Source organism: Crinia signifera, chromosome 6 (assembly GCF_055691185.1).
Source record: "Crinia signifera chromosome 6, ASM5569118v1, whole genome shotgun sequence".
Taxonomy (NCBI): domain Eukaryota; kingdom Metazoa; phylum Chordata; class Amphibia; order Anura; family Myobatrachidae; genus Crinia; species Crinia signifera.
The window spans coordinates 67,485,584-67,629,762 of NC_139222.1; the positions used below are offsets into that span (position 1 = coordinate 67,485,584).

The 144,179-nt window shown below is 43.6% G+C and overlaps 1 protein-coding gene and 1 long non-coding RNA gene across 4 annotated transcripts; one reads left to right on the top strand and one right to left on the bottom strand.

Moving 5' to 3' along the window:
* Nucleotides 1–11,889: 11,889 nt before the first annotated feature.
* Nucleotides 11,890–34,030, bottom strand: COMTD1 (catechol-O-methyltransferase domain containing 1). Of its 3 annotated transcripts, none has more exons than XM_083146225.1 (8): nt 33,862–34,030; nt 33,396–33,523; nt 27,754–27,853; nt 27,184–27,302; nt 24,978–25,032; nt 21,540–21,578; nt 16,831–16,967; nt 11,890–12,360 (listed from the first exon to the last, which is right to left on the bottom strand). In XM_083146225.1, exons 1-8 carry the CDS (start codon nt 33,941–33,943, stop codon nt 12,208–12,210), a joined length of 813 nt encoding a protein of 270 aa, XP_083002351.1. In that variant the 5' UTR covers nt 33,944–34,030; the 3' UTR covers nt 11,890–12,207. The 3 variants fall into 3 exon arrangements, with proteins under 3 accessions (XP_083002351.1, XP_083002353.1, XP_083002352.1); XM_083146227.1 differs by having other exon boundaries at nt 33,396–33,498; nt 33,862–33,992; XM_083146226.1 differs by lacking the exon at nt 21,540–21,578 and having other exon boundaries at nt 33,862–34,028.
* LOC146007692 (uncharacterized) lies at nt 29,080–94,728 on the top strand. Its single transcript, XR_014444386.1, has 3 exons — nt 29,080–29,159; nt 68,669–68,788; nt 94,621–94,728. It is a non-coding gene; the product is annotated as an uncharacterized LOC146007692 (long non-coding RNA).
* Nucleotides 94,729–144,179: the final 49,451 nt, after the last annotated feature.

Here is a 144,179-nt window from a genome sequence, read left to right on the forward strand (position 1 = left end):
GACCATATCCCCCCTAACGCTAACAATTCACTGCTCCAAGTTACATTAAAGTTTTAAGCCTAGAGGTGCATACACACTGTACAATTTTTTTTTTTTTTTGACCAAATTGGTTGAAAGACTTTTCCATTGAACCCAGCGCCCAGGACGAAAGATGTTTATAAAAAAGATATTGATGACAGACGAAAGATCTAGCTACAGTTTATAGGCTCATTTTGAAAGCTATCCAAATTGAGCTGCATGCACAGTTGACAAACAATCTTGATAAACTGGCGGGTATGCGCATCATCATTCGTCGTTCATCTGTCGTCAACATCTTTCGTCCAGTACACTGGGTTCAATGGAAATGTCTTTCAACCAAATTGGTCAAAACCAATATACAGTGTGTCTACACCTTTTAGGTAACCTCATCTGTATCTGAGCTAGTGGCTAGTCATGCGCCTATCCTAACCATATTGCAATTGCTTTGCCTCAACCACTTCTGGCAGGAGGCTATTCCACATATCCACTACCTTCTCTGTGAAGTAGGTTTTCCTTAAGTTTCCCTGAACCTTCCTACCCCCCTCCAGTTTCAGCGCATGTTCTAATGTTTCCCTTCTGGATCTTGTTAAAACCCTTGATATATTTGAAAGTTTGTCATGTCCCCTCTTTCTCTTCTGCAAACTATATGTATTAAGATCCTTTAGGGCAGGCATGTCCAACGTTGGCCCTCCAGCTGTTGTGAAACTACACATCCCAGCATGCTTTGCCACAGTTTTGCTATTAGAGAATGCTAAAACTATTGCAAAGCATGCTGGGATGTGTAGTTTCAAAACATCTGGAGGGCCAACGTTGGACATGCCTGCTTTAGGGCACTGTAGGAAAATTGCATTGCATCCAATTTTTCTGTGCAATCTGATGCGACTTTTCATTGTATAAGCACCCATACCATGAGATGTGATGGTGCACCCATGCACACCCCCACTATCCACGTCACCCCAAAGCGTGGCGAGCGGACGCGGTTACGCATCCTCCCGACTTTTTCATACCCCCACTGTCCACCTCGGTGTGCAGTTGGCTTTAGAAAGTGTGCCGAGTGGACACTGATTTCTTTACATGTATTACGCGTCCCCTCGCGGAGCACGCTGCGCTCGCCATGCTTCGGGATCACTGTGCTTGCCACACTTTATAAAATCAACTCCACGCCGACGTGGATTGTGGGGGTATGACTAGGTCGGGAGGACGCGTAACCGCTCGCCACGATTCGGGGGGACGTGGATAGTGCGAGGGTGCATTTAAAATAAAGTACCATCACATCTCCTGGTATGGGTGCTTATACAATGAAGCATCGCATTGCACAGAAAAACTGTATGTGATGCGACTTCACTACGCAGAATAGCCCACAATAGCTTAGTGGGCGTCCTGCTAATACACAAGTACCGCAAATGTTAGTGTGTGTCCAGCTGATGCCTAGTACACAGTGGGCGATATACAGTATTGGTCGTTCAGTTAAACGTCTGATATATAGCTGGTACACACTGTCCGATAGACCAGCGATGTGTGATTGGCCTCTTTATACATATTGCATCAATGGTTTAATTCTAACAATATATTGGCTCATTGTGCTGTGAGTAATTGGCCAACTGCCCGTAAACCTGCTGCACAATCCGACGGGGATTGACAGCGCACCTAGGTGGGCACATACAAATTCCCCTGTCCAGTGCTAACTGATCGGGCAGTGTGTATGCAGGCGGTTTCCAAAGTGATTTACTGTACTGTCGCCAGCACATTGCATGTACATAAACATTAGACGTCAAGTGCCTGGAGCCTGATATCCACATGATCTGAATAGTAATTTATAAGATTAAACAACAGTAAAATAGAATTTTACTCCTTTTTCTTTTACGCTGGTTGGCTGTGAAGGCTTGTGTGAGATTTCGCTATCTTTAAGTCATTTAGAGGGCTCTGGCCAGTATTCAATGAGAAAAATTCGCCTTGTTTTATGGCGAGTTTGTGCTATTTTCGCGTTGGAAGGAGCATTTTGCTCTCCAAAAGTGAACCACCCTATTCAATGTGATATTTTCGCCGTCTTTTTAAGTGATTTTCGCTGTCTCTCCATGTAGCAATTCTCCATCTTTTCATGGAGTACTGGAATGTGAACTTTTAAACTAAAAGGTTTTTTTTTTTTAATTTTGGTTTCAAAATATCAGGATTTTTTTTTTTTGTGAAGGGGCATGTTATTTTTATTCATGATAAGCACATGAATGTATATTTAATTTAAAAAAAAAAATTTTTTTAAATGTATTTTTTTTTTTTTTACACAGAGCAGCCAGCAGGGGGCCGGAGCGCTCGAGCTGCTCATTAGATATTCATATATTCATTGCATCCGATCATTACATATGCACGATCAGGTGCAGTGAATACTGGGTCCCCCGCTGGCTATAGTGGGGGGCAGCTTGTGCTGCCTGGGTCCCGGGGAGCCCACCTCCCCCCCACATATGTTCTGGGGCAGCCAGGGAGACTTTAATCTCCCTGGCTGCCACCGCCCCTGCCAGCTCCCTGCCGCGGACGCTCGTCCGCTGCAGGGGTTAAGACTTGCCGCGAGTGGCGGCGAGTCTTAATCACATTGAATAGTGGGAGCAGGAGTGGCAGCGAGCCCTCCGGGACAGGGCGAGTGTATGGCGAGAGAAAAATTCTCTCGCCATGCACAGAGAATTATTCTCGTTGAATACTGCCCTCTGTAGTAAGTAATTATATGCCTACCGTGGAGCCAGGCTCAGAGTGAGCACCGATTCAAAGCAAGTTTGATGTCATTTTTTCATTGACATAATGCAGTGGGAGGTTTGGGAACAGCTGTCCACGATAATCACAATTACGGTTTTATATTTGTATTCCTATAATGGGTTTTATGCTAACTGAGTACAAAGATCTGTGCTATGGTTGCTTGTAGCAGTTGGTGTAAGATAATGGAATACTGTGTTGACATTGATTACTTAATGTTTAGCACATTCAAAGTAGTTTTTGCTATATAAAAAAAAAAGTGGAATGAAAAACTACCTGTTAAGGCATGGGTCTTCAACCTGTGGCCCTCCACATGTTGTGAAACTACATGGTCTAACATGCATTGCCACATTTTTTCCTATAAGAGCATGCCAAAAAACCTCAGGGCATGCTGGGACATGTAGTTCCACAACATCTGGAGGGCCACAGGTTGAAGACCTGTGTATAAGATAAACATTTGTAGTGCTCAAAAACAAAATGGAGTAATGGGAAAGAACATTCAAGTCATGTTTATTTTAAGCTTTTATTATTACTTGTATTATGCAGGTTAAAATACATTCTTAGTGTGTACACACAATGCGATTCTGCCGCCACTGATATTGATACGATATCTGCGGCCGCGGGGTGCTGGCATCGGCTGGGAGGGAGGGGCATGGTCCTTGTTACGATATAGTAGAACTAGTGTGCTGCGCAGTCTATTTCTACTTTCGATTCGGACACTGCACATCGGGATTGTTTCCGGCTAAACGCGGTGCACTGTAGTTTTGACTGTGGCACAGTGTGTACTCAGCTTTACTGTTAATAAATAGGCTCCTGTAGTGACAGCATGTTCTGCAGTGCTTTTAACATAGACACACAATAAAAAACAAATACTTGGTAATCTTATTAGACCTGCTCATATGCTTCCAATGTACAGCAATAGTATAGTATGGCTTAAGAGTCCAGTCACCGTGATGTTGGTTGGGCAGTTAAAAGGCCTCGTGATTATTGAAGACTATACAAGTAATGTTTGTGTGAACAGGGTTCAGGAAATGTCTAGGGAGGTTAAAAGGCTGATATTGAAGTCTTCTTAGCATGTATATGATATATTTTTATATAATATAGAACAGGCAGAGGCACTCAGGAGGGCTTTTTAAAAGGCAAATTTTAGTGAAGAAATACCAACGTTTCGGGGTTAACAAACACCTTTCTCACCTTTCCTTGAGAAAGGGGTTCGTTAACCCTGAAATTTTGGGATTACTTCACTAGAAATTGCCTTTTTAAAAAGACCTGAGTGCCTCTGCCTGTTCTTTGGACTGTTCCATATCTATGCACCGAGAAGGCACTGGGTCTACAGGTGTGATAAATCTGTAGTGTAATACTTGCTATCAAGGGCTCCGATGTACACGGGACAAAGTATCTCATTGGATCGGAGGTAAAAAAAACATGGGGTGTATGGCCACATTTACTTTTCAAGTGCAATACCAACCAAATTTCATGGTTGCACTTTTTTTTTAAATTAAAATAAAAAGCAAAAATATGTACAAACTAGCTTGATAGATACTTTAGTTCAAAGTTTGAAACACAGCATCAGGCCGTCACCAAGAGGTAGAACACTCATGTAAACACGGGCATCCCTTAAGATGGCTTCATTCATCTGATGTATTCCCTGCACGCCTTCATCCTCCATGTTTGTTTTCAGGACGCCTCCGTTCCGCAACACCTGTAGAATATTTAAATATTTTTTACATTTGCATTTTTACTACTAAACTATTGCTCCTACCAAATTGAATTTATCCATATAGCAGTGGTAACCAACTCCAGTCCCCGAGAGCTACCAACAGTTCACGTTTTCTAGATCACCTAGCTTGGGGCACAGGTGCATTCATTACTCACTGACACATTATAAATGATTCACAGGTGGAGCTAATTACTTCACTTGTGATTCTGTGAGGAGACCTGGAAAACAGTAACTGTTGGTAGCTCTCGAGGACTGGAGATGGCTACACCTGCACTAGAGCAATCCTTCCCAAACTCTGTGCTTAATTAACACCAAGAATGAGTTCACATTATGATTGTTCAGATGTGAATTTGAATGACAGATGGTATACAACGCAGTGTGTACACATGATTGTACATGCATTATCACACTGGTCTGACTTGGGCTGATTTGACCTGATTCCCATGGATTGGGCTGAGAAATCGACCCAAAGTGGATGTGTTTTGGCATCCTATCTGATGCGTGGTCCAGTGTGCATGAAATGGGATCTGGAGGTAGCACTCACATCCCAATGTCAGGGGGGGTCATGTGTAAGGACTGCATGTGATCCTGCCATCTGGGAAGATCCCAGGCGGCTCAAAGGAGGTCAGATGGCCATACACTGCTGCAATACATCGCGTCAGTGTGGTTGTTCCATCTGATGTGGTGCATGTCACATGGCTTGTCCCCACTGATGACCGCATGGGATTTAAATATCACCGGATTGTACACCAGACTGTGCACATTGACTGTGGTGTCTGCTGAAAATACTGTATGTCCCGTTGTATACCCAACCTAACAGTCCCAGGTATTAAGGATATCTATAATCCATGTTTGAGCACAGATGGTTAATTCAAATTGACTGTGGGTACTTATTAAGCTACCTGTAATACCACGTTCTCACTGCAGGCAAATTCCCGGGTCTAGCATGTAGACCCGGAAATTTGCCTTTAACACAGCTTTTTTTGCAGTTTGAACGGGTCGCATTGGTCGGATATCATACATGGGTAAAACCTTTCTTTTTACCCATGTTTGCTATCCGGGTATGCAGGCACGGGTTGACCAATTCTCACTGCATAAAAACCCATGTTAAAAGGCAAATTACTGGGTAGAACTTCTTCACCCAGGAATTTGCCTAGTAGTGAGACGGGGGTCCGTCGCTGCAGTCACCGGCTTTTTTTCATGCCGGGTAAAAGCCGTGTACTTATCGCTGGCAGTGAGAACATGCTATTAGGTTGGGAGCTACTGCCCTATAAGCTTTGCAGACCATTCATATATTTTTTTTTTTTTAACTATTCCTCCATCCTTCCGCTTTCCATTGTAGCAAGGTCGAATTTGCAGGCGAGGCTTAAGATTCTCCCCTGCCACATAACTATATTATAGATCTGAACACATGGTGCTCCTATGTTGTGCAAGGCTGTCCCTGTCCTATACATATTTTTTAGACCAGTGTTTCTCAAACCCAGTCCTCCTGGGACCCTACAGTGCATGTTTCCCACATCACTTAGCTGGAGCACAGGTGTTTTAATTAACAAACACAAAAGTACTGCTGGAATTGATTGTTCCTGAGGATGCTTTTAAAATCGATTTATCACGGGACAGTCTCGCTTTTTTGGGGGGACCTATGCAGCCTTGGAGCCTGCCTGCCTGCTGCTGCTTTGCCTGGTAGAGCAGCATGGAAAAAGATGCTGTGTGCATGCACACAGCATCTTTGCACAGAAAAAAGGGTACTCTTTACCTAGAAGGGCGCCAGCGATTGAAATCGCGGGCGTCGGGGGTAAAGGCCCCCATACATTAGGCCAACTTGTCCTTAGGACAAGTCGGACCCAATACTCCTGTGAGCCGCCCGGCAGCTCCCCGGGAGGCTCACATACAATTTGGCACTTGATGAGCCAAATTTTACATGTGATAAATCGCTTGCGATTTATCACATGTACGGGGAGCGGCAGCGGGCGGTGAGGGGCAGGGGGCGGGCGGTGAGGGGCATGGGGGCGGGCGGTGAGGGGCATGGGGGCCGGTAGTGATCAGGGGCAGCAGTGGGGCGGGCAGCGGGGGTACTGAGTGCTGACCTGGGGGCGGTGTGGTCAGCAGCAGGGCTCATCAGGGGGACGCCGGAGCGGGGAGCGTGTCCTGACGCTGTAACTAGCCGGCGGCGCCTGTGTGTGATCTGGCCGGGCGCTGTGATCATTCTTCACATATATCATTCAGCAGCGCTGCGGGACGGACGGGGCCGGGCAGTGGCGGGTATTATATTTTTAAAACACCTGTCAAATGACTAGCCGTTCTCTGATTGGCTGAGAGCTCTCAGCCAATGACTGACCGTTGGCTGAGAGCTCTCAGCCAATCAGAGAACAGCTAGTCATTTGACAGGTGTTTTAAAAATATAATACCCGCCACTGCCCGGCCCCGTCCGTCCCGCAGCGCTGCTGAATGATATATGTGAATGATCACAGCGCCCGGCCAGATCATCACACACAGGCGCCGCCGGCTAGTTACAGCGTCAGGACACGCTCCCCGCTCCGGCGTCCCCCTGATGAGCCCTGCTGCTGACCACACCGCCCCCAGGTCAGCATTCACCGCCAGCTAAAGGTCCCAAGTCGGGTGGTCGGACGTGCAGCAGGTCCGACCACCCGATGCAGATCCGATGCGCACGGGACCGCGCATCGGATCTGAGGGGACATCAAAAGTAGCCGATTTTGGTCCGATTTCGCCCAGATCCGACTGATCTGGCCTAAATCGGACCAAAATCGGCTAGTGTATGGGGGCCTTAAAAATCGCGGTCATCGCGGGTAAATTGGGATGCCCGCGATGACCGCGATTTTCCCATAGGGAACAATGTTAAAAAGGCTAATTGACCGCGATTTTACTGTTAAATGCCTCAATGGACCCGATTTGGCCCTAGGAATCAATGTTAAATGGGCCACAGAGCCCAAATAGGCACAATTAACCCTTAAATGTCCCCCCCAATTTTTAACGCCACCCCACGATCCACGCCAACCCGAAGCGTGGCGAGCGGCGGCGGTACGCGTCCTCCGACCTTTTCATGCCCTACTATCCACTAGGGCGTGGAGTGAGAATAGAATAGTGTGGCGAGCGCAGCGAGGGGACGCGGATACCTTTCATATTTCTTTGTACCAAATGTCGACACAGTTGACCTGGACACCGTATAAGTGTGTTGTGTTCCCTCGCATGGCTCGCCATGCTCCGGGCACGGTGCCTCGCTGCTTATGGCACACTTATATTCTCCCACCACACCGTAGTAGATGGTAGGTTATGAAATACCACCTGTTGGCTAAATAAAATTCTGGCAAACTCATGTCAACCTTCCCTTTTGTTGACCTAATGTTTGTGTCGAACTAAGCCCAGTCGTCCTAATGTATCTCTACCTTCATAGGGTTGACCTAGTGACCATATCCCCCCTAACGCTAACAATTCACTGCTCCAAGTTACATTAAAGTTTTAAGCCTAGAGGTGCATACACACTGTACAATTTTTTTTTTTTTTTGACCAAATTGGTTGAAAGACTTTTCCATTGAACCCAGCGCCCAGGACGAAAGATGTTTATAAAAAAGATATTGATGACAGACGAAAGATCTAGCTACAGTTTATAGGCTCATTTTGAAAGCTATCCAAATTGAGCTGCATGCACAGTTGACAAACAATCTTGATAAACTGGCGGGTATGCGCATCATCATTCGTCGTTCATCTGTCGTCAACATCTTTCGTCCAGTACACTGGGTTCAATGGAAATGTCTTTCAACCAAATTGGTCAAAACCAATATACAGTGTGTCTACACCTTTTAGGTAACCTCATCTGTATCTGAGCTAGTGGCTAGTCATGCGCCTATCCTAACCATATTGCAATTGCTTTGCCTCAACCACTTCTGGCAGGAGGCTATTCCACATATCCACTACCTTCTCTGTGAAGTAGGTTTTCCTTAAGTTTCCCTGAACCTTCCTACCCCCCTCCAGTTTCAGCGCATGTTCTAATGTTTCCCTTCTGGATCTTGTTAAAACCCTTGATATATTTGAAAGTTTGTCATGTCCCCTCTTTCTCTTCTGCAAACTATATGTATTAAGATCCTTTAGGGCAGGCATGTCCAACGTTGGCCCTCCAGCTGTTGTGAAACTACACATCCCAGCATGCTTTGCCACAGTTTTGCTATTAGAGAATGCTAAAACTATTGCAAAGCATGCTGGGATGTGTAGTTTCAAAACATCTGGAGGGCCAACGTTGGACATGCCTGCTTTAGGGCACTGTAGGAAAATTGCATTGCATCCAATTTTTCTGTGCAATCTGATGCGACTTTTCATTGTATAAGCACCCATACCATGAGATGTGATGGTGCACCCATGCACACCCCCACTATCCACGTCACCCCAAAGCGTGGCGAGCGGACGCGGTTACGCATCCTCCCGACTTTTTCATACCCCCACTGTCCACCTCGGTGTGCAGTTGGCTTTAGAAAGTGTGCCGAGTGGACACTGATTTCTTTACATGTATTACGCGTCCCCTCGCGGAGCACGCTGCGCTCGCCATGCTTCGGGATCACTGTGCTTGCCACACTTTATAAAATCAACTCCACGCCGACGTGGATTGTGGGGGTATGACTAGGTCGGGAGGACGCGTAACCGCTCGCCACGATTCGGGGGGACGTGGATAGTGCGAGGGTGCATTTAAAATAAAGTACCATCACATCTCCTGGTATGGGTGCTTATACAATGAAGCATCGCATTGCACAGAAAAACTGTATGTGATGCGACTTCACTACGCAGAATAGCCCACAATAGCTTAGTGGGCGTCCTGCTAATACACAAGTACCGCAAATGTTAGTGTGTGTCCAGCTGATGCCTAGTACACAGTGGGCGATATACAGTATTGGTCGTTCAGTTAAACGTCTGATATATAGCTGGTACACACTGTCCGATAGACCAGCGATGTGTGATTGGCCTCTTTATACATATTGCATCAATGGTTTAATTCTAACAATATATTGGCTCATTGTGCTGTGAGTAATTGGCCAACTGCCCGTAAACCTGCTGCACAATCCGACGGGGATTGACAGCGCACCTAGGTGGGCACATACAAATTCCCCTGTCCAGTGCTAACTGATCGGGCAGTGTGTATGCAGGCGGTTTCCAAAGTGATTTACTGTACTGTCGCCAGCACATTGCATGTACATAAACATTAGACGTCAAGTGCCTGGAGCCTGATATCCACATGATCTGAATAGTAATTTATAAGATTAAACAACAGTAAAATAGAATTTTACTCCTTTTTCTTTTACGCTGGTTGGCTGTGAAGGCTTGTGTGAGATTTCGCTATCTTTAAGTCATTTAGAGGGCTCTGGCCAGTATTCAATGAGAAAAATTCGCCTTGTTTTATGGCGAGTTTGTGCTATTTTCGCGTTGGAAGGAGCATTTTGCTCTCCAAAAGTGAACCACCCTATTCAATGTGATATTTTCGCCGTCTTTTTAAGTGATTTTCGCTGTCTCTCCATGTAGCAATTCTCCATCTTTTCATGGAGTACTGGAATGTGAACTTTTAAACTAAAAGGTTTTTTTTTTTTAATTTTGGTTTCAAAATATCAGGATTTTTTTTTTTTGTGAAGGGGCATGTTATTTTTATTCATGATAAGCACATGAATGTATATTTAATTTAAAAAAAAAAATTTTTTTAAATGTATTTTTTTTTTTTTTACACAGAGCAGCCAGCAGGGGGCCGGAGCGCTCGAGCTGCTCATTAGATATTCATATATTCATTGCATCCGATCATTACATATGCACGATCAGGTGCAGTGAATACTGGGTCCCCCGCTGGCTATAGTGGGGGGCAGCTTGTGCTGCCTGGGTCCCGGGGAGCCCACCTCCCCCCCACATATGTTCTGGGGCAGCCAGGGAGACTTTAATCTCCCTGGCTGCCACCGCCCCTGCCAGCTCCCTGCCGCGGACGCTCGTCCGCTGCAGGGGTTAAGACTTGCCGCGAGTGGCGGCGAGTCTTAATCACATTGAATAGTGGGAGCAGGAGTGGCAGCGAGCCCTCCGGGACAGGGCGAGTGTATGGCGAGAGAAAAATTCTCTCGCCATGCACAGAGAATTATTCTCGTTGAATACTGCCCTCTGTAGTAAGTAATTATATGCCTACCGTGGAGCCAGGCTCAGAGTGAGCACCGATTCAAAGCAAGTTTGATGTCATTTTTTCATTGACATAATGCAGTGGGAGGTTTGGGAACAGCTGTCCACGATAATCACAATTACGGTTTTATATTTGTATTCCTATAATGGGTTTTATGCTAACTGAGTACAAAGATCTGTGCTATGGTTGCTTGTAGCAGTTGGTGTAAGATAATGGAATACTGTGTTGACATTGATTACTTAATGTTTAGCACATTCAAAGTAGTTTTTGCTATATAAAAAAAAAAGTGGAATGAAAAACTACCTGTTAAGGCATGGGTCTTCAACCTGTGGCCCTCCACATGTTGTGAAACTACATGGTCTAACATGCATTGCCACATTTTTTCCTATAAGAGCATGCCAAAAAACCTCAGGGCATGCTGGGACATGTAGTTCCACAACATCTGGAGGGCCACAGGTTGAAGACCTGTGTATAAGATAAACATTTGTAGTGCTCAAAAACAAAATGGAGTAATGGGAAAGAACATTCAAGTCATGTTTATTTTAAGCTTTTATTATTACTTGTATTATGCAGGTTAAAATACATTCTTAGTGTGTACACACAATGCGATTCTGCCGCCACTGATATTGATACGATATCTGCGGCCGCGGGGTGCTGGCATCGGCTGGGAGGGAGGGGCATGGTCCTTGTTACGATATAGTAGAACTAGTGTGCTGCGCAGTCTATTTCTACTTTCGATTCGGACACTGCACATCGGGATTGTTTCCGGCTAAACGCGGTGCACTGTAGTTTTGACTGTGGCACAGTGTGTACTCAGCTTTACTGTTAATAAATAGGCTCCTGTAGTGACAGCATGTTCTGCAGTGCTTTTAACATAGACACACAATAAAAAACAAATACTTGGTAATCTTATTAGACCTGCTCATATGCTTCCAATGTACAGCAATAGTATAGTATGGCTTAAGAGTCCAGTCACCGTGATGTTGGTTGGGCAGTTAAAAGGCCTCGTGATTATTGAAGACTATACAAGTAATGTTTGTGTGAACAGGGTTCAGGAAATGTCTAGGGAGGTTAAAAGGCTGATATTGAAGTCTTCTTAGCATGTATATGATATATTTTTATATAATATAGAACAGGCAGAGGCACTCAGGAGGGCTTTTTAAAAGGCAAATTTTAGTGAAGAAATACCAACGTTTCGGGGTTAACAAACACCTTTCTCACCTTTCCTTGAGAAAGGGGTTCGTTAACCCTGAAATTTTGGGATTACTTCACTAGAAATTGCCTTTTTAAAAAGACCTGAGTGCCTCTGCCTGTTCTTTGGACTGTTCCATATCTATGCACCGAGAAGGCACTGGGTCTACAGGTGTGATAAATCTGTAGTGTAATACTTGCTATCAAGGGCTCCGATGTACACGGGACAAAGTATCTCATTGGATCGGAGGTAAAAAAAACATGGGGTGTATGGCCACATTTACTTTTCAAGTGCAATACCAACCAAATTTCATGGTTGCACTTTTTTTTAAAATTAAAATAAAAAGCAAAAATATGTACAAACTAGCTTGATAGATACTTTAGTTCAAAGTTTGAAACACAGCATCAGGCCGTCACCAAGAGGTAGAACACTCATGTAAACACGGGCATCCCTTAAGATGGCTTCATTCATCTGATGTATTCCCTGCACGCCTTCATCCTCCATGTTTGTTTTCAGGACGCCTCCGTTCCGCAACACCTGTAGAATATTTAAATATTTTTTACATTTGCATTTTTACTACTAAACTATTGCTCCTACCAAATTGAATTTATCCATATAGCAGTGGTAACCAACTCCAGTCCCCGAGAGCTACCAACAGTTCACGTTTTCTAGATCACCTAGCTTGGGGCACAGGTGCATTCATTACTCACTGACACATTATAAATGATTCACAGGTGGAGCTAATTACTTCACTTGTGATTCTGTGAGGAGACCTGGAAAACAGTAACTGTTGGTAGCTCTCGAGGACTGGAGATGGCTACACCTGCACTAGAGCAATCCTTCCCAAACTCTGTGCTTAATTAACACCAAGAATGAGTTCACATTATGATTGTTCAGATGTGAATTTGAATGACAGATGGTATACAACGCAGTGTGTACACATGATTGTACATGCATTATCACACTGGTCTGACTTGGGCTGATTTGACCTGATTCCCATGGATTGGGCTGAGAAATCGACCCAAAGTGGATGTGTTTTGGCATCCTATCTGATGCGTGGTCCAGTGTGCATGAAATGGGATCTGGAGGTAGCACTCACATCCCAATGTCAGGGGGGGTCATGTGTAAGGACTGCATGTGATCCTGCCATCTGGGAAGATCCCAGGCGGCTCAAAGGAGGTCAGATGGCCATACACTGCTGCAATACATCGCGTCAGTGTGGTTGTTCCATCTGATGTGGTGCATGTCACATGGCTTGTCCCCACTGATGACCGCATGGGATTTAAATATCACCGGATTGTACACCAGACTGTGCACATTGACTGTGGTGTCTGCTGAAAATACTGTATGTCCCGTTGTATACCCAACCTAACAGTCCCAGGTATTAAGGATATCTATAATCCATGTTTGAGCACAGATGGTTAATTCAAATTGACTGTGGGTACTTATTAAGCTACCTGTAATACCACGTTCTCACTGCAGGCAAATTCCCGGGTCTAGCATGTAGACCCGGAAATTTGCCTTTAACACAGCTTTTTTTGCAGTTTGAACGGGTCGCATTGGTCGGATATCATACATGGGTAAAACCTTTCTTTTTACCCATGTTTGCTATCCGGGTATGCAGGCACGGGTTGACCAATTCTCACTGCATAAAAACCCATGTTAAAAGGCAAATTACTGGGTAGAACTTCTTCACCCAGGAATTTGCCTAGTAGTGAGACGGGGGTCCGTCGCTGCAGTCACCGGCTTTTTTTCATGCCGGGTAAAAGCCGTGTACTTATCGCTGGCAGTGAGAACATGCTATTAGGTTGGGAGCTACTGCCCTATAAGCTTTGCAGACCATTCATATATTTTTTTTTTTTTAACTATTCCTCCATCCTTCCGCTTTCCATTGTAGCAAGGTCGAATTTGCAGGCGAGGCTTAAGATTCTCCCCTGCCACATAACTATATTATAGATCTGAACACATGGTGCTCCTATGTTGTGCAAGGCTGTCCCTGTCCTATACATATTTTTTAGACCAGTGTTTCTCAAACCCAGTCCTCCTGGGACCCTACAGTGCATGTTTCCCACATCACTTAGCTGGAGCACAGGTGTTTTAATTAACAAACACAAAAGTACTGCTGGAATTGATTGTTCCTGAGGATGCTTTTAAAATCGATTTATCACGGGACAGTCTCGCTTTTTTGGGGGGACCTATGCAGCCTTGGAGCCTGCCTGCCTGCTGCTGCTTTGCCTGGTAGAGCAGCATGGAAAAAGATGCTGTGTGCATGCACACAGCATCTTTGCACAGAAAAAAGGGTACTCTTTACCTAGAAGGGCGCCAGCGATTGAAATCGCGGGCGTCGGGGGTAAAGGCCCCCATACATTAGGCCAACTTGTCCTTAGGACAAGTCGGACCCAATACTCCTGTGAGCCGCCCGGCAGCTCCCCGGGAGGCTCACATACAATTTGGCACTTGATGAGCCAAATTTTACATGTGATAAATCGCTTGCGATTTATCACATGTACGGGGAGCGGCAGCGGGCGGTGAGGGGCAGGGGGCGGGCGGTGAGGGGCATGGGGGCGGGCGGTGAGGGGCATGGGGGCCGGTAGTGATCAGGGGCAGCAGTGGGGCGGGCAGCGGGGGTACTGAGTGCTGACCTGGGGGCGGTGTGGTCAGCAGCAGGGCTCATCAGGGGGACGCCGGAGCGGGGAGCGTGTCCTGACGCTGTAACTAGCCGGCGGCGCCTGTGTGTGATCTGGCCGGGCGCTGTGATCATTCTTCACATATATCATTCAGCAGCGCTGCGGGACGGACGGGGCCGGGCAGTGGCGGGTATTATATTTTTAAAACACCTGTCAAATGACTAGCCGTTCTCTGATTGGCTGAGAGCTCTCAGCCAATGACTGACCGTTGGCTGAGAGCTCTCAGCCAATCAGAGAACAGCTAGTCATTTGACAGGTGTTTTAAAAATATAATACCCGCCACTGCCCGGCCCCGTCCGTCCCGCAGCGCTGCTGAATGATATATGTGAATGATCACAGCGCCCGGCCAGATCATCACACACAGGCGCCGCCGGCTAGTTACAGCGTCAGGACACGCTCCCCGCTCCGGCGTCCCCCTGATGAGCCCTGCTGCTGACCACACCGCCCCCAGGTCAGCATTCACCGCCAGCTAAAGGTCCCAAGTCGGGTGGTCGGACGTGCAGCAGGTCCGACCACCCGATGCAGATCCGATGCGCACGGGACCGCGCATCGGATCTGAGGGGACATCAAAAGTAGCCGATTTTGGTCCGATTTCGCCCAGATCCGACTGATCTGGCCTAAATCGGACCAAAATCGGCTAGTGTATGGGGGCCTTAAAAATCGCGGTCATCGCGGGTAAATTGGGATGCCCGCGATGACCGCGATTTTCCCATAGGGAACAATGTTAAAAAGGCTAATTGACCGCGATTTTACTGTTAAATGCCTCAATGGACCCGATTTGGCCCTAGGAATCAATGTTAAATGGGCCACAGAGCCCAAATAGGCACAATTAACCCTTAAATGTCCCCCCCAATTTTTAACGCCACCCCACGATCCACGCCAACCCGAAGCGTGGCGAGCGGCGGCGGTACGCGTCCTCCGACCTTTTCATGCCCTACTATCCACTAGGGCGTGGAGTGAGAATAGAATAGTGTGGCGAGCGCAGCGAGGGGACGCGGATACCTTCACAGGTAGACGCGTCCCCTCGCGGGCTTCACAGGTGTCGGCGTTGCCACGGATACCTGTGAAGCCCGCGAGGGGACGCGTATAACTGTGAAGGTATCCGCGTCCCCTCGCGGGGCACGCTGCGCTCGCCACGCTTCGGGCTCGGTGGCTCGCTGCGCTCGCCACACTATTATATTCTCACTCCACGCCCTAGTGGATAGTAGGGCATGAAAAGGTCGGAGGACGCGTACCGCCGCCGCTCGCCACGCTTCGGGTTGGCGTGGATCGTGGGGTGGCGTTAAAAATTTGGGGGGACATTTAAGGGTTAATGGGCTCTGTGGCCCATTTAACATTGATTCCTATGGCCAAATCGGGTCCATTGAGCCATTTAACAGTAAAATCGGGTCCATCGCGACTTTTAACATTGATTCCTATGGGAAATCGGGAGCATCGCGTCGCGGGCATCGCGGGTACATTTATGGCCGGCCGCGACGCGACTGACACGATTTCCATGTTTAACATGGGTTTCAATGGGAAATCGCGGGCATCGCGTCGGTCGCGTCGCGGCCAGACATAAATGTACCCGCGATGACCGCGACGGGCGCCCAACTAGGTAAAGAGTACCGAAAAAAGTTTCAAGTTCTTGTAGCACAAAGGGGAATTCAATTGGGTGTGAGGTTAAAAAAAAAAAAAAAAACAACAACAACCTTGTGGACATTGTCTCATGCCCAATGTGCTGTCCCGATACCCGCCGTATAAAATTTAGAAAAAATTGATGGGTTTTGGGCTTCTAATACCGATGTTGCAGGAGTCTGATCACTGGAGAAAACACTGGTTCGGAAGGTGAGTAATTAATGACTAATTAAGCTAATTGGAAACTTCAAATTGCTTTAATAGTTTTCAGGAGGAGTGCTTGCTACAGCAAGTTATGGGAATTATTTTTTAACATTAACAATTTTAGGAAACATCTGACTTGCTCCGGAGGTGAGACAAAAAAGGTTTGTCCTTGAATTAAATAGCAAAAACCCTGCAGCTTAATTTTCCTGCTGTCTGTGGAATTCCTCCCAAAGCTATCACTGAATATTAAACATGATTTGTGCTCCAAACCTTTCTTCAAGTGTAACGCTGCACTGTGTGGCTTTGTTACTATTCTGGACAAAGCATGCAACTTGTTTTAAATCAATATTGTACGAATAGGAAAACAGACTGCAAAAAAAAAAAGAAACCCCCTTTACATGCAATTCTAAATAACATAATCTTGTGTAGGTATGTAACTGGATGGTGTTCAAAATGTAATGGTTCATATTTCAAGATGCTGACTTGAGCATAAACATACCCCATCTATAGCTAGTATTCCTCTGCTCTTCAAGAGACGCAGACATTTCTCATAACATTTCCTGCAGTTTTGCAGATTGGCCATGTTTATGGAGATCAAGTCAAATGTACCGGCATCCCCAGCGGAGAGCAAGTCGTCTAGGTGCGAAAGAAGAATCAAAGAATGTTAAATGCATGCACTTTTTTTTTTATATATACAAAAAAGAACAAAATTGTATCTCTCATTCCAGCTCTTTTCTAGGATGCCCATACACGTACCAATTACCCGGTACTTTTTGTGCTAAAATAGCATTGCATCACATGCACAATGCATGCACAACGATGCTATTTTAGCACAAAAAGTATCGGGTAATTGGTACGTGTATGGGCACCTTAAGAAAATTTTTAAAGGCTTAGTCCAAAAGAATGAAGTCTATCAGACACCTTCATGTAATCCATGTCTAATGGCGCATACACATGGGGGTGATTATAGCAAATATCTCTGGAAATATGGTCGCTGAGTGACCATATTGCCAGTGATTGGAGTGTGCACCAGCGATAAATCGCCGGGTGTGCGCTGTCATTTTCAGCCCCTGAATGGTCACTGGTCGGAGGGGCATGCTCCTCCGACCAGCGACTTCCCCTGCCTATTCTCCCGGCAGTTTGACATATTCATCTGCGACCATCAGCGATCATATTGCCCCGTGTGTACGTGCCAGTTGTGAGAGGAAGGAATCCAACCTAACCATTTAAAAATGTAGCACATGGTAATTACACCATAGTGTCTATGTCAGGTATTCCCAACCACGGTCCTCAAGGCACACCAACAGTGCAGGTTTTAGTGATATCCAGGCTTGAGCACAGGTGACTTAATTAGTATCAGTGATTCTGATTAAACCATCTGTGCTGAAGCCTGGATATCTACACACGGGGGGAGATATATTGCTCAGCAATATATTGCCCAGTGTCCCCTTAGTATCAGCAACCAGAGATGGTCGCTGGTGAAAAGGAACCTCTGCCGGGCTGTGCCGCAGAGGTAATTAGCTGGTCGCAGCAGCGATTAGAAAGGGGCTGTAAAAGAGAGCGCGCACCTGGCGATTTATCGCCGGGGCACACTCCCAATCACTGGCAATATGGTCACCAGCGACCATATTCCCAGCGATTATAGCCCCTATCGCCCCCGTGTGTACACAGCATAAAACCTGCACTGTTGGTGTGCCTTGAGGACCGTGGTTGGGAATGCCTGGTCTATGTATTAATGTAAACCAAATGCAAAAACAGGTGGATGAATGTATAGTATTAGTAGAGCGGCTCGCTCAACCCCAAACGGCAATATGATTCCCTAGAAAAAAAATTAAATAAATGAACAAATCTATACTAAAGGTAAAATATTGACCAACCTTTCAAAGTAATAGGCAAACTAAAGCCCTCTTGCATAAATTTAGAGATGATAGGACTTATAGAGCTGACTATGATGCTGGTTGGAAAGTGTATTATGAATAGGCTCAGAAAATACAGCCAAATGCATGATTGTAGGCAATTTCTGTGCACTGATCCTGACCACCAAAGAAGTAGAACTGCAGTGTTACAGGGTGTGCAAATGGGGGCAAAGTTCAGAGAGGACATGCAAATATTCCCCTTGCAGGCCTGTATGTAAACAACAATACATCTGTTAGGCGAGGTATCCTTTGCACATAGACCCTAAAGCCCCGTACACACGGGGGAGATATATTGCTCAGTTTTTCCTTTTCATCAGTGACCAGAGATGGTCGCTGATGAAAGGGAACCTCTGCCGGGCGGTGCAGCAGAGGTAATCAGCTGGTTGCAGGAGCTGATTAGAACAGGGCTGAAAACAGGAGCACGCACCCGGCGATTTATTGCCGGGGCACACTCTAATCACTGGCAATATGGTCGCCAGCGACCATATTTCCAGCGATTTCAGCCCCTATCGCCTCCGTGTGTACACAGCATTAGTCTAGTTCACTTGCCAAGGCAAATTCCTTCTCAATTGGACAAAACCATGTGCACTGCAGGTGGGGCAGATGCAATTTGTGCAGAGAGAATTAGATTTTGGTGAGTTATTTTGTTTCTTTGCAGGGAAAATACTGACTGCTTTATTTTTACACTGCAGTATAGATCTCGCTTTGAAGTAAAAACCCACCCAAATCTAATTCTCTCTGCACAAGTTACACCTGCAGTGCACATGCTTTTGTCCATTTTACGCAAGTTGCCTTCACGAGCGAACCAGAATAAGGGCCATAGTGTACGGCTGGTGTAAGTACTCCCTGGTCCTAGTAACCAGGAGCATCAGGAGATGTGTACAGTGCTACGCTTATGTATCCTGGAATTTCTTATGAGTAATGAATGATTTCTAATGGCATTGTCCACTTTAGAGGTACAGTAAATCATTCCTCAATCAAATAAAAAGTGTAATTTTTGTTGTAACTAAATACATTAACTAATATCACACACTCACTTTTCCAGAGTTTGGGCCTTATTCACTGCGGCGGCAGGGGGGTGGGGTTAAACGGCGAGGATCGCTGAATACAAGCCACCCTCGCCAGTTATCCCCCGCGCCGGCCGTTCACCCTATATAACATTCCAGGGGAACCCTCGCTGTCAGATGACGGTGAGGATTCCCCAAACAAAGAGGTTCGCAGCTAATGGAGGGAGCCACTGCATTTACTGCAAGCCTCGATGCTTTGGTGGCCGCACACACCGTTTCCATGGCGCTGTAAAAACCCAGCGAGTTGGAAATGGCGTGTGGATTCAGTCTGCACCAAACTTGTTATCTTTGCAAACATTTGTCGTTAGAGTAACTGAGACATTTTATTATTATTATCACAACAAAAATTAGTTCCAAACGTAGTTATTTAGGGGTCAAACAAAGACAGGCTCATTCTGAGTTGGGAGTAAACCAAAAAGAGAGCTGGGTACACAACTAAAGATATACTGTATCTGTAGATCAATTTATTTATTTATTTGTTAACAGTTTCTTATATAGCGCAGCAGATTCCTTTGCGATTTTTATCTGATATATCTGAAGATGATCAGGCAGTGTGTTCTGCATACAGGACACACTACACACGCCCACCCCTTCCCTTTAGAATGTAAGCTCTCACAAGCAGGGCCCTCTCTCCTCATGTGCTTTTCTTAGAATATACATCTACAACCCTGATAATTGCATCAGTGTCCTGTCCCTTGCTGCAACTGTCTTTATTTACCATGTACTTGTCCTAACTTGCCCTGTACTGGAATTCGTTATTTTCTTTTTTTTCACGCATCTCTGTGTTGTAAGGTGCTGCGGAACCCCTTTTAAAATGGTAAAGCATAATAATAAAATAGTAATGCGAATATATCGTTCAGAAAGGTTCTTCTGAGCAATATTTTTTACAATATAGTCTAGTGTGTACACTCAATATCATTAAGGATGTTCCCATGCATATAGCCAATGGACCTGCATGTTCGGCGGATCCCAGTGATGTCACAATACCGTAATGTTAACCAATATCATTCAGTGTATATGCTCAGTATGGTTTTCCCCGGAGTTAAGAGAATACAGTGATGATTTAGTGTGAATGGGCCTTAAGAGCAGATGGATAAATGTAATTTTCTCCAGTTCATTACCAGATTTCTGCTCCAACCACATTGATTGGACAGATCATCTCATAGTGTGTATATAGCATTACTGTGGACTTTGGTTACACATTTGTTTATATGTCATCCTGTCCGGTGGATCAGACCATCACATGGGGCACACCATCTACAGCAGGCATTCCCAACCACGGTCCTCAAGGCACACCAGCAGTGCAGGTTTTAGTGATATCCAGGCTTCAGCACAGATGGTTTAATCAGAATCCCTCAGGTACTAATTAAGTCACCTGTGCTCAAGCCTGGATATCTACAAAACCTGCACTGTTGGTGTGCCTTGAGGACCGTGGTTGGGAATGCCTGATCTACAGTGTACCAACTATGTCACTGACATGCAGGGCTGACAGGGATGTCATTAGCGATGGCCATACTGCCAAATGCCGCAAAGCACCCACCGTCCCACTGCATACCTCCCAATATGACCCTTTCCAGGAGGGACACAATGCTCTGTTTCTGGGCTTCCATCTTCATTTATGATTACCATCACCTGTCTTATCAATAAACCTGTTTAAAACAGGTGATAGTAATCATTAATTGTGAGGAAAGTCCAGAAGCAGAGCATTCTGTCCCTCCTGGAGATCTCATATTGGGAGGTATGCCACTGTGACTGTCCATTGATTGGCTGCTGTCAAATCCCATCGCTGCCAATATCGGTTTGGATACACAATGTATAGTGCGTACCTTTCTGTGGATTTCAGAAGGGTGTGTCCAAGCCAGTTCACACTGCAGACTGAACCCGGGATATTGCCAGGGCTTCTCTTGAGCCAGCACTTGGAGATAACAGCTTTCTGAAGGGCTTGCTTGGACAATCCAGATTACCCATTCACTCTGCCCTGTAACCCGGGTCCTCTCTGAGACCAATCCTGCAAGCTACTCTGGTTGGAGCCCCTGGACCCGGGTTAATCCTTTTACACCAAGCAGTGATTTACACCAAGCAGTGAATCAGATTAACTCGGCTATAAACCAGATTAATGCAGCAGTTTAAAAGAGGTATGACCTGTTTTTTTGCTTTACTCCCAACTCAGAATCAGACTCTTAATGAGTGTTAGTGGCGGCCAATAGATCAAAATGAAAACATACCAGCATCACCCATTTCATTTCTCATTTCCCAATTATTAACTGAAACAAAAAAGAAAAGCCATTTTTGTTTATTAAATAGCTTAAGTGAGTGTATGTATGTATGTGTGTGTGTGTGTGTGTGTGTGTGTGTGTGTATATATATATATATATATATATATATATATATATATATATATATATATAATTAGAAACATTGATATCATCTGCTGCTTTTTATGTGTGTGTGTGTTAACCCTGGGTGCCTTTTATATAACTTTCAGCCCTCTGGATGCATGCATGTGCCTACTTGGTGAATATCATGGGGGAGATTCTCTAAACTAAAAATGTGGTAAAAACCCCATTATCGGGATTTTTACCCCATTTTGGGATGCTCTAAGCATCCCCCGCCGGGTTATTGCGCCTATGGGCTTCTAACGCGACCCACCGCCGCCCCGCACCCCCTCCCCCCCTTGCCTGTGTTCGGGCAGAACAGAGCTGTGCTGCCCGGACTTGTGACCTCCTCCCTGCAATATGATCCTCTTCTGGGTACAGGGAGCAGGAGAGCCCGGCGCAGCAGCAGCGCCCGGTGAGGTAGGGAGGGAGGGGGGAGCCGCCGGGTACCGGTGTGACCCGCTGTCTCCCACCGCAGAGGACAGCTATTAACGTAAGAACTGTCCTTAGCCATAAATATCGCATATGTTAGAAAATATGCAATATTTATGTTTGCGGCGGTAAGGGGGCGCGGATGTTAGGGCTTCCCCCCCATGTGAGACAGCTGGTATGTTAATGCATATGTACAAGTGCTGTTTTTCCGATATTAGACATTTCTGACACTTTGGGGGAAATTCACTAAGATGTGAAATACACTTCACAGGTCATGTTGCTATGGGCAACCAATCAGATCCTGTCTACTATCTTCTAGGGTGAAAAAGAAATAATAAGTAGCTTCTGATTGGTTGCCCATAGCAACATGACCTGTGAACATACTTGCCGACTTCTATGCTGCCCTCTCTGGGAGAGGGCAGCCAGCTCACTGAAGTAGGGGGGACGTGGCCATCGCCGGGAGGGGAAAGGGGCGGTCCGGGGGCGGAGCAACGGACGGGCTGCTCTATTGGGAGTGTGGCTATAGCACACTCGTCATTTTAGCCCCGCCCCCGGCAGTGCAATGTTGGTATTTCAGTCATTGAACTGCGGGGTGCGGATCTAAAATGACGCGATCGCGTCATTTGACCCGTGGACCCCCTGCTGGGTGGGGGGTCCCGGGTGATGGATGGAAATGCGGGAGGGTTTCCCCCCCTTCCGGGGGGCCCTGTGGAGCAACCCTGCCTGTGAAGTGTATTTAACATCTTAGTAAATTTCCCCCTTTTTCTCTTCATAGGTTTTGTACATATTACTAACCCTTGTGTCTTTTTGTGATTGAGTTGTGTTTGTATTGCACCATGTTTGCCTCAAAGTTCCTGGAGGTGCTGTAACTGCTGCCACACTTTAGTTGGTTATGCTGTAAGCAGGATTGTGTCTTGTTTAAAGGTGTCTAGGACCTGAAATGTCAACATGAATATAATATGGGTATGAAAATAAGAACCTGGAGCAGTTTAAGCGCTTGTGTTTTTTAGGGAGTGGACACATTGTTTTAGTAATATATGAGCTATCTGCACCCCACTTGTTATGTTACACTATCGGATGTGAGTGCAGAACATTTAAAAAAAAAAAAAAAAAAAATATATATATATATATATATATATATCTTGCTGGTGGCGATATCGGTGGTGTCTTGGGAAAGGCCGCCCCTGGTGCGGTCGAAACGTTGACATATGACCTGAACCTGTTGCTGTGACCTATGTGAGGAAATAAAAAGCTTTTATTGAAGTCCTGGTGAGTGCATCTATGAATTACCTGCTGTATAAGTTATTGGCTTGTTAGGCCATTGGATGGACACCCCAGGCATATATATATATATATCTCTGTCAGTGGCTCTGGCACTCTGGCGGCCCCCAGGGCTATCTTGCTCCCGTGCCCTCAGGGAAGGCTATAGTAGCCTATAATCACACACTAGTAATACGGCGGGCGGCATTCGGAGACTGATGAGGATCACGTTGATAACTGTAAAAGTGCTTTAATAAACGACGGTAGCAGCTATTAGTATACCTGATCGCTTTTATAAATCTGTTTGCACCTTTTATCATTATAGTCACTATATCAATATAGTTATTGTATTATATTATGATACACTGTTAGAGTATTTGTTGTGTATATTTATTACACGTATTTGGTATGCACAGATTGTAAACTCCCACCGTTGGCTAGGGAACCGGCAGGCTGGAGGCGACGCACTTCCGCCGGAAGCTGACGCATCTGCACGGTCGTGGGGACCGCTCCGCCCAGCCGAATGACCAGAGCAATGGGAGGAGCAGCACGATTGGGGGGGGGGGGTAATTTGAGTTTATATATTTATTGTTTGTTACACTATGCAACACAGCCGATGCCCGATATATCTGAAGGATCACTTATGTGTCGAACGTGCTGCCCGATCCGTCTAATGACATTTGATCTTAAGATTTATCCACTAGTGTGTAACCAACTTTAGCGTGCCTTAAAAGTGACCATACACTGAGCGATGTTTTCCGTACTTTTTGTTTTTGTACTAGATTGCATGCTTTTTGTACTCGATCGTATCGCATGCAGTAGCATATTGCATGGTTTTTTTGTACTATGCAATGTGCTTCTGCATGCGATTCGATCGAGTACAAAAAGTACGGGCTGCACATATATTATGTGCTGTGCACGGGAGCGCGCTTCGCATCGCACCCGGACATCACTACGTGTATGGGCAGTATTAGGACTGATATTGGGAATGCCTATTGCACCATTCAGTCAGTAGTGCTCAGATGGCCTAACCGTAGTTTGTTGGCACTGTATTAGTATTATTCATACACTGCAGTGTATAAGATGGACTATAGCTTGGTAAATGATAATTATGCCCCCAATCATTGACTGGCCATGCTGGCTTTAAAACCAAGCATCTGCAAACAAGGAAGGGGGCGCTCCTTATTTGTTATATAGACATGATAGGAATCAATGTTTCTGTCACAACATGGACCTCTGGCAATAACTCTTGAGCTTAAAGTAAAAAAAACAAAAAAAAAAAACCTTGAATTGCATAGCCCAGAGGTATAGCTTATACCTGGGGTAGCCAACTGCAGTCCCCGAGAGCTACCAACAGTTAATGTTTTCCAGTTCTCCTCACAGAATCACAAGTGAAGTAATTAGCTCCACCTGTGGATCATTTAAAATGTGTCAGTGAGTAATGAGTGCAGCTGTGCAGCAGCTGGGTTGTCTGGAAAATGTGAACTGTTGGTAGCTCTCGAGGACTGGAGTTGGCTACCACTGGCCTATCCAAATGGACAGCAATAATCAAGTAAATAATATTGGCTACTACAGTAATTATGCAGATATATTTACCCAGCGTTTGCTCTTCTTGTTTTTCCTCTACGTGAATCTTGTGCTCCACACCAGCCTGTGGCGAAAGTCAGAAAACACCAGGCTAGCTTGTTGTGTTTAAAAGTCATGGTGCTATAAAGAAAACAGACCACAAAGGTGTATTTTCTGAATGTGTGCAATCCACATTCTCTAGTACAATATTTTAGGCACGTAATGTTCCGTTTTGGGGTCCATCACTTATAAAACATCTTCCAGTTTGAAATAACTTAAAGCAAATCATATTTCACGTTTCTGTACAGGTTTAGAAAACTTTGCTAGGTACACTTTGCTATTAAATGGATTAGATATAGTAGATTTTATTTGCAAAAAATACACTTTCGTATAACAATTTCTTTAATCTGCAAAACAGACCTAAAATGGACTTTCCTATGGAAACATATACTTGCAATGCTACAATACAGATCTAATGGTGCCCACACACGCATAGATATCTGATCCAATCCGTTATCGATCCAATTTCCCTTGTAATCTAGAACACCCCTGATCATGACTACACACACAGAAAGATTAAGCAAACAGAGGGTTTACTCAATCGTTCTGTGTGGCCATGATCAGAGTTAATTGGGTCTGCCCCTGATTTGGCTGAGAGAGCTCTCTCAGCCAATCAGCTGCAGCCCATTCATTTGGGAGGTGCGGGGTGGGGGAGTAGTGGGAGATGCCGATGCTGCGACATGGACACATAGGCAGGTATTGAATGCTGTGGGCAGTGGCGTAACGAAAAATTTTGCTCCCCCCCGCCGGGACAATTTCGCCGCCCCCCCCCGACAATTTAGCCGCTGCCCCCCGTTAAAAGACCCCCCTGGGGAGCTGGCAGGGGGGTCCGTGCGGCGCGGAGGTACCTGTATTCAGGGAGAGCCTGAAGGTCCCTGCGCCTGCGGCGCTGAGTATGATGTTGCCGGGGTCCCTGCAGTGAAGTGGAAATAACGCGCTATCTCCGGCGGAGATGGCGCGTTATTTCCACTTCACTGCAGGGACCCCGGCGGCGGCAACATCATACTCAGCGGCACAGGGACCTCCAGGCTCTCCCTGAATACAGGTACCTCTGCGCCGCACGGACCCCCCTGCCAGCTCCCTGCTGCACCCACAAGCAGTGGGGAGCTGGCAGAGAAAAAATAGCGCCCGCAGACCCCCGGCGCCTCCCCGCCACCGCGGGGGCTGCGGCCTTATAGTTACGCCAGTGGCTGTGGGCGAGCGGCGACAGTGAGCAGGACTTCATGCTCGCTGTCACCCTGTCAGTATTCAACGCACCCCGCCTCATACGCCAATTCCCCCTCGCTCCATTTTTTGAGCGAGGGGGAATTGGCGTATGCGGCTCCAGAAGCAGCGAGGCTCGCGGCCAAATACAGCGAGTTTTCTGCATTAGCTGCGGGTCTCGCTGTTTTGGGGAATTCTCGCTATCCTGTGATGGCGAGAATTTCCCCAGAACATTGAATAGAGCGAGTGGCCGGCACGGGGGTTAAACAGCGAGGATCGCTGGTTTTCTGCAATCCTTGCTGTTAACCCCCTCGCCTGCCGCATTGAATACCTGCCATAGTTCATCATTAGTAACAAAAAGTGTCTATGGCGCTATGCGTAAATGCTGTATGTACTATATACCAGCAGCCTCTACCATAGAGAGATGCTGCCCTCTAGTTAATAGAACAAAAAAGAACAATACCGTTTGGGCGCTTGGTATATAAATAATCAATCGTTATAATAATAGCAATAATTGTTTTTTAATTATATCGATTAATTGATTGTTTATATACAAAGCGCCCAAACGGTATTGTTCTTTTTTTGTTACATAGTTCATCATGCCTACATATGGAATGATGCGGCCATGATCCTGCACGAGGGGTCGTTCACCTTTTGACAATGGATTAATTATGTGTTGTTGTTTTTTTGATTAAAGACAAAAAAAGAGATTTAAATCCTTTGGCAAAATCACCATAAAAAATGTATGCCATAATCAAACCTTCCAATCCTTTTGTGTAAAGATAAAGGGTTGAAAAAGCAAGGTACTGTATGGAGTTGGCAGGATAAATGAACAACAGATACTCTAACCTAAGTATAATTGGACCAGGATGTGGCCTAGTTTGTCCCCATTTTTATAAACTTCAGCAGCACGGAAGGGCAAATGCATGCCATGCTTATCTATTAAATGCATCTGCACTGTATTATACAGTACCTCATTCCACAAGTTCCTGGCATAGCTGACATCCTCTGTATCTCTCATATTTGCAATTACTTTTCCATCAGATGGTAGCACCAAGGCAAGGATCATAGGATTATAGCCACAGCTCCACCCTGTGGTAAAACAGTAGATTACACAGGTTGGCTGAGAAAACCTACAGGGATAGATGTTACATAAAAGAGCGCTTACTTTGTGGCCAGAAAAGTGTCACAATCAAATTTAGGGCATGTAAAGTTACTTAAACACCGCAGCATTGGATAAATGATTGCAATAGTTTAGGGATAATTACATGATGGGGTTATCATCAACAGAATAGTGTAGTCTGGGAGTGAAATATCACCATACAAACGTGAGAAGGGAATTTTAAAAATCCAAAAATGACCTGGGAAATAGGAAATGTTGGGTGTCCTTCAGGACTGAGTTTGGAAACCGCCGTTATAGAGCAAGACAACTGCAAGGATCAGGAAGTTTAATGCTACTATATAGGGAATGTGCTGCAAATTACTGCACGGGATCTCACTCTAATATAATGAATCATCAGACAGATTTCGCATATGTCCTCACCCATGTCCAAAATCTTCCTAGAATTAATAAGCTTAGCCAGATTCCCCAATAGCTGGGCAGCATCGCTGCTTATATCCTGAGGAGTGATCCCCAAAAGATGCTGGAAACACAAACATTATTATTGTTATGTATTATCTGTCTTTTTATTTTATTTTAAAGGTAACAAAGCAATTTAAAGGCATAACATCCCATCTTAAATAGAACCCCCCTCTTAGTAAATTCCCCCTTAGAATCGTTTGCAGGCAGGACAAGTGTGAGGGATTTCTAAATGAGATCTTAGGGAATGTACAATCATTGTCTATAGGTTGTATTTTTTGTTTCTCATCCGCGACTTTACTTTGCAAAGATTCATACCTCACCAATTACTGATGCCATTGCAATATATGTTGCAGATAACTTTTACGGGGCAAAAACATAAATTTAGGGGGCAAATATAGTCGTAGTCACGGCAATAAGAAACTAACAGTCGCTGCTATCGATGCTGGCATTTTTAGAGGATATTTTAAAGATCTCTCGCAGCAACGTTTGGCACTCAAAGGGTTAAATACTGCCTGCATGTATCAATATATACCAGCAGTAACAGGAGCTCCAGAAGGATTCCGTCCCTGCAATGTGTTTGGAATGAAGTGACTGCATCTGTCCAGTGACCACCGAGGAGCAAGTATTGTTCATCATATAGGGCCAGATGTATCAAGCTTCAAAAAGTGGTAAAATGGAGAGTGATAAACAACCAGCTCCTACCTGTTATGCTAAAGGCTGGGTTTGAAAAATGACAGGTAGGAGCTGGCTGTTTATCACTTATGAAGCTTAATACATGTGGCCCTTAGAGAGAACACACTGAGCGATATTTGGAACGACATCAATCAGAAGGGCCAAAATGAGCGTTAGCTTTTAAAATATTGCATAGTGTGTAGACAGCACAATGGGGCAGATGTTTGATCAGACGATATGGGGGAGACGGGTATCAACGCACGTTATGTGCACTGATACCGCTTCTCCCCCATGTATGATGGCACCAGCGTCAGAGGCAGGCTGGGCCGGGGGGGGCAGGGTGCCATCTGCCCCCCAGGCCAGTTCATTTAAGTGTCTGAGGGTCGCCTGACTGCAGGACGCAGGCAGAAGACGCGATTGCTATCTGTCACTCACTGCTCACACAGACACAGATTCAGAAGCAGGTGCTAACAGAAAATGGATGCCCCCATAGCAGGCTACAAAAAGATGGCCACCATTCACCAATAGGGAGAAAGGATTCCTTTCCCTTTAACCCCTAGGCCAAAAGGGGGCGGGGCTTATCGGTAACTGTGTCATTGTGCAAACAGGAGCAGCCTGAAAGTAACTTTCTGGAGCCCATGGACTCGAGGAGACTGGAGAGGGCTCAGGGCTGTGGTGAGGAGTGCCAGCTAGATGTAAGTGGGAGGTGGGGCTGGGCTAACAAACACAGTTGGGGAGATATATATATATATATATATATATAGATATATATATATATATATATATATATCTATATATATATATATATATATATCTTTTATTGTGCATTCTTTGTTGTTTAGAATTTGTGTGGACCAAGGGGATTATTCAATTGGCTAAAAGGTGTTGCCCTCATTAAATATGCAGACATCCCATTTTACCAAGGGTATGTGCACTACCCTTCCAATATCTGTGGTATCCAATTAAGTGAAAATAAGATTTTTTTTTAAGGTAAATGCTAGCTTGTGTGCATATTTAAGTAGGTGCAGCTCTAGCGGCAGTGTAGTTTTGCAGGTAGCATGTGCAAGGCTAGCAGTAATGTATTGTTTGATTGTGTGTAGAGTTAGGGGTAGTGTAATGTGTGCATGGACCTTGTGCAGGGCTAGGGGAAGTGTAGTGTGCGCATGTGCAGGGCTAGGGGTAGTGTAGTGTGTCAATGGACCATGAGCAGGGCTAGTGGTAGTGTAGTGTGTCCCCCCCACAGCAGGGTTAGGGATATTGTGTGCAGGCCTAGCAGTAGTGTAATGTGTGCAGGGAGCAGGTGCAAAGCTAGTGGTATTGTAGTGTGTGCAGGGATAAGGGTGGGGTAGTGATTGTGGGGACCATGTGTAGGGCTAGCAGTAGTGTGTGGGGAGCATACTGTATGTAGGGCTAGTGGTAATGTAGTGTGTGTAGAGAGCAAGTGCAGAGTTAGGGGTGTATTGGATCCAGGGCTAGCAGTAGTGTGTGCAGGGAGCACATGCAAGGCTAGCTGTAGTGTGGGGACCATATGCAGGGCGAGTGGTAGTGTAGTGTGTGCATGGTGCAGGTGCAACGCTAGCGGTCATGTGTGCAGGTGCGGGGCAGTGTGTGCAGGCATAGGCGTGCGCAGCCCATTTTGTTAGGGGGTGCACAATTGGAGGGGCGTGTCCATCACCGCCTACTGGGCGTGTCCTTCACCACCTACTAGGCGTGTCCATCACCGCCTACAGGGCATCAATGTAAACTAAATAGAAGGTGACTTATTTATGTATATGCACTTCGGAATTAATCATTCCCCCCCCCCCCCCCCCCAACACATACTAGAAACAGGGACAGTGCCCGCCGAAGGCGAGCTGCAAAAATTTACACTGTAATGCCACACATTGTAATGCTCATTACACATAATGCCACGCACAGTAATGCCACTTACACATAATGCCACACACCATAATGTCCATCACAAATAAAGCCCATTCCACATAAAGCCACACACTGTAATACGCATTACACATTATGCCAAATTTACACCGTAATGCCTATTACACGTCACACACCCATTACATAGTATACCAAATGCCACATCGTAATGCCCATTACACGTTGCTCCTCACACCGTGATGCCCATAACACATTGCACCTCACAATGTAATGCTCATTACACCTCACAACATGATGCCCATTACACCTCACACCGTGATGCGCATTACACATTATGCCACACACCGTGATGCCCATTACAGATTAAGTGACACACTGTAATGCCAATAACACAGTATGTCACACACCGTAATGACTATTACACATTACACCTGTCCCCATTCCTTTGTCAGACATGTCCCCCCTCCCTGTTTCAGCCCTGTCCCCCTCCCCCTGTGTCAGCCCTGACCCCCTTCAGCTGTGTAGTGAGTGATATCTTTTTTGGACTGCCAGTGCCCACTGCTGTGCTGGCGGCTAGACACTCGGCGACCAACTCAGTGACAGGAGGGGGAACAGGGAGAGAGAGAGAAGCTATCAGTAAGAGAAAGAAGGAGAGACAGCGGCAGGTAGAGAAAGATGGGTGGATAGTGAGAGGGAAAGAGAGAAGGGGAAAGAGGTGGGGAGGAGAGAGAGAGATTCCCATTCAGCACAATTACCTTCAGTAGTGGCGCATCTCCTGCACATAGCTCCGTCTCTGCCATGGACACAGCGTCTCCATCAGGCGCAGGGCTGGGTCTCCGCTGTCTCAGGGCCAGGTCTCCGGGTACACAATGCCGGAACTTTAAAGGTCACTGCGCCGGATCTCCCCTGGTCACAGCGCTGGCAGCAGGTAGATTTGTTTTTCGCGCCGGGGCTGTCACTAGATTGTGACGTCAAGCCCCAGCAACGGCGCTATCAGGGGGGAGAGGGGAGGGGACTCAGTGACAGTATGGATCAGCTCCTCCCCCTTCATTGTGCTGCTGACGAGGGACATTATTTTAAACCATAAAACAAATGGTTTGGTTGCAGGCAATGTTCCCTCTAATTTTACGAAGGCTTTGTGCAGAAAAAGATATTGGCTGTGCAACTTTGGAAGGAAATGTACATTTTTGTGCGTCACATAACGTATACAGGCCTAGGTTTCGAGTTCTGTTGAGTTAATAAAGCAATTTGAATGTTTACAGACTTCACACACCACACATATAGACTATAGCAGTGATTTTCAACCTTATTAAACTCGTGGCACACTAAAACAAGATTTTAACCTTTGTGTGCTCAGTTGTAATGTCTGTGCGCGGGCTCGGCGAGTTGTGTGCGCGCGCACACGCGCACAGCTTAGAGGGAACACTGGTTGCAGGGGATTGTCTGCTGTTACGTCGGGTCCCCTCAAGCTGTATTTTACGCCACTGCTGCTGCCAGTAGTGGGAGCTGCAATCGTGCAGGGGGGTATGCCGGTCATTAGGAGGTGCCTGTGCACCCCTGGCACCCCCCGTGCGCACGCCTATGTGTGCAGGGACCATGCGCAGGGCTAGTGGTGGTGTAGTGTGTGGAGGAAGCAGGGTTAGGGGTAGTGTGTGTGTGGGGAGCATACTGTATGTAGGGCTAGTGGTAATGTAGTGTGTGGGTGCTAGGTTTGTGGTAGTTAAGTGTGTATAAAGAGCAGGTGCAGAGTTAGGGGTATTGTATTGGATCCAGGGCTAGCAGTAGTGTGTGCAGGGAGCACATGCAAGGGTAGCAGTAGTGTGTGGGAAGCATGTGCAGTGCTAGCGGTAGTGTAGTGTGTGCATGGTGCAGGTGCAACGCTAGCGGTCATGTGTGCAGGGCGTAGGTGCATGGGTGAGGCAGTGTGTGTAGGGACCATGCACAGGGCTAGCGGTGGTGTAGTGTGTGGAGGAAGCAGGGTTAGGAGTAGCGTGTGTGTGTGTGGGGAACATATGTAGGGCTAGAGGTAGTGTGTACATGGAGCAGGTGCAAGGCTTTCAATAGTGTAATGTATATAGAGAGCAGGTGCAGAGTTAAGGGTAGTGTATTTATTTACAGTTTCTTATATAGCGCAGTAGTTTCCGTTGCGCTTTACAATAGTAGACAGTGATAAAACAAACTGGGTAACAGACAGACTTGGGTTAGAGGGCCCTGCTGCAAGCTTACAATCTATAGGTATATACTGTAGGTGTGCAGGGACCATGTGCAGAGCTGTCAGTAGTGTAGTGTGTGAGGGAAGCAGGGTTAGGGTTAGTGTGTACAGGGTTAGGAAAAACCTGCACCCAACTGATTATCAAAAAAAATTTAAACTCGCACCTAATTGCTGTTTAAATCATGCCCACATAACACAAAGCGATGCCCCCAAAATTGTCTTCCTAATTTTTGCATTGCGTTTCCTGTGACAAGCTGGGCCACTTCGAAATGTCTGCCCCCCCAGGCTGAAAGTTGCCAGCCAGCCCCTGACCAGCGTGCGGTAATGAACAGGGCGCCCCTGTCCATATCGGCACTGCTATCTAAATGATAGTAGGCCGAATGTATGAATGGACAGCAGCAGGCTGGCGAAGCCCTATCTAAACAGCAGGGACAGCACTGTCCCTGCTGTTAGGTCTGGGCTGCGCTGGGGATCTCGCATGAGCAGTGAGATCCCGCACATGCCCAGTGCAGCCGGCTGGGGCACAGGAGACAGCGCATCAGTGTAAACTGATGCGCTATCTCCAGGAGGGAACATCGCCGGAGGGGGGAGTTAGCGCTCCCACTGCTTCGGCGGACAAGATGTTAATACATCTTGTCGGTCTCCCCTCCTGCTTTGCCTCGCTAATGAGCAGGAACTATTATACCGGTGCGATAAGCGCCACTATTATACATCTGCCCAATTGTTTGCATCATCTTATTGACTGGGGGATTCTAACAGAGAAAAATAATATGTTACCAGTAGACAGTCTATAATCTTGTTACTTAGTTTGGCGTATCACAAGTTGCTGTGTATTCCATACCTTTCTTAGCTTCTTTGCTGATGGGTGTTCTCGCAGTGATATACGCAGCAAATACTCTCTGCGTGGGTCACCCTGGACATCAAACATTTTCTGTGACTTTTTCCTACGGTACATAAAGTATCTTTTTCCTAAAAGAGGTAAACATTGTATTTACGATAACAAGTAAACAGGAGACAGTGACTTTAATGTCAGGTGTTTAGAACAATGACAGTCGTATGTTGCAGGATGAGATCCGATTGTGCAGCCTCCTGATTTTCAGCAAACCAATATTGGAGCCATTTGGTTTAATGTAGTATGAGATTCGTATTAAGGATGGTGCTGGAATTCCACACAGCACTTAGTAGTTCTGACACAGTAGGTTACATTGCAGTGCGGCATTAGATACTTACTTTCATCCTTTTAGACAGATTTAATTATAGCACTAATTATGCAATGGACTCACTCACAAGAGATGCAATGGACTCACCAATATAGACACCAGTAGCAAAGGTTATCCCCAGCATAGCAATACCAACCACTGCTTCCCTACTGTGGGTAGAGAGGGACATGATGTACGAGCCACCGCAGCAGGTACAAAGGACTGCAGCAGCTTCATGCTGCTCAGTATTGGCCTTTCTCGTCACATGATCCTTTATCACATAGGAAGTAGTCACTTGACACTCTGGAACAGCATGTTCTGTTTTATGAGCAAATCACAAAGGGTGGTGTGATGCTGCCATCTGGTGGCTTAATTGCGGTGTTACAGCAGCAGAGCCTTTCTAACCTCAACAATGTGAACTAAAGTACTGCATAATAAAAATGCTTATTGTATATTGTTTTGTGACTATTCATATTTACATACCCACAAACATTGGTGATACTAGAAACCATTATGTATTCTGCCAAGTAAAAAAAAATCATATATAACATTTTTATAAGCACCAGCAGGATTTATTATTTATATATTAAGTTATTTATATAGCGCACACATATTCCGCAGCGCTTTACAGACAATATTTGAACATTCACATCAGTCCCTGCCCCAGTGGAGCTTACAATCTATAATCTCTACCACATGCATGTACATGCACAAACAGATATTCTAGGGTTAATTTTGTTCGGAGCCAATTATCCTACCAGTATATTTTTGCATTGTGGGAGGAAAGTGGAGTACCTGGAGAAAATTCACTCAAACACTGGTAGAATAACTCCGCACAGTTAAGGCCATGGTGGGAATGGAACCCATGACTTAGGTGCTGTGAGGCAGTAATGCTAACCATCACACCGTCCGTACTGCCCAATGCAGACGTAACAACATTTGGGGCCAAATGTAATAGGGTGAGAGTTTCAGAAAGTGAGAGATTTTGGGAGAGTTTTCCCATGTTTTTTTAAAGCCGCACTCCATTACACTGCAAAACCAGGTTGATTTTGCCTTGTAATTGATTGCTGCTTTAAAAAACATGGGAAAACTCTCCCAAAATCTCTCACTTTCTGAAACTCTCACCCTATTACATTTGGCCCTTGATGTTTTTTCACCTGGATGAAGTGCCTACTCTGAGTGTCAGCCTAGGGACATTCCTACGTATTACACTAGGATAGCAGTACTTCATTTAAAGTTACAAGTTAATGCTAGATTTATAGGTGCTTTCTAATGAAGAAATCTATTTAGCTGCGCAGGTAACAACTTGAACTATTCAATAAACAGCATTTTGCTACTCAATAAACATGGTATTTCCGTGCACTAGTCTATATACAGTTCATGATGTTGCAAGGAAAACTCCCCCTCTGTAGTTTAGTGCCTGTGGTAATTCCCACTGATAGTGACTCTGCAGGTAATATCCTCCCCATAGTCACGATACATGTACAGATCATACTTACTGACCTTAGTACTTGCCTACTTTTGAAAACTATTTTCAGGGAGATTATAGTTGGTAATAGAATACTGCACAGCGTGTCATGCTCCACCCAAAGGTTGTGTCTAGTTCCATATATGGAGAGATTGTGAACATGGCACCTAGAAGCGTGGGTGTGTACTGCTACATCTGAGAGAAAGCTTTTAAATTACTTAAATACAAACGTAGATGAGCCCCAAAGCAGTAAGAGCTACTTTACTTGGTAAAGTGCCGGGAAATTGTGCTGATGATTCAATATAAGTGTATCTATCTCTCATTCCTTACCCCCCAAAAAATGTAACATTGTAATGTGGGCTAGGTGAAATGAGGGAGATTGCTAGACTAATGAGGGGGAGATGGAGATTGCAGCTATTTCAGGGAGTCTCTTGCATAATGCAGGAGGGTAGGAAACTATGCTGACCTTTCATTACTTGGATGCCAGCAAAAGAGATACAGGTGTCCATTCCAGGGGCAGTGCGGGGCTCTTTACATAATTATATAACAATGTTATGGCTAAATGAAGAATTTGACCCCAATGATGCCTGACAACACATTTAATTTGCATAAAAATAACTTTGCATGCAGGGTCAACAAATGCGTTAGGTCAACATGGGCTTTTTCACTTTTTTTTCCCCGAATGTCGACACAGTAAGCATAGACACCGTTGGAAGTCAAAAGCGGCCCCTCACATCACTCGCTTCGCCCGCGATGCTTCAGGCACCGTGCCTTGCTGCGCTCGGCACACTATTTCATTCTCACACCATGCTCTAGTGCAGGGCTGGGCAATTGCGGCCCTCCAGATGTTGATGAACTACACATCCCAGCATGCTTTGCATCAGTTTCAGCATGGCCACATAGCAGAACTAATGCAAATCCTGGGATGTGTAGTTCATCAACATCTGGAGGGCCGCAATTGCCCAGCCCTGCTGTAGTGGATGGTAGGGCATGAAATACCGCCTGTCGTCACATGCCGCCACACGTGTGTTCAGAAGACCGCGAATGCATAGTAGCATTGCAGAGGTGCTAAATAGAAGTGAAGTGACCGCTAATGCGATTACTTAATTTCATACACAATTGCAGAGACAAGCTCCTTTCGAAGCTCTTGCACTGCATGTGTTTTTAATAGATTCATGTGAATGTTAAAGCTTATACCTGCTGTGAAATCTTTTGGAATGGCAGGGGAGGCAGTGGATGACAGGGGGAAGCAGAGGATGGCAGGAAGCTTGCCAAATGACTCTTCAGATTTATAAAAGTCCCCATACACTGCAGTGTCTGCTCTCCTCAGAGAAGGGGTGCCGGACGTCTCACGGACAGTCGGGATCCCGACAGTCATTACTCCGACGTCGGAATCCCGACTGCTCCCTCGTGGGGGTCCCCGACCCCCATAGAGGGAGGATAAAATAGGTGGCGAGCGCAGCGAGCCTGCAAGAGGGTTCATTGCGCTCCCCCTCTGTGCAGTCGGGATTCCGACATCACGCTAATGACTGTCTGAATCCCGATTGTTGGTGTGTTCTACCACACCCCAGAGAAGAGGCCAGTGATCACACCTTGAGCCGCCCAAAACCTTCCCAGGCAGCAGGATCGCATGCTATATAATGCATGTGGTCTTCTGCATGCAATATATCTCATGCCATCCCTGCTAAGACTGCCTGGCTGCAGAAGCAATCCAAGAGATTGCCTCTGCAGCTGGTGCGACTCACAGGCTCCGGTGTGATGCTCACTAGACCGCGCATTGCATCAGACCTACTGTCAAAGGCTGTTGTGGGTGGTTTAGTGGAGTGAAGCCTTGTGCATACAGGTTCATATATTATAAAGATAAATACTGCAATGCAGATATAGACATAATACAACTGCTCATTATAGCTGGCCAGAACATACTGTATTAAATAAACTTAAATTACATATTCATTATACTGCCTAGTTCTTGGTTTAATTAACAAATATGATATAGCTGATTAAGAACACTGATCTCTCTCTCTCTCTCTCTCTCTCTCTCTCTCTCTCTCTCTCTCTCTCTCTCTCTCTCTCTCTCTCTCTCTCTCTCTCTCTCTCTCTCTCTCTCTCTCTCTCTCATGGAATATCAATGCTTATTGAAAGTTATATTTTTCGAGGTTCTGATTCTGCTTGCACAGATAAATACTGTAGAAGCTTGAGGGGCCTTGTATAGTTTCATCAGTTTGTACATCCCTGATGTTATTCTGTCAGCAGGAAAAGCAATTACCTGGAGAGGAGATGAGTAAACAAAAGTCATTTTATCCATGTCGGCATATTGATGACCTAGAGCTGGCTACATTGTACATAAAATCCGTCTTTGGGCACCAAAATAGCAGGGGTATTTAAACTGCAGTCTCATCAAGTCAAGCTTCAAGCAGGAACTAAGACTAAAACCATCTGTTATCTGTTTTGACGTAACATTGATATGACTACAATAGCTGAGAGCTTCAGGAATCACTGGAAAATCCCTGACATTTTTGTTATAGTTGGATGTAATTTGGTGGCAGGTGGGTTGTATAGTTTTGGAGAATTGTAGTATCTAACCAGAGGCATAACTCTGGAAGGCAATGGAGTAATCTGCCGCTGGTCTCATGCCCCCAGAGGTGGGGAAGCTGCTGGAGGGACACAGGGTATGGGGCTGCAGAGGGACATGGACAGTGAGCTGCTGGAGAGACAAAGACAGATGTGTATGAGCAGCACAACTGTGGGCATTATGTCTATAAGGGGCACTACTGTGTGATTTAATATAAATCAAGGGCTCTACATGCGGTGTAATGTGTATATCATTCTGCTACTGTTTGTTGTAATTTTAATTGGCGTTACTATTGTGTGACCACATCCGTTCCTTGTGGGACCATTATCCCTTTATTGGGAGGTAGACCACAAATTCCCTGGCACTGGTCTAGGCAAAAAGAGTCCCACCACCTCTCCAGGACCACATTAAGCCCTGTCAATATAACTTCTGTGGCTGCCCCCACCTCCCTAGCAGGACCTTAGACTTCACACCAGAAGCAGTTACCTTACTGATTAAGCCATTTGCTCACGTATAGGAGGATACAAATGATAGCTATATGAAGTAACTACAATACATAGCTCTGCCTAATAGTAATGGTTTTGAACTCACAATTATACATAGTCAGAATCTGAAGGCTTACTGTGCAGCAGCAAATGGCTCTACGTAAGGTGTCTGCCTCTAGTGAGACATGTCACAGGTTCTAATCCATTAATCCATGGTATGACTGCTAAATAATTTGTTTAAAATGAATAATGTGATGCAATGTAACAAGATTTGGATTGTTCTTTTATATACTTATATAAGGTGGTGTGTGTGTGTGTGTGTGTGTGTAGAGGGGGGGGGGGGGGTAGGATGATGACAATATTTATCTTGCCTCCAGGCAACTGGAAAAACTTACGCCGCTGAACCTAACCAATCACCCATCCCAAAGCAGTCTTATTTACAATTATTTTATAGCTTACATAAGAGATTATTGTGTACATACCATGTTTCATGTGGTTCCTTGCGTAGGGGCAATTAGGTATAGTTATTTATACTTGGGATAAAAGTTATTTTGACTGTCCTGGTATGGGCCCAGGGTTATTAACTGGCCAGCTAATGAGGACTTGGTCATAACATCACTATGAGTGGTAAAGCAGTTAATAAAAGGTATTGGAGCATTCGACTCTGTGTCAGACTTTGAGGGATCAATTCTATGTGAAGCCTGGACCTTAATTTCCTGACAGTGTGATTCTGTGTCATTTTTGTTTCTTTATATTTTGAACTTGCAACATGCATTTGGCTATGTAACCTTTTTATTTATGGATTGTTTTTGTATTACAAGGTATTGTACTTCTTTTTGTAAATTAAGCGTGTTAAGGCTATTTGGCCTGTATAGTACTGGTGATCAGGCTGCTACCTGGAATTGGCCTGGAGGGGTCCAGCTGCCTCATTTGCTGTACCTGTGATGCAGGTATGTAACGCCTGTCCTTGAGATAGTGGATTGTGGGTCATTTTGCTCTTGCGCCATTCATGGGGTCTTCCTCTGAAGTTACTGATGCTCTGGAATGAGCAGCTGAAGTTGCTAGATATTGTCTGACATTACTGTGTCTGTTGTTGCTCTGTGCCTGATCTATGGTGTTATCCATTCGCAGCCTGCCTGTGATATATGCTTTAAATGGAGACTTTGCTCATCGGCCTTGTAATTGCTAAATCAAGTCTGTTTATATGTATTCGGTAAGTCTGTCTTCTACTCACCTACGTTTCTCTAATTGTTCTGGATGTTTGTCTGCAAACTTTAAACTCTATCTTGAGTTTTGTTTGTGCACTTAAGGGCTTCTTAGCAGTTCAATTTTTGCTCTGATTGGGTGCCCATTGCTTTTTAGCAGGGGTGGCCAAACCTGTCCTCAAGATCTACCAACGGTGATGGTTAGTAATGACTGCACCTTTGCACCCGCTAGGTAACCTGGAAAACATGGACCGTTGGTAGATCTCTAGGACCGGTTTGGCCACCCCTGCTTTATAGTTATACACGCCCAAATAGACAGGGTTTGCGCTGGAATAGTGGTTTATCCTGTCTAAAGACCTGTCTACATCACAGATTTTTTGGTACTTATGTAGTATCTGGGCGTCCGATTTTGTGATTGTATGCCTTACCTTAAGGCATACAATCAGATACGATGCGATTCGATGCGATTTTGCATAGGATTCAATGTTAAGAAGGTCCTGTTCATTTCCCCACTATCCAAGTGGGCATAGAGTTGATTTTATATAGCGTGGCGAGCCACCGAGCCCGAAGCGTGGCGAGCGAACGCATATTTCTTAAAAAGTATTCTGTGTCCCCTCGCGGGGCTCGCCACGCTTCGGGCTCGGTGGCTCGCTACGCTCGCCACAGGTTTATATCCAACTCCATGCCCACTTGGATAGTGGGGAAAGGAAAAGGACCCCTTTTTCCCATTGAATTCTATGTTAAAATGGACTCAGACCATTTTAACATTGAATACCGTGTGGAATTTGGTAGGTAATCAAGGCGCTTTGCAAACATTCAAGGTGAAACCCAAAAAACAAAAGAAAAAAAACAAAACACAATAGTGTAATATGGTTTTAACAGTACATAACAGTTCAATAAAAACTGGAGTCGACTCGTACCAAATTAAATGGTCTACATATGAGGTAGACAATAAGGCGTAGGGAGGGACATATGCTTGTCACAATGGAACCAAGAACTCCTCTCACTTTCTTTAGATGCTGATGAATCTCAAACGGATAAGAGAAACTTCATGGTGCAGTATAACATACTTTTATTCACACACAATTAAAACATCACACAATGTAAGGGATCTCAGGACTCTCACCATTCAATTATGTCCACAAGTGATTGTAGACACAAAAGCATAAGATGTAAAACCACCACAGGCGTCCCTGGATACTGGCTGTAAGGTGAAGTCCGTCCGGTCCCCTTCCAGAGTGTTTTCAAACGACCACTGCCAACCGGTTTCGATACCTTGCAGTATCTTTCTCAAGGCATACAGAAAGTGGTCACCAGTATGGGTATTTATACTACCATCCCAAATTTACAAAGTATTTCCTAATTCCAGACATGGATTTTCTAGCTTCTAGGTACACATTACAATCAACAGATGATCTGCAATAATCCATCCCAGGTTTTCTGTTCCAGGTGAAATTCCCTCCTCATTAGAAACACCAATAATTGCCGGTGTTGACTCTATAACTTCAAATATTTCGATGTTTATAGACTCCCATCTACAGCCCCTGGTACTGGAAAATAAGTCCCATCTCAAAGATACTCTTGATGTGATTAATGTTCTAAAAAATCTAGAGTGGCACGATGATTACTATCTCATCACAGCAGATGTCTCAACATTATATACTATAATTGAGCATAACCAAGGGATAAAAGCCGTAAAAGGCGCCCTCCAAAGATCAAGCATTGACAAGGGCCTTCAAAATTTTTTACTAGAGGGCATTGAGTTCATCCTATACAACAATTATTTTTTGTTTAAGGAGGATTTTTTCTTACAGAAACGGGGTACCGCCATGGGCACCAGGTTTGCCCCTAGTTATGCCAACATCTTTATGGGTGAGTGGGAGACTGATTACATCTGGTCCCACCACCCATATGGGGCAAACCTGGTGTCGTGGCGGCGCTATATTGATGATATTTTATTTTTGTGGAGAGGAGACAAGGAATCACTTGACCAATTCTGCATTTATTTGAATCAAAATGATAGAGGGATTCACCTCACTTTCGATATTAGTAAGGTCAGTGTGAATTTTTTAGATCTTGTAATTTACATTGAAGATGGGGAGATTAAGACCCGTAATTATGTCAAACCGACGGACTCCAGAACCTACATCAATATGGACAGTTGCCACCATCAGAGGTGGCTCGAAACAATTCCACTTTCACAATTCCAACGACTTAGGAGGAATTGTACAGACACTGACATATATAGAGAACAAGTAGGAGAGATGAAGAAAAGCTTCATACAAAGCGGTTATGACGTAGAAAAATTAAATAAAACTTCCCTGATTGTAGAAGAAAGGGATAGACAAGATCTTTTGACTTCTAAGAAAAAGGATCGACAGAATCAACCAGATCATTACAAATGGTCTTTTACAACTAATTATTCTGCTCAACACTCCGATGTTACAAAAATATTTAAGAAGCATTGGGATTTGTTGAGAAAAGATCCAATAATTGGCAATGACATTCCTCCCACACCAAAGATGATTTTTAGAAGGGCCCCCAACTTAAAAAATAAATTGGTACAGAGTTTGTGTCCGATTTCACCTAAAAAAAGTATGGTCACCTCTAAGGGCTTTAATCGATGTGGGGCATGTCCAGGTTGTAAAAATGTGCCCAATAATTTTGGAATGAAAATTGACAAACTGAACATTAATGGAAAGTCCTTTATAATAAAGGATTTTTTAACTTGCCATTCATCAAATGTTGTCTACACCATTCAATGTCAATGTAATAAATTTTATATCGGTCGCACCAGCAGACCTTTTAAAGTTCGATTGGGTGAGCATTTGCGCAACATAAAAAAGGGCGTAGAAACCCATGCTCTCTCCGATCACTTTAGGCTCCACCACCAATGCAATGTGTCAAGAATTATGAATTTTTACATTTTACAAAAAATTTATGCTAGCATAAGAGGTGGGGATTTACATAAAAAATTGGCCAGATGCGAGATGACACATATTTTTAATTACGATACTCTTTTACCAAACGGATTAAATAAGGATTTTGAAACTAAGTGGTTTTTATCGCTATTTTAAAATGTACATTATTTTTATATATTGGTCTTATGTTTTTTTTAATCTTGGTTTTATACTTCTTGTATTGTTACTAACTTCCATTCATTTATTTTGAGGTAAACTGGAAGCACTATATGCACTTTACTCCAAAAAAATGGAACAAAAAACCAAAGCTGCTGTTTGAGGGAATTTCACCTGGAACAGAAAACCTGGGATGGATTATTGCAGATCATCTGTTGATTGTAATGTGTACCTAGAAGCTAGAAAATCCATGTCTGGAATTAGGAAATACTTTGTAAATTTGGGATGGTAGTATAAATACCCCTACTGGTGACCACTTTCTGTATGCCTTGAGAAAGATACTGCAAGGTATCGAAACCGGTTGGCAGTGGTCGTTTGAAAACACTCTGGAAGGGGACCGGACGGACTTCACCTTACAGCCAGTATCCAGGGACGCCTGTGGTGGTTTTACATCTTATGCTTTTGTGTCTACAATCACTTGTGGACATAATTGAATGGTGAGAGTCCTGAGATCCCTTACATTGTGTGATGTTTTAATTGTGTGTGAATAAAAGTATATTATACTGCACCATGAAGTTTCTCTTATCCGTTTGAGATTCATCAGCATCTAAAGAAAGTGAGAGGAGTTCTTGGTTCCATTGTGACAAGCATATGTCCCTCCCTACGCCTTATTGTCTACCTCATATGTAGACCATTTAATTTGGTACGAGTCGACTCCAGTTTTTATTGAACTGTTATGTACTGTTAAAACCATATTACACTATTGTGTTGTTGTTTTTTTTCTTTTGTTTTTTGGGTTTCACCTTGAATGTTTGCAAAGCGCCTTGATTACCTACCAAATTCCACACGGTATTGTATGTAACTAACCTCTGGAGTGGTTCTCCAATTTTTTGGTTGTGGTTTTGGGGCTGCTATTTAAGCGCATGATATATTAGTCCAAATCTTTTGTCTTCATTTTAACATTGAATCCTATGGAAAAATCTTGACCATCGCATCGCATACGATTTGGTCACATGCGATGCGATGCGATGCGATCCGATCCGATTTCTAAATCTGACGCCCAGATACTACATAAGTACCGATTTTTTTAAATATTTCTTCTCACACACGCCAGAACTCTATTAGAAGAAATCCCATAACTAACGGATGTTTAAATGGAGCAACATTTGCACTGTACGCCCTAGTGGTAGCTGTGAGGGAAAACAATTAACTTGCCCCCTTAGCGATAAATATCTGAATTACAGCTAGAACCTTTTAAGAAGTATTATAGAACAACCTCCCTCCAGAATGCTCTGATCTACACTTAGGACCTTATTCTGGTTGACACGCCAAGAGATTTTCGCTGATGTCAGCTGCCAGCCCCCCGCGTCACCGGCGCATTTACATGGGAACACCCAGCATTTTCATGGGAATGCCCAGAGTTTTCATGGGGACACCCATGAAATGCTGGTATTTTCCATGGGCGCAGCCACTCACCACTGCCCTACAATCCCCGCCCGCACTGCTCTGTGTGGACTAGATGGCGAACAAGCAATTTGCCGTGCACATGCGCAGTCTCAATCCATTGCTGCCCTGTGTGAAGGCGGGAGCGTATGGATCAGAATAAGGCCCTTAATGTACCTTGCAGCTTGGTGCACTGACTGAAAAAAAGGCCCATACACAATAGAAGATTGCTCCCAAATACTGGAAATTGGACATTAGCAGTCATATGCATAAATGCCCGTACACACTAGAAGATATTGGCATCAATCTCATTCAGAAAGGGGCTTCTGAACAATATTGATGGCAATATCTTCTAGTGTGCATGCCTAATATCTTTAACAATGTACCCCCCCTGCTCTTTGTTAAAGATATTGACATCTTCCGGACATGCAGGTCAATTGGTCGATATTGCTCATGACATTTGATCCCAGCAGTGATCCACTAAAGCGTGGATGTACCCAATTCACTTTTTTTTTTACTAATTTATTTTTTGGAGGGGGGGGGGGGGGGATTTGTGTAAAAAATGATCACTTCTTTTCTTTTAAAATGAATGAATCTTTTGCTCTAGTTAACGTAATTGCCAATTAGGTGATTCAAATAGAAACAAAACAATAAAATTGGGACTATGAAATTCACTTCATGTAAAAATGGGGCATAAAATTATTAATGATTAAATAGAGAGGCATCCAGTACTATTTGTCAAGAGCATCCACCGTATAACATTTATATCTTTGGGTAACTTTCCTTACTAAGGTTTTTAGCTTTAGTTCAGCCATTCTCACTTATTTGTCCAACTGTTTACATTTAACTAAATACATTGTCCTTCATTACCCTACATCCTGAAAGATTTGATGTTTCGTTAGAGAGAAATATTATAAATGAGACAATCAGGGAATGTGGTTAGCAGCTCATTAACGTCACCTATTTCTGATTGCCCACATTCCTGGCCTGCTCCACTACTCTGAGTGCTCATTTGCTCACGTTAACCTTGCAATGTCTCTAAGCCAGACCCCATGTCCAGCTCACATCTGCTGTGCTGACATCAGCCCAAATCTCCTCCTGATCCAGAGATGTTACAGACCTAGCCAAGTCCAGGTAGGTCCCAAGGAAAAGAGCAGCTGCAGATTATGAGCTGGGCACCTGGGCACACTCTGCAGGTGATTCACATCTAACTGCAACCCAGCAAGGCTGTTAATAGGCACAGGGCACTTAGTATGTTTCTGGCAGACAGAGGTGGGATATTTTTAACTCTTTCGAACCAGTGTATGCTGCTATCACATCAGGCTGTTTTAAGATTTTTTCATGGACCCCTTTTATTCTATGGTTAAATGCTGATTTGTAGTCCTACTATTCCACTACAAGCAAACGCGTAACCAATGCACACACCATTGAAGATTATAATGGTGCAATTGGGTGCCGGACGGGTTCCCGACAGTCGGGATCCCGACAATCATTTACCCGACGTCGGGATCCCGACTGTCAAAACGCTGACAGCCGGGTGCCCGACGGCCACCCGCTATTTCCCCTCGTGGGGGTCCAAGACCCCCATAGAGGGAGAATAGAATAGGTGGCTCGCGTAGCGAGCCACCGTGCCCGCAGCGTGGCGAGCGCAGCGTGCCCGCAAGGGGCTTTTTTGCACTCGCCATGCTGTCTGACTCTGGCCAGTTGGGATCCCAACGTCGGGATAATGACTGTCGGGATCCCGACTGTCGGAGTCCCATACCACACCCGGTGCAATTATGGTGCAAACTAGGAGAGTTACTCAGATCTCTTCGCTTTCGTGTAAATTCACAAGCAAATTGATTGAAACAGTCTGTGCATGCGTACGGATCATAGCGTACATGCGCAAAGGCCAAACAGTGACAAAAATCAGCAAATACTTTATTCGCAATCCCCTCGCAACTTGACGGACAGGAAGCCTGCGTTTGTGGGTGGATGTTTTCTTGGAATGTCAGAGAAAATGCAGGTGTTTTAAAGGAGGAGGTGTGGCATCAGCTCCGGCCTCAATCATCCTGTCTCTGTCGCAGAGTTGTGGAAAGGTTAGAGTTATGCACACGTGCACAGATTGGGAAAATCATTCAAAGTTAAGTTACGAATGGATTTGCAGGACAACGATCCATTTGCAAGTCATTCACAGACTTACACGGGGTGGGATTTCACTCTGTCTAAGTGGCAGGTCTCTGCATATTTACACAGCAGCAATAAGTTCCGAATCAAGCCCTAGGTTTAACCACTTAAGTGGTATGCCCGTAAATTTTCCGGGCTCAGCTGCGCTGTCCCAGCTGGCTGTCCCAGAAAATTTACCTATGTAGGTGCGCGCCAGTGGTGTCTCCATCGGAGCACCACAGGCGCACTACCTAAGGGGTCCCCCCTCAGTCACCCCCCCACCCCTCTTGTTGGCACCCCCCGGGTCCCGTCACCAGCCACCAATCATCCTGTAGTGGCGGCAGGCTCGGGGATGTTCGGGGCGGATCGGGGGGACTCGGGAGAGTTCCGTCACCCAAGTCCTCCCGAGCCGCCGCGAAACATCCCCGAGCCTGCCGCCTGTCTGATGACTGACAGGCGGCTGGGGCAGCGGTGGCAGGGGAGCTCCGGCGTATAACGCCGGAGCGAAGGTGAGGGGAAGGGGGGGGGGGGGGGCAGCAGCTTATGATCTGTGGTGGGTTTTGCTGGGGCAGGACAAACCTGCCTGGTAGGTTTGTCCTGCCCGTGCAAAACCCACCATTAAAGGGGTTAATATATATTTCTAATTTAATTCTAGATAAACCAGAAGGGGAAGAAATGGTACAATGATCCCAGTTACAAATTACAGGTTGGGTATCCCTTAAACAAAATGCTCGGGACCAGAAGTATTTCGTATAGCGGATTATTCCTTATTTCAGAATATTTTTATATTTCAATGATGTATGTTGCATTTATGTTGTACAAACACATCAAACACATGAAATGCAGACAAATATATTTTATTTGTGCATAAAACAAGGTTTCAAATCATGAAACAAAGTTTGTGTCCTATATCAGATACTGAATTTAAATGCCAAGTAATCATCTTCTTACACATATATAGAGCCAGTTACATATCATGTCCCCAGTAACGCCAGTTACATATCAGGTCCTCAGTAGTGCTGTTACAGATGTCCCCACTCCCCAGTAGCGCCAGTTACATATCATGTCCTCAGTAGTGCTGGTACAGATGTCCCAAGTAGTGCCCGTTACATATCATGTCCTCAGAAGTGCTGTTACAGATGTCGCCAGTAGTGCCAGTTACATATCATGTCCTCAGTAGTGCTGTTACAGATGTCGCCAGTAGTGCCAGTTACATATCATGTCCTCAGTAGTGCTGTTACAGATGTCCCAAGTAGTGCCCGTTACAAATGTCCCCAGTAGTGCCAGTTACATATCATGTCCTCAGTAGTGCTGTGACAGATGTCCCTAGTAGTGCTTTTATATATATATATAAAAAAAAAATTGACTTTCTGGAAAGTATGGTTTTCGGAATAATTTGGATAACTGATATCCCTGATGAGGTATACTGAACCTGTATATAAATTTTATAAAAATATAAAAAGTACTTAAATAAACATGTACAATTTAGAGATGCTGGGTATGTTTTAGTTTGTGTGTGGGGAGGGGGGGTTTAAAAGAAGGACTTGTCTAAAGCAAAGGATGGCTTGACAACCACATACCTCTTCCGTTAGGTCAGCGGTGGGGAACCTGCGGGCCGGATACGGCCCCCACAGCCAGTTTGTCCTGCCCGCCCACACACATACCCGCTTACCCTCCCTCCTGTCAAACTGTAGCGGTGATGCGCCACCCAATCGCCTGCCCGGCGAGATAAGGGGAAGAGCTGTGGAGACACGCCGGCCAATCACTGCAGGCTGAGGTGACGTGCCCGCCAATCACTGCGGGCGGTAGGGACTTCCATCCTCTCGCGAGTGCTGTGATGCGCCCACCATGCTCTACATGGGCGGGAGCATTGCGAGAGGACAGAGTCCATCAGCCGCAGCAGCCGCCATTACCCTGTGAAGCCGGAGCTACAGTAATAACTGTTCAGTGTAAAAAAGGTAAATGCTGCTCCCGGCTCATTACTTTCCCTAGCTGCCTCTTGCTACTCTCACCCAACCACCCAGCCTCACTCATGCCGACCTCCCTTCCCCAGTGACTGACAGATCCAGGGGTTGTCATTTATTCATAAAAAGTGACAGTGTGGAGGAAGGGGGGGTGTCACCCCCAAACAGGTTAATGTGATTATGTCTGATTATCAGACATAATCACATAACCCTGTTGGTGGGTGACACCCCCTTCCTCCACACTGTCACTTTTTATGAATAAATGACAACCCCTGGATCTGTCAGTCATCCATATCACCCTCACACTGCTGCGCATTAATTAGCCAAACCTGGTGTCTCTGCAGTGGTGGGCAGAACTGTTATGTGTATGCCCGCATGTGTATAATGCCCACATGTATATACCTCTGCCTGTATGTATAATGCCCACATGTATATACCTCTGCCTGTGTGTATAATGCCCGCATGTATATGCCACTGCCCCAGTGTCTAATGCCCACATGTATATGCCACTGCCCGTATGTAAAATGCCCACATGTATATACCGCTGCCCGTGTGTATAATGCCCGCATGTATATATCGCTGCCCAAATGTATATGCCGCTGCCCGTGTGTATAATGCCCACATGTATATGCCGCTTCCCATGTGTATAATGCCCACATGTATATATCGCTGCCAGTGTGTATAATGCCCGCATGTATATATCGCTGCCCGTGTGTATAATGCCCGCATGTATATACCGCTGCCCGTGTGAATAATGCCTGCATGTATATGCCGCTGCCCATGTGTATAATGCCCGCATGAATATATTGATAATTTTTATATGGCCCCTGAAGGATTTCATAAATATCCAAATGGCCCTTGGTAGAAAAAAGGTTTCCCACCCCTGCGTTAGGTAGTACAACATGCTCTGGTCCTGGACATCCCGCATAATGTACGTTTGCAGCAGAGGTGTATTTAGACCTCATGGGGCCTTCAAACACTTCATAGCAATAGATTTTTGTTCTGATTCATGCCCATCACTTTATTTGTTATTTTTCCTACATATATTCAAATATTGGTGTAATGGTTAGCATTACTGCCTCACAGCACAGGCACCATCCTTTTCTATTTCCAGTTTTCCACCAAGGCTTGGTATATACTGAAATGACCAGAAATCGTTCTGACTTTACTGATGGAGTCCCTTGACCCCAGTACAAGCTAGCAAGGACTTCCTATTGGAAGTCCTACCTGACAGTCACAAAGGCAGTCCCATTGGGGTTTGTTTATTCCATCTGGGACTGCTAGTCCTAGCTGTGAGAAGTAGAGAGTTGGCTTGCTGTCTTATCAGGTAGATTCTATGGGCTGCGGGGTTTGCTAATTCAGACTTGATCACAGGGCAAATGTGTTCTCAAAATGGGAAAAACCATTTGTAGAGACTGTATACTGATCTGATCTCCAATATTTTTTAGATCAACCTCATGTGACTGTATCACAGGCCTTTGAAAAACCCAAGTCGACCACGTCTACTGCATTGCGATGGTCTAAATTCACACTCCTCTCCTCTTAGAAAGTAATGAAGTTAGTCTTGTTGCAAATCAATGAATCCTTAAAAGGTAAATGCTGTCTATGATAGAAAGGTGTCAGAATAAATAGTGCATTACAATTTGCTGTGTATGCGGCTGGGCCATGGAGCAATGTAGAGGGTGGCTTGGTCTAATAAATCACAGTATCTTTCACATTAAGTGGGTGGCTGGGAGAATGTGCATTGTCTACCTGGGGAAGAGCTGGTACTAGGATGCACTGTGGGAAGAAAGCATGCTAATGGAGTTGGTATGAAGTTCTGGGCAATGTTCTCGTCGGAACCCTTGGGTCCTGCCATTCATGTGCTACTTTGCCATATACCTCCTACCTAAACATTGTTGCAGACCAACGCTACCCTTTCATGGCAACCGTATTCCCTAATGGCAGTGGCCTCTTTCAGCAGGATAATGTGCCCTACCACCCTGCAAAACATATCCGAGAATTTGCTGTTTTGATGGCACAAGGGGGAAGTATACAGTATTTGGCAGGTAGGTGTATAAAACTTAACATATAATAGAGCTTTATGGGCCAAAACATGGGAAAGCAATAAGCACCTTTTGGTCTATACATAATACAGCTACATGCCCAGTATATAATGGTTATATGCATTATATTTTAGGCTCTGCTCTCTGTGTATAGTTCAGACCCAATGTCCATTAGACAGTGTAGAACCACTCCACTTGCTGAACTGTTATTGGCTGATCTAAACTAGCTTCTCCTAGAGCAGCGGTTCTCAAACTGTGGGTGCCGACCTTCTCAGCATGGGGTCGCGACTCCATGTTGCTGACCATCAGGCTGATGACTTTTCTAATCTCTGTCAGTGATTCAACGATTCTAAAAAGTCTGTTGAATTGTTTGTTACTTTAGACTCCTCACATTATGTTGTGCCTCCACAATGCTGCCATGTATGTGCTGTCTGCTGACTACACATGTGATGTGATGACCTTCTGCAGTAACTTGCTGGGGTCCCGTAATTATTTTTATTGTCTGGTGGGGTCCCAGAGCAAAATAGTTTGAGGACCCCGTCCTAGAGGGATTTCCATAAGGCAGTTGGTGTTTAATGAACTTAAGTATATTGGGAGGAGATTTGAAACCTTGACACCCACCTTTAAATATAGAATATTGTACAGTCCTTGAAAAAAAAAAGTTTCCAGCATGTTAACAAAACTGTTGCATTTCCTAAACATTCTTTCATGTATTTTGATGGCAAATCAAGCTGCCATTTATTTTCTGTCTCTGCTCCCAGCTCATTAAAAAGGGGATAGTGTATAATGTGTATGTGATTATAGGAACAGAAATAACTCCATTCAATCCCATTTGTTGTCTCATTACCTGTTTAAAGGTATGTACAGAGGGCACCTGAAGATTGCTTGTATGGTAACGGCGTTGTTATAACTATGCTGTCCATCTGCTGCTTTCCCCAGGCTGTCCAAGACCTATCCATGCAGGGTGCCAACATAGTTAGTGCCAGATGAGAAACCGCTTCCAAGTCAGGGAATAACCGTGTGAGCACTGAAAATACGGAGAGATCATTTTTGTTTCTAGCAATTAAATGCACTTGTTTCCCGCTTACGTCAAATATAGCGTTTAGTCTTTCTGTTATGCCCTATTGAGCACAAAATATGTACAACGATAGCTTCATTTTACTACTTTACAAAAGTTGGAGATGAGGGGCTTCAATATAATGCAAAATTAAGACTCGCAGTAAACCCTGATAACTGCTGAAGCTTCAATATTGTTTGCATCATAAAATAAAAATGTCATCTTATTTTATAGCTTTTTATAGCCCTAACTTATAGATATGCAAGAGGTTATTTAGCAAGAGCTCATGATGCACACTGTGCACTGAGCAAGGCATTGTAGTTTTGCATGGAACGGCTGCCCAATGTACACCAAGAGGCAAACATACACTGATCTATTTAACTGCCTTGTATAAGGTCAGTAGGGTCCTAAATTCTGTTACACAAATGTACACCCTAAAGGAGGCCATACACTGCTGCGATGTCTCACAGCAGAGTATGCCCATCCGATCCCCCTTGAGCCGCCCAGGAGCTTCCTAGGCGGCAGGATCGCATGCGTTCTTCTCACACGCAGTGTATCACATGTGATCCCGTTCCCCACTGCCTGGAGGGGGCCGAATCCAGAGTTCAACAAAGGTGTTAGCAGTATAATCACAATAAAACTTTTAAATGTGTGTACAAATATATATAACAAAGTCATGGCATCACTCCAACATTTGGTAACAATTATGTATAAAAAGGAACGGATATTGGCCCTTATTCTGATTGAGTCGGATGGCTGCGTGTTCAGTCGGACGGCCTATGTATTGTGTTTGCGCATGTGCAGAGGCGTTTCTGCGCATGTGCGAACACTGCGCACGTCCGAATACGGCGTGAATTCCGTACAGAAAACGATCGGTCTGAGCAATCCGAGCAGGGGGTGGAGAGGGGCAACACCATAGGCAAAACTTCAACCTACTGCCACCCTCCCCCCCCCCCATACTGCCACCAATACCCACTTTCCAACCCCTTATGGCATACTTGCCTAACATTCTGGAATGGCAGGGAGGCTCCCAAATATTGGGTGGTCCTCCCAGCCCCCTGGGAAGATGGGCAAGTCCCTTGCTTTCCCTGGAGGCCTCCCTTTGCCTCCAACAAGAGAGTACATGGAGGAGGGTGCAGCAAAGTAGTATATATGCCCCAAGGGAATGTATGGAAGTGAGGTCTTAGATGTTCCACAGCAACCACCTGCATTTAGTACAACAAGGATCCTAATTAGACATCATTGTTTTTTTGGTAGGCAGATTTGGTGTTGCCCCCCCAGTTCCCGGCGCCCTAGGCAGATGCCTAAAGCTGCCTAATGGTAGAGCCGGCCCTGCCTTTGCATATAGATACACATCATTTGGGCGCTCTCTTTTTATAAATATAGGAAAGAGGAACTGCATGGGTTTTGAAAGGTGCAGGGTGCGAGAATGAACACTGCACTCAACAGGGTCAATTCTAGTAGACTCACACAAATCCTTGCCAGTAAATGTGGTCGTATACTGCATATTTGGTTGCCCCATTGGGCTATGTACGGAGAGCAGCGAGATTGAGCATAGTTGCTGTAGTTTCCATGCTGTTGGGTTGGCAACTTGCTTCCTTGCGGCTAATTGCATTGACTTCTATGCAGGATGTTTAAGTTAACTTTTGCAAAGCAATTAATATCATGTGTCCTACTTTTAATTCTGTCTCCTGGAAAGGGGGGGGGGTATATTTACTATAGGTCGATTTTGGGCTTACAGGGCTAGGGCATACATTTATTAGCATTGTTAAATGAATATTGAAAATCATCTGTAAATGCGTGTTTTAGCTCTGGAAGTGTAACATCGATTTAAGGTTGATTTGTGATCGAGCTCAAATCGATAAAAATCTATTAAAATCGGGCCAAAATCAACTTTTAGTAAATATTCCCCCTTCTGTTTCCTGTGTACCTGTGACATTGAGAGCAGTGTGCAAGGCCAAGTCACCATCAACGAGAGACTGAAAATTGCCAGGAACCAAGTGCTATGTAGTTCTTATACTGAAAACATGACCTGTATGCAATATCTGAGGACTGGAGTTGTAAAAACTCAATTTTAAACTAAATTAAGTGACTGGCGACATCCATCTTTCTCATTCGTCTGAAGTAGACCAGTTTTCTATGCTAATACTCCTTGACCTCACAGTGGCACTTGAAACTGTTAATGCCTACTTTTGAAAACAGGTTTCAGGGAGATTATAGTTGGTAATAGAGTTTGCAAAGCGCCCCCATTGAAGGAGCGTGCCATGCTCCACCCAAAGGGCGTGTCTAGGTCCATATATGGAGAGATTGTGAAAAGAGATTGTCAAAGAGGCATCTAGAATCATGGGTGTGTACTGCTATATCTGAGTGGAATTAAAATGACATATATCCAAATGTAGATGAGCCCCAAAGCAGTTAGTAAGAGCTACTATATTGGATTCGGCATGAAAAGCCGGCAGTCGGGATCCCGGCGTTCAAAATCCCGAACGCCGAAATCCCGACAAGGGGGGGACGTGAATCGCCCCCCCTTGCGGGCTCGCTGCGCTTGCCACGCAGCGGGCCCGGTGCCTCGATACGCTCGGCACACTAATTTATTCTCCCTCCGAGGGTGTCGTGGACACCCACGGGGGGAGAAAGTGTCAGGATTTCGGCGTTTGGGATTCCGGCGTCGGGATTTTGAACGCCGGGATCCCGACCGCCGGGATTTAAACTGCATCCCACTATATTTGGTAAAGCTGGGAAATGGTGCTGATGATTCAATGTAACTGTATCTATCTCTCATTCCTTTTTTTTTTTCCCCAAAAAATATAACAGTGTAATGTGTGCTAGGTGAAATAAGGGAGATTGATAGACTAATGAGGGAGAGAGGGAGATTGCTGCTATTTCAATGAAGGAGGGTAGGCAACTATGCTGTTAATTATCCCCTCCTTCATTCCCTAATCCATTGGGCTTTGTAGCTGAGCTCACTCTTGGTTGCTACTTGACATAAAATTCCTTCTATGTGTTTTCAACCACTTACACCTCTCCCCTACTTCCCCTTAGGGTGCCCCAATGTTCTGTCCTTGGCAGCCCTTTAACCTTTACACAAATTCTATATCTAGGGGTTTAGTTAAGCCAGGTCTAAGTTAGGCCTGGTGACCAGTTGTTACAGGTGGAATACTTTTATTGACACTAAGACTCCTAGGAGCCCCTGCCCCTCAGGAGTCCCGTTCATGGACTAACAAGACCAGTCAGGATCCTAGCAGCATGACAGTTAACAAATGTATTTGTTTTTTTGTTCCCGGCACAGTGCTGGATGTCATTATGTCAGGCCGCTGCTGTATGACAGCAAATCTGGCAAAATAATGTAAGTATAGGCTGGAAATTTGCAAGATAGGGTGGCTTGATAATCATGGGCGAGGGGGACAAGAGATGCAGAGACACTGAGGCAGATTGGACTGGAGAGAAACAGGGATATGTGCTGGAGAGACATGGGGAATGGGGATGAGAGATTGTGAGGGAAGTGCTGGAGAGACATTATGCAGTAATATTGCTTTGCTTCTTTTTTCGTTCTTTCTTTCGTTCTTTCACTGATGTTAATGTGAACTATTATCAGCTCTTACTCTTGAACAGCTTAGATTTTTGGGGGGTCTTTCCCTCTTGATGTTTGAGAGGGTTAGTATACTTACCCACTAGGAGTCAGCATTCTTAGTGTCGGGATGCCGATGACAATCTTGTGACCACTGGCATTCGCAGTGTAGAATGCCAGTGCATTATATAAAATGCATTATATAAAAGTTGTTTTAACACCTATAAAAATATATAAAGTAAATCCTTTGCCCTGTGTTTGCTGTTTATTTTGCACCCAGATTATATTTTAAATATTTACTCCCCGTGCGCCAATTAATATGATCTGGAAAAGACTGCAACGAGAATGAAACCGTTCTATAGAAGTAAATAAATGAATGCAGTACATTGCTCTTGGACACTGGAAATGATTCTGAACTGTGTGGCGAGAGCCCTTTGGCGCTTTAGCTGTTGCATTCCAATTTGTGATTCTATTGGCACAATCACAGCGCAATGCCCCTGCTTTCCTACAACATCCCCTGTACATGCCATATAAATCCTTATCCTTTTATTTCTTCAGGGTGACTCCGGGGTTGACCTCCGCTTTTTCTAATGCACTGGAGCCCTCTTGGAATATCTATAAAACTAAGAATCTGTAAAGTCTGTTAGAGTGGAGCACATCTGACCTGCTCTTGTAATAACACAGCCCAATTAATGTCAGCTTTGTTTTCATGATGAATTGGGTCAAACAAATTGATTTGGCTTTTCAAAAAAACTAAAACAACAGACAGAAAAAAGACATTCCATCCAGATCTGACAGCAAACTGGCTTTTTATTTCCAACTGTTATTGCTTCATTTTAACAGACCACTTCCTATAGTTTCGCCTTACAGAATAAACATAGACTTTGAACTAGAATGTTGGCTTACGGGATTTTAATATAATTTTTTTTTTAACTTGTTAATAAAAGAGCTTAACATTTAATGAACATATGCTATTAATGCCTATGGGTATAATAAGTGGTATGTGTAACTATTATAAATAAAATACATTTCATGAAGTTGTTCACAAAGGTCTTGCCTAATAAGCTAAACTCATTGTTATTGCAATGGATCGACACTAAACAAGTGGGCTTGTACTTGTGTAGTTTCACGGCGGCACTGCCCGCAGATCGCATCGTATGTAAATCGCATTCGATTTGCAAATGATTTGCAAGTGATGCAACTTGGCACACCCCCACTATCCACATGAGCCCGAAGCAGGGTGAGCCCCATGAAGAGACGCAGAATGCATCCTCTCGACCTGTTCATACCCCCACTATCCACGTCGGCATGGAGTTGATTTTATAAAGTGTTGCGAGCCCGAAGCGTGGAGAGTGGACACGGAAAACGTGCCCGAAGCGTGGCAAGCGGATGCGGATTACTTGACGTGTATTACTTGACGTATATTCCACGTCCCCTCATGGGGCTCACTGTGCTCACCACACTTCAGGCTCGTTTTCTGCGTCCCCTCGCCATGCTTTGGGCTCGGTGGCTCACTGCGCTTGCCACACTTTATAAAGTCAGCTTCATGCCGACGTGGATAGTGGGGGTATGAACAGGTCGGGATAGACACGTATCACGTCCCCTCGCGGGGCTCGCCACGCTTCAGGCTGACGTGGATAGTGGGGGTGTGCTAAATCGAATCGCACGAAAATTGTATGCAAGTCGTATGTGATTTCCATATGATGCGATTTGCATTTGATGCAATCCGTGGGCAGTGCCGCTGTGAAACTCCACAAGTACCGTGGGCTTTGTACCTACCAGACAGGCATTGGATAAAACCAGATGGAAAATTAAATTAATTTCATTTATCAACATACTAAAATTGCTGTCTGTGTTGTTATCACTTGATGCAGAAAAGGCCTCTAAAAGGTTGTCTTGGATTTTTTAAGATTCAAGCCTTGCGGTCATATGGATTTTGTGGCAACTATCTGTCCGCTACTAAGGCCCTGGTTTTGATAAATAGTCTTTTTTCTCCGGGGTTAACCTTGGGGAATGGGATACGTCAATGATGCCCAATTTCACCTTTGCTTTACACCCTGAGCATCGAACCTTTGGCAGCCAGAATCAGAGACAACCCAGATAGTAAAGGGGTTTCTGTTCACGGTTCGCAATACAAATTATCACTTTTGTGCTCCTAACCCTAAGGTCACCTCTGACCTCTCTTCCCAGCTTAATGTCTGCTTGATTATGGCAGATGCTCAGAATGTAAAGTAAATGGTACTAAATAACACTGGAAAACTTTTGGAACTAAAGCCCCGTACACACGGGGGAGATATATTGCTCAGCCATATATTGCTAGCAATATATGGCTGAGCAATATATTGCTTAGTTTCTCCTTTTCATCAGCGACCAGAGATGGTCGCTGATGAAAGGGAACCTCTGCCGGGCTGTGCCGCAGAGGTAATCAGCTGGTCGCAGGAGCAAGCTCCTGCGACCAGCGATTAGAATGGGGCTGAAAACGGGAGCGCGCACCCGGCGATTTATCGCCGGGGCACACTACCATCACTGGTGACCATATTTCCAGCAATTTCAGCCCCTATCGCCCCCCGTGTGTACACAGCTTTAATCTTAAATTTTACATGGCATCCTAAATATTTGGGTATCCATATTAGAAAGACTTATGACCCAGTTATACCAGGCCAACTATATTCCCTTACTACATACATTTAAAATGGCCCCTTTATACATTTTGACAAGGTGTGTTTAACTTAAAACATAGCTTTTATTAGATTCATTGGAAAAAGTTTGGAGGCTAGTAGAGTCTTATTGTGCATGGAAGGGCGTTCCATAGGGTGGGAGCACCGAGCTGGTGCAGTATGGTTAATAGTTTTATATGCGAGTAGAAGAGTTTTACATTGAATACGGTAAAACACAGGAATCCAATGGAGGGACTGGCAGAGTGGATCAGCAGACAATGAGCATCTTGCTAGGTAGATCAGCCTAGCAGCAGCATTTAAAATGTATTGCAGTGGCAAAAGTCTGTTCTTGGAAAGACCAATAAGGAGATTATTGCAATAGTCAATGCATGATATAATGAGTGAATGGATTTAGTAGACATAGTCAGGGCCGATGCCAGCCCTGTGAGCGCCCCAGGCGACCCCCCGCTTGCCCGCCCCTCCTCCCCCTCTCCGACTGGGGGGGGGGGAGATACACCACCCGCGGATTACTGTGCGGATTACTATGCTCCAGGGGGGGTGCGGAAGCCTGCTGTGGATTGCTGCTGTCCAGTACGGGCAGGAGGGGCGCACTGGGCCCCTGCCGTGGATTGACTCTGACTAGCTTGTGGGGGGAGGGGGGTGATCATAATCCACGGGCAGGTTCCAGGGAGGGTGGGTGTGGGCGATGCCCCCGCCGAAGATTGCTGATGACCAGCACGGGGGGCAGCGGGTTTAACGCTGATCCAGACAGGGGTGGGGGGCTTGGGCATTCCACTCACTGACTCAACTGCTCCCGGCTGGGATGAATTCCATCCTGCTGCAACTTTCTTCCTGCTCTACTCGGTGGCTCAGTACCACCCTCCAGTGACCCTGGACAAAGTAGTGTCTTGTGTGAGTTACGGTCGTATTTTGGATATGTTTTTTACATGCATGTAACCTGATTTGACATATTGGACATATTGAATGTGGGGAACAAAGGACAGTTCAGAGTCGAGGATGACCCCTAGGCAACGAGCTTATGGGGTAGGGTAGATTGTTGATTGACCCAATATTATTGGATAGTGACTTCCAGCTTAGTTTTTGAATACAATTTCTCAAAAGCTTTCCGAGTGGGGACTAATGAAATGTGTTACACTTGTCCTTTGTAGATTCTGTTGTATAGGGGAAGGAAATCTGCCACTTGTACCCACATGTGCCGGGACACGGTACCCAGTTTGGGCTGCCTGCCCGGAGACTTATGGGGGTGATGGAAGTGGCGGCTGTCATGTCTCTCTTACCTGTGATGCTGTCGCCCGGCTCCGGCTATGTGCTTTGCAGTTGTCTCTGTGTGGGGGAATGGAGTATGCAGCAATCGCGTCTCTCATATGCGATGCCGCTATGTCTCGCTCCGGCTGATGCTTGCAAGCGTCTCAACGGTGCAGTCTGTATGCAGTTGGCGGTGGTATGAAAGCTTTGCCACGCAGATGATGCTGTCACACACTGATCCGGGAAGTTCTTGGCAATAATTGGAAATTGCAGCTTAATTGGGTCACAAAAATAATATAAAAATACCAGGTGTAGTCCTCTAACATGTTTCGTTCATCTGGCTTTTTCAGAGTGAATTCAGATTGGGTTTAAGCCCTGATATACCCAGTAGTAAACTGACCTCTGTTTTCCACTGGGCCAGGTAGTTCTGTAACAGGTGTGGATTGTATAAGCCTCATAGGTACATATATCTATTCCACGGGAATTCAATCCCTTACCATTGTTCTATAAGGTATCCAAAGCATCCAGTTATTTTTCTTATGAAAATCATTTAAAGCTTTGCTAGGATAATTCAATATTGAAAATAGACACAACACAACGATGGTTGGTCAACGTTTCGGAAGTCGGTTTACTTCCTTTTTCAAGACAAAAGTGTGCAATACAAAATACAAACGTGCAATGGCTTACCTATATGTGTTATTACGTATGGTGCTGGTCCGCCCTCGACCACGCTTCCGGTCCGGCGTCTCCCGGGGGTGTGTGAATGCAACGTCATTCCCAGCTGGGAGGTTCTCGGTCAATCAGAACGTGGGAGTAGCAGGACAGCGTCTCTGTTACTGGGCAACCAGAACGGGGCACGCGAGCGTCTCGTGTGCGCGCACCCCCTTCTGTCGGCTGGTGGTAAATGGCGATAGAATCGCCAGGAGGAGCTCAAGTGAGAGCTGCTCCATCTGTACCACCAATGTTTTTGAATCTTGATCACTGTTCTTTGTTATTGTTTCTATATATAAACTCACAATGTACACCACAAGGTACTTCTATTACATTTATCCAGCAGCTACTAATCTTTGGGCTTGAGTGCCACCAGTCTGCCTGATCAGCAGTGACTGGCTGCATGGCAGGCATTGGGAGGGTAACAATAAAGCAGCTGCTGTAAGAAGCGTTTCTGACTGGTTTCAAAAGATGTCAACCATGCCAAGGAAAGCCCAGTCTGGAATGATTGCATCTGATGGCAGACAAGTGACTATAGTGTACCAATATACGCAGCTGTAAGTATATGATGTTATGGGGGTATCTGGATCATAGGTCAATAAGTCAACATCAAAAGGTCATCATGCACAGGGTCGACCTTGAGAAAATATCGACATGGCAGTGGTCAACACATGAAAAGGTCATCATGAGTGTTTTAAGATTTTCGAAAATGGACAAAAATTTCTGTTTGGATAAATTTGTAAAATCAAAAAAGATTTTATTAATTTGTCCGAATTACTGTTTTTCAGTATTTAGAACAAATTTGTTCCCACACTGTATATTTCCAGATTTTTGTTCCCACCAGACAGATTGGACAGATAAATCTGTAGGTGTGTACCTAGCTTAATAAAATAATGTAAATGTGTTTCCCTCTGTCTTTTAAAGTGAACAAAGGGTTTGTGTATTTTATTAAAGGGAGCAGATGTTAAATTGCCTTGATTTCAAGTTAATAACAGGGCAACTTTTGAATAAACAATCAACCTTTTTTTATTATCTAGCTTACAGATGAAAGGTAGCTACTCAACGCCATATAATTATTTGTTTGAACCATGTGGTTCTTTCAGCTACAAAGTTCAAACTACCGGTATATGGGCTATCAAAGAGAAGTACATATTACATTGTGCATAAACCTGAAACCATGGGCGTAACTAGATATTCCTAGGCCCCATAGCAAACATTTGTAGGGGCCCCTATGTACCAGCAATAGTGATGAATGTAAATATAAGTTATACAGTAAAGATGGGCCCAATTCAGCTATAGGCCCCATAGCAGCTGCACCCCTTGCACCTATGGTAGTTATGCTCTTGCTTAGGGTTGCCACCTCTCCCGGATATCCGGGATTCTTTTGGGTGGAAACCCTAGCAGAGGCTTTTCCAGTTTCCTGGATTCTGGGATTCTCCCGGAATCCGGGTTTGTAAAAGAGCCTCCAGGCTCTCCCCCTTTAGTGAGCACTGCCGTGGTCCTGCAGAGTGAACTGTCCATCAGACACACTGCCCGCCCACCGCTGGTCAGCAGGTATGTCGGGTGTGCAGCCTGAGGATGTTCTTGAGGACTGTGGCTGCAGCTTGCATCCAGCTGTGGCCTCGGCTCTGCTCCGCTCCGTCAGTCCTGTGTCCACTCTCTGTGCCCTCCTCCTGCCGCCGCTGCCAGCTGTCCTGACCCTGCCCAGCCACACAGCCACCCTGACCCTGGCCACCTATGTGCCATTAGGTATTGTAAGCTTACACTGAGAAAAGTATTGACCAAACATGGGTGTATGATGTGTGTGTGTATGTATGTGTATATATATATATATATATATATATATATATATATATATAATCTCATACTGTGAGGCGGTACTCGGATAAGAAACTCCACCCCAGGCAACGGGTGAATGCAACGTTTCGATGTATTTTATTGACATCATCATCATGCAGTAACAATCGATAGACATGAGACACACCTTTATATCTCCACTTGATTGCACCACACCTGTGAAACACAGGTGCAGTGAAAGGTTTCAGACATCCCCCACAACGTCATCAATCAGCGATCATCACCATAGAAAACAAAGTGATAATAAAACACATATAGACGCACAGTGCAACACCATGCCAATTACATAATACATACATATTTAAAAACACATATAAATATACAAGACAGAAGGTATCATATATTGAATTACATGGTTCACAAATAGTTTAGCAAATCAACATGCATAAATGTCTACAGGATGGCTGACCTAGATCGCTTAAATGCGTGTAGCTCCGCCTGTTCATTCAGGCCATGTGGAGCAAGTGTGTATTCAACCTGTGAATCCATCTGGATTCACATTTCAACAATTTCAAAGACCGATCTCCACCACAGATATCTGCTGGAATATTATCGATCAACATATATCTAAATGTCGCCAAACTGTGTCCTGCCTCTAAAAAGTGTCCATTAGACAATGCCAGCCTAATCACATAGTGATGCGCAGCCATGCGTTCCCGCAGGGTCCTGTCGGTTTTCCTGATATAACTTAACCCACACGGGCAAGTTATCATATAAATAACTAACCTGGTCGTACAAGTCAATCTATAGTTAATGATGAATTTTTTACCACTATACGGATGCCTAAAACTGTCACCTACCACCAGTGATCGGCAGGTTAGACCGTTAAGGCATCTAAAGCAGCCATTTCTGGCACGTAAAAATTGAGCCCCTGAATCCTCAACCACTTTACTAACTATATCAGGTTTCACTACCCAGTCACGGATATTGCGTCCCCTGGTATAGTAGGGCATGATCTGTCTATTTGATAACTTCATGTCAGGATCAGTGTGTACAATTGTCCAGAGTTTTTTACAGGTTTTGCGTATACCACTACTGGCCACGTTAAAGTGATTGACCCATGCCATCTTGTTAGAATCTTTAGATCTAATGCTACCCGCTAAAAGCTTATCACGGGGGATCGCTAACTCCTTGGAACATGCTTTACACAATAAGGCTTCATCATAGCCTCTTTCTGCAAATTTATCACTTAATAGTTGTACTTATTTGACAGCCTCTTCCATGGAACTACAGACTCTGCAAGCACGCAGAAACTGAGAGAATGGCAATCCATCTTTTAGCGGTTTAGGGTGGAAGCTAGCAGAATGTAAAATAGTGTTCCGATCAGTTGGTTTCTGAAAGAGGGTAGTATGAATTACCCCCTCAGAACAATGAACCGCCACATCCAAAAAATTAACTGTATGTCTGTCAATCATGTAAGATAATTTAAAGACTTGCAGTGTTGTTATGAGCCTCAATAAACATGATAAATTCCTCCTTTGACCCTGTCCAAATTAGGAACAGGTCATATATGTACCTGACAAAAAAATTTATACGGCCAGCTACATCACGATTAGAGAAAAAAATGGATTGTTCTGTCTGCATCATGAATGAATTAGCGTACGATGGGGCCACTGGGGAGCCCATCGCGCATCCAGACATCTGCAGAAAGAACTGCCCATTAAACAAGAAAAAGTTACATGTCAAAATTAACTGTAATAAATCACAGATAAATGAAGGATCAGGACCGACATATGCTGGATGAGACTAGATCAAATTATGCACAGCCTGCACACCCTCCTTGTTTGTGATAACGGTGTACAGGCTCCCAACATCAATACTACAAAGCCAGCAATCTGCAGGGATGTCATGCACTAAATTAAGTTTATTTAGAAAAGCAGATGTATCAATCAAATGCAAGTCATAATTTACAATGCACGGCTGTAGTAATGAATCAATGTAAATGGCACACGGTTGGAAAAGCGATCCACGTGCAGCAATTATCGGGTGCCCCGGTGGTGCAGACAAAAGCTTATGCACCTTCGGTAATGTATAAAGGAGTGGTACTAAAGGAAAGCGTGGTATCTGGGCATCCGCCAATTGCTGATCAATGATGCCATTACGTATGGCACCATTGATTTGCTCCTGTAACAACAGTTTAAATCTATCAGTGGGATTGTGCTCAAGTTTAGTATACACATTGACATCCGCCAACTGACGATAGATTTTGTCCTTATACGCCTGCATATCTTGCACCACGATTGCCCCGCCTTTGTCAGCGGGGCGAATCGTGATGTCAGTATATGATGACAATGTTTTTAATGCATGAAATTCCCCCACTGACAAATTATTCATAACCTTAGTTTTAGGCAATACAGAAACAACATCACCATTAACTTTTGAATCAAGCATGCGGGAGAACGTTTTTAAAGACACATTGTTTGTAAATGGTTCAAAAGTAGATTTTTTTCTGCAGTTTACGTAACTGTGGTGGGATAATCTGAACAGTGTCCTTAGATGGATTTTTAGAGAAGTGTTCGTGTAGACGAAGTTGACGGTTCAGTCTATACTTCTCCACTTCCCACTCAAAGGGTTTAAATTGGCAAGTGGGCACATATGACAATCCATGACTAAAGGGGCCTACATACGCAGAGATTTGTGCCAGAGATTCATAACGGGAGATTCAGCACAAGAGATTTCCCTAAAAACTGAATTTTCAGATAATGAGCCACACACACACAGATTTGTGCCAGAGATTCATAATGGTAGATTCAGCATGAGAGATTTCAAATCTCTCACAGAAACTTCAGGGGAATAAAAAAATAATTCAAAATGTAAACTTAAGCCTGGGGGAGTGTCACTATATACAGGGCCGAAACTAGGTGTTTCGGCGCCCGGGGTGGCAGTCATTTGGTCGACTTGCCGGACGCTGATTTGGTTGCCAATCAGCGTCCGGCAAGTGTTTTCAAAATCATCAGCGCTTCCCGCCTCCAGGCAAATAGCGCTAGGAGACGGAGTGACGAGAGAGTGAAAGCTGCCGCTACACCAGTCCCTGGACCCCTGCTGCCAACATACCTGTGTGCAGCCAGCGGGGGAAGGCAGCGTCCAGGGGTCCAGGGACTGGTGTAGCGGCAGCCTTCACTCACTCTGTCTCCTAGCGCTGTCTGTGCCTGGCGGCGGGAAGTGCTGATGACTTTGAAAAGACTTGCCGGACGCTGATTGGCTGAATTCAGCCAATCAGCGCCCGGCGAGTCTTTTCAAAATCTGCTGCCCGGCAGCGCTAGGAGCCGGAGTTAACACACCACTCCCCGGACCCCCGCTGCCCGTCCCCAGACCCGCTGCCAGGAGACCCAGGACCGCACACTAGCGCCCCCCCCCCCCCCCTCCAGCGCCCTGGTGCCCCTCCAAAATATGGTGTAAATAGCAAAAGAAAGGCTGGCACTCTGGGGTCTTAACAAAACTTGCTGTATTTTTATTTTATTTATGGTCGTTTGCTTTGAAATACAGCAGGTCTTGTTAAGACCCCAGAGTGCCAGCCCGTTAGATTGTATGTCTCCTGCGGCCAGTATATATATATATATATATATATATATATATATATATATATATATATACACACACATATATATACACATATATATATATATATATATATATATATAAGCCTTGTCATTGGTGGCAGTGGTTTATATATATATATTATATTCTATAAAGAAACTTCTCATTGGTGGCAGTGGAGCTGCGGCAGCAGGGGGACGTGTGAGCGGGCGGGCGGCTTGAATCACTTCGCCGCCAGAGGACAGGTGACAGGGGGACCGGGAGCTGCTGCGGGTAGGCAGCAGATTTGCCGGCAAGTGGGTGAGTGCACTGTGCTTTTTCCCCCTGCTCCGTCTCCGTGCGGCGAGCAGGGGGAGGGGGGAGGGAGCAGGGGGCGGCGGTGGGGTGGCGGGTCTTTGCAGCATCTTCGTGCGGCGAGCAGGGGGAGGCGGCATCCGGCGTGTCAAGGGGGCGGTGAGCAGGGGACATCAGGGCGGCGTTCAGCGTCGCTCAGAAGGCCCTGCTCACGGGCAGGTCCGTTCTGAATCTTGTGCAGATTCAGAACGGCGGGGGCGCGCATGCAAATCGCTGTGTGGGCTATACACACAGCGATTTACATGCATTTTCAGGCATTTTCTGAGTGATTTAGTAAAATCGCTCAGAAAATGCCTGAAAATTGTGCTGTGTGTGGGGCCCATAAGAACAGAAAGTTCATCAGTGCTAAAAGTTCGAGATGAAAGGTTAATTACCGTTTCCTGGATGGTGGGGGTTTCGCCCCTCTGCCGCGGCCGACCACGGTTTTTTTGGCCACCGCGCCTTGTTCTTTTCCTTCAGGATTGAGGTTTTGCCGCCGTGTACGTACCCCTAAAGGGGCTGGAGTAGTTAGGTGATCTGAATCACTGGTAGAAGCAGTCTCGAAGCCTGGCCGGCGTCTGTCTTGGAAACGCTCTCTGTATCTAGTGCGGCCAGCTGGAGGGGGTTTGTTATCGTTCCTCCCACCAATAGTCCATAGGTAAACATGATTTTGGTCGTAATCGGCCAGCACCTTTTGTAAGCTTTTGCTTCTTAAAGGCCAATAACTCCTGCTTGTAAGTATCCATTTGAGTTTTTTAATTTTGTCAACCAATTCTGGGACGAATTTTCTTCAAAGATGGATTTATTAGTTGATTTAAATGTTGCCGGTTTTTCACAGGTTATTTTCAGTTCCCGGCTGGCCTCCTCGATGACTAACAGGATTAGATCATAACTGCACTTATTTAATACGGAGATCCATCGTTTGCAGAAACTACTGTTAAAGCGGCCAATTGTCGGGCAATTATGTACCCGAAAACCTTGAGGTATGATTTTCCATTAATATTAGTCACTGAGAGTCACACCGTGCAGCTGAAAGTCCGTCTCCCGTTGTTTGAGATGGACCCACTCTCGATATAATAATTCAAGTGATCGTGGTTCCTCCTGCAAAACTTCTGCAAACAGAATGTTCCCTGCTTCTAATTCAGAGAACGATAGAGCCAGTCCTTGAGTTACTTTAGCCATATTCAGAAAATCTGCCATTGCATCATCGATATTATCGAAACCTTCTGCCATAATTAAAACGGTATACCTCCCTCTCCGGGATAAGGTATTCCAATCAGTAGGAGCCAAGATGTCCAAAAAAAGAGCTACAGTTGCTAATGCCCTAAGAGGGGAGAACCAGCCAACTCTCGCCGCTATAGTACACAGGAGCAGATTTATTAAGCTTGGAGAAGAGATAAACTGGAGATAAAGCGGAGAAAAGGTAAAAGGAGATAAAGCACCAGCCAATCAGTTGTGTTTGAAAAAGACAGTTGGGAGTTGATTGGCTGGTGCTTTATCTCCTTTTACGGTACTTGTTTCCTAGAACGGCCATGCGATGCGACCGACGCGATGGTCCCGATTTTTACATTGATTGAAATGTGAATAGGGTCCCTGGGACCCTATTTTACATTGGATTCAATGTAAAATTCTACCCAGACCCCAATTTTAACCCCCTCAACGGCACCCCACGATCAACGCCAACCCGAAGCGTAGCGAGCCCACGAGGGGCGGCGGTACGCATCCTCCGACCTTTTCATACCCCTACTATCCACGTCGGCGTGGAGTTCAGAATATAAAGTGTGGCGAGCGCAGCGAGCCACCGAGCCCAAAGCGTGGCGAGCGCAGGCATATAACTTCACAGGTATACGCGTCCCCTCGTGGGGACAGTTTTAGGCATCCGTATAGTGGTAAAAAATTAATCATTAACTATAGATTGACTTGTACGACCAGGTTCGTTATTTCAATGATAACTTTCCCGTGTGGGTTAAGTTTATGTCGGGAAAACCGACAGGACCCTGCAGGAACACATGGCTACGCATCGCTATGCGATTAGGCTGGCATTGTTTAATGGACATAGGGGGTTATTCTGGTTTACTCCTTCTGACAAATTCCTTCTAGGACAAAACCATGTGCGCTGCAGGGGGGCAGATGTAAAATGTGCAGAGAGAATTAGATTTGGGTGAGTTATTTTGTTTCTGTGCAGGGTAAATGGGCTAAATGCTTTAATGTCATCCTTCTGTAATCAATTACCTGGATGTGTCCATCCATTTGAAGGATGGTAGCTTCCATACCACTTTTTTTTCTAAACCAACAGACCGAAATACCCTTCTTCACAACAGTAGCCACCATGCTCCTAGTTTGAAGAAGGGTTTACCGCGGTCGCAAATGTTGAGCATCGCACGCATCGCTAGTGACCATGCAAAATTGGATCAAGCTTTGGACATTGTCATCCATAAATTCACTAGTGATCACGACCTCCCATGCTTTGCCCACACCAAACTTATGCCCAGTTTCAAAAGGGGCAGGAACATACGAGACATTCTAGTCAAAACCAATTTGTCCCCTATAGCACCCATAGGCGTACAAACCAAAGCCCTGGGTTGCTACAGGTGTCCCACATGTACTGCATGTAGCTACATGGACACTGATATGTTCTTTACCCACCCCTGCACTGGCCATAAATGAATCAGGTTGTCACTTGTACCACACCGTTTGTGATATACGTCATCAGGTGCCCGTGCGGGCTCCTGTACGTTGGGCAGACCAGCAGACCTTTCCGCGAGCGAGCCACAGCACATCGCTCTGCCATTAAAAATTGCCTTGCTGGCAAAGACATAGATCAACCTGTTGCCCGCCACTTCAAGGCACACCAACACACGTTGGCTAGCCTTAAACACCAAATCATAGAACATGTTCCCTTGCCTATCCGAGGAGGCGACAGACTAAAGAAATTGCTGCAAAGGGAGACCCACTGGATCCATGTATTGGACACAGTGGCTCCCCGCGGTCTAAATGAAAAGACTTCCTTAAATATATTCTTATGAACCTTAAAAACTTTTTTGTAATGTCATGTAAGTGCACCATCCACATTAATCTTTTGGTCACAGACTCTCAGCATTGATTGTTGTACTGCAGCTGTTATCCATGCAGAAATATTGGACCAAGTCTGGGTTATACTTGGGGCTCCATATTATATTGTATTAAATTTCATTATTGTTATGTTTTTCCATTGTTCTGTATAAACATTCTCTCTGTCCTGTAGAATGATTGTATAATTATTCACAGTGACGGCATAGGTAACCGTGCGCTCCTGTGTTGCCAACAACTGTTGTCACAGAAGCCCACTTACGTGACCCACACAGCATGCTTATACATCACCCAGCACTGGTAGTGCCCCATGTCTTTTAATCTTTTTATCTTTTTCTTATAATTGAAGCACTATGCACTTTCAACATTTATCACTTTAGTCATTATTTATGACATACACATTGCGCTCTTTTTTGTATGCGGCTTTGCGCATTCACTGACTTTGTCCGTTCACAGGCTCCATCTGAGCGCCGGGTCAGACGCCAGCTGGTTGCCGTGACTACAGTCTGACGTCACTCGTCACGTGAACAAGCCGCCGGAGGTCGGACACGCCGCCCAGCTCACACAGCGTGTCACGTAAGTCTGCTTTTCTTTATAAAGGTATTTGTAAATGTATTCTTGTTAGTTCTGCACTGCACGTTTGAATTGTTATCTAGTCAGTTGTCCTGAGGAAGGGGCGCAATGCTCCGAAACTTGTCGACTCCAATATGCTGACTTCTTCTTGTTCACTTGTTATGGATTGAATATAATTGACCACTTATTTGAGAGTGCCGCCTCCTGTCTTCTCTTATTTGAAAATTTGCTTTTCATTTACCTGGAGATACGTTCCTATACTACTGTTTTGGAAGGCACCCTGCTCAATTAACCCTTGCTGTACCAAGTGCCAGTCCTCTGTCTACATATATATATATATATATATATATATATATATATATATATATATATATTATACATGCATGTATGAATATAATGTAACAATGGGCACTTGAATACATGTCTGTATTAGAGAACACACCCACTTTCCTGAATATGCCACACCCACCTTCCCATTATTATGAGGCGAAGGGAATCTCCAGGAATCAATGATCAGTGAGGTGGCAACCCTATTCTTGCTTGAAACCCTTAAAAGTTATGGAATGAGCGATACTCTATATTTTCCTTGGAGATACAGGTTGAGTATTCAGCTAGTAGAAAGAATTTCTTTACGGTCAGAACAGTCAAACTCTGGAACTCTCTTCCCAGAGAGGTGGTAACGGCTGGCTCATTAAATGCGTTCAAGGCAAAGTTGGACAAACATTTACTGGAGAAAAACATCCATGGGTACAAATAAGAAATATAATTTGTCTGTAAAATACCAGAACCTACCAAATCAGCAATGGATATCTATACCAGGTTGAACTAGATGGACGCAAGTCTTTTTTCAGCCTTACCTACTATGTAACTATGTAACTATGAGTATCCCTTATCTGAAATGCTCGGGACCACGTGCATTCCGGATCAGGGATTTTTCTGGTTTTTGGAATACATTTTTTTCGGCATACTTACCTGTCCCCTGGTGGTGCCCTGATGGTCCCTCAGCTCCCATGTTGTCCCCCGGCGTCCACGGCAGGCCTTCAGCACCGTCCCCAGCGGTCCCAGGAGTGCATTGCGCGAGTTCCCTTGCACAATGCACTCCTGAGACCGCTGGAGATGCCGGAGAGGATGCTGAAGGCCTGCTGTGGACGCTGGGGGACTTGGTAAGTATAAAAAAGGGTTAGGGGGGGAAATAAAAACAAAGAAAAAAATTCGAATTGCTCCAAAAAACCACGGTTTTTGGAATAATTCGGATATGGGATGTACGGATACGGGAGTGAAATGAATGCAATATCTATGCATGTTCCATAAGGAAAGTTATATATTTAGTTTATGAATAGAAATGTTTTGGCAAAAAAAATAAGGTAATCATTTTGCAGTAAAGCAAATTCTTGCATGGTAGATTATCATAACAGATTTGCCAATAAGGATTATTGTAATTGTTATCATATGACGTTACAGATGTAACAACATCCTAATATTATCGCTTTTAGAACCATTTCCAGCTATAATAGTCTTGGTTGTAATAATGCGATAAAGGCCACCATACATTAGACCCAATTCTCCTGTGAGCTGCCCGGCAGCTCCCCGGGAGGTTCACATATGATTTGGCACTTAATGTGCCATTTTTTTTACATGTGATAAATTGCTTGCGGGTGCTGAATGCTGCACTAGCGGGCAGTGAGGAGCAGTGGGGCAGGCGGCAGGTGCTGAGTGCTGCGCTAGTGGGCTGGGTGGTGATCATATCATCAGCGGAAGCAGTGGCGGGTATTAGATTTTTTAAATAATCTGTCAAATGACTGGCCGCTCTCTCATTGGCTGAGAGAGAGCACTCTCAGCCTATCAGCTGCCTCCCTTCCGGGTGGCCGCTGATTGGCTGAGAGATCTCTCAGCCAATCATAGAATGGCCAGTCATTTGACAGGTTATTTTAAAAGTCAAATACCCACCACTGCCCGTCCCTGCGTTCCGCTGATGATATGATCACCGCCCGGCCCGCTAGGGCAGAGGTCAGCTCTCACTGCATTTAGCACCCGCTGCCCGCCCCATTGCTTCCCCGGTCAGGCTGCAGGCATATGCAAACAGGGAGGTCAAATGTGATCTTATGTGTTGAACGTCCGACCTCCTGATCCGGTCCGATCCGCACATTGGATCAGATCAGACAGATGTCACACACACATGCGATTTTGGGCCGATTTCACCCGATTATCGGCCCAAAGTGCTGAAATCGGGTGAAATCGGCCCAAAATCACATAGTGTTTAATTAAATTATATGTGGATTACATTTTTGTAGGTTGTAAGTAACTTAAGGCTTCATAAAACTGTGACTACTTAAAGCAACTGGTATTGTTGGTAGTAGCAGCATTCTATATTGTTTTTTTTAGTGTGAAATTGTTTAGGTGTGACCTAGATGACTATAGCCAGGTGGTTTGGGCTTAATAAACCATTCTACTAGTTTCCAAAATGTATTAGTTTTTCATTTTTGTTTCTATTATATAATATCTAAAACAGTCCAGCCCTTCATAGAACCGTACTGTTACAACAGACAACGGGCCTGATTCTGGTTCACTCGCAAAACCTAATCTCTCTCTGATGGACAAAACCATGTACACTGAAGGTGGTGATGATGTAACATGTGCAGAGAGAGTTAGATTTAGGTGTTATTTTGTTTCTGGGCAGAGTAAATACTGGCTGCTTTATTCTACACTGCAATACAGATATCAGTTTAAAGTACAAACCCCACCCAAATCTAACTCTCTCTGCCCATGTTACATCAACCCTACCTGCAGTGCACATGGTTTTGTCCATTAGAGAGGGAATTTGCTTTTGCGAGTGAAACAGAATCAGGACCAAAAGGTGTTCATCTAAAAGATGTGACCCATAGTAAAAACAAATTATGGGCTTTCCAAGCATAATAAATGTTTTTGAGTCTGGAATGTTGGGAAGTATCATTTTCATGATAATTGACTCTGATCTAAATCTTCATTAACACTTTAGAATTGTTAGGCCCATTTCCAAGGACAAAATAAAAACTTGTATGACTGTTATTGGCTGTGAGCTTTTATGGATTACTGCCAAAATTCTAAGCAATTTTATCACCAGAAAGGTGAACCCAGGTTTACATTCAAACCATGAGTCGGTCAGTGACAATTTTTATGGTACCAGCTAGTGCAGACAAGACAAAAAATAAGCTTTTTTTTAAATTATATGTCTACTTTAAACCCTGTTCTATCACTGCTTTGCTCCCAATTGTAAAGCGCAATGTAATATGCTGGCCCTATATGAGTGCTTGTAACACTGCCAGGGACGATGCTTTTCAAGATTATTAGAAAAAAAATACACTGTAACTCTGGGAAGTCTAGATACAGGTTTTTTCTTTTTTTGCCATCTAAGTGGTGACTGCAATAGGTAACAATCAAACACAGAAGTAGATGGATATTGTGTCTCTAGAATGCATGGGATATGTTTGTAGAAAATAATTACACTAAAATATGTGCTATTTATACGATAATGAGCTTATCCCTTTAACACAAGCAGGGTGACAAATGAGGAGCCAAGTAGGGCAGATAAGTCTATGTATTAGTTTTTCTCTGTTGTATTCTGCAAATGTGCACACCGCATATTTATGTCCCAGATAAACATAATTGGAAAGCTATAAAAGTCACAATCGCACAAGAGCAATAAGCTGGAAGATCGATATCATGGCTTGCATCTGTACTTTGCTCTTCATATTTTTTCACTGCTTAAGGGGAACCGTAGTGATCATAAAAAAATAAACCACCATATTAACCTTTTTGTTGCTAAAAATGTAGTAAAACATGGAAGTTTCCTCGTGCATGAAAGGCCTACTGAACACATTTTCAGCCAGAGGAATGCAGAATCATAATATTTGATACTAGTTTGAAAAGTTCGACTTCGGTTTGGCATTTAAGGTGGTCACTATTTTGCTTAAACTGTTGGATGTTCTTCTACCAAGTCAGTCATTTATTTTTATATGTTCAGTAAAGTGGGATTTTACAAACCTTTTTTAATCATACTTTATACTTTTATTGATTTGTCTTGGTGTGTAAACCCCACTCCGCCCTCGCCAACCATCGAATGATTTGGAAGGTGCATGCAAAACTAGGACACTCTCTGGTGTCTTAGCTTTGCGTGTTCCCTGTACGGGAAGAGGGCAGGCAGCTGACATCTGGTGACGTCCGCTGCCCACCCTGGCACCCGCGTCACATCGCCATTTGCATGGGAACACCCATGAAGCGCTGGGCGTTCCCATGGGCGCAGCCCCCGCGCCCCCGTCTGCACTGCTAGGTGCGAATGGGATGGTGAACTAGCAGTTCGCTGTGCTCACTCGCACCCAGCGTTTGCATATGCGCATAAATGTGCAGACGCAAAACACGATCCCCTGTGCGACGGAGCGGGGGAGCGATAAAACCAGAATAAGGCCCATGGTGCGATTCTGGTTATAGAGGGATTTCACTTTGCGATTTCCCATTAAAGTGCATGGAGCCGATTTTGCTGCATACTGTATATTGTTCATGCTAAACTGAATTTTGTAGCCCTTCTGTTCATGAGTAATGACAATAAAGTGAATCCAATCTAATCTAAAAAAAATTCTAACACATGAGCATCGGAACAGCTTCAGGCCAATATCCTGGATGACTTCTGTCACCTGCCACACAATTTCACCTTTTAGATGCAACTCGATTTCTGGCAGATACCGAGGTTTTCAATGGGATGTAGGAAAAAAAACCTCTAGAACATATTTAATAACCGCTTCAACAGATATGGTTTACAGGTGATAATATAGCAGCCAATCAGTTCCTAACAGTAGTTTATCAAACCCAGCCTATAACTTGACAGTTAGAAGCTGATTGGCTGCTGCGTTAGTTCCGGCCACTTTAGAACTTTACCAGGCTTTATAAATCTGCCTCAGTCTATAACATGGCAAGTCAGTATTAGTGTGTGGGTGGTGGCATTAGGCTGAAGCAGGGGCAGATTGGCCCACTTTCCAGTGGGCCGGTCCATAAGAGACCAAAACCGTCCGCTCACCCCTCTGGCTGGGCTGTGGATGCCGCAACATTGATCACATCGGTTAGTGGCCACCACAGCAGCGTCCAACAAAAATGGCCATGGCTTTGACAGATTACAAGATGGCCAAGCGCAGCTCCTCTTGTGGTCCTTGTAGTGACTCAATCCCTTCTGAAGCCTCTGCTCAGATTCTATTAGTACAGATCCTCCCCTCTTGACCGACTCCACCCCCTCAGCAGACCACCTCCCTCAGGGCTACTTCCATAAATTTCATGGGCTGTTTTTACATCCCAATCCGCCCCTGGGCTGAAGTTTTGCTGAGGGTGCCAAAATACCTTGCAACAGCCCTGTGTGGAAACCACAAAGTATAGCCTCTTTAGTGGAAGTAGGAAGAAACCTCTGCAAAACTTGTCCTGGAGAGTTGCTGCCAACCAAATAAAATGGAAAATAAAGAAAAGTTTCTCCTTAAGCAGGATGGTTTTACAAGCAGCCAGAGTATGCTTGCCTCAATTTCTTAACATCTCTAGGTACCCAGGTACCTGAGAGTAAAATGCTAACTATCACCCATTCTGGTGAAAGTGGTACAAAATTTACTAAAGGCGTAATATCAGAATACCAGACCTCAAGCCAGAATAACCGTTTTGTACGTGGACAAAAAGTGATGCTGACCACAAATGTTACCTATTGCTATAACATGCAATTGTGTAGTTTGTAAACCAATAATGATGCAGAAAATCAATGCAATGCAATCAATGTGGCCAAATTTGTAATTGACTCTGGGCCTAATATGTTGAAACACAATGGTTTATGTACATCTGAGGCCATAACGGATATGGTATATCAGTTTTCAGTGGCATTTTATCCACTTCTGTTCTTTGTAAATTGTGAATAAATTACTTTGTATGTATAGGTGTCATCTTAGAGCTGTCAAAGAAATGTAACAAGTGCCTGTGAAGTGGAAAGCTGTTTTTCTACAGTATGCATAATTGATGTTGAAAATGATCAAGTACAATTGGTCACACTGACAAGCTCGCCAGCTCGCCATGGCGAAGGTTTTGGCAATCCACTTTTCTTCTTGCGCTCCCGTGCGCCAAGGTGCATGGATGCTCCCCAACAATATCCATGCAATACAAATCGCCGCTGCTGGGTGGTTAATGCTCCACCAATCTAGCGGCGGATTGATATACTGATGGAACCCCGCCATTCGCGAAGTGGAGCGCGCTTACACGTACAGTATGCTGTACGTATGAGATGCTCGTGCGTCTCATCCCCGTAAACATTGATGCGGCTCCAACTGTACTGTACAATACATGCAAATAGGCCGTGTAGTGTCAAGATCCCATAGGCAAATAATAACATTCACGTAGCTGATTCTGTCAAATTCACCAGTCAGAACCTGGTCTATTTTGTTGTGCGATTTTTGGTAATGTTCACCAAAAATCACACCCAATTACCTTTGCGAGTTGTATACTTTATAATGGGAAAACTTCTGGATGCGAATTGAAGTGTGACCAAAAATCGCCAGTTCAATATGTGTGAATTTCGTGGCAAAAAGAGCAACTTAAGGATCAACAATTCAACTCTGAAATCTGTTGTTCAGTCTTGGTGTCAACAACAACCACTAGCTTTCTACTCCAACGGATTTGCCCGAAAACAGGGAGTTAAGCACTCAGCATACTAAACTAACTCACCTTCATATACAAATAATCAAATAAATAAATAGGTGGGTTTTAGTTCATAAATTGATCAATGCCCATCGCCAAGGGACCCCATTTCACTGGAAGTCCTACACTAACAGCTGGTCACTTAGGAACCTGCAGTAAGGCCTGTGTAAGGCTTCTCAGCACCCTTGGCAAAACTTCAACCTACTGCCTCCCCATACCGCCACCATTAACCATTTCCCAACCCTTTTAAGGCAGGTGGTACTTCTGTCTGTCTCTCTCTCTCTCTCTCTCTCTCTCTCTCTCTCTCTCTCTCTCTCTCTCTCTCTCGTGCAGTGGTGGCTGTGTCCAGAGAGTGTTGACAAAGTTAGCATGGACCTATCACCATGTCGACCTTCAGTGGTCGACCTCTTGACGACATAGTGACCATGTACTCTTATAGAAGTGCCTCAATTACCCTTTATTTGAATGGACTTTTTTTAGCCTACGACTTTGCTCCCCCCCCCCCCCCCCGGCACTTCATCCTCTTATTCCTTTATACCAGGCATTCCCAACCATGGTCCTCAAGGCACACCAACAATGCAGGTTTTGTAGATATCCAGGCTTGAGCACAGGTGACTTAATTAGTATCTGAGGGATTCTGATTAAACCATCTGTGCTGAAGCCTGGATATCACTAAAACCTGCACTGTTGGTGTGCCTTGAGGACCGTGGTTGGGAATGCCTGCTTTACACTTGTTTGGGAGGCACGCATATTGGTATGACATAGAATATATGTCATAGGTATATTATTTGTATTATTTCAAACAAAACGACAGGGGAAGCACTGCCTCCCCTTACTGCACGATAATTTTGATGTGCGTAGTGACAAATCTTTTTTTTTTTTTTTTTGCATTTCTGCATGGCTCACATTATATTAAACAATCCTATAGATTGTAAGCTTGCAGCAGGGCCCTCCTACCTCCATGTCGGTCTGTTGTTACCCAGTTTGTTTTATCACTGTTTACTATTGTAAAGCGCAACGGAATCTGTTGCGCTATATAAGAAACTGCAAATAAATAAATAATAATAAATAAACTTTAATTTCTGTAATACTTTAAAGAACATTTAGAAGAAAAGTGACTCTGCAGCACCATCTGTTGACCATAGACTATAGTGCAATACATTTTGAGTACTTTAAACCTTTCAGGGGTGTGGATTATTAGAGAGACGGTGTCTAGATATACAGTCAATAGGTTGACACCAGAAGGTCAACATGGTCAAAAGGTCGACACAAAAGGTAGACACATGAAAAGGTTGAGTTTTTCACATTTTGTGTGTCAATGTCAACACCTGCCGTCATGGGCCCCCAATTACTCAACGCAGACCCTCGCTTTGTTCTCAATTGTAGTGTACGTGGAAGGTAAAGTAAGAAAAATTTTTTTTTTTGTCAACCTTTTTACCCTGTTGACTATTGGTGTGGTGTTGGTATTGACTGTTTATCTAGACAATGACGATCTATCAATCAGAACAAGTTTAATACTCCACCAAACTTCACAGTTGGCATATTGCAGTCAGGCAGGTAACGTTTCCTGGCAAACTCCAATCCTTCCGGCGCTTGGCATTGGACCTGGTGATGGGAGGCTTGCATGCAACTGCTCGGCCAGAGGCGGAACTAGCGAGTGGTGAGCTCAGATTCAACAACATGTTTTGGGCCCCAATCCCAAATCCAGTAGTAGGGACTCTTCACTTGTGACAAGAGAAAATAAATTGCCTCGGGGTGCACAGAGTGTCATTTTGTATTTATGTACCATTTGACTGGAAGTCTATTTTGCATTGTACGTGAATAAATACTGATGAGTGTGTGCTGTGTCGTTAAGGAATGTGTAGGATGGGCACAGCACAGCGGTCACAAGATTGTGATTTCAGATCCCTTGCTTGCTGCTGCAAGAGAGGAAGAGCCCTGTGGTCCCTCAGAGAGGAACGGGCCCTATTCTATCTCATCCTCTCCAGGGGTGAATATAGTCTTTTTTTGTCCCCTGGTGCTATGACCATTATATAATATAGACCAGTAGTTAAAGTGCACATTTTAAAGTAGGGGTATGGAAAAGTAAAGGTGTAGTAGCTGATTGGTTGGTGGTGCTGCCTGCTCGCTGTCACTGATCGCCCGGTCAGTATTCAACTAAGCTTTTGGAGTGAAGGGGAATCGGCGTATGCAGCTGCAAAAACAGCGATACCTGAGGCTAAATGCAGCAGGCTCCCTGCATTAGCCGCGAGCCTCGCTGTTTGGGGGAATCCTCGCTGTCCTGTGACAATGAGGATTACCCCGGAATGTTGAATACGGAGAGCGGCCGGCGCCGGGGTTAATCAGCGAGGATCGCTGGTTTTCTGCGATCCCCGCCGTTAAACCCCCTTGCCGGCCGCTCACCCCCGCATTGAATACTGCGCATTCTGTGGGCTGGAGTAGTAGGAGAGAACATGGACAAATACTGGAAGGAAATCTCTCAGGACAAAAATTAGTGAAGTGCATAAAATTGGAGGAGAAAAAAAAAAACAAATTTTACATTAGGTTGCTCTTATCCTTAAATTTGTCAGTACCTTTTCATGCATTTAATCTTTTAGGACAACATGTTTTTCACTATTGCTAGATTTTGGAATTAAATCAGGGGACAAATTCTGTCATTGATCTGGGCAGAAACTGCTGCAAAGAATTATCTCTGTTTATATATTTGCAGTTGCACATATGTAGCGCTAACATAGTAACATAGTAATTAAGGCTGCAAAAGACATTAGTCCATCGAGTTCAACCTATCTAACTTGTAACTACTGACTTGAGTAAGTCATATCTATAGGATTCCCTTAGTGGCCAAAAAAGTATCACACTCCTGTTTGACGAAGCCATAGCCATTTTCAGGAATGCGCTAGAGTCCAAGTTTCAAAGTTAAAAAAGTTGGAAGGTATGCCAATGCTGCTCCATTGGACTGAGATCTGATGTAGAAGCAATTGAATACACTCTACTCATTGGGGTTAATTCAGGTGAAGCTGCATTTCTTAACTCTAACACCCTATTAGACCCGCTTCAGTCAGGCTTTCGCTCTCAACACTCCACTGAGACAGCACTGACTAAAGTAGTGAATGCTCTGGTAACTGCTAAGTCTAAAGGCCATTACTCACTGCTTATTCTTCTAGATCTTTCTGGTGCGTTTGACACTGTGGATCACACTCTCCTTTTACAAACACTACACTCCCTAGGTCTTAATGATACAACCATTTCCTGGTTCACATCTTACCTATCTGATCGCTCTTTCACTGTTCGCTTCTCTGACTCTACTTCCTCTTCACTACCTCTGTCAGTTGGAGTTCCACAAGGCTCAGTCGTAGGTCCTCTGCTTTTCTCAATCTATACCTCCTTGCTTGGCAAACTAATCAGCTCTTTTGGATTTCAGTATCACTTATATGCAGATGATACTCAAATCTATCTATCAACCCCAGAGTTGTCACCAGTGGTTTTGGACCGACTCTCTGAATGTCTCTCTGCCATATCATTTTGGATGTCTTCTCGCCAACTCAAACGCAATATTTCCAAAACAGAATTACTTCTATTCCCACCAACTAAGAACAGTTACCATCCTGATATCTCCACCACTGTTGACAACTCGACAATCTACCCTACCCCACAAGCTCGTTGCTTAGGGGTCATCCTCGACTCTGACCTGTCCTTTCTTCCCCACATTCAATCTGTCTCCAAATCATGTTACATGCATCTAAAAAACATATCCAAAATACGACCGTATCTCACACAAGATACTACTAAATCTCTTATCCATGCACTCATTATATCCCGCATTGATTATTGCAATAGTCTCCTAACTGGTCTTCCCAAGAACAGACTCTCACCACTACAATCCATTTTAAATGCTGCTGCTAGGCTGATCTTCCTTGCAAGACGCTCATCGTCTGCTGATCCGCTCTGCCAGTCCCTCCATTGGTTATCTGTATCTTACCGTATTCAATATAAATCACTTCTACTAGCATATAAAGCTATTAACCATACTGCACCAGCATATATCTCTCTACTTATCACAAAATATCTTCCATCTCGACCACTCCGCTCTGCACAAGATTTGCGTCTCTCTTCTGAACGGATCACTAGCTCCCATTCACTATTACAGGACTTTCATTGGGCTTCTCCCATCCTATGGAATGCCCTTCCAATCACAATAAGACTCTCCGCTAGCCTCCAAACTTTCAAGCGTTCCCTGAAAACTCACCTCTTCAGGCAAGCCTATCATATTTAAGTTCTACATGCATAACCCTCTGAGGCACTTATGTATTATATAGCTTCCCTTCTGGACTTGTAACTTGGTGGGACTGCTATGCTATTACTGATGCCTGTCCTTGTGTTTCCCTCCTATATCCCTATAGATTGTAAGCTTGCAGCAGGGCCCTCTAACCCCCAAGTCTGTCTGTATTGTTACCCAGTTTATTTTATCACTGTCTACTATTGTAAAGCGCATCGGAATCTGCTGCGCTTATAAGAAACTGTAAATAAATAAATTTGGTACAGTACCATCAGTGTAAAGTACTGATTTTCATTACTTTGTGCATGCAGAGGATCCATTCACATTGAATGACAGTCTGATGCCATTTTGGGTGCAGGAAGGGATATTTACCAACTAAAGCTTCTTAAATGAAAAGAGGCGAGGTTGCCCATAGTAACCAATCAGATTCCGTCTATGATTTCTCTATTGCATCCTAGAAATGATAGACAGAATCTGATTGGTTCCTTACCTCTTTTCATTTTAAGAAGCTTTAGTTAGTAAATATATATATATATATATATATATATATATATATAATTTATATATATATATATATATATATATATATATATATATATAAATAAGAGTAGAGAATGTATAAATTTCATTGGGGGGAGATGTAACAAACATTCTAAAGAGGACAGGTGAAGTTGCCCATAATAGCAAAACAACTTCTTGCAATCATTGTATAGAATGTGCTTGATGGTGATACCTGGCAGGTTGCTATGGGCAATTTCTCCGCCTGTCCTCTTTAGAAAGTTTGATATGTCTTCCCCGTTGTCTGAATATGTGCTCACCTAATTATGGTTACAGCAATTTTACATTAAATTATTGGCCATATCACAACTGGAAAAGTTAAATGTCCACAATGCCCCTGTGAATAAATGTGATGTGTGCCCATTCTTCCAAGAAACATGAGTCTTAATTATTAATGTGAAGCCTTTGACTATCAATGTACCCATGGTTTCCTTATGACTTTTCATGATTTCCTATGATTTCACAAGAACTACACCACCTGTACCGTGGAGTTACCACTCCACAACCCCATACATTATATACTAGGGTATATATTAGGGTACAAGAATATTAATGTGGTCTGAATATTGACATGTCGAGGGTATGTCATTGGCAACATTGTGAATGTGTGAACTGTCGATATAATGTCAGTGTCAGCATTCTGACTTCATCGCCTGTATCTGGCAGATTTGACATATTTGGAATAGTTTTTCCTTCTTTGAAAATCAGAAAAGCTCAGTTTATTCTGGAATATATTTGAGAAATAATTCAGAATTTGACTACTGTGCATTAATGGTAACAACAAATGAACTTCCCTATTACAGGCCACATTTGCTACAGAAGAATTGATGATCTCCTTTATATTTACATATTACATTTGAAAGAACAGAAATAGACATTTTACAAAGCACTGGTTCACCCACTTTTAGAGGCATTATCATGGCAAAAGGTGAGCGTGTGGAACTAATATAAATTAGTATAAGTGCCTGAACACCTGTTTATTTCCCTCTCTAGTGCATCCCATCACTTAAATTAATGGTAAGTGTACAGTTATCGATGGAGTATAAATGGATCATCAATCCCTGTTAAGAACACAGCATATGTGTAACGTGCGTGGGTGAATACAGCAATGGTGGTGGGCTGAGCCCTCAGCCGGGACCGCTGTTTAGAACGGCCACGGCGAAGCCCTACGCTAACTCTGTTGGCCGTCCCGGACAAGTGACCGCAGGCTGCAAGGTGCTAGACTTCTCCTTTAGTCGCCGCGTCCGAAGGAGCGAGTTAAGCCCGCTCCGACCCCGATGCAACCAGGTTTTATGTTGGGACAAACCCACGGCGACTGTCAGGGACTGGACCAAAAGGAGGATCTAACTATCAGGGCCTAACTGAACAGAACACCCTACCTAACGGCACCAGACCAAGGACGGGGAATGTGACGAGTCACAAGCACCAGTATAACCAGCAACGGGGTGCCACCAAACACAAACACGCCAACACAAAATGGTACAATAACGGTACCCCAAAACGGGCGTAAATCCCCTAGCGTGAGCCTCTCCGGACCTCGGAGAGCCAGGCAGTGCAGGGACAGATCAACTAAGGAATAAAGGGCAGCTCGCCCAAACAGTAAAGAAATGAAGAACCGAGCTCCACTGGAGCACTTACATGACCGGATAGGAAACTCCAACGGCAACGGATGGAGAGGTGCCCGTCTGGAGTAACTTGGCAGGACCAGATGACAATATCGCTGAGCAAGGAATGACCGCAGGATCGGCGGTCGGATACGGCTGACCTAAGGGCAGGCGGTACGGCACGGGACCGGTGCACGGCAGCTGAAAAGCAGGGACCGGGATACCAGAGGTCAGTTGACCCTCTGCAGGGAAACAATATCACCGGCGGGGCTGTGTTAGGCCAGCTCCCTTAAAAGGGTTGTGCTGGCCAATCAGCCTCCGCCGTAGGACCAGGCCCCCAATATAAATTAATCCCTAACAGCTGTCCAGGCGCGCGCCGCCCGGCGTCCCCTGGTTGCCTGGCAACCCCCGGGTGACGCGGCCGGACTTAATACGTTGTCCCCTGGCTGGGCGGAAGTGACGCGCCGCAGCCGGGTGGACGTCATGTCCTCTGCCCGGAGCTCGCCGGGCGGAAGTGCCCGAGCCGCCCTTCTAAGGGCGCCGGGACGCTGCTGCGGTGATGCCGCAGCAGCATGCTTGTCAGCGCTGCTGACAATATGTGCCCACTGACAATTCTTTTCTATATAAGGCCAGATACTGTATTCTTATATACTTTTTCAGATTAGTTTAAAAAAAAAAATTGGGACAAATGTGGTATAGCAGCCTTGTAGTAGAACCCCTTCACCATTGTTTTATTCATTTTTGATGACCACAAGTAAACAGTAACTTTAGCAGAGTGTAATGTTCACAGCCCTGTCACTTTCTAACCAAGACCAAGTCCCTAGTCCCTGGCCACTATCTGGCATCAGTTACATGGCCTGGTGCGGCCTTAAATAATCAGATTCCTCCTCGATCCCCGATTGAAAGGCCAACCACAATGACACCTCGCTTTTAAAAGAAAGTCCGATGTTCTGATATCATTGATACGGTCTGCCAAGCTGCTGGGAGAGGCACAGTGAAAACAACCAGCAGGTAAACACACATTTTAGCCATCAATTGCATGACTATACCTGGACATAGTAGCTTAACACTCCTGTTTCTTTTGTACTATAGTACCCTTTTACCAAATGTAGTACACCTTACTGTCATAGATGTACAGAATGGTGTCTTTCATGGGATAGTTAGGGCTAAATGGGATAGTTGGGGCAGTACGGATGGTGTAATGGTTAGTTACTGCCTCACAGCGCTGAGGTCATGGGTTTGATTCCCACCATGGCTCTAACTGTGCGGAGTTTGTATATTCTCCCCATACTTGTGTGGGTTGCGCTGCGGAATATGTATACGCTATATAAGAAACTGATAATAAATAAATGCTTGTATTAAAAACTGATTTTAAAGGTGCTTTTCACATAGAAGTGTATTTCCCAAGAAAGGGCAAAGATCGCAGACTAGTTAATTGACTAAACCAGAGAAGTGTTTTTAGTCCTGGTTTCTTAATCCTGTGTCAAATTTGTATTAACCTTGTGTTGATAATCTATATAATTATTGTAAAACATTGTATTTGGATGTTATTGTGAACCCGTAATTGAGACAACCGTGCCCTCTACTGTCTATTCATGTTTAATTTCCGGGAGCCACCTTAAATGACAGCTCAGTGGGCAGGTGCATGCAGCTGTGCCCTCCCATTTGTGATATCAGTCCCAACGGATTGGGCAGCATGTATGGAGAACGCGCTGCCCGATTCGTTTGTGTAGATATATCTGCAGATTGACTGATCTGTAGTGTGTACCCATCTTTAGACAACCTGAATTGATGAACCTGATTCCAGACATGGATGTACATAAAGTAAGGTGCTCTCTGTGATAAATGGACTGAATATTACACTGTCACTCAAATCAAGCTAAGTATGTTACTTTTCTCAATACACTGTATTTGTTGGATCTAGTTCCTCATTGTTGTGTCTCATGAATACTTTGTGTCCATTTGAACTTTGTTTCCACCAGGAACACTCCCCTTCCCAAATATAGGGTTTTATTGGTCATCTAGACAGCTACCCTAATTAACAAATATGTTTCCAGTTATTAATAATAATTCTTTTTGAGTTGCATCCTGAGCTGTACCTTGCACACTTGTGTTATTTGGTGCCCACTATTTCTCCCTGTGGGTTACAGAGCAGTCAGGTATCACATTCTCTCCCTTCAGCCTTATTCCCATTAATCTCCAGGCACATTCTTGCTTCTGTCTCTCCAGCATCATCTACCCTGTCTCTCCTGCTCCACCTTTTTTGTTAATTCAACACCATCCATCTATGACTCTCTTGCCCCATCCCTGTTTCTTCAGCGCAATCTCCCCCCCCCCCCCCCATTGTGTCTTCTGCCTCATGCACCATGGCTTTCCATCTCCAGCCACTGACTTATTGTGTATCTCTAATGTCTGCCAGCCTTCCCCTCTGTGTCTCACAGCCTCATCCCCTTGTGTTACTTAGTTTCACCCCCACTGTGTCCCTCATTGCCCCATTCCCCATATGTCTCTCAGCCTGTTCCATTGTGTCTCTCCAGCCCATCCCCTTTGTGTCTCAGCCCCCCCCAACCCCTTATGTATCTATGTGCCTCATAAAGTACCAGTTTCCACTCATTAACATCTGTGTGTACTAGTTCAAATGGTACCTTAGTTTTAGATGCCAAATTTTTAACAGAACAATGAGTTTACTTTACCATCATGTAACTTTACTAATCTGGTCTTTCTGGATTCTTTTATTGTATCAAGTATTTTTTTATTGCTTTTTAAGAAACATACATAAAACATATCCAAAACATCAAAACACAAATCACAGTGTGCCAGGTATAATATGTATCACAAAAGTACACTGCAAAAAATTATAAGAAAAAATGTAATATGGTGGCAGGCTGGAGGGTGCCGAGGAAACCAATCAATAGTATTTTTTATTGCCTCCCAGAAAGAAGAAATCCGGGGGCATTGCCAGAGCAGATGCCAGAAATCAGCAGCTGGTGCAGAGCAATTAGGGCAAGGTCTTTCTGGATTCTTAACTGATACCCCTGTGGCCATGCTATCTAGAAAAATAAACCCCTAGTCTGTAGTCTTTCGCAAACTTGAACTCCTTTGATATCTGGATTAACTGTTATGTCTTTAACAAGAGCTTTCATGCATAAAATTAAAATCAGGGGAGATAACATACATCCCTGTCTTGTCCCATTGCAAATAGGAAAGAGATTTAATAACATTCCATTACTCTTAATTCTACTAGAGTTTGTTATAGAGTATTTTTTGATATATAGAAGGCCCAATTAATCTTGAAAAAAACTGCCATCTATACTCTGAAATGCTTATTCATCATCTGTGGAAAGGAGAATCACTGATGTCTTTGAAAATGAAACCGGATGGATTAAATCAATCCTTTTGGTGTTAAATTTAACATCTTTTCCCTGGACAAACCCTGTTTGGTCATTATATATTACATAACTCAACAGGAATTTTAGATGGTCTGGAAAACTTTTAACACGTAGTTTTTTATATCTGTGTTGAGTAAGAAAATATGTTTATAGTTTAAACATTGAATATTTCACCATTGATTTGTGCTTTAAACGTTTGAGAGAAAAATAAAATCCTTTTGTTGATAGTGTCAAAATCCTGCCAGAACTCTGTGCATTTGTCCTGTCATACCAGCCTGCTGCAGCAAGCCTATCATATAATCTGAACCTCTGCTAGTAATGAGCACCTGGGTGAGCCTGAATCAACCATTAACTCTATAATTACCTGCTAAATGGAATCATGCAAGTTCCCTGTTAGCTTCACCCAGAGACTGTTTCAGGTTTTGTCAATCTTAATCACCCGGCTGTCCAATCAGGGCTGCTCTGAGGGGATATCCTCTCAGCTCTGCATGAGCCCATTGCTTGTGCATCGTCGCTTCAAGCTCCATGCTAAAGGAGCTCTCCCTGAATGGGTTCCCTGGTTCTAACCACTCTGGCTGCAGCTCCTGTGACTCCTAGCGTCTGCTTCCAGCTATCCTGCACTGCTGGCATCCCCAGCTTCCAGCTATCCTGCACTGCTGGCATCCCCAGCTTCCAGCTATCCTGTATTCATTATCTTCTAATCAGCACCTGTTACCTGGATCCCTGCATTTGCATTCTGCCTCCAGTCCTTAAAGTTCAACACCTGTTTCCTGGACATCACAATTGCATCCTGCTTCCAGCTCTCTCAGGTTTGCTCCAGTCGTCTCCAGTTCTGCTGTCGACCAGCTGCACCTGCTGCCAGCCCTCCGTGCCTGTTGACACTTCTCCACTCCTGTTGTCGACCAGCTGCACCTGCTGCCAGCCCTCCATGCCTGTTGACACTTCTCCACTCCTGCTGTCGACCAGCTGCACCTGCTGCCAGCCCTCCGTGCCTGTTGACATTTCTCCAGCCCTGCTGTCGACCAGCTGCATCCTGCACCTGTGCCCCGCCTGCCTCCAGCACCTGTGCCCCGCCTGCCTCCAGCACCTGTGCCCCGCCTGCCTCCAGCACCTGTGCCCCGCCTGCCTCCAGCACCTGTGCCCGCCTGCATCCTGCGTTGTTTCCCGGTAGCTCTCCCAGAGACTACTGCAGACTTTGTGTCATCTTCTGTGCCAATTTCCTACTGTACAATAAACATCATTCATCTTATCCACACACCTTCAGTCTCCATTTCCATTGGTAGTCAGCTAACCACCAAGGTCACTCCCGGGTCCCAATCCCCAGTCGTGACAGCCTGTAATAGTACTGAAGAGAATTGTACTTTGAATGCCTTTATAAGAGATACTATGGCGGTTATTCTGGTTGACAAGCAGCACTGCGTGTCATTTTTCGCCCGCAGTTCGCATATGCCTCTGACCCCCTTCTCAGGGCGAATTCCCCTGCATGGCTGTGAATGGATGTTTAGCATAAACATTCATTTGCAGCCTATGGGGAAACACCCACATCATTTGATGGTCACCGACCATCGAATGATGTGGAAGGTACATGCAAAACGAAGACACTCTCTGGTGTCTTAGCCTTGCGTGTATACCTAAGGGTAAAATGGCGGGCAGCTGACATCTGGTGATGTCAGCTGCCCGCCCCGGCACCCACGTCACTGGGCGTTTCCGTCCTCAGTTCGCGGCCACGCGCCTTTTTTTGAAGTTGAGCAAAGCGAGAACGGGACAGGGGCACGGCTGTCAAGCTTGCTTGACAGCTGTACCCCTGACATTGAATACCCCCCTAAGTGATAGAGCAGCAGCACAAAAACACTACACAATACTTTCCATTAGTCATGGTACACTACACATTAGTACCCTTATACATATGACACCACACAGTAGTAGCCTTGTACATGATGTACCACACAGTAGTAGCCTTCTACATGATATACCACACAGTAGTACCCTTATTTATAATATACCACACAACAGGAAGAAGGGCCAACTCCACCTATTACCAAATCCTTGATACACCAATCGACCTGACAGTAACACATACAGGATTACCCACATGGTTACAAACCTTTCTCCAACTCACACTAAAACATCTATTACATTATTTTCTATATCCATGGCAGACATTGCCTGCCTCAATGTATAGGATGTTCTACAATATATATCACAATGGATATCTATCTCCACACAGACTAGATATTATGGGCATCTCTGACACCGATATTTGCCCGAAATGTGGTGGCCCAAACGCTACATTTAAACATTCTATGTGGGATTGCCCACTGATAACACGTTTTTGGAAACAAGTACGGATGTTCTCCATGACCTATCTTCTAAGTCATCTTCCATTAACGGCAGAATGGGCAATATTTCTTCCCCCAATACCATGATCGCACAAGATAGCAGGAAAATTATGCTTATTATTTCTGCAGTAGCCTGCAAATGTCTCTTACACAACGGATCCATACAGCACCCCCCACCATCCAGTTGTTTAAGGCAAAACACTTCCATGTGTTTCATATGGAGTGGATGGAGATCTCCCTCCAAAAAGACCGCACAGAATTTTTTTTTCCAATTTATGGGGAGATTTTATTAACTCATTATCAAATAACCTTAAAACGCAGAGCCACTAATGTTTTTGATCCACTCATTCTAATGTAGCACATCTTATTATGCACACACATTACTGTATATTGCGTTATGTGCAGCAGGTACTGAACGTGTGGCAGCACAGGACTCCGGGTGTGTGACGTAAAATAGGCATTCTGGTGTTGTTCTTTTAAAAATAAAAAACAATTGTTGAGCCCTGGCATAACGTGTAATAGGCATTATGGCATGTGGTATAATATGGGTGCGTGACGTGTAATAAGCATTATGGTGTACATTTTTGGTGCATGCCTTCGGTGCGTCCAGTCATGGCATAAAGTGTAATGCGCATCACGGTGTGTGGCATAATGGGCATCAGTGTATGGCATAACGTGTAATTGGCATTACAGTGTGTGACGTAACGTGTATGTGGCATTACCGTGTGCAAAATCAAGAATAGATTTGAAGCAAATGTAAAATAGAAAAAAAAAATAGATCAAGGGGCGGGGCTGGGTCAATGGGTGGGGCCGTGGATGTGTCAAGGGGTGGGTCACTGTCCGGGAATCTCTCAATACAAAGGTGGCAACCCTACCAGTTAAACGCAGTCAAGTAAAAAATTTGGTGACATTGACTATTTTATTTTTTTTCATTTGGAAAGAACAAAAGTTTTTTCTTTTTATATTTCTTTATTAAAGCATATGTGTTATAACCTGCTATACAATGTATTATTCGTCATGATGAAGCAAACAATAGTGAATTTGTTTACAGTGGTGAATAATTCCCAGCAGCCTCGGCAGCTGCACAGAATGGGCCAGATGCACTAAGCTTCAAAAGTGATAAAACAGAGTGATAAGCAACCAGCCAATCAGCTCATGTCTGACATTTTTCAAACACAGCCTGTGACATGGCAGGTAGGAGCTGATTGGCTGGCTGTTTATCACTTTTGAAGCTTAGTGCATCTGACCCAAGGGGCGGTATTCAATGTCCTGAATCGCTGGTTACAGTGATTCAGATTTAACATTCGCCTGCCAATCGCCGGTTTTTAGCAGTGAATCGCCATGCATGGGGATTCGTGGGGAGTCGCCAAGTCACCCTATTCAACGTGGCTGAGAATCGCCGGCCCTAACGGCGATTCTCAGCCATACCGGCGTTTCCCTACACAGCCTCATTAATGTAGTCAGTTGTTTAAAAAATCGCAGATAAATGCTAGAAACAAGCAAATTACCCTGGACAAACGCTTCCCATACAGCAGACGGCAAACGCTGGGAAATCTGGTCAAAGGGCAAACGAAGGAGTGAGGTGGGGAGGAGAATCATGGGTAAGTGAGGTGCACCATGGGTAAGAACAGTGCTTTGTGGGAGAAAAAAAAAATACCTGAAAAAATTAAATATATATTTGTATAGCACTTCTACGACCATGACATCACACAAGGGCAGCAAATAATAATACATTAGACTTGCATAGTTAAATAGAGCACTTAAAACCAATTATTTGACATGTTCCTATAAAAGTTCACCATAAAAAGATGACGAGGGGCACTCGGAGAGGAACGGCGATATGAAAGAAGAAAAAGGAATCGCCAACTTCACATTGAATACACTTTTGGCGATTCCCCTCAACTACCGTCGATTCCCCATGAAAAATCCTATACACAAAAAACGGCGATTTGTACAGGAAAACATTTGGCGATTGCAGCTTCATTCACCGGTCGTCAACGGCGATTCTAGCTCATTGAATACGGTGATTCGCATTTGGAGCTCCAAAAATCACCGTCAGCCACGAAAAAACCCCGGAATCGCCATAAAACTTGGCGATTCCGGCTCATTGAATACCGCCCTTTGAGTCTGTAGCATGTCACATGATCAGTGTCATAAAGAGAGTGAGCAGAGTTGGGCAGTGCAGTCTGTGAGTAGAGGTGTGGTGAGTCCAGCCCCAAAATACATTCATACCAGCCCAGAAGAGGGGTCTTCTTATATTTACCTACACAGCTGTATACTGTTAAGAGGCATTTTACCTCAGAAAATCACATTTTACCTCAGAGAGCTAAAGTCAGCTATATTTATACACAGCCACTGACCGAAAAGATACATTTTACCTCAGAAAGGCTGTAATACGCTCTTCTCTCGCCCAGATGTATATACTGAAGATATATTATCCCAGGAGGGTTAAAAAAGGCTAACAACCTAATGCAGGGGTAACACAGAGACTGCGTTTACCTCAGATGATAACTGTACAACAGGCAGACATTTATGTGATTCCTCATCAGAAGGAGAAAATAAGTTGTTTTCCCTGAATATTATTTAATGGAGAAATAGTGACTGTACTAAGCAATAAGATGTAAAGACTTTATACAGCTGGCTTCATGCTACAGAGAGTTACACGCTCAGGCAAAGGATATGAAGAAAAGTGGAGAGAGGATATATACAGTGTTGTTACATTGTGAGACAGCCAGCAATTATTACCTGATTCACTTTCACTTGTGGATTACAAATAAGCCCACTGTCAGGATACTCAGTGCAGGACTCCATCTACAAAACAAAAATAGCCACTTTGGTTATAGTGACTACATAATAAAGAGAGAGGTTATAGTGACTACATAATAAAGAGAGAGACTAAGTAAAAGTTTACAGCTGCAGCAGGTATATTATTGCTCAATAATAAATAAGTATTCTAGTATATAATAGTGATAATGTTGTCATTTTGGTGTCAGCTGAAAATGGTAACAGTATATCTATGGTAAATATATTGTTACCATCAGCCTGAAGAAAGAAACTCTCTGGGATGAGACGCTTCATTACAGCTCCAGTTTAATAAAATTGTCTTATTTCTGTGTCAGAAAATCATAACTATCTTTGTGACTGTATTAATGTAATGTTTATTACATATGCATCATAGCAGGTTATGTAGTTGACAAATATAACACACATTGAACAAATCTTGGCAGAAATACATTACAACACAGCTGAGTTGCTGAGGTAATTTGCTATTCTAAATTAAACATAGCTTATTATATATAATAATATCTAGTTAAATAAAAAATACAAGGAAAAACAAATAATTGTCATTGACCAAATCTGCAGTGCAGATGGAATGCTTCTAATACACAAAAATATTTTTTTTTTAGCAGACAAAATATCTGTTTATAATTAATGTAGTTCTGCTAGTTATGGACCTATATGACCCTTTGGTACTTCTTTACTTTCACGGCGCCAGCGTCAGAGTCCCCTTGCGGGGCTCGCTTTGCTCGCCCATGCTGCGGGCTCGGTGGCTCGCTACGCTCGCCACGCTAATTAAAATCAACTCCATGCCAAAATGGATAGTGGAGGTATGAACTATCCATGTTGGCATGGCGTTAACTTAGTTTCTTTTACTTAGTTTGTGGCGAGCGTAACCCGAAAGTAGCGCGGCGCCATGCTGGCGCCGTGAAAGTAAAGAAGTACCGACCCTTTTTGCAAGGAATTCAATTAGCCGTGGTAATATGCCACAGGCTAATTGATCCACCAGGGCAATTCAGTTAGCCCCAAAGTGAACCCACCAATAGCACCTATGAGGGATTTAAGTTAACAGGTGTTAAAAAGTGGTATTGGTGAAAAAGGGGCTGGGATTGAATAACTTTAGGCGATATAGCACAAGGATATCACCCTTTTTACATCCCCCAGGACAAATTGAATTTCCATTTTAGTGTCTTTATCATTTTCTTTAACCTAGGCTGCTCTATCGATTAAAGAGTTAAACATTGTAGCTAGTTGATTAAGCAGTTCGAGATTTGCCCATGGCAGAGATGAGATGATGAACTGCAGAACCCCGAGTCTCTGATCTCGGTTACTAATGGTGAGAGAAACCAGCTGCACATGTGTTTTGTGCTCTAACACAGCTTTTGCACTTAACCTGTCCTGTTAACTGTTAGAATACGCCTTTGGATAACCTTTAGATATTTGTTATAAATATTTAAATATTGGTAATGTTGACATTATTAGCATTGCAAACTAGTGAAGTGTTTAATTCTTTATTCTATAGCTGCCCATACACAGAGCCGTTCGCCGGCATCCGTTCTGTACTATGCGATGCGCGCTCCCGCGCATCACATAGTACGGTACAAAAAGTATGTGCTGCACATACTTTTTGTACTAGGTACACATCGTATCGGATCGCAGTGCATGCACTAGGGATGCGATCCAATGTGTGCTGTTTAAGTCCCAAACGGATCCATTAAATGGACCGTGAATGGGCAGCTTTATATAGATCTAGTCAGAACGAGGGGCGGACATGAAACTTCTTATCTTAAAAAAGGATAAGACAGAAGGTACTTGTGTAGTTTCACGGCGCCAGTATGGCGCCGTGCGTCGGAGTCCCCTTGCGGGGCTCGCTTCACTCGCCCACGCTGCGGGCTCGCCACGCTATTTAAAATCAACTCCATGCCAACATGGATAGTGGGGGTATGAACTATCCATGTTGGCATGGAGTTAAGTTACTTTTTTTGACATATTTCGTGGCGAGCGTAGAACTAGAAGCTGGCGCCGTGAAACTACACAAGTACCAGACAGAATATTACACTTAATCTTCTTATTACTTCATATGGTAGATGAGCATTTCATTTTTATGATTTAGAATTGACTGCTTCTCTTTGAAAATCAAGATAACGGTATACCTTTGGTTCCACCATTTACAATTTGCTTACTGGTAGAAAATGGAATGTACAGTGGACAATTCTTTGGGGTGACTGTGGACATATTGTAGTTAGCCAATGGTGTCTCTCTTGGGAGTATATTTTTTATATATTTTCATATGAAAGTATGATAAGTTTGTGAGCAGGGCCCTCATACCTTTGACTGTCTGTAAATACCCAGTTTGTTGTATCACTGTCCCCTTTGTAAAGCGCAACAGAATATGCTGCACTATATAAGAAACTGTTAATAAATAAATAAATAAATAATGTGTTCCCTCTCCTATTGCATGCAAAAGCCGACCCATAACTGATTATGGGCACTGCAATAATGACTAATTTACAAAGTAGCCTATGGGCTATTGTATCCCAATTCACATGCATAGTCTGACCATCAGGAAGTCACATTAGACTTGGCGGGTTTATGTTCGGAAGTTAAGTAATAGTGATAGCTTTAACTTTCTTATTCTTTGCAAACATTTGCGCATATTAGTGCTCATTTTTCAGAAAGAGAAAATTATTAAACACCATATTTAAATACTTTCTTATTGCTGTGATATATGGCAATAATAAATTATAATTAACAAAGGAACATTCATAAAAAATTGTTAAATATATATCTCCCTTATTCTTTATTTTGCCATTTTGAGCTGCCCTGTAACATTATAGCGATATCTCTTCACTGCATTACAGTGCTTTGTAAAGTAGCACATTAAGGGTTCCAGCCCCTCTAGTCTAATACAGAAGTGCCCTCCCATAGAGTATTCTAATTTTTGTACCTATGTGCCAGGGGTTATGTGCCCATTGCCAGAGGTTACATATGTTCGTTGCCAGGGGGTTTCTCATTCATTGACAGGGGGATGCATGCTCGTTGCAAGGGGGTTACATTCTCATTGCCAGGGGGGGTTACATGCTCATTGCCAGGAGGTTACTGCTCAAAACATACCAGTGCTTCCGGAATGTGCACTTCCGGGTAGTGCTAGTCATGCTACCTTACCCTGACAAATGCAAGAGGTAGGAACTCTAGTGCCTGTCTCCCAGAAGGCAGTGGCCATTCTTGGGAGGCCGTTTTTGCAGATAATATGCCATCTGCATGGAAGCTGAGGAGCCGTGGCTCCCCCAGGCGTACTGTGCCCCCTAGGCCCAATGCTCCAGGCTGCAGCCTAATCAGCCTTTTGGTATCTTTTAGGATTCAAGTTCCTCCAATGAGACTGTGGCATTTTGAATGGTGCTCCAAGTGCCGAGTGAGTGAGCTGTGAGGCTACCATTTTCTATTGGAATAGTACAGTTGACAGGGTTGTGCATGTAGGGGTGGTCCAGCTCCACATGGTCCAACAATCCTGTCTCGTTTGTGAATGGCTGATCACAAATAGGGACTGCTGGCCACAAAGTGTACATGTTTTCGTATACCCTGTCATTATTTATTATTGAGTTAATATTTTGGTCTAGTATTTCTTATTGTTAATTCAGCAGTTAGAAGTATAACCGTGTGAAAATATAGTTATCATTTGGTCAAGTCTAGTTAGGGAGCCCACTGCGTTGGTTATTGTCCATTATTAGAGTAGGTAGGTTGCTGTGTTCTTTTCACACAGTAGATTGTCTGTACAAGGTGACAAGAATCGAAGTGTGAGTATCACTGCATGTGAGATCACCTAAAATTACACCTTGGTGCGAGAGTGCTGCTTAGGTGAGAATTGGGTGACTGAGGCTTTGTGCCAATGAATACCATTTACTGAACCAGTGAAGGTCACAGTCATCCTGAGTGTTACCCATTCTTTAAGGACCCAGGGTGGAGACGCTAATAATTGTTTTATTATTGTCAGCATGATTTGGGAATATCCTAGTCGTTTGTTCAACATCTGGGGGTACAACATCTCGGTCTTAAGGCAGTTTGCGGCGGTAGTGGTGAATACAGCCAATCCTTTGACCATTCTACATATGTATTATCTAAATGCATAATATGATTAGACATCCCATTAACAATGGCTTCTCAGATGATGATTTTAAAACTTTTTATCTCTATTTTTCCCTAGGGCCACGAAGGAGGAACAGAGATGCAGTAACAGGACAAGTATTGCACCAGCAGCATTAGAATCCTTCAGTTTAGTTGGTAGGTGGTTGCATTGGGTTTATTAATAATGAATTACCATGCATTGATTTAAAGTAGTCATTCTCATAGAAACTATACAATGGTACGGATGTTACACTCTGGTCTGTTTGTTTATAGTGTCTTCAGTATTTGCCAGCTGAAATATTGCCAGTTGGACAAGAGCTGATATTTTTCAAGTATATTTTGTATTTACAAGGCTAAAAAAAAAATATTTATCTGACTTAAAGTAAGTAGGGGTTAATTAGGAGAAAACGGAACAATCTTCTTTTTTCTTCTTCTTTTAAAGATTTTATTCTTCACTCAACACTTCTTTTTAGGAGTCAGGCTAAATACATTGATATAATCCAGGTACAAGGACATAATCACATTAATCACACAATACAAATCTTTCAGAGAATGAGTCTTAGCTCCAAGTTGTGCTGCTCAGATGAAAGTATAAATGTATGATTAGTATTGACAAGGAATCAAGTGCACGTCACGCACCACAGCTCCACATGTGGTCCAACCTCAGCAGCTGGTAACCCTGAGAGTTCAAGGGCAGTTGCCTGACCTCACTGCAATGTTGTCATCAGGTGGTATATCCAACATTTAGAAGTACCTGTTATTTATCAAAACCATGAATGTATCATCTGACAGTTAATAACATAAGAAACAAACTCATGTGGTGCAAAACTGTAGTGTATTTTGATACATTACAGAATAAGGTTGAGAAATGACATGGCACATTTTGCATCATACAGTACTTTGAGTAGCTTTATAAAGCTTTGCAGACATTTTGGGGGAAATTTACTAAGATGTGTATTCTATTTCACATGTGATGTTGCCATGGGCAACCCTGTTCAGTTACAGGTTCTGGACCAGTGTTTTTGGTGGAAAAGTGGTATAAGACTTGCAAAACTGTGTAAAGAATTGAGTAGAGTATTTCAAGGATGTGAAGATACAATAGCATACCTCACAACATGTCCCTCTCCTGGAGTGACACCATGCTTTTTTTTCTGGACTTCACTCTTAATTAATGATTGCCATCACCTACTATGAACAGGTGAATTAATAAGAAAGGTGTTTTCCAACACAGGTGATGGCAATCATTAATTAAGAGGGAAGTCTCACTCGCTCAATATGATGGACTACTGCAAAGACCTTCCTGCCGTTGACTACAGAATGTCTGCCATGGGTGATTTCTATATGGCTATTGATAGCCCACTTTCTCCTCATTCCTCTAAACTCTGCTCTCTAATCGCTTCTTGGCCTCACCCAGTAGTCTGACTACTCCACTGCCTTGATCTTGTATTCACTGGCTGTGCTCTGTTTCTGAATTTGCTAACGCTCCATTCCCTTTCTCTGATCACAACCTTATCACCTTCTCAACCTCCCCCATTTCTCCAAACTCTAACCCTCATACATACTAACGCTATTGATTTCCAACAACTTTGTACCTCTCTGCAACAACTGCTCTCACCCATTTCTACACTTGTCTGTCCAGTGTCAGCTGTAACCCACCTGAACCAGACTCTACAAACAGCCCTTGATGAAGTTGCTACAGCTACTCCTCACAATCCACGTAGGCTTAGATGTCAACTGTGGCACTCTAAATTAACAAGATACCTTCAAAAACGTTTGCATAGATTTGAATGTCAGTGTCATAAATCTCGAAATTCAATTGACTTCATCACATTTAAGACTACCTATCACTTATATTGTTATCCTCTAAACCAGACATGTCCAACGTTGGCCCTCCAGATGTTGTGAAACTACACATCCCAGCATGCTTTGCCACATTTTTGCTATTAGAGAATGCTAAAACTATTGCAAAGCATGCTGGGATGTGTAGTTTCAAAACATCTGGAGGGCCAACGTTGGACATGCCTGCTCTAAACATTGCTAAACAAACATTTTCAATATCTCATGCCACCAGCCCTGAGCAACTTTTTTTTCCAAAACAATTTATCTTATTTGATCATTTATGTTACACATAGCATGTTGCAGTATTACATCATAAGGAAAAAGAAACAGATCAGTATTTAGCGGCATCGCTATTCATACCAAGACATTTGTATGTCCTCGAAAATAATACAGGGAAAAAACGCAACATCCTATCTCAAAATGAACCATCATCTGTTAAGGAATCATAGCTCTTCTATCCATGTATAATAGTTGTAACAAATTCCAGCAATGCTTTTTTAATTTTCTTGGCAACTGTCACCACGATGGTCAGAAAGGGAGTTACCACCAATTTACGACCTTGTAAATCCCAATTCGAAAAGTTGGCAAGAAGCATTGCCAGTGGGTCTTTGATTCATTTGAGAAGCAATACATTGTCCCAGAACTTACGAATTCTCCACAGTCCCGCATAATGTGATAAAACGTTGAATGCACACTTTTACACTCCAAACACAATCCCAGATCACCCGGCACAAAGTATTTTCTCTGGGAGATATAAGCTTGATGCATCATTTTCAAGTGTACTTCCTGAAACATAGCAGAATGTAAGATCTTAAAAGTAACGTGGGGGATGTCCAATGGTCACTCAGAAGCCACATTAGACCATATAGTTGCAGGGTCTACTGGTAGTATATCAGGGTAACGATACCTAAGTCTAAAGGGTCCAATAGAGCTTACAACAAAATGGAATGCGTGGGTCAGGGGTCTCAGGCTGAAGCACAGGTAACTGCAGGGGCAACCACAGCTTCATCCAGAGATTTATGTGTATAAAGTTCAGTATTGTGGAACCTGTCTAATGCTGGGTACACACTAGTACGATGCTGCTCATGAGTGGGTCGTCTCAGGAACGTACGACCCGCTCACAAGGTGATTGAGCCGCAGACCTGCCACCGACCCACACAGAAAAGGCACCTGATGTAATTGCGATCCGATCACTACCCGCACCCACTACAATGGTCGTTTCTCAGATCCTACCTGCTGCAGGTAGGATCTCAGAAAAGACCTAACGACCCGCGGGGCTGCACATCGGATCGGGATCGCAAAACAGCAGTGAGATGGCCCAAAACATGGCCAGTTTACATACAATCGGTCAAGATTGTATCTAAATTGGCTCATTTTGGGCCAAATCGTCCTGGTGTGTACCCCACATTAGATATATCTCATAAAGACCGAATGGGTAAAAGCTAGTATATTAGATACCCCAAGATATCCCTCTGCTTTCTTTGAGAATAATACATATCTGGAGATGCAGCGCTTCCTACCCTGCCACTAAAAGGAACAAAATCCTGCTGTGATTTTTTTTTATGTCTGATTTGGAGAGCCTAATATGGAGCATTTGAATGCAGTAGGCTACAGATGGAGCTGCCGTCAGCGCCCCTTCAGAAAGGCAGCGGGTAGCGGGGACAATAGGTTTCCCTCCCCGTCTCTGCTTCAGGGAGATGAGTAGGGATTGGGGGCCGGTGGGGGCAGAGCGGCAGTGAGCCGGGAGATGGGTGGAGGGCTGCAGGGCTTCCGGGAGAATGGGTCTCGTGCGTTTGCCCCATACTGTCAGACTCCGGCGGCTGGCGGGGTATGGCAAAAGGAGATAGAATCTATTAACGAACAAACATACTTTAAATAAGGGATTAGTAAGCAGAGCTATAGCAAGGGGCTCCAGGGCCAGGGCGAAGAGCAAAGGGGATAGGGGGCATCTCTGTCTTGTGCCTTTCTGGATCTGAAACGGGGAAGAGATATGACCATTACAGGAAATTTGGGTAAGTGGGTCCCTATACAGATTCCGTAAGAACGTCTCAAAGGCATCTGGGAAGCCAAATGGTGGTTTATTGGCTGGGGAGGGAGGGGTATTATATAATGCGTACGAGGTAGTCAAAACGGTTTGGCTGACAAGATACCAGCTGAGCGGTCTTTCCTATGTTTATTCCTATGTTTATTCACACATGAAATTATTTTCCCCTGTAGTACAGCCATCTACAGATGTCGCTAAAGTGCACCATATCAAGGAGTGCTCAGAAATACACATTAGCTCTATTTGAGCATCTAACAGTTTGGAGAAAAGGGAGGTTAAGGGAAGCAGGTAATCAATTCCTGACAAAGTGCCATGGGCCACAGACAAAGAGGTGTAATCTTTGTTTGTAGGATACAACACCCTCCAGCAGTCTATAAAGTGTAGCTGCTCCACTATATGGGTAATACCAATGGATGGAGGTGGAGGATCTGTCCATGCAAGGCAAAGCAACTACGTTAAAATCACCCCCTGCTAACAAATTAGAGTCTGAATAAGGGTAAAGCAAGCTACCAAAAAAGGCCTTTGAATAGTTATTAGGGGCATAAATATTTCAAACTATGTACGTCTCTTGAAGCATGGAGATCTTGACAATTACATATCTCCCAGCAGGGTCAGCATACAGCTGGTGGAATGTAGGATCCAGTCCCTTCCAAACTAAAACAGCTACCCCCTACCCTTAGAAGTATGAGAGGCATAAGCCACTACCAAATAAACCATTTGGCCCAGCTTGACAGGTTTTCCACGTCTGTTAAATGTGTCTCCTGTAGGAGTACAGTATCAGCCATATGCTTTTTGAGGCACAAGAGGATTTTCTTTTGAATAGTAGTTGATGCACCGGCCCTAATTGATGCTATTAAACTGGAGCTGTGGTCTGAGGAGGAAGAACCTGCACTAGTTGCAAAGCAGACCGATGTTTTCAAAAAACAAAAGGCCATTAAGACTCAAATTACACATTCTGACTATCTGATTGAAATCAGAACAGATTAGTGGAAAACATTGGGTAAAAAAGTCTCCTATATCAAATAAATTGATTTCTAGATACCCTCTTCCAATAGAAGATTGTAAAGTATTGGAGACTCCTCCTCCAGTCGACTCTTATGTCACTTGTCTGGTAAAACCTTCTGTACTCCCAGTTACCACGGGTTCTTCCTTAAAAGACCCAACTGATAGACAAATGGAGCAGTCTCTTAAGTCTATTTACTCATTCACAGGGGCTGTACATAGGCCCAATGTGGCTGCAGCTTGGGTTGCTAAAGCTGTGGTACTGTGGCTCCAGGTAATAGAGGAGGAGTTGCCCGCAGATGCCTCAGAGGATTGTAAGCTGTGCCTCTCTTATATTAGACAGGCTGCTTTCTACATTATACATACAGATAGTGGTAGATGCTCAATTAGTTCAGTAACATTTCCCAGGTGCATGAGGGAGGGGTTAAATACTGGGTAAGTAAAACAAGACAATTTTTTTCCCTCAGCACACTGAGCAATGCTAGTAACCAATCTAGAACACTACATGATAATAGAATTCAGAGATATTGGTTACATATACCTGCGCAGGTGTATGCTATGCCCCCAAGCCGCGTCAAGGCTTCTCTGTATATTGGGGGTCCCTAGCGCTATATCTAGGTGCAGGATGCGGCACCCCAAAAACCATCATAAGCTGGGAAGCCCAGTGCGGCATGCCAGTGATATACTAAGTGTTAATAATTAGTGATAGGAAGCCGAAGCTATATAAAAAGAGAGAGATAAATGAATGTAATTAAAATAGGATAGAGATAGTGTTAGTGAGGGAAAAGTGTTAATAGAATGTAAGGGCATGCCGCACTAAAGCCACCCAGCCCATCCAGTCCAGGAGCACCGCACCCCACACCACTGTTACCCTAAATTGGGTCTACGATTAACCAGCAAGGAGCCACATGATAATGGCTCCTTACTTGATATATCCAAACTAAGAGCTACCTACCTTGGAGCAACCCCAGACTACTCCATGTGGCATATCAGGAACCACATCTCCTCCTAATATGGGCTCCCTTCTGCCTCTAACAACATACATACAGATAGTGGTAGATGCTCAATTAGTTCAGTAACATTTCCCAGGTGCATGAGGGAGGGGTTAAATACTGGGTAAGTAAAACAAGACATTTTTTTCCCTCAGCACACTGAGCAATGCTAGTAACCAATCTAGAACACTACATGATAATAGAATTCAGAGATATTGGTTACATATACCTGCTTTCTACATTAACAAGGTTCTAGCTGATGCAGGTGTGCTTGCTGCTAAGGACTCAGAAAACTCATTGCTGGCTCATCACATGCTTTGGCTGTGACCATGGAAAGCTGATTTAGAGTCCAAAAGGACAATTAGAAACCTTTTTAAAAGAGAAGTACTATTTGGAGAGGAGTTCAATAAAATTGTAATCTCATTAGCGGGTGTTAAAATAGCTGGTTTACATTCAGTCCTTTCATAGAGGCCTAAGGCTCCTCCATTTCGGTCCTTTCGTCATTAAGGGAAAGCCAGAGGACAGAGTTTTTTCCTGTAACTTCGGTGCCTCTAAATCCACCAAGCCTACAGCCAAGCAGTCCAGGGCTACTAGGCACCCCTCAGCGAAGCCTGACAAGCCTGCCACATGATGGGACAGGCGTCCCTCTGGTTGAGCCCAGGTGGGAGGCCTACCTCTGCGCTTTGATCAGTACCACTACCACTACCAATGTTTGGGTGCGGGAAGTTGTGTCCCAGGGGTATTCAGTGTCTTTCAGAAAGTGCCCTCTCCAGAAATTTTTCTGCACGGGCCTCCCATCAGAGCCTCACAAAGTAGACATCTCAAGGTGATATTACAATCCCTGCTACAGTGGAAGTGATAGTGCCTGTTCCTCAGCACTAGAAGGGTCTAGGATATTTTATTTTTTATTTTTCACACGGACAGGGTTGTCCTTAGAACGAGACCTACACACCTAACCAAGGTGGTCTCCAAGTTCCATATGAACCAGGAATTTGTGGTTCCTGCTTTCAATTCTACAGATTTATCTCCAATGGAACATTCCCTAGATGTGGTTCGAGCTATAAAACTCTACATGGAATGTACTGCTTCAATAAGAAAATCTGAAGCATTGTTTGTCCTTTATGGATTTCACAAACATGGTTGGCCAGCCACCAAACTTTGGCTCGCTGAATAAGACTGGTAATTAAGCAGGCTTACAAACAAGCTAAACTTTAGATACCTGTTCTATTACTGCACATTCTACCAGGTTCTTGGGCCATCCAGGAAACAATTGTGCAAAGTGGCAATGTGGTCTTCTATCCACACATTCATTAGGTCCTATGCCTTTTATACTTCCGTCTGTCTCTCGGGATGCTTCCTTTGGTCACCAGATTCTTCTGGTTCCTCAGGCAAGTACCCCCCGTGCGTACTGCTTTTGGACATCCCGATATTATCCCTATGGCAGGGGTTCCCAATCTTTTTCGAATCACGGCACCCTAGAGTATCAGAATTTTTCCACGGCACCCCTAGGCGCCAAAAAATATATGTAAAATTAAGTAGATTGTGTTTATATGTGCTTCTTAGGTTCAGTTATGGTTTAAAGGGCAGGATTTGCTTCTGATTGTACATATATTTTATGATTGGCAGCCACCAGCACTGGTTTTATCCATAAATAATTGATCATAAATAATTTAAATTGGTCTTGGACCACCAACCCGCGGCACCCCTGAAAGTGTCCCGAGGCACCCCAGGGAGCCACGGCACACAGTTTGGGAACCACTGCCCTATGGGACCATAAATCCCGAAGAAGAAAACTAGATTTATGGTAGACTTACCTTTGTTAACGCTCTTTCTTCATGGTTGATAGTTCCCACAGGGAGCCCACCCTATTGTCGGCCTGAGGAATTTTAGTGGTCTATCGATGTGTGACATATGCAACCTTGGTTACTAGTCTCTCTCACTCTGTTTATGTGCGAATGTACTGGTATGTTATCACCTGTCTTCTTCCTTCTCTGCTTCCTGATGCCTACTGATGAGCTGAGCATGGAGGCAGGGTTATATGGGACAGGAGCTGTGCTTCCTGGGAGTCCCAAGAACTTAGCTGAACCTCGAAGAAAGAGAGTTAACAAAGGTAAGTCTACCATAACTCTCATTTTATTTGAATAGATTTTTCCTTACATGGCTAATATATGTCCGATAGACATGCACAAGATAGGAAAGGGTTACAAAATAATATGTAAGCCTCAGTCTTTTTTCACAGGTCATACTATGCTAATTTGGGGGCTAAGAAAGAACATTATGTTTTATTTCATACTTTTATATTTTAAACTGCACATGTTCTTCTTGGACAGATGGTAATTACAGTATATATTATCTTATTACAAAGCTGATTCGAGTAGTTTTTGTTTGCCCCAACTGAAATTGGAGGAGTTAGCATATTGCAGTATTCTGGGGCAAGGGACTTGTTGATGAGGCAATCTGTCATAGATCGCATGATACTTCATTCATTTCACCACTATGTCACCTCTGTTGCTAGAGCAGATTTTCCCTACTGTGTCTGGTCTGACATGCATTGTATCTGTCAATTTAATTCAACACAGTGTAAGGAATATTCCCATGAGGTGAATAAAGTTGTTTTGTTTTATTTTTCTTTGTATTACTGATACCTCCAATTATGCAGAATTTGTAGAAAGAGGAAATTAAATGTAGCATGTGGGTCTCAGCAGCCCACATTACCAAAGACTCTAGGGATCACAGAACAGGCGTAGGGAAGGTGTCAGGAAATTTTACATTGTTACACTTTGTTTGCCCTTTCACCTTTCTGCAACGACTCGTCTCTGGGACCAAATTCAGGAAATCCCCCCCCCCCCCCCCCTTTTCTTGTAACCCCCTCCTAGTCTAAAACATCAAAGGCCCAGCAGACAAATATGAAACAGAAAAGGATGCCGGATTTAATAAATGGATCAAAGCAAACATCCTATGAATGTGGGTAGTGAATGTTGCATGTATCTGCTGATTTTCTGTGAATCTGTACCTTAGTAACCCACTCACTGCTGGTGTAATTTGCTTTTTTATACATCCCTGTAAAATAACAACAATGGTGAATACAGCTAAATCAGGCTCTACCTATAAAAGGCTTCATCCTCTATAGATTAAGGGAAAACTTAGCTCAGGGACCCATATCTTGGAGTATAACGTCTTTCATATATGCATTTTGTGCTAGAAAACATTGCATTCCGTGCGCCTCACCACATATAGAAGGCAAAGTGAAGGTCCAAGTGGTGGAAATGGAAATCCGACATAGGAAAAATAATGGTTTAAAGATTTAAACATGTGTGAAAGATGCCAAGAATCATTAAATTGACAGCAGTGGCAAGTTTATGAGTTGAGAGTCTGTTGCCATGGTCCATGCTGTCATTGAGGGAACTGATATTTTTGGCAAGGAGACCAAAGTCACATGAAATAATATATGTATTTTTTTCTGTGTGTGTGTGTTTAACCCTACCTTTCTTCCAGTTCCCTATGATAGAGCTGTTTATGTAACTCTTAAACCACTGTGCATACATGCTAGAGCTTAGTCAGGTCTGTCCTCCAATCTGTTTTACTGCTGCTCAATGTGATTGCAATGATCCTTGTAGATCCTTAGAACTCTGTATAAGATGGTATAAGGTAGAGACACAAGGCTACAGTACTTGCTAAGCATTCCTGCGATATATACTCCCCGGCTGGTGAACTGTATAGAACCCCACTTAACTCATGCTCCTCCATCACCAGTATGTCTATCACAGTGACTACAGCTGTTAGTAGAACACACAAAGGGGTCCATCCTATTAATCACAAAGAATAAGACGTGCCTTTCCTGCAGCATTCTAATGCCAGCAATGGCACCTGAATGCACCCGCGAGTACATCATACTAAATATGATTGACCCCTCTGACTTTGGACTTCTTCATCACAGATTTATTTTGTTAGGATGACTATATTTGTGTGCTTAAATAAGGGGCATGGCCTTGCTGCAGTGGGCGTAACAGTATACCCCTTGTACCATACTATGCGCCCACAGTTATGATGCTGTAACCATTTTATGTCCCACACAGTTTTACTACTCCTTTGTAATTATACCACATTGATTCCTGAAGTTACTGCGGCAGTAATACAGACAAATGGCCCAAAACTCCTTCTCCCCCCTTTACAGACTGGCAGGCAATTAATTCTTCAAACTTGCTTTTAAAAGGGAACTCTTCAGAATAATACCCCTTTTCAAAATCTATTTTTTTTTTTTTATACATGAACGCGCATCAACCCGGGACTAGCCTATTTCTGAAAGCATCTGCAATCGACCCGGGTCACTAAAATCCTGGGATTGAACCTGGGCTTATAATCGCAGGTAGTATGTCTGAAAGGGGTATACAGTAACTGTTTTAATCTGTCACATACCTTCAAATTTGCTATGCTGCATGGAGAAACACTGAAATCCACAAACAGGTGGCACACTGTTCCTATTGGTATGCTGCTTACTTCATAAAACCAAAACCACTGATTAAGTAAATGGGTTGTTCATAGCTTGACTCATCTACTTATGTCAAAGTCTGTTAGTACAGTATGTGCCATGATACTGTACCTCTGCAATTATCATCTGCACACACATCATTCTCAGCATTTTGAACATTAATTTTCTGGGCCGTGATGTTTTTATAGTTGGAATTAAAAATGTCACAAATTAAATGTGTGTTTTAAGATGGAGCAATTTGGTCTGTAGATACTTATCAAATAATTATTTTATTAGCAATTTGTGGGGGCACTACTTTCAGACAGTATTGGTAAGACTTAAAAATACATTATATAATTCAATAAAAGGACATAAGTACAACATAAATTGATCTGATCACACAGCCGGGGTTAGTTTAAGAGATAGGGCAGGGCAGCTTAAGAGACAGGGCAACAACACCTGCAGCTGTTGAAATTCATAGTGTGATGTATTAAATGTGAAAATATTTATAAGAATCCATACATCTGTCATCGTCATCTGTTCCCCAGGTTTATACTTTGTTCAACAGGAGTATACACTTTGGCATCTGATATACCATTGAAGTTGTACAGTTTCAATATAGTTCCAGCTTTTAGAATTTGCTAAATCCCCATATCCAGCAGGTGATTTGCGTGACCTAGATCTTATAATCTAATTCTTCTTTGTATTTTCTATTTTGACCAACTCATACCTCCCAACACTTGAAAATGTGAAAGAGGGACAGTATGCCGCGTCGCGTCAAAAGGGGTGTGGCTTAATCCACATGTGAGTGTGGCTTGTAACATCCACTGGGCGTGTCTTGACCTGGCTGGACCAAGGCAGCTCCATCTGTATACAACATATACTATAATCTATATATAACTATATCAATCCAAAATTGTATGTATGTATGTATGTATGTATGTATGTATGTATGTGTGTGTAGTCTTTCAAGTCTTTCAATACCAGTCCTTTTGTGGAACTAAAGTAAGTGAGGGTAATTTCTTCCAACACCTTTCTTGCACTCAGCTCCTTAACTGGGACTGGCTGCTCCTAGAATACCCAAACGGGCTCCTGGATACACAGGAACATAGATTCTAGAACAATATAAAGGAGCGCTCCATAGTGCAATTACCAGAGTAAAAAGAGTTTTATTCTCTAAAAGATTCCACGAATCAGATGGTATAAAATCACGTACCATATACAGCAGTATCAACACTGCACAGTAAACAGTATAAAACAGCAGTATCCCACTGCAAGTCAGAGCGGTTACACTCTGCCGCCTTCTCCTTCAGATAATTGACGCTAGGCCATGCCCCAACGCGTTTTGTCTCTCAGAACTTCGTCAGAGGGCTGGCCTAGCATTAGACAGGTACCTCCTTAAGTCTGTGTGACATTTACAAACATCAGATACACCTGTTGGCTCAATCGGTATTGCAATACTTATTTTAAACATATATATATATATATTTCCAATAGAGTGAGTTTTTCCCTCCTGGACCCGGGTCAGCGGTGGTGTAAAAGGGGTTAACCCGTGTCCCTTTATATGGGAAAGGTCCTGACCAGGGTAGAACATGTAGTAGACATGTTAGTTTTTTATAAGTTTCTCCCGATGCTAATTGATTAGCAATTTCCAATAAGTATTTTTCTTTTTGCATTAAAACTACCCCCCCCCCCTTTATCCGCAGGTTTCACAATAATGGTTTTGTCATTTTTCAAAACCTCCAATGCCTCAAATTCCTTCTTAGTGAGGTTCAATTTCTTATTACCATTTTTAGATTTTGATTTTTTAGTGATTTTATCTAGTTCCTCACTAACAATTTTGTTGAAGCAATCCAGGAATGGTCCCCTACAGTGCGTGGGGTAAAAAGTTGACGGATTTTTAAACTTCGTTTGTACATTGACAGATTCAGTGGTTTCTCCCACAATACTTATTACATTGGATTCCTTTTGGCAAAAAAATCGCTTTATGGCCAGTTTCCTGATATATTTTTGCACATCTAAAAATAAATCGAAGGAATTGGGTTTAAAAGAGGGAGCGAATTTAAGTCCCTTGCTGAGGACCCTCACCTCAGCCTCAGTGAGGACTCTATCTGTAAGATTAAAAATTTTAGTTTCCATATCTCCATTATTTGTTTGTGTCGGGATTTTGGTTTTTTTAACACTTTTACGTGAATGATGTTTAACCTTACCAGCTCGTTTCCCTCTTCTAGTTTTTTTATGAATTAATTGATCCTCCGATTCCTCTGTCCCTGTTCTAAAAAAGGGGTTAGAGTTTCATTTCGGTTGAATAATGGAGTAAATCTGTTATATTGGTCATTATGAGGTTGATTTTCCCTCCTATCCCAATCATCTGTGTAGGGAGCAGTATTAACATGTTCCCTGTATCGATACTGTTTCTTATTCCTATTTATATTATTGTTCCACCTTCCTGGAGTTTTATCATTCCGCTTTTTATAATTTTGGTGGACAGGCTCAATTTTTTGGGTGTTTCTATATTGAACCCTACCTCTGTGGTTAGATTTAGATCTATTCCTTTGCCACATTGGTTGGGGAGATCGTGTTGAAAATCCATCATAATAACCTCTCCATTGAGAAAACGGAGGTTTGGGTTTATCATCTGAGAACCATTCCAGTGTGATTACGGAGTATTTGGTTTTGTATCATCTTGTATTATAAGGCTAACTACCTTATCTTGAACATAGTAAATCACTGAGCGCTACTTTCCAGATTCACTGCTTTTTCTACTATATGTCCACTCTTTAGAGTAGTTACGAGGTGTAATTCTACTCTGTGTATCTGTGGTGTAGCAGCACTGTGGTTTGATTTGCGCATTCTCCAATCATAACCTTTTTTTCCAGGGTAGAACATGGGCAGGACCTGAGTAGAGGGCAGTGTAAATGGGTACGTGGGTCATCCGCAATGGGTGGAAGCCCAACCTCTAGACTGCAGGATGGAGGTTGGGTGGGGGGTGCACACAGCCTCTGCTGCTGTCTGCTGTACTCTGCAGACATCAGTGGAGGCAGGGAGGAGGTGAATGGATGCCTGTGTGCGACATCCATTCACCTTGCGGATGGGGGCGTTGACCCAGCATCATATCTTGGTGTTGGGCTTGCCCCCAGCTCGGCGGTCTGGGGCCCAGCGCGGCAATCAACGGCCCCGGCACTTAGAGATGATGTCATCACCAAGCACCGCCCCCATTTACTCTCATTAGTCTAGCGATCTACCTCATTTCACCTAGCCCACATTACACTGTTACATTTTTTAGGGAAAAAGGAATGAGAGACAGATACATTTACATTGAATCATCATCACCATTTCCCAGCATTTTACCAAGTATAGTAGCTCTTACTAACTGCTTTGGGGCTCATCTACATTTGGATATAAGTCATTTTAAAAGATTACTCTCAGATGTAGCAGTACACACCCACGCTTCTAGGTGCCACATTCACAATCTCTTCTTACAATCTCTCCATATATGGAACTAGACACGACCTTTGGGAGGTGCATGACACGCCCCCTCAATGGGGTGCTTTGCTAAATTCTATTACCAACTATAATCTCCCTAATACTAAAAAGTATGGTATTAGATTTTTCTTTCAACACACCCCACTGAAATATAACTCTGTACATGTAACATCTGCACCACCTGCAAAGCAGCATAGTTTTGTACATTTGGGGGGAAGCTATTATCAACTACTTTATCTTTCCATAAAAATGTTTACACTCATGGGTGATGTATATTTTATATCATGAAGGCATACAGTAGATATTGAAGGTACTATTTACCTTGAATACCATCCTCACTTTATATTGGTGAGATATGTGTATGAAAATGCTCCACTTATTTTCCTTGACAGCAGGGTTGATCTCAAACTATTGCATTTCCTGTGGTAAGGCAGAATAAAATCAAATTGTATTGAGATTTCTAGACCTGTATCTCTTACCTCTTGCTGAGGACAATGTACAAGTGACTTTGCAGTAATGTAACTATTTGGCATATGAACAGTTGTTGAAACGTTTTATAAAATACCACCCAAAATTTTCCACCTCCAGCATTACATTAAGCTCATAAATTAGATTACACCTTCTTATTACTACAAACATTTCAATTTCTCTTCATACGTAGTCGTCTTATGGCAATGCCTCAGAACATCACAAAAAGCATCAAAATAAAACAGAAAGTAAATGTATTCGTCTATAATTTAACTGATTTTGCCTAGCCTAGTGATGCACTAAGCCCGAAGCATGGCGAGCGAATGTGTTCTACTAATTGGGGGTATTCAATCTCGGGTCACGACTGTCGATCCGTCCCGACAGCCGTGACTTTGGCCCGTTTTCATTTTGCTTGACTGCATATCACCAGGCAGGAATCAATGTCCTGCCTGACGATCAGTGAAAGGGGGGCGTGTCTGCATTAACGGCCATGGATTGTCGAGATTCGGCCCTGATCGTGACAATTCACGGCAGTTATGGACAAAACGGGCCCTACAGCTTTTAAAGTCCATCCCGTTCTGTCAATCTGCCTCTTCAAGGCTGTCGGGCAAGACAGCATTGAATAGGCGCTCACCACTATTTCCCCATAGTGGCGGGTATTGAATACCTCCCTTATATGATGGTGGTGGTGAGGATGCAGTGTACGTGTGTTTGCACCGAACGGAGCTCTGTCAGGCACCCTCCAGTGGACGCCGGCAGCACTACAGATATGAGGAGCAGTATATACAGATGCTGTGCTACTTAGAGCATAGCAGAATCCAGATCAAATTAATATTATATATGTAACCTAAAATGTATTTAAAAATGTACATATAAAAGTAGATATAGAACTGAACTATAAAACCTCATAAAAACAAACAAACTATACAATACTGTATATAAAGATAAAACGTAACAGAAATAGATCTGGTCAGAGCATTTGTTTTCTATTGAACTATCTTGCTAGGGGTTTGGTATGATATGTTGACTTGAGAAAATGTTGACACCATAATGGAACATATCCAGAATATCACCATCACATGTCCACAACCTTCACAATACTGACACAGAGATAATATCACCATAATGAGAACCGCAGTCATATGTTGATATTATGTTGCCTTTCTGATATTGACATTTTAATTGTTAATATTCAGAATGCCAATATATATATTTTATCTGGACCCCCTAGTTATATCATACTGTAACATATTGCTCCAACACAATTGGGTAGGTAATATCTATTAATTGGATGTATGAAATGCTGCTATTTTGTTATTCAGATTATTTGCTGTAACCAACTGCTCAGAGTATATTTATCTACCATACATCTATTTAGATCTGCTATTTGTTTTCTATGTAGTCTATTTATATTTATGAGGATTCAGCTTTCAATTCAGCTGTAAATCTGGATAGATCTATTTTAATTTAATTGTTCATGTATTTTACATCAGATTTATCAAATATTGGATTCCTGTGGCTTTTCACTTACTCTAACAACTGCCCAAATACATATCAGCCAGTAATAACTCAATAATTGTTTATGGAAGTAATCAATAGCAAAATAACATCTGCAAACAATACCTTTTAAAAGAGAAGTGTATAGGTGACTAGTAAAACATAGCAGGACCTCCGCACATGCTGTTCTCACACAATAAGAATGACTTTAGGGGCTAGCCACACTACTGCATATGTAGCCTCTCTAGCTGCAAAAGAGCAATATGTGTCTGGTAATCTGCACTTCAGGGTTTCTTTAACTATTTATTGCTGATCAAATTTCTCCACAGGGAAGTAGAAGAAAACATGAATAATATATCAGCTCTCTATAGGTTCCTCAAACATACTTTCAAATCAATCTCTGGTGACACTACCATGTAAATGACCACATATTTCTGTACAGACACCATATTTCTGGTGGCTTTTAATGTACCCCCATGGTAACTTCATTATAAAGTCTCCAGATTGTATATGGGTTTATAATGAGGGGCTAGTTCAGTCAATTCATTGGCCAGTCTTTGGAGCCACCTGTAAACACAACAAAATGAGGTGATGAAACAGATTAATGATGGAATGAGAAAGAAGGTAAATTACTGATGGCCATAACCATGCTCATACAATATATCACAACGAAAACCAGTTCACCTGTTGTAAGAGCATTACCATATATATTGATTAGCCGAGCACTAATTACTTCCATTTGCATTTACATAGGGACTTTTTTGCTTGCAGTAATGGCCATCTGGCGTAAATGCATAAGAATTTATCCCATATATTAAAACTTTTAATTTTCGCTCGTGCTTCCTGTTCTGTCGGAGCCCTCCGCCACCCTCTGCCGGCTCCCCTGCAGCCCCCACTCCCTGCCTGACTCCCTGAAGCGGAGACGGGCAGGGAAGCCCTTCTGTCCTCTGCTCTAAAATCCCAAATCTGACACAAAGCCGCTATGGAGAATATTATTTATTACATCCATGATAGAGGATACATGAATTTTCTCAGGTTTTAGCCCTTAGGCATGCCCATGAGGACATCCGCTGATGCTTGCTTCTTACACCTGGCTCCTTTTTGCCAGCAGTGCCATTTGACAAAAGCTGATTCCAGTTCATAACACATATGCATGTTTCTGCATTCATCCAATAGTTTACAAAATTAATATACATGTACATGCTAAAACACAAATGTCGACTGAGACCAATTCCTAAACATCCATGGGATCATTTTAAATTGCCCCCTATCTTTCTTTTTTCCCCTCCCCACTTCCTGTAGATTTAAATTTTCTCCACACTTATACATCCAAACCTTTTTTTGGGGATTGACTTCCCTTGGACAGGGACAGTAGCAGAACTTGTGAGTGGTTGGCCCAGGTGTAAAAATATAATTTGGGCCCCCCTCCTCCACTCCAACACAAGTTGACTATACAGATGGAACGTTTGTCAGCCAGCCTGCAGATAGGAGCTCCATCTGATGGGGACGCATGAGCATCTCTATCAGCAAGGTAATGGGGAGTGGCTTCCCTGCCCTGCTCTGCTTCAGGGTAGACAGGCAGGGAGTGGGGGCAGCGGGGGAGCTGAGGGGAGCCGGCGGAGGGCTCCAACAGAACGGAGCGCACGAGTGTCAGAAGGTGTCGGCTGTCGTGGGCTGACGACTCTATTGCAGGAGCAGCTCCATTGAGAGCTGCTTCATCTGTATGCCATGCAGCAGTGGGCCCTTAAGGCCTCAGGGGCCAGGTCAATGTACCTGCTGCACCATTGGAAGTACTGCCTCTAGACATAGATTTTCCCAGAATCCTAAACCATGGAATCAATCATCGGGCACTGAGCACTACTCAGAAACTGATAATAAACTGATTCTACCATGGCAATCTGTGCCCCTAACAGAGATGGGTAATATAATATTCAGATACACTATATAGTGTTAAAGTGGTTACCCTGTTTCTTTCTCCCCCAGCATCTAGGTTTATCCATGCAATAATTTACTTGGAAATTGTGTGGACCTGATAGTCATGTCACTTCATCTGACTATGTTCAATCCTTGTGCTGTGGACCAGTCACTGGTGGAATTCTCCAGAAACAGGTTTTCCTCTGCTCAACCACTGACATTCACTTCATATATTTTATATAGACTACTGTACAACTAGTGCCAGCTGGGTCCGGACTGGAGCGGAGTCCAGCTGGGTCCGGACTGGAGCTGGGTCTGTGCTAGAGCTGGAATAGTGTTACCTAAATACCTATCAGTATAGAATAGATCTGGAAGCTGGAGAATGCCGGGACAGTTTACCAATCTGGAATAATTTTGAGCGCAATACTGGTACAGTCGGAGCAGGATGAGAGGATATCCAGTATCAGAGAGCTGAGCACTGAGTAGTAATTTCAACAGAATCAGCATTGTACTAGCCATGTTGTACAAAAAGCCCTTTTTATAGCCCTCTTTTTAGTACTAAGCAAATTCTGACTGGAACCAGCATCCGGATTGGCTGTGAGAAGTCAGCTAACTGGAACCAAGATAGCAGAGTAAATACCAGTGTTTTGGATGGAACTCGGGTATACCCACAGGAACATTCCCAACATGACGATACTACTGTGCAGAAATATTGTGGACAGATTCCCTTGACAGCCATCAGTGATGTGCAGCATAAATGAACCATCTGAAAAAACACACTTCCGTTCACATGCAGAGAAATCAGCCCAACTGGCAATGCAATAATTGACTACTACATGAATGTATCAATTATCCCATATATACCATATCCCAGAAAGCTCTGTATCTGCGATGGGTTTCTGCCTAGGGTGATATAATTTTTGTAGAAAAAAATACTCTGATCTTGTAGTGCGCATGCACAACCACCATTAACATCGCCGCTGCTGGCAAACCCCCTCTCTGGTCATCCTCACCACCCGGAGACCAGCTGCCTGTCTTTGGGATGTCTGTGACCTTTGGTGTTATAAATTGAGTTGCCGCTATGAAGCATCACTTTTCTGCACCATGGGTGACAGGAGGAGGAGCCTAGAAGACCAGCAGTTGTCACTGGAGCACAGATCAATAAACCCTGGGGAGGTGAGTTTGAATTTTGTTTTAATTTATTTCTTAATTTACAATTACATTTAGTGATGTATAGCATTATTTTGTTTGCAATATTTGGTAAGATCCATTCTTCATGATTCTTCAAAGAGTGAAGACTTGTTAATGGTAAAAACAGCTTGTTACTGTGGTTTACAATAGAAAAGTGCCATATGTAAGTGTAGTGAAGGCTAGTGAAGGGAAGCCACAAACTAGTCCTCTCCTGGGTAAGCACACTTGTATCCACCTAATGCTACACCTTGCTTAGGTGATGTTTGAAAATGCCCATAAACCAGTATATTTTGCTCTGTTAGGACCCGATGCAATTGCATACAGATGGGATAAACTAAATGAAAGAATTTAGCAGAAGTCTCAGAGGAATAGCTAATGGGACAAAGACAGAAAAGGAAATTAAAAATTATTCAAAGCAGATGGACATGTCTTTGAGTTATTTCTTACTGAAATTTAGTAGACCTGGAAAAAAAGGTGCCTGTTTATTTTCCAATGAAAGCCAAATTCCGAAGCTGTTAGTTTTATGAGTATTGCTGTTTGTCAAAAAAAAATGTGAGGCTCATTTAAAACTGTTTTATAGAGTTTGGCAGAAACGTTTATTTCATACAGCACATATTTTAATTGTAAATCTTTAACAACTTGTGATACCTATCAGTATATACACATTATGTTTCCATTTATCATGGTATTTTATGGGCCATTTCATACCACCTCCAAAGAAATCAATCTTTTGAAGCAATGATTAATTTAACTGCATCTTTGTGGACATTTTCTTTCACATATGTAAAATATCAGGTCTTTTTCTTTCATATGCCTGTATTTTGAGGACATAAAGACTCTAATGTTTTAAGAGAAATAAAATAAAAACTTTGTAAGCCCTACGACATACTTCCACACACGTGTGCATACATACATCGAGTTTGAAGAGTAGACTTACTCTATATAGCTCACGAAGAGGACTGGTACAAAACCAAGGCTTTTGCAGCGCTCATTCAAAGTGCTAGGAGGTGCACACACTAACTTGTAGTCCCCATGAATTTTCTTGTATACAAGGAAATAAATGTTAATTAAAATACTTATTGATGATTATTGGTGTGTCCCTGATTTTGCCCTCAAGTGTTTTAATTTTGGACATATTAATCTTGATACTTATAATGTCTTGTCATTATAAGTAGAAAAATGAATATGTCCAAAATTAAAACACTTGAGGGCAAAATCAGGGACACACCAATAATCATCAATAAGTATTTTAATTAATATTTATATCCTATAAGACTATTGTAGAAGGCACTTCGCTCAGGACAGAGGAAGATATACAGCTGGGATATTTTCATCAATAGTCATACAGCATCATACATATCTTTAGAAAAACCCCAAAGTGGTAGGAAAAGTACTTGGCTGGTCTAGACACCTTCAGGTAGGCCACATGATGAATTCATAAACTGCACTGGCAGAAACCACAACATTGTCCTACACAAGTGCAGACAGACCTAGAAATGAGGTAGCACCAGCAATAGATGTGTATCCCCCTGCATTTGTTCAACGAGCCAATTCATCTACTGCCTATTTCCATTCAGGTGTGTTTTTTTATGTAACCTAGAACTCTAGTGTGCTGTTTTTGGCCGTCATTTGTCATCAGGGTTAACTTATCACCATTACGAACTAAGCCGGCAGGTTCCTCACCCATTGGCTTGACTGTTTTTATAATAGATATGGATAGTGTTTTTGTAGATCCAGATCCATTTTTTCCAGCAGTATCATTTTCACATAGCCCTGCTCCCACCAATCTGTTATACATGATTAAGCCTGAAGGTCCTGATTGAACATGACAATCTGGTAATGCACATGAATGGGAGCAAATGACAACTGACAGTTTGGGACTTTAAAGAAGTCATGACACTACCGGCATATTATCATTCAATATCGATGCGAATGATGTGTGTTCAGGTGTTGTTTGCTGAATTATATAGGTTCACACATGCAGATTACTTTATTTAACCAGTCAGTTGGTTTCTTGAAGTACAAGTACTTTGAGATGGAGTACTAAGCACTGGGTAGTGAACTGCAAAGGCTGGGGTGTTAGCGTAATGGTCACTGGTAGCATCTATGTGCAGTACAAATATACAACAGACAAGGATGGAGAAAGAAGTAACACCACTTTATGGCAAATGGACTGCGGAGCAGCATCGGTTCAGAAGGGCGGAAGGACAGGACCAGACTGAGGGGCCGCACTGGATCAAACACACTGGCAAGCAGGGCCGGAATGAGGGGATATCCGCAAATAGCGAATCAGTATCAGTAACACAAAGGCAGACAAACAAACAGAATACTGGATCAGCTTAGCGGAATACACGCTAAGAGACATGGGCGGACAGACAATGAAACTGTACTGTGGAGCAGTTTTGGTTACAGACTGGACACAGGTATATCACAGGACACAACAAAAGCTCTAATTGAGTAAATATAGGCTGGAGTACACAGGGCCCCAAACAGCAAACTCTAGGTATCAGGAACAAGCAAGGTAACAGCAAGCTTGTGGTATCAGGATTCCAGGAAAACAGCAAGCTCAGAGAATCAACTAGCTCAGAGTATACAGGGCTTGACAGGATATAACGAGCAATAGGTCATGATCAGGCTAAGGAGCAATTCCCTATCAGGATGGCAGTGAAAGGACAAGCCTCCTGATGCAAGGATTCAGCTGGTCAGCCATACACAAGGTAATGAGCTAATTGTATAGCAGCTGAGTCTGCACAAAGCATACAGGAGTCAGGCTGCTAGAGTGCAGTTACATACACCAGCCACAAGCAGCTGGTAACGCCACCCCAGTCTCCTCCCACATGGCACCTGCAATTAATTACTTCTGTGTATGCTTTGGCACACTGCTCTGTTATGATGAGGATGTCTGCCACAGTCAGTCTCCTGCTTTACGGCCATAGGCTATGCCGGGGGTCGGATCAGCCACAGCTGTAGGTTATACGGGATGTATGCTGGGGAGCTCACTCTCCTGCTCCCTCACTCCCGTGCCGCTGTGGTCACGCCCCAAAACCCCATACTTTCATTTTTAATATTCTGAGCATGTGTCCTGCAGCAGGCCCTCACAGATTACAGCACTAAACCTTTTTGTTTTAAATTAGATCACAATAAATATCAACGACCCATACACAGTGATTAAGACCAACAGAAAAACAATTCAAATCAGGAGTGTGCAAATGGCATGTTGCGGCGGATTAAGATCGCAACACCCTATTTTCTATTTTACAGTTAGCAGAGCCAGCCAAGCTCTGGGAGTATTGCTTTCCTCTGAGTTGGGAGTGGGGCTCCTGAAGAAAGGCAATGTCCATTTATCTCTCCAGCATTTACCCACGGCTATAGTGCATTTATTGGTAGAGCTGAGAGACTGCTTTAGTAAGTTCTTGATTAAAGGCAGATTACACACCTTTTAGTAAGCTGATCATAACGGTCTGTATTTGTGGGTCGACGCCCGACTCAGAGGAATATGGTGAAGAAGGTGACTCAGGCATTGTCCCTTGATGTCGTGTACCTTTTAAGTTTTGTTTCCCAAAAAATGAGTAGAGGCTGCATTTATACCTTTTTACCTTTCTGCAACATGGTAAAGGCAAAAATGAAAAAGGGTGATATAAGCCGTTAATTGCACTTTAGAGAAATGGGGTGAATGAATGGCTCAGTAGGTAGCACAAACGTAAAGGTTTGGGTCAGTTACATCATAGATGGAGCTATTGCCAACAAGCACTCATAGAAACATAGAAACATAGAATTTGACGGCAGATAAGAACCATTTGGCCCATCTAGTCTGCCCCTTTTTTACCCTTCAGGTAAACTCAACACTTTTTAATCCTTATTTCTTTGTAAGGATATTCATATGCCTATCCCAAGCATGTTTAAATTGTTCTACTGTCTTAGCCTCTACCACCTCTGATGGGAGGCTATTCCACTTATCCACTACCCTTTCTGTGAAGTAATTCTTTCTAACATTTCCCCTGAACCTACCTCCCTCCAGTTTCAGTGCATGTCCTCGTGTTTTATTACTTGTTTTCCTTTGAAGAAAATTCCCCACCTGTACTATGTTAAAACCCTTGATATATTTGAAGATTTCTATCATGTCCCCCCTTTCCCTTCTCTGCTCCAAACTATACATGTTAAGATCTTTTAGTCTATCCAGGTAAGTTTTGTGATGTAGGCCATGAACCATTTTAGTTGCCCTTCTTTGTACACTCTCCAATGTATTTATATCCTTCTGAAGATATGGCCTCCAGAACTGGACACAGTATTCCAGATGAGGTCGTACCAATGACCTATAAAGTGGCATTATTACGTCTTTTTTTCTGCTACTGATTCCTCTCCCTATGCAACCAAGCATCTGACTAGCCTTCCTCATTGCTTTGTTACATTGCCTCCCTGCCTTTAAGTCACTTGAAATAGTGACTCCTAGATCTCTTTCCTCCTCAGTAGTTTCCATTATAGTACCCTTGATACTATATTGAACCTTTGGGTTTTTGAGTCCCAAGTGCATAATTTTGCATTTTTTAGCATTAAACTGTAGTTGCCATTCTCTGGACCAATTCTCAAGTTTACTTAAATCATCAGTCATTTGATTTACCCCTCCTGGTGTGTCTACTCTGTTGCATATCTTTGTATCATCTGCAAAAAGGCATACTTTCCCTTCAATACCATTTGCAATGTCACTGACAAAGATATTAAAGAGCACTGGTCCAAGTACAGATCCCTGGGGTACTCCACTGGTAACATGTCCCTCCATAGAATGCACTCCATTTACGACAACTGTCTGTTTCCTATCCTGCAACCAGGTTCTTATCCATTTAATTGTTTTATAATCCAATCCCACACTTTCAAGTTTATTTAGCAGCCTGCGATGTGGGACAGTGTCAAATGCCTTACTAAAGTCTAGATATGCCACATCTACAGCCCCCCCTTCATCTAGTATTTTGGTCACGGAGTCAAAAAAGTCAATGAGACTTGTTTGGCATGATCTCCCTGCAGTAAAACCATGCTGTTTTGGATCCTGTAAGTTGTTTAATTTAAGATATTCCACTATTCTTTCTTTTAATAGTGTTTCCATTATTTTCCCTACTACTGATGTAAGGCTCACTGGTCTGTAGTTACTTGCTTCTTCTTTGCTTCCGCTTTTGTGCAGTGGAACTACATTTGCTTTTCTCCAGTCCTCTGGAACTGCACCTGTATCTAGTGACTGGTTGAATAAATCTGTTAATGGCGCTACCAACACATCTTTTAGTTCTTTTAGTATCCTTGGATGCACTCCGTCTGGCCCCATTGATTTATCCACTTTCAGTCTTGAAAGTTCTGTTAGGACTTTCTCCCTAGTAAATGTACCTCCATCTACCTTATTTTTATGAATGTCCTTGCAACTTAACTGTGGTCCCTTCCCTTCTCCTTCTATAGTGAATACAGAGCAAAAGTAATTATTTAGATGATCTGCAATTGCCTTGTCTCCCTCCACCAAATTCTCAGTGTCTGTCCGCAGTCTTATTATTCCTCCAGTGTATCATGGTGAAAATTGCAGCACCAGGGCACAGAGCCCTATTTTGTAGGTGCTGCATCGCCTCATTTGCACTTTTCTGCATGGCAAATGGAAAATACACAATTGCTCCTTTTTCTGTTTTTCAGTTGACAGGTATTTTTTATTAGATCAATAGTTTTAAACACAACTCGGTACTTGTGTAGTTTCACGGCGCCAGTTCTGATGTGACTTTGAGGGACTTGTATGTGAGACACCCCCATAAATGATGCCATTTCAAAAACTGCACCCCTCACAGTATTCAAAACAGCATTTTGGAAGTTTGTTAACCCTTTAGGTGTTTCACAGGAATTAAAACAAAGTGTAGGTGAAATTTCAAAATTTCATTTTTTTTGCAGATTTTCAATTTTAATACATTTTTCTAAGGAACACAGTACATTTTACTAGAGAAATGTGACTAAAAATTGATTCCCCCAATTCTTTTGTTTTCATAAATATCCTATATGTGGCCCTAGTGTGCACGTTGACCAAACCACAGGCTTCATAATAGAAGGAGCACCTACTTGATTTTGGAGCCTCCTTTTTATGAGATTATTTTTTAGGCACCATGTAGGTTTCTAGGCACCATAAGATGCTAAAAGTTAGGAACCCCCCCACAAGTGACCCCATTTTGCAAACTACACCCCTCAGGGAATTCATCTAGGGGTATAATGTACATTTCAAACCCCCAGGGGTTTCACCAATTGTGGTACAACTGGGCAGTGAAAATGAAAAATTAAATTTTTTACACAAAAATGCAGTTCTGGCTCAATTTTTCATTTTCACAAGGAATGAAGGAGACAAAGCACCGCAAAATCTGTGCCCCAATTTCTCCCGAGTACGGCAATGCCTCACATGTGACCAAAAAATACCATTTGGGTGCATGGCAGGACTCAGAAGGGAAGGAGTGATTTTTGTATTTTGCAGCTCAGATTCTGGTGGAATTTTGGTGGGTGCTATGTCGCATTAGCAAGACCCCCAAAGCACCAATACAGTGGAAGCCCACCACAAGTGACCCCATTTTGCAAACTACACCCCTCAGGGAATTCATCTAGGGGTATAGTGTACATTTCAAACCCCCAGGGGTTTCACCAATTTTGATACAACTGGGCTGTGCAAATGAAAAATTACATTTTTTTACACAAAAATGCAGTTCTGGCTCAAAATTTTTCATTTTCATAAGGTATGAAGGAGAAAAAGCACCCCAAAATCTGTGCACCAATTTCTCCCGAGTATGGCAATGCCTCACATGTGACCAAAAAATACCATTTGGGTGCATGGCAGGACTCAGAAGGGAAGGAGTGATTTTTGTATTTTGCAGCTCAGATTCTGGTGGAATTTTGGTGGGTGCTATGTTGCATTAGCAAGACCCCCAAAGCACCAATACAGTGGAAGCCCACCACAAGTGACCCCATTTTGCAAACTACACCCCTCAGGGAATTCATCTAGGGGTATAGTGTACATTTCAAACCCCCAGGGGTTTCACCAATTTTGATACAACTGGGCTGTGCAAATGAAAAATTACATTTTTTTTACACAAAAATGCAGTTCTGGCTCAAAATTTTTCATTTTCACAAGGAATGAAGGAGACAAAGCACCCCAAAATCTGTGCCCCAATTTCTCCCGAGTACGGCAATGCCTCATATGTGACCAAAAAATACCATTTGGGTGCATGGCAGGACTCAGAAGGGAAGGAGTGATTTTTGTATTTTGCAGCTCAGATTCTGGTGGAATTTTGGTGGGTGCTATGTCGCATTAGCAAGACCCCCAAAGCACCAATACAGTGGAAGCCCCCCACAAGTGACCCCATTTTGCAAACTACACCCCTCAGGGAATTCATCTAGGGGTATAGTGTACATTTCAAACCCCCAGGGGTTTCACCAATTTTGATACAACTGGGCTGTGCAAATGAAAAATTACATTTTTTTTTACACAAAAATGCAGTTCTGGCTCAAAATTTTTCATTTTCATAAGGTATGAAGGAGAAAAAGCACCCCAAAATCTGTGCACCAATTTCTCCCGAGTATGGCAATGCCTCACATGTGACCAAAAAATACCAGTTGGGTGCATGGCAGGACTCAGAAGGGAAGGAGTGATTTTTGGATTTTGCAGCTCAGATTCTGGTGGAATTTTGGTGGGTGCTATGTCGCATTAGCAAGACCCCCGAAGCACCAATACAGTGGAAGCCCCCCACAAGTGACCCCATTTTGCAAACTACACCCCTCTGGGAATTCATCTAGGGGTATAATGTACATTTCAAACCCCCAGGGGTTTCACCAATTGTGGTACAACTGGGCAGTGAAAATGAAAAATTAAATTTTTTACACAAAAATGCAGTTCTGGCTCAAAATTTTTCATTTTCACAAGGAATGAAGGAGACAAAGCACCCCAAAATCTGTGCCCCAATTTCTCCCGAGTACGGCAATGCTTCATGTGTGACCAAAAAATGGCAGGACTCAGAAGGGAAGGTGTGATATTTGGATTTTGCAGCACAGATTCTGGTGGAATGTTGGTGGGTGCTATGTCGCATTAGCAAGACCCCCAAAGCACCAATACAGTGGAACCCCCCCACAAGTGACCCCATTTTGCAAACTACACCCCTCAGGGAATTCATCTAGGGGTATAGTGTACATTTCAAACCCCCAGGGGTTTCACCAATTTTGATACAACTGGGCTGTGCAAATGAAAAATTACATTTTTTTACACAAAAATGCAGTTCTGGCTCAAAATTTTTCATTTTCATAAGGTATGAAGGAGAAAAAGCACCCCAAAATCTGTGCCCCAATTTCTCCCGAGTACGGCAATGCCTCACATGTGACCAAAAAATACCAGTTGGGTGCATGGCAGGACTCAGAAGGGAAGGAGTGATTTTTGGATTTTGCGGCTCAGATTCTGGTGGAATGAATGGTGGGTGCTATGTGGCATTAGCAAGACCCCCGAAGCACGGTGAAATGATGAACCTAATAATCCATAGATGTGTGGTATATTTTAAAACACTCCTTTATACATAGGCCGGGTTTGTCGGGGCAAGTGTCACACTGGAAAATAGTTTCCTTTCTTATTCCCTTTTTATAGCAAACTTTGCACCTTTTTTGTGTCCTGCCCTTTCTTGCAGTGGAGGGGATTTCGTTAGGAAAATGCTGCCCTGGTACAATACGGGGGCCAGTACTAGAAGTACTGGGGCCCTCTGCCTGCTGGTTCCCAAATATTAGGCCCTTTATGACTTCCTCTTGAAAGTTCATAAATGTCCCCCTCTGGCTGGTAGAACGGAATAGCACGTAAGCGTTATACAGTGCCATCTGGATGATATACACGGCCAGCTTCTTGTACCAGATTTTTGTTTTCTGCAGGGCACTGTACGGCTTCAGTACCTGATCTGAAAGACCCACTCCGCCCATGTACCTATTGTAATCTAGGATACAATTAGGTTTTGAGGTGTGGGTACTGGTACCTCGTACAGGGATGGAGGTGGTACTGTCTCCATGAATTGTTGTCAGTATAAGGACATCCCTCTTGTCCTTATATTTGACCAACAACATATTTTCGGTGCATATTCCCCTGCTTTCACCCCTTCTCATTACTTGGGCAATGTGCGTTTTTTGGAGGCCTCTTTGGTTCTTGCGCACAGTACCGCAAGCTGCTGTACCTCTTGAACCAAGGGCCTTAAACAGGGGGATGCTAGTGTAAAAGTTATCCACATAGATGTGATAACCTTTATCCAGGAAGGGGTGCACTAAATCCCAGACAATTTTTCCACTAACACCTACGAGGGAGGGGGGGCATTCTGGCGGTTCAATTCTTGAATCCTTCCCTTCATATACCCTAAACCTGTGGGTGTACCCTGAGGTGCTTTCACACAGCTTATACATTTTTATGCCATACCTTGCCCTCTTATTGGGAAGGTACTGGCGGAATTTAACCCTTCCTTTAAAATGTATAAGGGACTCGTCTATGCAAATGAATTTATCTGGGATGTACATCTCTGCAAATTTGGCACTGAAATGATCAATGTTCGGCCTGACTTTGAATAGCCGGTCAAAGGTGGGATCATCTCTGGGTGGGCACTGTGCATTATCGTTGTAATGCAAAAATTTAAGGATTAACTCAAAACGAGTCCGGGTCATGGCCATATGGTAAAGTGGGGTGCTGTACAGAACATCTGTACTCCAATATTGCCTAATTTCTGGCTTTTTTACTATGCCCATATGAAACACCAGACCCCAAAACGTCATCATCTCTACTGCATCTACAGGGGTCCACCTAGCAAATGATGACGTGGGGTTTTGAGCAATAAACTGCTGGGCATATAAATTAGTTTGGTCCACCATTAAATTTATAAAATCATCAGAGAAAAATAATTTGAAAAAGTCAATTTCTCTGAGACCTGTGGAATCAAATTGGATTCCTGGGATGGCCAAAAACTCAGGAACCTGGGGCTCAAAATTGTCTGGTGGTGGGGTCCATACGAGATCAATTATTGGGGGGGGGGGTCTCAGCTGCTCTACGGGGGCATCTTTGAGGGGGTCCCTCATCACTAGAGGAGGAAGAGGAGCTTAAGATGAATCCTTCAAATTCCCCGCTTGCATCACTGGCTGTGTCAGAGGCAAGCATGGCATATGCCTCCTCCGCTGAATACATTCTTCTGGATGACTGGGATGACATTTGGGATGCCATTTTTATTTTTGTGTTTCTGGTAGTGAAATGTTTCAACACGTGTATAGTGTAGGGGGCGTACAAACTTCATTTCAACACGGGGGGTATGTAGTGTGTAGTGTGTATGTAGTGTAGAAAAAAAAATACTTTATACAGGAATTTGATCCCAATAAAAAAAAAATAAAAAATGAAGGGGTTAAAAAAAAAAAAAAAAAAAGGTCCTGCGCCAAAAATTGAGCACAGATGTTGGTCAGTAACGTCCGTCACTGAACAGCGCTCAAAGGCAACAGGAATTTGATCAAAAAAAAAAAAAATAGATCAACCCTGTGCCGAAAAAGCTGATCAGTGATGTACGTCACTGATCAGCGCACAGTGGCCACAGGACACCCACAAAATCACAGTGTGTGTAAAAAAAAAATTAAAAAAAGACCCCACAGCACCCTAAAAAAAAAAAAAAGGTGATCACTGATGCGACACTGATTACCAGTGAGGGGCAGCAGGTGCACAACCTTTGGTGCAACTGACAGTGCAACTGGCAGCAACTGACAGGTATATATAAAAAAAAAAAACCCCTGCACCCCCAAAAAGTTGCTGATCAGCACAGATATACTGATCAGCACAAAAGGGGGGGCAGCAGACACAAAATATAGCACTCTCTATCACTCTCTGTCACTATCTCTCTCTATCTCTCTATCTCTCACTATCTATCACTCTATGACACTGCAGCAGCAGCACTGACAGGTATATATATATAAAAAAAAAACTCTGCACCCCCAAAAAGTTGCTGATCAGCACAGATATACTGATCAGCACAAAAGGGGGGGGCAGCAGACACAAAATATAGCACTCTCTATCACTCTCTGTCACTATCTCTCTCTATCTCTCTATCTCTCACTATCTATCACTCTATGACACTGCAGCAGCAGCACTGACAGGTATATATATAAAAAAAAACCTCTGCACCCCCAAAAAGTTGCTGATCAGTTAATTTATATTGATCAGCACAAAAGGGGGGGCAGCAGTCAGTTGCACACGCAGCACAGCTGTATATATATAACCCAGCACCCCCAAAAAGTTGCTGATCAGCACAGATATACTGATCAGCACAACAGGGGGGGGGGGGCAGCAGACACAAAATATAGCACTCTCTGTCACTATCTATCTTTATCTCTCTCTATCTCTCTCTATCTCTCTCTATCTCTCTCTATCTCTCTATCTATAACTCTATCACACTGCAGCAGCACAACACAGGAAGTCACAAGAAGTCACAAGATCCAGGAAGCATCCAGCACGCTACAAGCAGTGATCAGGTAAGTATTTGCAAGGATCAGGTCAGTATATCACGGCAGATAGGCACGGTGACCGCACTGCACGCAATTCCAGACCGGAATGGCGTCTGCAGTGCAGTCACCGTTAGTTTAAATCACCCTCCATGGCTGTAATTGGTCCGTCGGTCCGACGGACCAATCACGGCCTTTGGGGGCGGGTGGGGTGAGGTGGGGTGACACCAGTGTCACCCTTACACCCCGTGGTGATTGGTGCTGTACTTTACAGCACCAATCACCACCGATCCCTGTGTCACCGGCGAACGTTATTCGCCGGTACACAGAAAACGCTGTAATTGGCTGTTCACATTTGAACAGCCAATCACAGCGATCGCCGACGGGGGGGAGGCATCGCCGCCCCCCCTGGACATGCTGGGACATGTCTGCTGTCAGGGACAGCAGACATCTCCAAACTGTCACCGCGTCTATAGACGCGGTGACAGTTTAAAGCCATGACGTACATTTATGCCATGCGTCGGGAAGTACATCCCGGCCATGACGTAAATGTACGTCAAATGTTGGGAAGGGGTTAATATACAGATAATTGTAATGGTGCATTAGTTATTTGTTAAATAAAACTAAATATTTAGTAAATATATTAACCATTTATGTGCAGGTTATTGGATATTACAATGTAGAAGTCTATTGAACATTTATAGCACCACCTTTCAGCAATTTTATAAAATAAACATTTTTAACAAATGACTACATTATTTGGCTTATCTGTAGTTTACATTTTGTCTCATTTGGGCAGTACGGATGGTGTAATGGTTATCATTACTGCCTTACAGTGCTAAGGTCATGGGTTCGATTCCCACCATGGCTCTAACTGTGCGGAGTTTGTATATTCTCCTCGTACTTGCGTGGGTTTCCTCCGGGTACTCCGGTTTCCTCCCACAATCCAAAAATATACTGGTAGGCTAATTGGCTCCCAACAAATTTACCCTAGAATGTCTGTGTGTGTACATGTGGTAGGGAATATAGATTGTAAGCTCCACTGGGGTAGGGACTGATGTGAATGTTCAAATATCCTCTGTAAAGCGCTGCGGAATATGTGTGCGCTATATAAGTAACTGTTAATAAATAAATACATTTGAAACTGTAAAACGTGCTCCAGAGCCCTCTGAAGTGGGTAACTTATTCTTCGCTAATCCTGTATTTCTAATGAAATTGTTTACAGTAGCTATCCTATAGCAGATGTAATCATTGGTCACACTCGTTACAGTCCATCAACATTTTCTGTTTGTTCGCAGATTCATCCTCAGTTTGTTATTATGCTTTATTTATATTGCAATGATATATTTATCTACAATTCAGTGTAACATACAACAAAGCAGAGCCCTCTCCTCAGTTCAGAAGCTCGAATGTTTATATTGCTATTGTTCTCGTAAAAAGTTGTATTTTGTATCCATATATAGACTGTTTTCAAATACAAATGGCAACTATTAAATATAACTATTCAAAGTTCTGCACGAACAGGACATTATGCACCAATAGCTAGTATTATGCTACAAACACTTTTGCACACTTACCAGAGTATAGTTGAACATATTATATGGCACATTGTTAAAGAGACCTAAACTTTGGACATGTGCGTTTATTCTCTAACATTAGTTATTTGCGGCAGCTGTTATGGATCACTAAGAAGGAATAACACAAAAGTTAATGGATGGGTGTAGGTAATTGTATAGTTTTTATTTGGCCAGTGAAATAGGTTAGGCCAGCTGCCCTAGGTGATCTGTCCGTGTGGACCAGGGGTCAATCTGGGGTCTTCATTAGCAGTTCATGACTCGGTGGTGCCTCTCTTTGAGGTAAGCTATTAAAATCACATTTATGTGGGAGAAGAGAGCCTACATAGCCAAATACAGGCAATGTGATAGCAGTCTGCAATCCTCCCTTCTCTGTCCAACACTTCCAGCGGCCTGCCCTGAGCCAGCTGCTTTCTCCTTACAAACCTTTCTTCTCAGCCAGCGGTGTTAGCTTGAGCTGGTGCTGTGCCTGCTCTCCCCCTGAAACATTAAGAGGTTTAATGCCCCCCTTGATGCTAAGTGGATGCCAGGGCTCTGAGTTTGACTGTCCAAAACCATTATCCCAGGTTGTTGGATAGAAGACCTAGATAGAGGTTTAATGGTACTAGCCACCCTCTGCAGCTGAAAAAAGGCAATAGAGAATGAAAGAAATAAAATAAAATGTATCCCAAACTACAATACTTAAAATAATCTCCATTCAATGCAGTAGCGTAAGTTCATCCCAGTTGCCAACACCAATTTGCTTGTACTGATAGGACAAACGGCCTGATTCTGATTAGCGAAATATCTCCGGACGTTCACACGGGGGCCGAAGGTGAAGCACTGCATATGCTCATATTTGCTTATGCACATGTGCAAGGCTTCCGTTCAAAGGTGCAGTAGAACCGAACGGACGTCGAGGAGAAGAGGATTATGTAAAGTATAGCCTGTCGGGTGTCACTCTTCCTATGTAATTGACATGATGATGCATGGAAAGCATCTTTTTGGGGGATAAACATGCACTTTATTTGAATCCTACATGAATTGGACTTATGCTGGTCTCCTGTCTGCTATCTTGGATATCATTTGGGATATATATATGTATGTGTGTGTTTGTTTATTTATATCACAGCTCTGAGGTCATGGGTTTGATTCCCACCATGGCTCTAACTGTGCGGAGTTTGTATATGCTCCCCGTACTTGCGAGGGTTTCCTCCGGGTACCCCGGTTTCCTCCCACAATCCCAAAATATACTGGTAGGTTAATTGGCTCCCAACAAAATTAACCCCAGGATGTCTGTGTGCATGTATATGTGGTAGGGAATATAGATTGTAAGCTCCACTGGGGCAGGGATTGATATGAATGTTATAATATTCTCTGTAAAGCGCTGCAGAATATGTATGTGCTATATAAGTGCGCTAAATAGGAAACTTAATAAATAAATAATACATTTATATATATATATATATATATATATATATGTGTGTGTATATATAGTATATATGGACCTCTGTAAGCCTTAGGTACAGTACTCCTTCTGACCTTGTAGAACTTCTGGATTTTGACCATTAGGCGTCAGCCAATTGGTTGTCTATATATTTGATGTAGGCCCATTGAACCACAACCACTTTTCTTTTTAGCTGCTCTAAATCATGAAGAAATCTTGTATAGAGTTCCCGATTTCTTAAAGAATTTGAAAATCAGTTTAACGATCCTTAAAAAGAGTTCCATACCTCCAGATTTAGTATTCATTACCTCCTAGAATTGGCGCGTGGCATTATTATGCATCCAGCAGAAATCCTTTCTGTTTCCTGCTCTGTATAACATAAAATAACATTGTTACAGACAATGATATGAAACAAATGACTTTATTTCCTAAACTTGGTAAGTTAATGAGCTGCCAGGTATTCTAATATGCTGCATAAAGACCTTGTACTGCAGTCTAATGAGGTTTATTTCATGTATTGGAGATGTGGAGGGGGTCTGATTATTGCAGGCTCTGATTGAAAAAGCACCTTTTACAGGTATATATAAAGACTGTTTATTACGCTGTATAAATTGGGCAGTGTGTTCCTGTTAATAGCCATTTAACATCTGCTACCCATCAGATTGAATAGAGGCCCGTGGTTCGCAGCAGCATGCTATGGCTATAAGCACACAGGTCTGAAAACATAATCGTAAGTGATCTGGCTGTTGGCCCACTGCACAGAAATATTCGCTGTTTTTAAAACTAGAACTATATACTTTATTTAAGACAATAGCTGAAATTTTTTTTCCTTGATTTAAAGGTGAACACAAATACACGCATTCTGTATACATATTTACACTGTCTACATATAAGACACTGCGTGATAGATGTACTAAGCAGCGTTAAGTGCATAATCCAGCACTTAACGCTAGTTAACTGGGTGGGTTAACATTTTTTAAATGTATATACTGTCCACCAGATGCCGCCCGCACGGCTGCCCGGCCGTTTTGCATAAACATCCATTCGCAGCCTTGGGTGTGGGGGAGAAATCATTTGATGGTCGTGACCATTGAATGATTTTTCCAGCACTCGCAGATCTCAAGACACCTGCCCAGGAATGACAATGGGCTTTTTCAACCCACAGACAACAACATGGTGCCTTACTCAAACAATCCTCCTCAGCGCCTGATACACCAATATCCTCCTCATCCTGATGTACTTCTACCGTGACATCCTCAATCTCAATGTCAGCAACTGGACTGGCGGTGCTCCTCCCAGGACTTGCAGAGGGCATGCAAATGGCGCACACAGGGTAGCGCTGCTTTATTTTTTCAGCACACAGGGCAGCTCTCCTTTACGGAAACAGCACACAGGACACCAACCCTGTATTATTATTTCTATGGCGCACACAGGACAGCTCCCCTTTATTTTTACAGAACACAGGGCAGCAATCCAGTACAGCACAGGAGGGCAGCAGCACCCTGTACAGCACAGCACAACATCCTTACACACAGCACAGGAAGACAGCAGCACCTTGTACAGCACAGGACAGCACCCCAATACAGTACCCTAATACAGCACTCCAAGTCAGCAACCGGCACCTGCCCCACGCCACCGTCCGTCTTCTACTCTCTCCAATGCTGGAGTGAAGATGGTGTTGACTGGCAGGGTCTTATATAGGATCCAAAACACTGCATGAACCTGACAGTGAGATGATGATGATGTTTCGCCTTGACCTGGGATCCGAGTCTGAAGGGAAACCTGAGCCAGACTCTGATCCCGCCTCTTGGAGATCTGAACCTGCTCATCCCTAATATATGTATATGCTTTAACTGCCAGGCTCCCAGGGCTTTTGACATACAGATAGACTCTGGTGGCCCTAGCCTCTCCCCACTGCCAGCCACCTCTCTCCATATATGAAGCCAATATATCCTGCAGCCTGCAGCAGCCGGTATCAACAGAGCTTGGCATTGAGATTGCACACAGTAATAGGAATAACTCGGAAACTATGGAGAGTTCCCAGCTATGGTAACTGGTGCACAGTAGTGTCCCTTGTTCACTTACGCTTTATCATCTTTTTATCTTTTTCATTTAAGAGTTTGGAACTGGAAACCTGAGTTTGAGCTGCCGGTTCCAGTGGGCACTGGAGTCGGTAAGCCGTCTCACACATTTGCTCTTTGATGCTTCACAGGCCTGGAAAGCAGTAAAGCTTATGTTACACCATATGTATGTATCACCATAAAGGTGAGCATCAATCCGCGATTTTATTTTTGATAAATCGGCTACAAAAACATGGGCAACAATAGAAAATCTGTATTATCGAGTTCAATTTAATAGTAGACCCTAAGTCCATAGACAAATGCAGGGTGGTTTCAAGTTGCCCAGAAACACCCTTTCCCACAACCTGGCCAGTGGCTGCTACATGCAGTATAAAGGGCAGAATGGAGCAGCTGCCAGGGCCGGTTCAAGGATTCTAGGCACCCTAGGCAAACAAACCCAACCCCCCCTTGCTGGTCAGCCACAGCAGCAGTCTGCTGGTAGCGCCCACACCCACTGATCATATCCACTGGTGGGCTCCAAGGGGGGTGGGTGCGGGTTTCATGACCAGCAGGGGGGTGCAGTGGGTGCAACCCACAGATTAACGCTGATCCATGGGTGGGCTCCAGGGGGGGCGGGGGTAAGCTCACCTGCTCCATGCTGGGATGAATGGCTGCTGGCCTGGTACTTGGCAGCTGCTTTCTTCCTGCTCCCCCCGGGTGGGAGCTTTCCTGCTGCTGCTCCTCCAGCAACGAGTGGCTGCAGCTCAGTACTGCCCTCCAGTGGCTGGCGCCCTAGGCAAATGCCTAAAGCTGCCTAGTGGTATCGCCGTCCCTGGCAGCTGCACATGCCCAGTGGCAGCAAATATTCCTACCAAGTCTGTTTTGTGTGTGCCAGTGTCAGAGTGCTCAGTCATAGCACCATAGTGAGAATCCTAGTGATCCTAGGTCCTTCATATATCTGAATACTGTAATCCATAAACAGCACTTTGCTTTGGGCAGCTTTATCTGGTTACAGGCTAATTTGAACTATTATTTATTTACAGGGTACTTGTTTCCTAGAACGGCCACAACGATTTAGATCGTTGTGGTCGTAAGATAAAAAATCGGATCGATCGCATCGCATGCGATTTGGTCGCATACGATGCGACCGATCCGATCGACCGATTTTTCACCCGATTTTTTTTTTTTTTTCACCAGATTTGTTTAAATTGCCCCCCCAAATGTTAATAAGTGTGCTAGACCCCACGATAGACGTGAACCCGAAGCGTGGCGAGCGCAGCGAGCCCGCGAGGGGCGGCGGTGCGCGTCCTCCGACCTTTTCATTCCCCTACTATCCACTAGGGCGTGGAGTGAGAATATAATAGTGTGGCGAGCGCAGCGAGCCACCGAGCCCGAAGCGTGGCAAGCGCACGCGTCTAACTTCACAGGTATACGCGTCCCCTCGCGGGGCTCGCTGCGCTCGCCACGCTTCGGGCTCGGTGGCTCGCTGCGCTCGCCACACTATTATATTCTCACTCCACGCCCTAGTGGATAGTAGGGGAATGAAAAGGTCGGAGGACGCGCACCGCCGCCCCTCGCGGGCTCGCTGCGCTCGCCACGCTTCGGGTTCACGTCTATCGTGGGGTCATGGCGGGCACATAAAAAATGTGAAATGGGTCATATTGGCCCATTTCACCTTTTTTATCATTTTTCCCTATGTGAGATGGACTTAATCAAGTCCATCTCATCTTGTGCCATTATAATGGCACAAGACCGACCGATTTCAATGTTAAAAGATTTTTTAACATTGAAGTCTATGGAAAAATCGGGTCAATCGGTCGGTCGCATCGCGGCCGATTTTAATTGGTCGCGACCGACCGATTGACCCGATTTCTGTCAATCAAAGTGAAAAAATTGTAAAAAATCGGCCACATCGTGAGGATCGTGTCCCTTAATTAAGAGCCACGATCACTCACGATTGTGGCCGTTCTAGGAAACAAGTACCATTTACAGTCTCTTATATAGCGCAGCAAATTCTTTTGCGCTTTACAATCTTAACAATTGAAATTATAATTATACATCCAAATCCAACATTTGGAACGCTCCCTCCTGAAAGCCTTAGATGTTATTTTTTCCTATATTCTTAGCGATGTACCTTGATCGCTTAGCACACATTAGGGTTGCCTACTTTTACAGTCTCCTTCGGGAGAAGCCCGGAGAGGAGACTGTCAGCAGCAGGTCGGGGAGGGGGCCTGATGTAGACGTCATCAATCCCCACCCCCAGCACTTAAAATCTCTCAATTCGCTGGTCTTTGGGGAGGGGCAGGGCTACACAACTCAATTTGATTCTTTAGCCCCTAAAAAGCCATGAATCGAGGGAAGTCAGCGCTGCCACGGGGGGCCACTGATATCCGGGAGGGTTGCACACCTTTCCAGGGTTCCGGGAGGGAGATCCAATTTTCAAGAGCCTCCCGGCCATTCCGGGAGGGTAGGCAACCCTGGCATACATCACTAAGCACAAGTCACCCCATGTGTATGGGCCTTTACTCTTAGCCCTGTGAAAATACCCTGACAAAATACCCTTACAGTTACCCCTCTTGCAAATTCAGTGACATTGCTTCTTTCTTGTCACATATAGTACAACCAGAGTGGTCCATCATTTTTATACCCAAAAGCCCATGCAGTATGTGTTCAGTATGTTGGCATCCCTAATTTACCATGACCTTTCAATTTTTCTGTCTACCGCAATATTTTTTCTTGGGGTGAAAACTGCAACTTGGAGCAGACATTGTCCAATATAATAAAAAATAAAAAAAATATTATTTATATAGCATTAATGCAAGTCTTAATAATTAAATGTGTCCTGAAATGCAGTAAACAGAAAAAAGTGACATAAATGGCTTTCATCTAAGGCTACTCTGAATACATACTTTTCCTGTCTGTACGTATTTAAATATGTTCTATCATTTACTTACAAGATTTAATTAAGTAGCATAGAATAAATAGGTGCCTGCCACATTGTAATGGCTTTTGTACTTACAAATTTGCTGCCTAAAACAATACAAGGAATGTTATTAAGACTGCATGGAATGAAATGGAAATGAGAATATTCCACCAGGCACTTGTAACGAGTAGCAGCCATTACTGACAGGGGCAGATGTAAAGAGTGGAAGGAAGCTCTGCTTTCCCAAATGCCACTTTCCATAGAATCAGAAATGATTCTTGTCCGATATCACAGGCACTGTGTTGTGTGTGAGGTTAAAAAGCTTTATTGCATTTCCCCACAGGCCAGAATCTGTTTATTTCCCTCTTTATTTAATTTGTTCTTTTATATGGTTTTGCCTGCAATTTCCCCCTGGTGCTTTTAGTGAACAGGAGGTAAAATAAAGCATATGCACAGCTTTACACAGAAACAACAGAAATGGTTAGTAACAAGGCCATACACGTTCCGCTGTAGGTGCAGCAAATGTAAAATACATATATATATTGTCAAGATCAGGGGAGAAATTTACTATGCAGCACTTTTTCAAATCCACCATTTGTTCAGCAGTTTCAGCTTAAAGGCACAATTATATTCAATACATATTCAAGTGTGCTTTGTATTTAATATTATTGCCCCTTTAAACCCAAATAAAGAAACCAGTCAAAAAAGGGGTTCCTTTAAAAAGTGCTGCTTAGAAAATGTATCCCCAGATTCCATACTAATGGAAATGGTGTTCATTGCCATACCCTGTAACACTAAATGTTCCATTGTTACAAACTATCCTGTAAATATCTTACCTACCAACTTTCGCGTTTGAGCGATCGGGACCTGTAAAAAGGCGTGACCTCTGCTGAAAGGGGTGTGGCCTCATGGTAATGCCACGAGCCACCCAACCCCATTTCCTGTCACTATGGGGGCATAGCCAGTACTCTGTGAGCTGCTGGCCATGGCCCCAGTCCTTCTGAATAGATGCCAAACACATGCACAAAAGCATTTATTCAGTGCTTGTCTACTGAGAAGAGCAGTGACGGACAGGGGACTCCCAGCACGGGACACTGCTGTCCATGGGTAGGACAGCAGGACAGTCACAAAAAAATCGTGACTGTTCCACGAAAATTGGTACAGGTGGGAGGTATGAAATATACACAAGAATTAATGCTGCTTGTTAATAAACTGTCTCCAAGCACCAACAGAACATAATTGACAAATGGTACTGATTATCAAGCATCCTTTAGCAATCTTATCAAACTTAGTCAATTAAGAAAATATAACTTACCTTAAGATCAACATTAAATGAAGTTAACGGATCCTTGCCTTAAAGGCTATGGATTCTTTCATGCTGCTAAGGCAGGCATTATACAGCCTAATGGTCCCCATACTTCAGGGGAGAATTGGGACAATTCCCTGTTCTCCCAATGCCTAAATCAGGGATCGGGGGAATCCAACATGTTGGAAATAATAGATTTTCCAACCACAAAATGAATGGGACCAGTGATTTACAGGATTTATCATACAGCATTTTGCAAGTTTCCTGGCAGATAGCTTATTATCGATATCCTGTTTTAAGCAGCATTGGGAAAACACGGTACTAATGTATGGCCTGCATAATAGCAATATTGACAATGCTGCCTGTTGTCAAAAGGGTAAAATAAGACAGTGGTTCCCAAACTGTGCGCCTAGGCTCCCTGGGGTGCCTTGGAGAACTTGCAGGGGTGCCTCAGGTTGGTGGTCCAAAACCAATTCAAGTTATTTATGGCCAATGAAATAGGCAAAATCAGTGCTTGTGGCTTCCAATTAAGAATATGTAGGTAAACAGAAGTGAATCCTGTTTCTCACCACATAAGTAGACCTTAGGAAAACTTTAAATCACAATTAATTTAATATTGTTCCTGAAATTAGTAGCCAACTTTTGGCCTAGGGGTGCCGTGAAAAATATTCTTATACTTTAGGGTGCCGTGATTCAAAAAGTTTGGGAACCACTGAAATAAGAGATGGTTGCAATTCCTGGATTATTGAAGGTCCCGTGATATCTGGTAAAGCCAAGACTAAAGGTAAGTAGAACTTTTTCAAAAGAAGTGAAGAGTTTATCCAAATCTAGAAAAAACCCACACTAGCCTGTTCAATAATATACTTAATAAAATCCAAACAATCTCCATTTTAATTTAAGTAATATACTAGTGATTTCCACTGAATACAGATATACTTTACTGAGTTATGCCTCTATTGCAGGGGTCCTCAAACTATTTTGCTCTTGGACCCCATCAGGCAATAAAAATAATTTACGGGACCCCAGCAAGTTACTGCAGAAGGTCATCACATCACATGTGTAGTCAGCAGACGGCACATACATGGCAGCAGTGTGGAGGCACAAAATGATGTGAGGAGTCTAAAATAACAGACAACTCAACAGATTTTTCAGACTCCTTGAATCACTGACTGAGATTAGAAAAGTCATCAGCCTGATGGTCAGCAACATGGAGTCGTGACCCCATGTTGAGAAGGTTGGGACCCACTTTGGGGTCAGGACCCACAGTTTGAGAACCGGTGCTCTATTGTAAACTAAATAGGACACCATACTATAAATGATAAGGCATTCTAGAAATTGGGTTGCTAAGTCCCCATAGGACTAGCTCAGGAAGCCTGAGCACAGACAGAAACACTGTTCTTCCCTTGTGGTATTTATATGATACAATTTATACTGGGATCTTTCAATGCTCTTATGTGGAAACTTAAAGAGATTTCATTACTAACACTGTGCTTCACTGTCGTAGTTTGAGTACAATTTTGTGGTTTGGGAAATGATGTTTACCCTTTTACCAGTCTGTGCGTGTATGTATATGTGTATATATATATATATATATATATATATATATATATATATATATATATATATATATATAAATATAAAATGTTGCTGGGGCGGCACACCAGGATGTTGACACCACGCTGTGTGTAAAGAAAAGTTCCGGTGCCTTCCTAAGAGATGGTGCTGTCCGCTCTATACAATGTTTGCTGGGGGACGGCGGAACTCAGAAAGAAAGACAGGATGACAAGCGGCGCGGGGGACCAAGGTTTCAAAGCCTGTAGGCCTTTTTATCAAGGTGCTTTAGGTGAGAGCACCTTGATAAAAAGGCCTACGGGCTTTGAAACCTCGGTCCCCCGCACCGCTTGTCATCCTGTCCTTCTTTCTGAGTGCCCCCGTCCCCCCAGCAAACATTATTTATATATATCTATATATATATATCTATCTATCTATCTATATATATATATATATATATATATAGATTCTAGGATGGAAGTAGGCGGCACTCTCGGATTTTCAAATGCAATCAAAATTTATTGTGGTGACTCCAACATGTTTCGGGCACAGCCCGTCCTCAGGACGGGCTGTGCCTGAAACATGTTGGAGTCACCACAATAAATTTTGATTGCATTTGAAAATCCGAGAGTGCCGCCTACTTCCATCCTAGAATCTACAAAGGACCCACCAAGTCTATTAGGAAGGCACCGGGTCATACCGAGTGACATCCGCAGGAGTGCCGGGCATTGGGCAACGTTATATATATATATATATATATATATATATATATATATATATATATATAGATATATATATATTTATATCTATATATATTTATCTATATATATTTATCTATATATATATATATATATTTATCTATATATATATATATATATATATATATATATTGTATTCACAATAATGAACATAGAAAGCAATTTATTTACTACTAATTTTTTAAATGTGAGATTCTTCCTGCCCAGAACAAGTTACTTGCCTCCCTTCGGCGATCAATAATAATTTTTCATATCCATAGCTTAACCCTGGCATTCCACATGCACTAGATATCTGAAAAAGTGTTCATCAGTGGTGGTAATCATGCTCCAAGGCAGATTTCCTCATCTTACAGTACTGCACCCTTCCTCTAATTCAGTGGTTCCCAAACTGTGTGCCCAGAACACTTGCAGGGGTGCCTTGGGTTGGTGGACCAAGATCAATTCATATTATTTGTGGTCAATGTACCAGGCAAAACCAGTGCTTGTGGCTGCCAATCATAATATATGTGGACAAACAGAAGCAAATCCTGCCTCTCGCCACATAACTGTGACATATAAACACAATGCACTTAATTTTAATATTTTTTTTCTGAATTTCTCGATAAGAAGCATTTGGCCTAGGGGTGTCTTGAAAATATTTTGGTGCTCTAGGGTGCCGTTATTCAAAAAAGTTTGGGAATCACTGCTCTAATTAATTATATTTCAAGATCCTGCACCTCTTTGCCACTTTCAAATCCTGTTACTGTACCCACCCATTTCCATCTCCATCAGCCCCCTTTGCACCACCTTGCGCCTCCCATCTGTGACACCCTCGTATCCCTTTCCATTTGCATCAGCCTCTCTGCACCACCCTCCATCTCCCAAATGCGGCAGCCTCTAATTGCTTTCATCTGCTCCAGTCTCTCATTCCTTCCCATCTGCAATTTCAGCTTCAGGCCCATGTCGACCGTAATCTTGCACTGGTCTTGCCTGTACCATGTTATCCACTGATGGGTCTCATGACTGTCTTAGTAAATAATATAAGTTGTTTTCCAAACCTATCATCTTCATCTGTGAGTAATAAAAATGTATCAAGTCCATCTGAGCATCTATGGGAGCTAACGGGGGTGGCTTCAAAAAGTCCATGTCCAGAAGCATCTCCTCTTTATATAATTGCCAGGCTCATTCCAATGGTTGAGATGGTCAGAGTTTGACCAGTAGGGGCTCCTTTAGTTCAACACTGTGAGTGTACACTTACAAAACCCATCATTATGACCGGCCTTGTACACACATATACTCCCTAGGCTACTCCTGGAGGAGGCACTCATGAAAAAAATGATTAGCTGTCATAGATCTTTAGCCTGTAAATCACTGACCTTTAAGGAAGATGCTGTTTCATTACCACCATGGGGTTGCTACTTATCTCCTTAGGACTAATTCCATTTTTTATTATATTAACAGAGTTCAAATCTGTATCAATCAGTGCATAGTGCTTAGTTTTTTTTTAATGATATGTGGAAAAGTGCTGAATGTTTTCTTAAAGTTGAAGTCACATTTCACAAATTAGCAGTGTAATGTGTATAATCTTAAAAGTCCACACACATAAGATGATGGATATGACAGCATGCACCTAATTTTAATAAAGCAAAGGTGAGAAATAGGTGAACACAAAGAGTAAGCCAAGAACAAAACATAAAAGAAAACATAGGGCTTCCCAGCTCTTACTAAACAAACAGTTCTGTTACTGCAGTGAGTGGGCCCTATGCCCACTTCACAAAACCGACACCTTTGCAAATAGTTGTTTTGTCAGGATTGTTTTCTTGGATCAACATAACCTCTTGTCTTCAGGCTGAGAGCAAATTGTTTACTGACAGTTTTGCTCTTTTAAGAGCCTGACAGCTTCGGCAAATTAATTGACTTGCTATACAAAATGTTGGAATGGCCACTAAATGGCTGTCCCACCCGTTACACAGCTGTGGATACAGTTCTCACAATTATGATTGCCAAAATAAATCTTCACACCCTTTAAGTGAAATATGGAGATTTTTGGTGTTCCCAAAGAAAGTACAATTATAGTTAAAGAATTTTTTTCCAGTTGTATGTCCTCTTTAATTAAATTTGTTAAATATTTTTTTTCTAGAAAAACTCTAAGGCCACATTTATGTTTGTTCATAAGTGCATTTACACTTCGGGGGTTATTCTGATTGATTTGCAAGGCTGTGAATTCCCGGCCAAACGAGTCCACCAAACCCCGCCCGGTGAATGCTGGGCTGCCCGCCCCCCTCACAGCGTGTGTTCCCATGCACAGGCTGGGAATGGATGTTTAACATAACATCCATTTGCATGCTTCAGGGAACACCCACATCTTTCAATGGTCACTGACCATCGAAAGATGTGGAAGGTGCACGCATATAAAAGGAAATGGGCGCACCCTCGTGATGGCCTCATTAGCATGAGAATGCAAAGTCGGGGTGGGGGCGCCCCGGTGTCTGCCGCCCAGGTACCTGTCCTGCTGCGCTGTAAAGCTGGCGGCGGCGGCAGCGCGGGGGGTCCCGTTATTTCTTATTGACTGTAGGGACCCCCCGCTGCCGCCAGCTTTTACACACATATACGCCGCAGGACAGGTACCCGGGCGGCAAGGGGGGGGGGGGGGCGAAATACCGCCCTCCAGTGGCCGGCGCCCTAGGCAAATGCCTAGATTTGCCTAGTGGTGGCGCCGGCCCTGCATGCACCCGTTGAACAGAATGTTCACCATGGGTGCACGCATCCTGCGTATGCACATGCGCAGAAATGCGCATACGCACTAAAAACACATTGGTCCCCATGTGAACGCAGACTAGCTGAAAACGAATCTGAATAAGGTCTTTATATCTTTATATCAGTGAATCCAGACTCAGCAGAGCCTCCAGGACCTATACATACCCATCTTATTTAGTAGATTCTAACATGTGTTCAAATGTGGAAAAACACATAAATAGAACAAGTAACATTCTGAAAACTTCCAAAAACAACTGGAACATACTGAAAACAGTAACTGGTATGGCTAATGTAAGATATTGGATTCCGTATGGCTTGAAAACAGTGTGCAAATGTTAAAACACACCAACACAATGCATTTAAAATACTCAAGTTGCTATGAGGCCTAATAGTCCTGGCAAAACATGAGCGCATCAATAAAACTCTGTTACTATATGTAGCCAACTTTTTGTTAAACACATTTTATCCAGATTTCATCTGACAGGCAGAAGTTCAATACGCACAGAAGAAATGCTTCCACCTCTCACCGCAGCCTTATTTAAAATATGTATACTTCAAATCACTGCTTGGATTTTATTTGTGAATGTTTTAGCCATATTTTCCCGTAAAACGGCTAATATTTACGATTTATTGGCCACCTCTAAAGGAAAACTCAGCATGTTACCCTCACAGGACATCAACATTCTCCCGTTACTTTGTGGTTTCAAATTAGCATTGGAGAATATACTTGTACCAGTTAGCAAAAGAAGAAAATTGCATAGTAAAATGTGCCTTCATACAGTTTTTTTTATTTACAAGTATGAAAGGAGAACCATAGAAAAAATTATACTTCATTTAAGCATTTTCCAAGCAGGTGGCAGAGATGAGGCAATGGGCAATGAGTGGGTCCTTGGGAAGGAAGTGAAAGTTTTGCTTACTTTGGGCACTATGCCTCCTGCTTGGTAAGACACTTTGGGTTTGATGGCAGACTGCCTGTGAGGTGTTGCTAGAACTGCTGACCGCTGAAAAGGATATTAAACTGTCAGCAGCCGAAAGTTGTCAACTGTTTTAGCAGTACCAGCTAAATCCTAATAGAAGTGTGAAATTCCATGGAAAACCCAAGTTTGAATAGCAAGGTTTTAGAAAGTTTTCTTTATTTAATGTTATTTCCAACAATATATTTAAATTTAACGTCATGTGTACTTATTATGCAGCAGCAATTGAAAATGAAAAGGTATTTCTAATAGAAATAAATAACATACATAGGGCCCGATATCCCCATTTTTAATGCAGATGTGATCAATTATTTTTACCCTAAATTTGCATGATAATAATGGCATTTTCACAGGAATTTAGCATTGTTCTCTTGCCGACACAGGTGCTCTGCTTACAGGTTTGAGTCCTCCTTATGTACTGTGCATGCGCAGCTATTGGGGATAAGTCCTGCTTTAAATATTGATTAAACTATGCAGTTACCCCACACAATAGGGTTTTCAGGGAATATCATGTAAATGTTCTTTAATAAATATGCCCCATAGTAATTTGTTTTTCACCATAACAGTGCTTTCAGGTGGAGGGGGTGGGGCTGCTAGCACCGGAAATCCTCAGGATGCTCTAGGGGGCTGTAAGAGCAGCAGTGTTTACTTATGGAATGTCCAAAGGACACTCCTTTTTGACAGCAGTAGGGATTCTGGCTGCAGGGTGCCATTTCAGGGGCCATGGGTAAGCAGTAATAGCCATCACCATCAATCAGGTGCACAGCCTCATCACACTCTGGTCCTTCCTCCCTACAGGGCGTGACCTTATGTCCGGCCAGTGGAACTCACCGGCCATCAACGTGGGCTGCGGCCAATCACCAGGGGCAATCTTAGTCACATGTGCCTCCAAGCCTCACACTGGGAGGCAGACACCTCCATCTCCACAGTGTTGCCATGGCAATACATGACATCAACCGGACTTTATGGCCGTCAGTGGATTAGGGCTCATTCTGTACATTAAAAAACCTTGTTTTCAAGGATAATGCTATTGATGACATGATGCCAAAGGTACTTCATTAATGAACCATGTAAAATATAAATATCAGGGCACACAAGATGTGTATTGTCCCACATACATTCTCTCTCTACCGAGTAACACTATGATAAAATATCAATTATCAAAAATAAAAAAAACCTCCATAGACCACCAGGGAGGCCCATTATTTCTTTCAGAGGGTCCCTTTGTCAAAGTCTCTCCCAGTATGTGGATTTTTTTCTACAAGCTGTGATATTGAATAGTCCCGCTATACTGAGAGATACAACTGACTTTTTAAATAGGATTAAGCAGTTTGGTACCCCACTGGAGGCATGTGCACTGGTAACTTGTGACATCACAAGCCTTTACACTAATATAGAGCATACAGCAGGATTGGAAGCCGTGAGAAAAGCTATCAGCTCTAATGTACAATACAAAGGTCCTCCAATAGAGTTATTTATATTATTATTCAGCTTAATCTTGCACAAAAAAATCTTTTTTGTGTGAAAATTAATTTTACTTACAACTGCAGGGTACAGCCATGGGGTCTAATTTGGCCACAGCTTATGCAAATTTATTGTGTGTTATTTTTTTTATACATTCTTTATTTACATTTTTTCAAAGAGGAATCCAGTCGTTACAAACTTTTTTAACCCCTTCCCGACATTTGACGTACATTTACGTCATGGCCGGGATGTACTTCCCGACACATGGCATAAATGTACGTCATGACTTTAAACTGTCACTGCGTCTAGAGACGCAGTGACAGAGGGACGATGTCTGCTGTCCCTGACAGCAGACATGTCCCTGCATGCCCAGGGGGGGCTGCGATGCCGCCCCCCCGTCGGCGATCGCTGTGATTGGCTGTTCAGTGTGAACAGCCATTCACAGCGTTTTCCTGTGTTACCAGCGAATCAGACGCTCGGTAACACAGGTGTCAATCACCGCCGGGCGTCAGGGGGCATGAGGGGGTCATCGGTGACGATGACACCTCACCCCACCCTCACCCCACCTGCCCCCAAGGCTGTGATTGGTCCGTGGGACCCACGGACCAATCACAGCCAAGGCGCGACATTTAAACTAACGGTGACTGCGCTGCAGACGCCATTCCGGTCTGGAATAGCGTGCAGAGCGGTCACCGTGCCTATCTGCCGTGATACTGACCTGATCCTTGCTAATACTTACCTGATCCTTGCAAATACCTTACCTGATCACCTGATCACTGCTTGTAGCGTGCTGGACGCTTCCTGGATCTGACTTCTTGGGACTTCCTGCTGCTGCTGCAGTGTGATAGAGAGATAGAGAGAGAGATAGAGAGAGATAGAGAGATAGTGACAGAGAGAGCTATATTTTGTGTCTGCTACCCCCCCTTTTTGGGGGTGCAGGGTTTTTTTATATATAAATAACTGTCAGTGCTGCTGCTGCAGTGTCATAGAGTGATAGATAGTGATAGATAGTGATAGATAGTGATAGATAGTGATAGATAGTGAGAGATAGAGATATTTGTGTCTGCTACCCCCCCTTTTTGGGGGTGCAGGTTTTTTTTTAATATATATAACTGTCAGTGCTGCTGCTGCAGTGTCATAGAGTGATAGATAGTGATAGATAGTGATAGATAGTGAGAGATAGAGAGAGATAGTGACAGAGAGTGATAGAGAGTGTATATTTTGTGTCTGCTACCCCCCCTTTTGTGCTGATCAGTATATCTGTGCTGATCAGCAACTTTTTGGGGGCGCAGGTTTTTTTTTTTATATATATACCTGTCAGTTGCTGCCAGTTGCACTGTCAGTTGCACCAAAGGTTGTGCACCTGCTGCCCCTCACTGGTAATCAGTGTCGCATCACTGATCACCTTTTTTTTTTTTGAGAGTGCTGTGGGGTCTTTTTTTAATTTTTTTTTTACACACACTGTGATTTTGTGGGTGTCCTGTGGCCACTGTGCGCTGATCAGTGACGTACATCACTGATCAGCTTTTTCGGCACAGGGTTGATCTATTTTTTTTTTTTTTTTATCAAATTCCTGTTGCCTTTGAGCGCTGTTCAGTGACGGACGTTACTGACCAACATCTGTGCTCAATTTTTGGCGCAGGACCTTTTTTTTTTTTTTTTTTAACCCCTTCAATTTTTTTTTTTTTTATTGGGATCAAATTCCTGTATAAAGTATTTTTTTTTTTTCTGCACTACATACACACTACACACTACATACCCCCCGGGTTGAAATAAAGTTTGTACCCCCCCCTACACTATACACGTGTTGAAACATTTCACTACCAGTAACACAAAAATAAAAATGGCATCCCAAATGTCATCCCAAATGTCATCCCAAATGTCATCCCAAATGTCATCCCAGTCATCCAGAAGAATGTATTCAGCGGAGGAGGCATATGCCATGATTGCCTCTGACTCTGACACAGCCAGTGATGCAAGCGGGGAATTTGAAGGATTTGTCTTAAGCTCCTCTTCCTCCTCTGGTGATGAGGGACCCCCTCAAAGACGCCCCCGTAGAGCAGCTGAGACCCCCCCAATAATTGATCTCGTATGGACCCCACCACCAGACAATTTTGAGCCCCAGGTTCCTGAGTTTTTGGCCATGCCAGGAATCCAATTTGATTCCACAGGTCTCAGAGAAATTGACTTTTTCAAATAATTTTTCTCTGATGATTTTATAAATTTAATGGTGGACCAAACTAATTTATATGCCCAGCAGTTTATTGCTCAAAACCCCACGTCATCATTTGCTAGGTGGACCCCTGTAGATGCAGTAGAGATGATGACGTTTTGGGGTCTGGTGTTTCATATGGGCATAGTAAAAAAGCCAGAAATTAGGCAATATTGGAGTACAGATGTTCTGTACAGCACCCCACTTTACCGTATGGCCATGACCCGGACTCGTTTTGAGTTAATCCTTAAATTTTTGCATTACAA

Coding starts and splice junctions, on each gene's coding strand:
- COMTD1 (XM_083146225.1), bottom strand. CDS start 33,943: ATGTCCCTCTCTACCCACAGTAGGGAAGCAGTGGTTGGTATTGCTATG. Junction 27,854..33,395: donor CAGCAAAGAAGCTAAGAAAG/GTATGGAATACA, acceptor TTGTGTTTCCAG/CATCTTTTGGGGATCACTCC. Junction 12,361..16,830: donor GAATACTAGCTATAGATGGG/GTATGTTTATGC, acceptor AATATTCTACAG/GTGTTGCGGAACGGAGGCGT.